Source organism: Culex quinquefasciatus, chromosome 1, assembly GCF_015732765.1.
Source record: "Culex quinquefasciatus strain JHB chromosome 1, VPISU_Cqui_1.0_pri_paternal, whole genome shotgun sequence".
Taxonomy (NCBI): domain Eukaryota; kingdom Metazoa; phylum Arthropoda; class Insecta; order Diptera; family Culicidae; genus Culex; species Culex quinquefasciatus.
In genome coordinates, this window is record NC_051861.1 from 132,050,287 (window position 1) to 132,191,226 (window position 140,940).

General features: G+C 36.4%; 13 protein-coding genes across 20 annotated transcripts; 5 read left to right on the forward strand and 8 right to left on the reverse strand.

Moving 5' to 3' along the window:
* Window positions 1-724: 724 nt before the first annotated feature.
* LOC6045716 (exostosin-2) lies at window positions 725-6,406 on the reverse strand. Its single transcript, XM_001862990.2, has 2 exons — window positions 5,700-6,406; window positions 725-2,575 (listed from the first exon to the last, which is right to left on the reverse strand). The coding sequence occupies exons 1-2, from the start codon at window positions 6,320-6,322 to the stop codon at window positions 883-885; spliced, it is 2,316 nt and encodes a 771-aa protein (XP_001863025.2). The 5' UTR covers window positions 6,323-6,406; the 3' UTR covers window positions 725-882.
* Window positions 6,407-6,441: 35 nt separating this feature from the next.
* On the forward strand, window positions 6,442-8,758 carry LOC6045717 (translation initiation factor eIF-2B subunit epsilon). The gene is made up of 2 exons (XM_001862991.2): window positions 6,442-6,631; window positions 6,828-8,758. Exons 1-2 carry the CDS (start codon window positions 6,536-6,538, stop codon window positions 8,724-8,726), a joined length of 1,995 nt encoding a protein of 664 aa, XP_001863026.2. The 5' UTR covers window positions 6,442-6,535; the 3' UTR covers window positions 8,727-8,758.
* Window positions 8,759-8,788: 30 nt separating this feature from the next.
* Window positions 8,789-11,059, reverse strand: LOC6045718 (protein lin-9 homolog). The gene is made up of 2 exons (XM_001862992.2): window positions 10,882-11,059; window positions 8,789-10,821 (listed from the first exon to the last, which is right to left on the reverse strand). The coding sequence occupies exon 2, from the start codon at window positions 10,790-10,792 to the stop codon at window positions 8,897-8,899; it is 1,896 nt and encodes a 631-aa protein (XP_001863027.2). The 5' UTR covers window positions 10,793-10,821; window positions 10,882-11,059; the 3' UTR covers window positions 8,789-8,896.
* A 4,733-nt stretch (window positions 11,060-15,792) lies between these two features.
* LOC6045719 (nuclear pore complex protein Nup50) lies at window positions 15,793-17,171 on the forward strand. The gene has a single exon (XM_001862993.2). It carries the CDS (start codon window positions 15,910-15,912, stop codon window positions 17,101-17,103), a length of 1,194 nt encoding a protein of 397 aa, XP_001863028.2. The 5' UTR covers window positions 15,793-15,909; the 3' UTR covers window positions 17,104-17,171.
* Window positions 17,172-17,296: 125 nt separating this feature from the next.
* On the reverse strand, window positions 17,297-18,436 carry LOC6045720 (60S ribosomal protein L35). The gene is made up of 3 exons (XM_001862994.2): window positions 18,303-18,436; window positions 17,761-17,897; window positions 17,297-17,698 (listed from the first exon to the last, which is right to left on the reverse strand). Exons 1-3 carry the CDS (start codon window positions 18,303-18,305, stop codon window positions 17,467-17,469), a joined length of 372 nt encoding a protein of 123 aa, XP_001863029.1. The 5' UTR covers window positions 18,306-18,436; the 3' UTR covers window positions 17,297-17,466.
* Window positions 18,437-21,695: 3,259 nt separating this feature from the next.
* LOC6045721 (RNA-binding protein NOB1) lies at window positions 21,696-23,174 on the reverse strand. Its single transcript, XM_001862995.2, has 2 exons — window positions 23,005-23,174; window positions 21,696-22,942 (listed from the first exon to the last, which is right to left on the reverse strand). The coding sequence occupies exons 1-2, from the start codon at window positions 23,065-23,067 to the stop codon at window positions 21,749-21,751; spliced, it is 1,257 nt and encodes a 418-aa protein (XP_001863030.2). The 5' UTR covers window positions 23,068-23,174; the 3' UTR covers window positions 21,696-21,748.
* Window positions 23,175-31,693: 8,519 nt separating this feature from the next.
* LOC6045723 lies at window positions 31,694-73,531 on the reverse strand. 2 transcript variants are annotated; one of them, XM_038259718.1, is made up of 8 exons: window positions 72,540-73,531; window positions 72,330-72,457; window positions 41,976-42,121; window positions 34,778-35,266; window positions 33,909-34,038; window positions 33,700-33,778; window positions 33,575-33,639; window positions 31,694-32,736 (listed from the first exon to the last, which is right to left on the reverse strand). In XM_038259718.1, the coding sequence occupies exons 2-8, from the start codon at window positions 72,385-72,387 to the stop codon at window positions 32,381-32,383; spliced, it is 1,323 nt and encodes a 440-aa protein (XP_038115646.1). In that variant the 5' UTR covers window positions 72,388-72,457; window positions 72,540-73,531; the 3' UTR covers window positions 31,694-32,380. The 2 variants fall into 2 exon arrangements, with proteins under 2 accessions (XP_038115646.1, XP_038115643.1); XM_038259715.1 differs by having other exon boundaries at window positions 41,976-42,124.
* A 9,848-nt stretch (window positions 73,532-83,379) lies between these two features.
* On the forward strand, window positions 83,380-84,345 carry LOC6045726 (60S ribosomal protein L7). Its single transcript, XM_001862999.2, has one exon. The coding sequence runs from the start codon at window positions 83,500-83,502 to the stop codon at window positions 84,256-84,258; it is 759 nt and encodes a 252-aa protein (XP_001863034.1). The 5' UTR covers window positions 83,380-83,499; the 3' UTR covers window positions 84,259-84,345.
* Window positions 84,324-85,468, reverse strand: LOC6045727 (GATA zinc finger domain-containing protein 10). Its single transcript, XM_001863000.2, has 2 exons — window positions 85,072-85,468; window positions 84,324-85,003 (listed from the first exon to the last, which is right to left on the reverse strand). The coding sequence occupies exons 1-2, from the start codon at window positions 85,387-85,389 to the stop codon at window positions 84,404-84,406; spliced, it is 918 nt and encodes a 305-aa protein (XP_001863035.2). The 5' UTR covers window positions 85,390-85,468; the 3' UTR covers window positions 84,324-84,403.
* An 11,077-nt stretch (window positions 85,469-96,545) lies between these two features.
* On the forward strand, window positions 96,546-97,692 carry LOC6045728 (protein LST8 homolog). Its single transcript, XM_001863001.2, has 2 exons — window positions 96,546-96,760; window positions 96,827-97,692. The coding sequence occupies exons 1-2, from the start codon at window positions 96,647-96,649 to the stop codon at window positions 97,655-97,657; spliced, it is 945 nt and encodes a 314-aa protein (XP_001863036.1). The 5' UTR covers window positions 96,546-96,646; the 3' UTR covers window positions 97,658-97,692.
* A 3,894-nt stretch (window positions 97,693-101,586) lies between these two features.
* On the reverse strand, window positions 101,587-104,632 carry LOC6045730 (uridine-cytidine kinase-like 1). Its single transcript, XM_001863003.2, has 2 exons — window positions 104,096-104,632; window positions 101,587-103,043 (listed from the first exon to the last, which is right to left on the reverse strand). Exons 1-2 carry the CDS (start codon window positions 104,466-104,468, stop codon window positions 101,719-101,721), a joined length of 1,698 nt encoding a protein of 565 aa, XP_001863038.1. The 5' UTR covers window positions 104,469-104,632; the 3' UTR covers window positions 101,587-101,718.
* An 89-nt stretch (window positions 104,633-104,721) lies between these two features.
* On the forward strand, window positions 104,722-113,191 carry LOC119770167. Its single transcript, XM_038264607.1, has 2 exons — window positions 104,722-104,932; window positions 111,817-113,191. Exon 2 carries the CDS (start codon window positions 111,817-111,819, stop codon window positions 112,987-112,989), a length of 1,173 nt encoding a protein of 390 aa, XP_038120535.1. The 5' UTR covers window positions 104,722-104,932; the 3' UTR covers window positions 112,990-113,191.
* On the reverse strand, window positions 109,118-136,244 carry LOC6045731 (vascular endothelial growth factor A). Of its 7 annotated transcripts, XR_005278766.1 has the most exons (7): window positions 136,122-136,244; window positions 128,624-129,041; window positions 113,231-113,336; window positions 111,564-111,769; window positions 110,831-111,136; window positions 110,178-110,683; window positions 109,118-109,684 (listed from the first exon to the last, which is right to left on the reverse strand). XR_005278766.1 is itself a non-coding variant. In XM_038264678.1 (6 exons), exons 2-6 carry the CDS (start codon window positions 128,849-128,851, stop codon window positions 109,595-109,597), a joined length of 936 nt encoding a protein of 311 aa, XP_038120606.1. In that variant the 5' UTR covers window positions 128,852-129,041; window positions 136,122-136,243; the 3' UTR covers window positions 109,118-109,594. The 7 variants fall into 7 exon arrangements, 6 of the variants coding, with proteins under 6 accessions (XP_038120606.1, XP_038120660.1, XP_038120723.1 ...); XM_038264678.1 differs by lacking the exon at window positions 110,178-110,683 and having other exon boundaries at window positions 136,122-136,243; XM_038264732.1 differs by lacking the exon at window positions 110,178-110,683 and having other exon boundaries at window positions 128,624-129,059; window positions 136,122-136,243.
* Between the last annotated feature and the right edge of the window lie 4,696 nt (window positions 136,245-140,940).

Here is a 140,940-nt window from a genome sequence, read left to right on the forward strand (position 1 = left end):
TTTTTTTTTATTTTTAAATAGGAAAATTTGTATGTTTGAATTTCTGATTTTTTTTATTATGTTTTTTTTTTATTCTTCAATGTTTGAACCGGCAACTTTCATTAGGCGAATCGCGAAAGTTATGCGTCACATTACAAAAGGGGCCCAAGTTTAGTAATTTCTTCAATTTTAAATGTTTTCGGAAGATTTTAGCGGCATCTAATTCCCGGGGCTACAGGTCGGTTTTTTCCCAGTGTGAAATGGTGCAAAATAACTTCTTTGGCCATAGAGAATCTCTCTGGAAGGCGTCGGCAACAAACAAAGATGTTGTCTCTGGGACTGAAGAAGAGGAGTTCAAGTCTTGCTAACTGTAAAGACGTTTGATTTATTTAAAACTTAGACAATCAATCGACATTGAGGGATTATTCGGATCTTTATCGTTTTGCTTAGAGACGGTGATTTTAGCCGATTGCAGACTGGATTTCGTCATGTATATATGGTTGACTCGGACAAATTCTACCTGAATCAGATCCTCAACACCATGACAGCCGGTCGGTCCCAGCTCCACCGCGCACAAGGGACAAGGAAAGGGATTTGTAAGACGAGAAGCGTTGATGATCCACTTTTTTAAGCGGACAAGGGAAAATCTCCACGGTGTCCCCAAATGAGTTCCGCTTGAAGTTGAATGGTTTTGAGCAAGCGTTAAGGATTGTTCGGATCTTTGTCCCATCAAAAGCCATTCCCATTCACTAACTTACGAACAATACTTTATTGTAAGGATTTCTTACTGATATTTGGTAGATGTTTTTGCAAAATGTCCACTGGAGTCAAACAACGCTACGCACAAGCTTACACCACTAAACCCTATTAAATGCAATGACTGATGAGACTTACCCCGCTCCCTTACAAACTGCCAATATCGTTGAATCGCTTCAACTTTTCGGGGAAATTATCCTTAAACAGCACCGGATCCGCCCGGAACTCGACCGTCTTGAGCGGCATCGTCCCGTAGATTTCCGCAAACCGATTAATGCACGCCGACCGTTCCACCATGTGGTTCAAATCCGCCGACAGCTGCTCGTTGTTCGTGCACTCGGGACACTTGAACTTTTTGCGCGGGGCCACCTTGATCGGCGGTTTGTTCGTCACGTTCGCCACCAGGAAGTTCATCGCAATGTCCTCGCAGTTCATGTGGTCGTCAACCCACTGCTTGATGTTGCCGGGCATCGAGTAGGTGTACGCGTAGCACCAGTACTTGTGGTGGAAGGCGGCCCCGGTCAGGACCATCGAGATTTGGTTGGTCCACTCGGACTCGTAGCGCCACCGGTTCGTGGCGTTGTCCCAGACGTGGGTTCGCGACGGGAAGCCGACGATCCGGTCGGGAAATTCGCGCCACACTTCGTAGCCAAAGTCGAGCTCGTCGGCGGTCAGCATTACGATGTCGTCGTCGATCGTGAGGATCGCCTCGGTTTCGATCTCTTCGTACGGGTAGAACCGGTTGGAGAGTTTGTTTGCAGCGGTTTGGATGACCTTTAGGGGTTTGCCGATCTTCGGGAAGAGGCTCGGATGGGGCGGGGACTTTTTCTGGTTGTTCCAGATGACTAGAATCTTCTGAAGGGAGGGGACCGTGGCCAGTTTCTGGATCAGAATGAAGAGACTCTCGATGCGATCGTACGTGAGGATCACCGCGGTGAAACCTTGCGATTTCGGCGCGATCAACGGAAGGAAAAGTGGGTTCTGAGTCGATTGTTGAGTTTTTTGGACGTTCCAATGGTTGTAAGTTTGACTGAGGTGCGGAAAGATGCGATCATTCAGTTGATCAAGTGTCGTCAAAACGATCTTTTCCAAGCTGGAAAAATACCGATCGTAATAGTAAGCCCCCTGGGCACGAAGTTCCTGAACTCGCTCCTTCGAAACGGCCTTCAACGTCGAAATCACCGAGTGCAAATTATTCTCATGAATCCGAATCGAAACCAGATCCCAATCCAGAACTTCCCCAAACGGCAGCACCAAATTGTCCGCCATTATAACCGGAATACACCCACTGGCCAACGCGTCCATCAACGTCGGCTGGCTCAATCTCACCCCACGCGCAACCAAACAAAACTGTCCGTTCTCCAACACGCTCGGATATTCGTACTCATTCCCCTGGGGAAAGTTACACCTCACATCCTTCACCGCCTTCAACATCTCCTCCGGACTCTCATCCGACGACGCCGACGACGCCGAACCCACCCCAACCAAACTCGCCTCAGCTTCGGCCTTCACCGTACTCGTCGGACATCGCTGCAGCAGCAAAATGTCATTCCCATAGTCGTACGTCAGCTCCTGCATGATCCGGTACTGCCGCTGGAAGATGTTCAACTGCGAGCTCACCAGCAGGAACTTCCGCTCCTGGTCGCGCCTCGGCCGGTGATGGTCCAGGATGGCACTGTACATGGGCAGTGCCAGATCGAAGCCCGGCCGGTACGTCCAGCTGTCGAAGCCCGAGCCCAGGATCATGGCGCGGTCCGAGTTGACGTCCAGCACGGTGTTGTAGTCCGGGGCGGTGCCGGCGATAAAGTTGAACAGCAGGTGGTTCTCGCCGTTTTCCCAGCTGGGGGAGGGAAAATGCGAGAGTTGGAAAGATTTGTCAATTTGTAAGTATTTTTAAAATTCGTAAAAAAAAAAAGGTAAAATTTTAAAAATTGTTATTATTGGCAACATTTGAAAAAAACATAATTCTTAAATTTATTTATTTTTTCGAGTGAAGCAATTTTTATTATCCGTATTTTTTTTTAATTTTAAAATTCGCTGAATCTGTGAAATTTGTTAAAAAAAAAATCATGAAAGATTTCAGATTTCAAGTTGAAAAACAAACTCAAATTCGTATTTGTTTTTTTTTTTTGCAAATTTCAAGACATTTGAAATAAGTCAAATTTGTGTAATTTGCATTTTTTTTAAATTTTATAGGATTTGTAAAATTCATATTACTAGATAAAATTAAGAAAAATAAATAAATTCGTTAAAACCTTTAAAAGAAAAAAAAATGATTAATTTCTAAACTCGTAAAATACATATTTTTTACAAATCGAAAATTCGCTAAAAATGTTAAGTTTGTAGAGTTCGTTAAATTCGTGAAGTTCATTAAATTAATAAGGTTTGGTCAATTCGTAAAATTTGTAACCAATAAAAATGGAAAAACGCTTTAAGATCATACATTTTTGTAAATTCGTAAAATTCTTGAAAAAAAAATGTGAAATGTTTTAAATTTGTTATTAAATAGAAGAAGTAGAAGTGGAAATTATCAAATCAAAACTGGTAAAAATTGGAAAATAACAAAAAAGCCTAAAATTCATAAAACAAGAAAAAAAGTTGGGAAGAAATGATGAAACGGAAATAAGAAAATTTATAAAGATTTATTTTTTTTTATTTTTTTAGTTTTTAAAAAATAAGATTTTCAAAATTCATATCATTTGTTAAGTTTGTGAAATTTTCAAACCTCATAAAATCTGTTGAGCTTGTAAAAATTTCAAAAATCATAAAATTAGTAAAGCTTGTAATATTTTTAAAATTCTTAAAATTTGTATTTTTTTTCTAAATTCATCAGATTTAAAAAAAAACATTTGCTAAAGTTGTATTTTTATTTAGTTGTATTAAATTTGAAAATTTTTATGAATTTTGAAAATCTTATAATTTTGTTAAATTTTCATGAATTTATTATTATTATGAATTATATATAATATTATTCATGAAAATTTCACAAAATTATAAGATTTTCAAAATTCATAAAAATTTTCAATTAAAAAAAATTAAGCCTGTAAAATTTTCAAAATTAAAAAAAAAATCATTCTTTGTAAAATTTTAAAAATTTGTATATGTTTAAAGTTTGTAAAATTTTAAAAATTAATAAGGTGTAAGGATGTTTTAAAATTCATAAAATTTGTTGAGCTTGTACGGCATTGTCTTAACTTTAAAAATATATGCATTTTATATATTTTTTTAAATTCTCATCATTCTTAAAATTTTGTAGAATTTCTGAAATCTGTACAATTTGTAAAATATGTTTAATTTGTTTTTTCGCGAGATGGCATTTAAAAAAAAATGGTTGTGTATTTTTTAAATTCGTCAATTTGATAAAATTCTGAAAAATACTAAATTTAGTTGAGCTCTCTAATCTTTTTCTAGTTCTTTATTTTTCTATTTTTTAATTCTTCCTTTTAATTCAAAAAAATAACTTATAATTCATCAATTTCACTTAATTTAATTCTTCAATTCTTAGGGTTTTTATTATATTAGTACTAAATTTTTTACCCAATTCATAAATTGTTCAATTCGTTAATTAGTTGACTCTTCAATTCTTTAATTTGTCAAATCTAGAATTCATTAGTTCTTTAATTATTAAATTCTTCAATTATTTATTTTTTTAATAATTTAATATTTTTAATCCTTTGATAATTCTAGTACATAATTTAGTAATTTATTTATTCTTTAATTCTAATTTTTTTTTATAATAATCTTCTTTTTCTTTCATTTCGTCAATTCTGTTTTTATTATTGAATTTTTAATTTTTTTAACTTATTCAATTCTTCAATATATTTCATCGTTAAATATTTGAAATTGTTCCTTAAATTTTTATTATATTTTTTTTTATTCTATGATACTTTTTTTATTTATTCTTTTTCAACTTCAATTCGATTCTTAGTTTTTCTAACTCTTTATCTTTTTCAATTCTTGAATTCTTTAGCTCTTTAATTATTTAATGTTATTTTATGTTATGTTCCTTTTATTGTTGTATTTTTGAATCTTTAATTTTGTTACTAATCTGGTAATAAATTGTTTTATTTATTTATTAATCAATTCCTATTAATTAATTGATTTTTTATTTCTCTTATTCTTTTATATTTCTATTCTTCAATTCTTAATTGTTTAATTCGTTGGTTTATTTATTAAATTATTTTTTTTCTTAGCTTCTTTTTTATTCTTAAATTTTGCAATGCTTTAATTTTACAAATATTTTAGTTCTTTTTTCCCTGCTTTGATTTTCAATTCTTGAATTGTGTAATTCTTATTTTTTTATTATTCATTTCCTGAGTTCTTTAATTTGTCAATTCTTTAGTTATCTGACTTTTTATGAATTCTTAGCTTTTCTTGAACTACACTGTTTTATTTTCTTTTTCTTTAGTCGTTTTTTTTTATTTGCTCATTAATACTTTTAGTCATTTATATTTCAATTCGTTAATTCTTAATTTTGTAAATCTTATTTTTTTTTCTGTGCATTATTTTTTTAAAATTATTCTTCTGTTTTTTAAATATTCAATCCTTGATTTTTTTTTTTAAAGGTTAGTTATTTCGAATTCTTCAATTCTTTATTGTGTTTTTAAACTATTATATTTAAATTAATATATTTTAACTCTTATTTTTAAATTCTTTTTTGAGCAATTTTGGGTCAAAGAACAAAAGGTTTGATCCAAAAAAATTACTCTCTGATTTATTGCCCCTAATTTCGTATAATACTTGAACCATTGATTTAAATTTTTTAATTTGTTAAAAAATCTCCACTCGTAAGTTATTTTGTTATTAATTATTTCTGTTTTTGACATGACAAATTTAATTAGTTGCTAATTTTCGAAAAAAAAATCACTGAAAATTTTGGATATTTTTTTAATGAATCAATCATTATTTTAAAAAAAAAATCATAAAATTAATCTTAAAGTTGAACTTTGTACTCAAATACTTACTATGGCAACGAGGCCAGCGCCTTCCCGACCAGATTCACATCGATCCGGTTCTGATTCAGCGTATCGAGCGTCGGAACAAACAGGCACGCCTCGTTCGGATTGGCCGTGTAGTACGGACTGTCCACAATCGTCTTCAGAATCGTGTAAAACTCCTTTGTCAGCTGGAAAGCCTGCTTGTGACTCCCGCCATCGACAAACTCCTTCAGCGGATACACGTAAATTGACATCCGCTCCTGCTGCTCCTCCCCACTCCCTCCAGCAGGTCCCGGAACACCCCCACCTAACCCTCCTCCTCCTCCACCACCTCCAACCGACCTCTTGCCACACCGATACACATTGAAACAGTCCCAGTACGAGCAGTTCCGATTCCTGGCCCGGGCCAGCTCGGCATCCTGGTCGAGCACGATCTGCGGTATGTCCACCAGATCCAGCGAGAGCCGCTCGCTGTCCCCCTCCGCGCTGGAACCGCCCCCGAACCAAACCAACAACACCAACGCGACGACAAACCCGAACAACCACCGGTTCAACTCGGATTTCGGCGCGACCGCCTGCTTGAGCGCGGTCGAATACTTAAGCGGAAGCACGGACATCCCGACGGCGGCACTTTTATTCACATTTTTCATCGAAATTTTTGGGTTTGACCGTAGAATTTTCGTTCCGACTTCACTTGTAAACAAAAGCTTCTTTTTCTCCGTTTGACAGATTTCATCTGTGAACGGCGCCCGCGTTGAAGCTTTTGTTGTGACAGCTTCGTTCGTTGTTTACCTGCAACGTGTGCGCGTCAAGTTTTACGGATTTGCTCCGGATTCTTGCAACGAAAAAGCAAAGATTTCGTCATGAACCAGCTCGACAAGAAGGAACCGGTGCAGGCGATCCTGATCGCGGACAGCTTCAACGACTGCTTCGTCCCGTTCAGCGATCGGAAGCCGCTGGTGAGTCTGATTTTGCAAGGCACCAAGAATCTGAAAATTTCTGCCGGGGTGGGGAGAGGGTCATCGAGACCATCATGACGAAGAACTTTAGATACTTGAATAGCACGTCCCCCGGAGTTTATGAATTCCATTTCTCGCAATATGATGACACTTTAAGCTGGGAAATGGAATTCTAACTTCCTTCAACACTTTCCAGTCGCTCCTGCCGCTGGTCAATGTTCCCCTGGTGGACTACGCCCTGGAGTCGTTGAACCGGTCCGGCGTGGAGGAGGTGATCGTGTTCTGTTCGGCCCACGTGGATCAGGTCCGTGGGTATATTCGCTCGCAGCAGCAGAACCCCTCGTGCAGCTGGAACGTCGGCATGACCGTGTCGATCGTGAGCTCCGAGGGTTGTCGCTGCATGGGCGATGCCCTGCGGGACCTGGACGCGAAGGGGCTGGTCCGGGGAAACTTTATCCTGACCGGAGTGGACACGCTGACGAATGCGAACCTGGCCGCGATTCTGGATGAGCACAAACGGATCGCCAAGACGGACAAGGGAGCGGCCATGACGGTGGTCTACAAGGAGGGCGTTCCGGACCAGCGAACGGGGAATGAGGTGATGATTGCCATGGAGAAAAACACCCGCCGGCTGTTGTTCCATCAGCGACTGAATCCGAAGCATAAAGAGCGCAAGTTTACCTTCCCGATGGAGATCATCTTGGAAAACAAGGAAGTGACCATGTGGCACGGGTTGATTGATCCGCAGATTGCGATCTGCAGCAACACGGCCCTGCCGCTGTTTTCGGACAACTTTGATTTCCTCACGCGGGACGACTTTGTGCGTGGGTTGCTGATCAACGAGGAAATTCTGGCCAGCACAATCTATGTGGCTCCGCTTCCGGCGGAAGAGTACGCCCTGCGGGTCAACAATTGGCACAACTACCAGATCGCTAGCAGGGACGTGACCAATCGGTTCGTGTACCCGCTGGTTCCGGACATGGGCATCTGTGGCAGTGAGCAGCTGTACTCGTTCAGCCGGAACAACATCTACCGCCATCGCAACATCCGTCTGGCCAGGAGGGCAACGCTCGAGTCGGACGTGGTCATCGGTGAAAAGTGCGAAATCGACGAAGACACGGTGGTCGCCCACTCCGTACTCGGAAAGGGCTGCAAGATCGGCAAGAACTGCCAGCTTCGGAACTGCTTCCTGCTGGACGGCGTCCAGGTCGAGGACAACTGCGTGCTGAACCACTGTATCATTGCGGAAAACGTCATTCTTGGCCCCGGATGCAACCTCACCGAAGGTTGCGTACTCGGACCGGAAGTGGTTCTCCCGAAGGGAATGACCCTCGCCAAAATGACCCTCCAATCAACAAAACCCGACGATGACTGGTCCGACGCGAAGCCAATCGCCGAACACGCGTTCACCGTCCCAGACGAAACGGAAGGCGATGCCGACGAGGAACCGGATTCCGACGCGGAAGACATCCAAGACGTCGCCACCGGTTATCCGATGCGCCTCGGCGAACTACCCCGCACAAGCCCAGAATCCATCTACAGTATGTCCTCAGAAGAGGACGAATCCCGAGCTGCCTCCCCGATCCAAGACGACGCCAACATCTTCCTGTCCGAGGTGCTGGAATCCCTCAAGCGTGGCTTCTCGGAAAAGTCCAACCCGGAATACCTCATCCTGGAGATCAACTCATCCCGCTACGCGTACAACATGGCCCTGTCCGAGGTCAACTTCTTCGTGGTCAAAGCAATTCTTCAGCTGACCCTCGCCCAGGAAGGCGCAGCGACCGCCCTCGTGAGCACCCTCGCCAAACTTCTCGGCTACTTCGGGCCGGTCTTCAAGAACTACATCCGCGGCCAGCCGGCCATGCTGGACTGCCTGAAGGCGCTGGAGGAGGTCGCCGGTGAGGAACCGGCGACGGTCGGGGCGAAGATTGCCGCCGTCGTGCACTTTTTGTACGAGAAGGACTACGTCGCGGAGGAGGCGATTCTGGAGTGGCACGGCGGGATTGAAGAGGAGGACATCCGGAAGGCGCTGGCCAAGCTGGTCGAGTGGTTGAACCAGTCCAGTGAGGAGGAGGAGGAGAGTGATGATGAATAAATGGTTTTAGTTCGCTTGTTCCGAAAAACAAATTTTGCTTTTGACTGTCGAAAGAAAAGGCCATTTCCGGTTTAAGAAGCTTTTATTTGTATATAAGAATAAGTCGAACTAAAGCGAGAAAAAAATAATACAAAAGAAAGTGATTTTAGAAATCACAAAAAAAATGCACGCTAATTCCCGGCGGAAGCAACCTTCTTCTTCGGTTGACTCGACGACGACGACGACGGTTCCGGCTTGCTTGACGCGGCCGCCGCCGCAAATCCGACCTGGATGTGCTTCATGTGCTGGTGCACGCCCCGCTGGAACGAGGCCATGTTGTCAAAGTCAAGCCGGCCCTTGGTTTCCTCCATGCAGCCGCGCAGAACTTCGAGGCTTTGCTCGGTGTCGGCGGTGCCGAGGTTCGACGCCACGTACATGATCGTGGTGAGATCCTTGATCAGTTTGATCATGCTGTCGTTGGTGAGCTGGCCGTTGTTGTTCTTGTCGAAGGTTTCCTCGGCCTGCTCGCGGCACTGTTCGCGGAGATGGCTGGGGGCGATCATGGCCATCACGGAGGGGTCCTGGGTGAGGTTTCGCGTGCTGGACTGGAGCTGGTTGAGCTGCTCGAGGATGTCCCGGTTGAGCTTCTCCATGGCCACGACGAGGGAAGCGTAGCGCTTTTGGAATTCTTCCGGGAAGGGATCGCCGTACGATTTGTAGATTTCCGCCTCGGAGTTCATGTTCTGGAGGCGGAGCAGCTTCATCTGCTTGGCGGAGAGGGTCTTCTTGGTGCGGACAATCAGCTCGAGCAGCTTCACCGGGAAGCCGCCGATGTTGTCCTTGGGGAAGAGCATCTTGTTGTCGCCGGAGATCTTCGGGTAGCTGTCTCCGCCAAGCAGCGGATCGCCCTTGATTCCGGTGATTGGGTTTTTGACGGCGGGCGAGGCCACGTAGAACGATGCGTTCTGGTACTTTGGCCGGAAGTCCTTGGTGATGGAGTTGAGCGCGATCTTATCCGGAGTGTCGTTGGCGACCACTTCAAAGTCCGGGATCGTGTGAGATCCAAGTCCCGGCCGGTCAAAGCTTACCCGGTACGAGCTTGCGATGACGTCGATGGCCTCGACCGTCCCAGTAAACAGCCCGTCCTGAGGAGCTCGTAACCTCGCGGTCACCTTCGTCCCAACGGACAACGGTTGTGGAATCTCCTTCGGCAGGTCACGCACGAACGACACATCGCCGGAACGTTTCGTCTGCAGCAGCCGGATCTTCTGCCGTTTCCGTTCCAACTCGCGCCGTTCCTCGGCGAAAAAGGCCACCGAACAGCGACGCGGCTTCCCCATCGTCTTTCGGATGTGGTTCCACTCGGCCCGCGTCAAATGCCGCGTCTTGAGATCCGGATACATCTCCCTCATACAGAGTTGGAAGTCGTTCTCACCCTCAAACAGAGCCCGGTCAATGTTGCTGTAGAACCACTCGTAACTGACAAACTTGTGCGCCTTCGGCAGCTTCAGCAGATTGCGCAACCGCAGCCCAATCCGCTGACTAGCTTTCTTATCCAGCAGCGCAATCGGATTAATGACCTTGGTCGCACTCCCAGCCGGCACCGCCCCCTCCTCCTCGTCCGGATCTTCCTTGCGCTTCTTCAAACTGTCCTTCATCTTGACGTACCGCGAAAGCGTCTTCCGCTTCTGCCCCGACCGCGTCAGCGTCTTCCCCGGCGTCACCAGCCCCTTCTGCGGCGAAGCCGGCACCGATCCCCCACCCTTCTTGGGACTCCCCTTCGGCGGAATCCGATCGTTCACCAGAAGCTCGTCGTCGAAAAACAGCTTGTTCTTTTTGCGAATGCGGGCGGGCATGCCGCGCGCGTTCAGCACCTGCACCGGTTCCTGGCGCGGGGTGGTCCTCGTGGGGAACGCCGCCCCCACCGGGTGCAACCCGAGCGCGGCCGGTCCAAACGCCGGCGGCGGCGAACCGTCCTCACCGTCGTCGTCCATCGGTTCATCCTTGATGCGCAGAGTTTCGTCCGGTTCCGGGGTCGTCTCGCGGGTTCTCCCGCCGCCTTCGTCCTGCTCCTCGAGCGATGACATTCCGGGTTGTTTGCTTCGCGATGGTTGCTCTGCGTGGGACAGAGAAAAATCGTTGACCAACTGAACGTTACTTAAAACCACAAATTTACCTGCAAATCTGCGTTTGTTCCGATTGAAAATGGTATCAAAAGGTGAAGAATCTGCGCTCGAAGTCCACCACCCACAAAAATCTCACTTTGAATCACGAAATCGCAACGAAAATTGAAAATTTTGTAAATTTTTACGATTGAAAACAAACTTGCTCGATGAGCGCAAATTGACAGTGCGATTAAAGGGACGCCAGCCCACCGTCGTCGAAACGTCAAAACAAACGCTTCGCGCCAGGGGCGCGTTCTCCGATTGATCGAAGCAATCGTCACAACTTGCAGGGTGGCCACTCAAATCGGGAAGTCGGGAAAATCAACAAAAAATCTGGAAATCAAGTTAATTTTTCCAACAAATATTTTCTTTTAAATAAAAAAAGTTCAATGTTTGTCCCGTTGAATATGTGATTTGACGAAGTGATTTTTTTTATTTAAAAATATAAGAATTCAAAATCTAAGGATTTAAGAAATTTAAATGATTCAAGAATTTATTAATTAAAGAATTGAGAAAATTATGAATTGGGTACTAAAGTCCTATGTAAATTTTTAAGTACAACGGTAAAAAACACGATTAAAAACCATTTCTGATCACTTTTTTTCATTTTAATGCAACTTTTTTTTTTTGACAAGACAACATTTTTTCGATGGATCAACTATGGTCCCCTTGGAACGAGCTGTCAAGTAGGAGCTTTTCTGTCAAGAAGGACCGCGAGGTTAATTTTTCAAAATTGATTTAAAAATCCATTTTAAACTCTTTGTGCTCGTACAAAGGGTCATTGTACTCAGAAAAATAAGCTTTATCGCTGTAAACAATAATGTCAGCAATCTAAGCTTCATTTTAGGACCCAATTGTTCTCAGTTGAAAGGTTCTCCAAATCTGTGAATTGGAAATGTAACATCCTGGAACAGAACTGCTAAATTCTAATAATTGTTGGTGGTGGTGGCTGGTGGTTCTGCAGGAAACCAACACAAATACTATTTTTTAATTGAACTAAATTCTTCAGTTCAATTAAAAAAGAAGAATTAAAAATATCAAGAATATAACAAGGAATTTATGAATTGGATTCTAAAATTCTTGAATTTTGTTTTTTTCAGTATTTGGTAAACATCTACGTATTGAATTTTAGATGGTTATTTTTTTTCAAAATGTAATTACTGAGTTTTGTTTTTTATTTATTTTTAATGTTAGAATTCTAATGATATGTCCGCATGTGGACCGGAAAGAAAAAGCGTTGTACCAAATCTGGAGACAAATGTTTATTTGCTGCTTGACTGTATGGTTGCCAACGACTGAGTAGTGAAAAGTACTGCAGAATTCTGCAATTCTGCATAAAATCGGGAGCAGAACGTTCCCGTATTTTTCTGCAGGTAGTTTTCTCTCGCTTCTGCTGGTTAGTTTATTATGTAAATACCGCTTTCCTTTTCTTGCTCTTTTGTAGAACTGCTGCAGAAGCGAGAGTTTCAGAAAAGTACGGGAATGGACTGCAAATAAGTTACTTTTGCTGGCTGCAGAATAGGGTTCTAAAGCCCTATGTAAATTTTTATGTACACGCAGAAAAATGTTTTGTAGAATCAGCCTGTACGAGGTTTGTTTCAACAAAAATTTTGTTGAATATAATCAACGCCGATTTTGAGTTGAAACAAACCTTGATTTTCTCAATTCCACAAAAGTCTTTTGTTGTTTTGAAAAAGTTGCTTTGACGTTTAGCGTTGATTCAACAAAAATCTTGATTTTCAAATCAACAAAATGTTTTGTTGATTCAAATATGCCTTATTTTTCTGCGTGTACAACAGTTAAAAACAACACGATAACAAACCGTTTCATTTTCATTTCATTTTACTTTGTTGCAGTTGTTATCCTGAGCTGAGATATGGACTACCTTTCAACAGCTGATTTGTTTGAAATGGTGAGAGAGTTTACTGGTACAAAGGAGAACGAATTGGACAGAGAAGGAAAAAAAATGCAAAAATCACCTTCGAAATAGCTAATAGATGTGGGATAGTTAGAGGAAAGGAGGCATTACTTATTGTAATATCACAGCTACAAACCGTTTCTAATCACTTTTTTTTTCATTTTAATGCAAAAAAATTAAAAGACAACATTTTGTATGAGTCAACTATGATCCCCTTGCAATGAGCTGTCAAATTAAACCTTTTCTGACAAGAAGGGCCGCGAAGTTAATTTTTGAAAATTGATTTAGAAATCTATTTTAATCCTTTGTGGTCGTTCAAAGGGTCATTGTACACAGAAAAATAAGCTTTATCGCTGTGAACAATAATATCACAATTTTAAGCTTAACTTTAGGACCCAATTCTGCAGAAGCTGCGGTAATTTCGCAATTCTGTGGCTACAGGAATAGACCTAATGTTTGTTTCGAATGGTTCCGCTAGGTTGCTGGGTTGCTAATCCAGGGTGATACAACAATTAGTTTTAGAATTAATTGTTTTAAATTTTGACATTTTAGTTAGTTTTTTGTTGTTTTTTAAAGCCTAAATTGTTAACAAAACTTATTTGTTTATGATGAAAAGTGAGCAAAATCCATCTTTTATTCATTATATCTATCATTAGACCTACACCATGCATCAAAACATCAAATATCGGTTAAATTTGGTATAAAAATAACAGTTTGCCTATAGTGGACCCCGGTCCAAAATCAGATTATAGTGGATAATGGGGTCCATAACAGGCCAAAAAAACTTTTTTCAAATGGCTACTTTTCTGCTCAAAAACAAATAAATTGATGAAACAAATAGTCAAAATTGGGTCCTAAAATGAAGCATAGATTGCTGATATTATTGTTTACAGCGATAAAGCTTATTTTTCTGAGTACAATGACCCTTTGTACGACCACAACCCAGTCACGACGTTCTAGCAGGATTCTAGCAGAGTTCTCACAGAGCTGGATATTCTTACAGCATTCTAGCAAAAATGTTCAACCGTTCTAGCAGGATTCTGGCAGAACCAGCTCTGCTAGAATATTTCGTGACTGGGAAAGAGTTTAAAATGGATTTTTAACTCAATTTTGAAAAATTAACCTCGCGGTCCTTCTTGACAGAAAAGCTCCTACTTGACAGCTCGTTCCAAGGGGACGATAGTTGATCCATCGAAAAAATGTTGTCTTGCCAAAAAAAATTTTTTGCATTAAAATGAAAAATAGTGATCAGAAATGGTTTTTAATCGTGTTTTTTACCGTTGTACATAAAAATTTACATAGGGCTTTAGTACCAGCCTGATGCCAGTCACCAGGCGGAAGCGTTGCCGCATGGCTCGGTCTTAACAAAAAAATTATCTAGACAATAAATAACAATTTCAAATTACAAATCTAAATATTAAATAACCTTATTTTCGAATTTACTCATAAATGGCCTGATTGTCAAATAAGGCTTTCTAGGCCCAGTGAAAAAAATATAATTTAACTCAAAAATGACGAACTCCTCGTCACAGTGTCCTGATGCAAACAATGATCGAGCTGTAGCTGTCACAGCCCTGCGAAGTATGTTGGCTGACATATCGGGCAGTCAGTCAAAAAAACCAGCTAGAACTCGCCTGACAAAAAAATTTTGCTAGAAAGAGATAGGAAACCTGATGCAAACAAACGTCCAGCTGTCATGTAAACATACTTTGAATGTGTTGGTAAATTTCTGACTAGAAAGCCTTATTGTATGTATGGGCCGCGATACTCACATTTGTTGGACCGTGGACCCCGCTATTTGGTCGCTTTACCCCTCTGACGCTAAATATAGGGTAAAAGAGCCAGCAAATGTGCAATTGAAAAAAAGTTTTTTTTGTGAAAAAATATTTTAAATTTTGTTTTTGATGAATAGTTTTGAATATTTTTTGTCAAAAAATAAATAACTAGAAAAAATAAAATATTATCCAGCCTTTTGAGGACGAAGTCAATTGTTCACATTTTTTTAATGTTAGCTTATACACATATTTTAGTGTTAAATGTCAATATTCCAAGAAGATAATGTCCAGCTTGTGACGATAAACTAATTTTCCTTTACTTAGAAATCGAATCCAGAAGAGAAACGATAACCTGCTATGTTGGTCCGCACCGGGTTCTGAACTCCCATTTACGAGGCGGAAGCGTTGCCGCATGGCTCGGTCTTAACAAAAAAATTATCTAGACAATAAATAACAATTTCAAATTACAAATCTAAATATTAAATAACCTTATTTTCGAATTTACTCATAAATGGCCTGTATACCCTATTTTGTGCAACCAGTTTATGGAGCGTTCACCCTATATGGACTGTCAAAAGCGAGGTTCACTTTTTGACAAGCTTGCCACCAGTCTGTTTAGTACCCAATTGTTCAAAAGACTTCAGTTTTCATTATTTTGTACAAAGGGTTATGAAAAAGTGCTTAAAATATTGAAAATTTGTGAAAAATATGCTTTGGCTCTATTAGGGGGTCCACTAATGGTTAAATTGAGTCCTAAAATGAAGCTTAGATTGCTGATATTATTGTTTACAGCGATAAAGCTTATATTTCTGAGTACAATGACCCTTTGTACGAGCGCAAAGAGTTTAAAATGGATTTTTAAATCAATTTTGAAAAATTAACCTCGCGGTCCTTCTTGACAGAAAAGCTCCTACTTGACAGCTCGTTACAAGGGGACCATAGTTGATCCATCGGAAAAATGTTGTCTTGTCAAAAAAAAATTTTGCATTAAAATGAAAAAAAGTGATCAGAAATGGTTTTTTTATCGTGTTTTTTACCGTTGTACATAAAAATTGACATAGGGCTTTAGTACCCAATTACCATTGAATGTTTATTATCGAAAAAAAAAAAAACAAAAAAATGTGTGTCGGTTTTCTAAATAATGCCCCCCAAACACCCCATAGTGCTGGAGCACGTTCACTGATCGATCGAAGCAATCACCCAACTGGCAACACTGGCCCAAACTGTCATCGCGTTCTCGAACCGCTCAAAAAAGTGAAAACAAAAACGTGCGCGTCGTTCCGGATTGTGTCCTGTGTCCAGAATCTGTGTTTAAACCCAAGAAAAAACGAATCAAACTGGGCAAAATGGCCAAACGCGGTGCGCAGTCCGACCTAAACCACGACAACTGGAACGAGGAGGAGGAAACGGAGGAGGCGGGCCGCTTTGCCCAGGCGTCGGAGGACGAACTGAAAAAACGCGTCATAAAAACGGCCCGTCGGCGCGGCGTCGCTGGCTCAGATTCCGCGGGCGGCGGTTCGTCGTCGGTGTTTGGTGCGTTCAAGGGGTTCGCCGGGGTGACCTCGACACCGGCGGTGAAGCCGACGGAAGGGGCCAGTCCATTTTCGTTTCTCAGTGGAATCGCGAAACCTACGAATGGGACGGCGGCCACGACGTCCGCGCTGGGGGCCAGCATCTTTGCCACGACCGATCCGAGCAAGAAGGTGTTTTCCGGGTTTGGGAGCCCGCCGAAGGAGGCCGGCGGAGCCGGCAAGGACGCTGGGGACGAGGAGTATGCGGCCAACGTGAAGGCGCTTAATGTGGCGGTGGCTGCGTGGATCTCGGAGAAGGTCAAGGAGAATCCGGTGTGCAAGTTGACGCCGATCTTTAAGGATTACGAAAAGTATCTGGATGAGATCGAGGCCAAGAAGAGTAGTGGCAAGGTGGACACGAAGGAGGCTTCCGCTGCAAAGCCGGCCGCCACGGCCTCAAGTGGATTTACGTTTGGAAGTGTCGCGCCGGCGACGACGACAACCCCGGCCGCGGCACCGACTCCCGCGGCAGCCAAACCCTTTAGCTTCGGATTTGGCGCGACAAGTTCCGCGCCCGGAACGGGCTTCAGCTTCGCCAACGTGGCCAAACCCGCCGAGGACGCCAAGCCGGACGAAAAGGCCACCGCCGATGACGACGAGGACGAACCGCCCAAGGTGGAGTTCACGCCGGTCGAGGAAAAGGACAGCATCTTCTCCAAGCGGTGCAAACTGTTCGTCAAAGCCGACGGCAACTACTCGGACCGTGGCATCGGAACGCTGCACATCAAGAAGGTGGACGGCAAGGTGCAAGTGCTGGTGCGGGCCGACACCAGCCTGGGCCAGATTATGCTCAACATCATCCTGAACGAGGCGGTGCCGGTGCAGCGGATGGGCAAGAACAACGTCATGATGGTGTGCGTTCCGACGCCGGAAACGAAGCCACCGCCGACGTCGGTACTGCTGCGGGTCAAAACGGGTGAGGAAGCCGACGAGCTGTACGAAACGCTGATCAAGCACAAGCCCAAATAAAGCGGGTTGGGTTTATTGGAAATTGTTTAATATTTCACTAAATAGGGAATAAATTACTCAAAATTTAATCTCTTTCTGTTGTCTTTGTAGAAATGTGAGAAATTCCTTTAAAAAAATCAAATTGAATCGAAGTAGCCATGAAAATCTGTTACAATCGAAGCAAACAGTACAACAAAGTCAAACTTCTTTGGTAGGAATCGGTTTCGCCGAGGTTTATTTGCAGCTGCTTTCTCTTTCATCTCAAAAACAGAACACTCAGAAAACACTTGTTTTTACCACTTAAAATGAAGCATCTCTCGTTTTATTCCCGCGATTTTTTTTCTTGTTAAACCAAAAAAAAAGTAGTTAAGCTTAAACTGTCGTTTAGGCCTTGACGGCGTACTTCCGCGTGGGGAACTTGGCCCGCTTGCGCTGCTCCTTCAGGGTGAGCCGGGCGGCGTCCCGCGGGGACAGGGCCTTGCGCATGGCGCGCGTCTTCTTGGGGCGCAGATCCAGCGGCACGTACTTCTTGCCCTTGTACAGCTTGCGCAGGTTCTCCTTCGTCTTGGTGTTCATCACGATGTACACCCGGGCGATGGCCTTGCGGACGACGCGGCTAGAATTGAAAGAAACAGTTTAGCATCCGGATTGTTCCGGACGTCAAAGTGAGAGACTCACATCTTGGACAGCTTGGAGGGAGCTCCACCGGTGACCTTGGCCACGCGCAGGTTGAGCAGCTCAGTCTTGAGCTCCTCGAGCTGCTTGGTCAGCTCCTTCTTGTCCTTGGTCCGCAGTTCCGAGCACTTGACCTTCACCTGGAGAAAAGAAACAAAATCCGGCATCAACAAAACTGCGCCCTCGGACATAACCTCACATTTTCGTTTGGGAACGTTGTTTAGCTGTCAAAATCGACGAAGGGAAACAATCTTCATGGCCTGCTACTCCGAACCAACATTTCACACAGCAAGCCACGGGAACCACGTTCCGACACCAAATCCCAGTCATTTCACCGGAAGTGGCACTCAAACCGCGAATGCCATCAACTTCATCCTCTCTCCTTCCAAAATGGAAACAAAACACACAAACACATGAGGCGACTCAATTCGGCGAATTTTGCCATTCCGCGCACGAAATCCACCCAAATCAACGCCCCGTCACTCGCGCCACCGCTTAAACAACGTTTCCACCGAAAATTCACAATTTTTCATAGCGATATTAACCATTTTGATTGCTGCAGGGAATCCACTCGCTTCCACCAAAAAGGACAGCTCGGTTGGAAAAGAGCTAGCCGTCGCGATGAAGTTTGTGACGTCACGTCCCGCCGCAGCTGCTGTCAGATGCAGGCATGCGGTCGCTGAACTGAAATTTTTATGGCATCGCGCAGGCAGAGGTTGCGGCGCGAGATTCGAGTGACTTGCTCATTGTTCAAGGGGAATCAACATATTGCACATTATTGTTCAGTTCACTTTTACACACTTTTCGGTTTGTTTTTTTTCTCAGTTTTGTCTTTAAGGGTTTGTTTTTACAACAATTTAGAAAAAATCCAGACTTCAAAGATTCGAAAATTCTTAAAATTCCATATGAGAAATCCTAAATTTCAATAAATTTTCAAACATTCTAAATTCTGAATATTCAAACATTAAATTTGAAAAGTTTTAATTGAAAACATTATAAAAGTTTAAAAGTTCTAAATTTAAATTTTACGGATTAGAGTTCTAAAAATCCAAAAGTTTAAATTTACGGAAATTAAAATACTATAAAAAAGGTTGCAAATCTTATCATTGCAACAATTGCAAGCAATTGCAAAAATAATTAAAATTGTAGACAAAAAAAAACATTAAAAATTAAAAAAAAAACGATTAATAGTTCAACAATTTAAATTTGAGGTATTCCAATATTTTTACACTTAGCATTTGGCAATTAAACCTTTATGTATTTTCAAAAAATTCTGCAATTTGTCAACTTAGCACATTACAAACAAACACTTCGCAATTCCTAACTAACATTCCCAAAATTCAATGTTGAAAATTCAAGAATTCACAAAATTTAAATAAAAAAACTTAAAGTTAACAATTAACAGTCTCAAATTAAAATTCTAAAATTTATAAATATTTCCAAATTTCCTAACACCTTGAAAATTCTAAAAAAAATACTAAAAACTTACTAAAATTACTACAAGAAATCCAAAAAATTCCAAAATCTCCTAAATTCTGAAAACTCTAGAATATTAAAACACTCTGAAAATTCTGAAAAATGCAAAAAACTGTTCAAAATCTACTACAAATTGCAAAAAAAACCAAAAATTCCAAAGTATCCTAACATTTCAAAAATTCCGCAAATTTAAAAAAAAATGCAAAAAATCCGGAAAATTGTAAAAAGTGCTAAATCTTGTCACATTTCGAAAATTACACAAAAATTTAATTTTGAACCATTTCTTAACAAGTTTACAAATGTCAAAAAGTAAATTTGAAAAAATGGCAAATAAATCGAATATTTTCCTAATTGGGTCCTAAAATGAAGCTTAGATTGCCGATATTATTGTTTACAGCGATAAAGCTTATTTTTCTGAGTACAATGAACCTTTGTACAACCACAAAGAGTTTAAAATGGATTTTTAAATCAATTTTGAAAATTAACCTCGCGGTCCTTCTTGACAGAAAAGTTCCTACTTGACAGCTCGTTCCAAGGGGACCATAGTTGATCCATCGAAAAAATGTTGTCCAGTCAAAAAAAAATTTGCATTAAAATGAAAAAAAGTGATCAGAAATTGTTTTTAATCGTGTTATTTACCGTTGTACATAAAAATTGACATAGGGCTTTAGTATCCAATTTCCAACAATTTTAAGCAATTCCACAACTTTTAAAACAGCAAAAACAAAACAAAAAAACAAGAAAATTTCAAAATTGAAAAATTATTGTAAAAAGTGCAACATCTTCCGACATTCAAAAAATTGCAAAAAAAGGTGCAGGTGGTTATGTTACACATGACCAGTATGACAAAGAACTTTACACAAAGCTAATTTTATCATATATGTGTTCCTGAGTCAATAGAGTTATCTACGTGCGCATGTATTGCGTGTACGTACACGAAAAAGATTGAGGTTAAATTTTGTACCAGCCAGCAAAACAAATGGCGTGCGAGTGTGCGTGAGAGCGGGCTTAGATAACTCTATAGGCTTTCTAGGCCCAGTGAAAAAAATAAAATTTAACTCAAAAATGACGAACTCCTCGTCACAGTGTCCTGATGCAAACAATGATCGAGCTTGAGATGTCACAGCCCTGCGAAGTATGTTGGCTGACATATCGGGCAGCCAGTCAAAAACCTAGCTAGAAGTCATGAGGGCTTTTGTTAATTTGATTTGGTTAACCGCGGTGGATTTTCTTGAAATAATTCGAACTGTCAAAAATCCACCAAAGCATCTACCGGTGGATACTTTTCTACCACAGATTTTTGTGCGATCAATGTGGTAGATGCTTTGGTAGATTTTTGACAGTTCGAATTATTTCAAGAAAATCCACCGCGGTTAACCAAATCAAATTAACAAAAGCCCTATGGTAATGGTTTGATATACAGCCTTGGCTAGAAGTCTCCTGACAAAAAACTTTTGCTAGAAAGAGATAGGAAACCTGATGAAAACAAACGTCCAGCTGTCATGTAAACATACTTTGAATGTGTTTGTAAATTTGTGACTAGAAAGCCTTATTAGAGATAGAAACATGAAACATGAAAATGTTTATTTCACAACTAGTTTTACCTTTTTTAAAAAAAAAAAATCTTGGAATCACATTTATTAAGAATCGGGTTCGTTTCCAAGGATAGTAAATGTCACCAGAAAAAAACAATTTCCTATTTTTTTTATTTTCCTTTTCTTCACATAAAAGTAAAACTCTGCATTTTTTTTTTTTTTTAGAAAGCCTATGGTTAATTTTGAGTTTAGTTTTCCTTGTAACTGTGAAGATTCCTGTACTCATGCTTGGGAATCTTATTTGTCTAATACGAGGTTTTCACACTTATTTTAAGCAAAATGTTTGGAGAGACACATTTTTTTTAACAATTTTGCAATAACTCAAAATTTCTTGGATTATTTTTTTGCAATTTCAATATATTCTTCTGGGTTTAAAATGTAAAAAAGTTTTTAAAATTTGGATTTTATTCGATATTAAAGTTTTCCGAAAACTGAAAATCAAGCTTTATCTATAGCAGGTTATTTCTCCATACGCACAAAAAAAAATCAAGGGAAAGAAGAACCTTTCAGCATTTATTTTGAAAAGTGTTGCTATTCGATTCTGTTATTTTTGGTACAGAAAAGTAGGCTATTTCGTCGTTTAAGAATGACAGGAAAAGTAAGTAGTTTCACGACGGAATTGCAAAAAAAAATATTATGAAGATCTGTGTCAAAGGCATCCAATATTCATTGAGATTTTGAATGTCTTAAACAGCTTTTCCATACTCAAATATATTGAAATAGTGGAAAGAACCTCTAATTAAAAGTAAGTAACTAAAGCAGAATTGAGTGCATTCAATTGGAAATTTGTAAAAAACCGCAGAGAACATTGAGACTGACGATCGAAATAAAACAATTGCATGCAATAACGATAATGTAACACAGGAATTTTCCACATTGAATGTTATATTTATTATTTCCTCCACATCAACAAAACAACTCTACTTCTTATAACCCTTTCTGTGGTTATCATACTCGTAGTTTTTCATCCACTGCTTCAAGTTGGACTTGCCCCGGAGCACGGCCGACCGCGAATCGACGTCGCGCATTACGAACGGCGAATACCCGGCCGTGTAATCATCCCCGAGGGCGTTCGTCTTGGCACGCGCCTTGGCCGATATTCTCTGCTGAGGCAGCGGCTGATCCTCGAAGAGCAGCGGATTCGTGGAGTGTTTGCCGCCGTCGAACTTGGACACGGGACGATTCTTGTGCCGCGCCGTCAGCGGCCGCCGGGTGTTGATGTGAATCACCTGCCGGCCATTCTCGTCCAACGAAACGGCCACCTTCTTGAGCGTCTTGTTGCCACACTTGGGACAGAAGACCTTGGAGGAGTCGGAGGTCGTTTTGAAGCAGGCGTAACACCGGAGAATGTAGGTTCGGGCGTGCTTGATGACCCGCCCATCCAGCGCGGCAATGTGCAGGCCGATCTGTTTGAGTACGTTTTGCATGGCGAAATCTGTGGTCATGCAAGCAACGGGCGACGGATTGTCCTCCAGCAGATCGGTGCCAAAGTCGCGCTTCACCTCCTTGATGTTGGACGGAGTGATCCAACCATCGTCGTCGTCATCTTCTCCGTCATCCTCTCCCTCCTCAACATCTTCACCGTCCTCAGACTCTTCTTCCTCTCCAGCTGATTCGCCATCCTCCTGAACCTGCTTCAATATCGTCTCCTGCAACTCCTCCGCCTCCTTCGAACTCAACTCGGCAAACTTCCGCTCCAAATCTTCCTCGCCGTCCACAACCTCAACCTCGACCTGCTCCGATCCCGTCTCGGTCACCGTCCGCGACCGATTCCCGCCATCGTAAAACCCCTGCACCTTCCCCGACCCGGCAATCTCGGGCGGGCGCTGCCCCGATGCAATCGTCACCGCCGCCACCGGCTCCTCCCGCAGGTGGCCCGTTCCGACGTGTTCGCTCTCGAGCTGGTACGTCAGCGCAATCACCCGCAAATCGACCAGCGAAAGCGTCGCGAAATCGCCCGTCTTTTTCGCCACCCCCGTCACTTTGGCCAGCACTTCCGGGTCCGGTTCGCGCACGTTCAACGCGTACGGCAGCACGACGAGGCGTTTCATCTGGCGGTCATTTTTGATTTCGTCCAGCACGCCCTGGACCGTGTAGCAAGTGTCGGCAAAGTCCTACGAAAGACCAAAAAAATTGTAAACAAACCATATTTTCGCCACCTTGTGATTCGCCTCACCTGAAGCTGGACATTTTTTATGAACGCGGACGTGTCCACGACGAGGTGGGCAAACTTGGACATCTTTTGCGGAGCTGTGGCGCAGGTAAAATTGCAAATTTCAGCAGCAAAACATTGCCAACACGTGAAAATGGTGCACTCGGTCACTAAAGAAAGGAAAACAAAGCGTTGTTTTGACAGATCGAGTGACAGCGCGATTGGGTTGCTACAATTTTTATGGCACACTTTTCGGACAACCGGAAATGGATTGAGAAGTTTCTTATTTGCCAGTGGGGAAGTATTGTAATCGCCATTGCAGGTTTCTCAGAAGAAAATTCGAAAAGTTTACAACATTTCTTGCAGGTTTTGGGGATTAACACATTCATATTTATCATATCTATTTTTTTAATAGGTCCTATTAACATTTTAACCGGTTATTTTCTGCAACTTTTTCTTAAATTTGTTTACAAAATTTAACGTTCATTTATGAGTAAATTCAAAATGTTTGCAGAATCCAACAGAAATTATTCTTATTTTCATGGTCGTTGTCAAATTTGAACACCAGATTAATAGAGTTTTTTTTTTCAAAGGTCCAATAAACCAAATTTTTAGTTTTTACTTTTTGGGTGTTTTTTAATACCCCTGACTCAAGGCGGTTTTAAAACCACTTAAAAAGCTAAAACTGGAAATTTGGTTTATTGGACCCTTATCGTTAAATTCTGAGTGAAATTCACTCAAATCTGACATTTGCCACATTTACTCCAGAAATGAGTAGGTTCGGTTTTGGCTAAAATTGAGTGATTTTGCAAGTGCGTGAATAGCATTTTTGACAGTTATGAATGTTTGACAGTTTTGCATGTTTGACAGTTTTGCATGTTTTTACAGAAATGGGCAACAAGTTTGAAGAAAGACTTGGAAAAGCTTGGACAGATATCCATCCCAAAAAGGTAAGTTTTGTTCTAAAAAAATACAACTTGAAAAAAACATTCCCATGCTCTAAAAATAACAACATAATATAATTTAATTATAATTTATATTTAAAAAAAAAAGCTTATCTGGAGTTTTTTTTTGAAAAGGTCCAATAAACCAAATTTTCAGTTTTTGCTTTTTGGGAGTTTTTAAAACCGCCTTGAGTCAGGGGTATTAAAAAACAACCAAAAAGCAAAAATTGAAAATTTGGTTTATTGGTCCTTTAAAAAAAAACTCCAGTTATGAGCCTCGTAAATGAGTAATGCAAAAACTAACAAAAGATGATTCCTGCACCAAAATATCGAAGAGTATAGTGGCCGTAACTATAGCTTTTGAGTTTTTTGCTTTTATCTCAAGATTTTCAGCAAGAGCATTCTCTATCTATTCTTCGTTCAGGCACACTCGCCGAAGATATTTATATACTTTTGTCTTCTCAGAAAACTGTGACGAAAGAACGCAAGACCACACATAACATCCCGCTAAATTGCGAAGACCAATTTTGTTTTATGGCGGCTTTCAATTCAATTTAAAAAATGAAGCAAAAATTTTGAATTTTTAGATTATAATAAATTTACTATCCAAAAAAATAAAAAAATTAAATTCACAATTGAAAATCTCAATTTTTAAAATTCATAATCCTTCAATTATCAAATTCATCAATTCCTTAATTCTTGAATTCTTTCTGAATTCAAAAAAAAACTAAATTCCTCAATTCTTAAAAATGCTGAAATTATTATATGCTAAATTTTATGGTTTATAATTTATTTGACTTTTATTTATATTTATTTATATTTTGTCGCCATCTCAAATTACAAAAATTAAGTTAAAACCCCACATTTCTTTATTGGATTCGAAATTTAAAGAATTTTAAATTGATTTTTAAATCCTTAACATGTAATTTCTTTGGATTTTAAATTGATAGCATTACTGAATATTTGTAATATTGATGTTCTGAACTTTTAAATTTTTGATCTTTTGAGTTCTTAATATTAATTTTTGAATATTCCTAGTTTTTTTTGCATTTTTAATTTTTAATGTTTTGATATTTTGAAATTTAATGATAAAAAATCCTACATTTTCGAATTTCATTTTTTTATTTTTGATAATTAAAAATTTTGTGTTTTTTAATTTAAATTTGATCTCTCTGTGCGGACATGGAAGGGACCGTCACGCGCGGGAGGTATCAAATTACAGAACGAAATATCAAAGCATGCTTTTTGAAGTGATTGAAAAATTTATTGACAGGTAGAGCAGGTGGAGTCGACTGTAGTGAATTTTTGAATTTGTGATTTTCGCATTATTATTTTTTTAAATTTAAATTCTTAAATACATTTTGTTTTGATAATTGCTAAATTTATTAATATTTTTTCAATTTCTTTGTTTCTAGATTAAATTTTCTGCATAGGAGTTCCACAGTATGTTTTGAAAATTTACTCTAGATTTCTGAAATTCTAAATTTAGATATTTCATAATATTATTTCTTCAAAGTTTGTATGGAGAATTAACTTTAACTTAAAAATTTAAAAAAATCAAAAACTCAAAAATTATGAAACACAGAAATTTAGAAATGAATATTTGCTCCCTTTGGATTACTTGATTTCGAACAAAAAAACAAATCCGTCCTTCAAAATTCTGCGTTTTGAAATTCGGCATTATAAGGCAATTCGGTATTTTCAATATTATTGAATTGAATGCAAAATTGTTGATATTGATACGTTTGCAATTTTCAGTCACATTCAAATAAGCAGATCTAAATTATTTGATTTCTGGAGTTTTTTTTAAAAGGACCAATAAACCAAATTTCCAGTTTTTGCTTTTTAGGTGTTTTTTAATACCCCTGACTCAAGGCGGTTTCAAAAACACCCAAAAAGCAAAAACTGGAAATTTGGTTTATTGGTCCTTTAAAAAAAAAAAAAAAAAAACTCCAGATTTGATCATACTGCAAACAACTTCAGAGCTAGAGTTTTGAAATTTGTTAGTTTTCTTTGGATCAAATGTAATTTTCCGGAAAGTTTCCAAAGTCTGTTTAATTTAGACAGAATCTGAGGGCAAAATATCAGAAATGAGTTATTAAAAATGAGCGTGTTTCACTCAAATATCTTCACACACTGAAACAAATCGAAAGAAATAATTTATCAAAAAAAAAAGTTGATTTCTGAAGTTTAAACAAAATTGTCACTTAACTCGTCAGCGTGTCGCCACTGGTGGCTTCCTGATGAAAACAAAGAGCTGTCATTACGATAGTCCCGGTGAAATATGTTGGGCTGACATCGGGCGGCCAACTTAAAAACTGGACAATTTCGGACGAATGATTTTAAACACACCGCCGGACGCATTCCTCAACAGCCTTTATTTTGAAAATGTAATAAAATATGTAAGACACTGGCGTTTACATGATGTTCTTTTCCTTCATTTTATTATTTTTTGTGTTACTTTGTAAGTGTGAGAATGTTTTCTATTATTTTCCTCTTCTTATGTGTGATTTAAGTTTATTTATTTTTTGTTCACATTCGTTCGTTCCATGCTTCGCCTGATGTTTTTGCTCTATTTATTCTGCTGCGGTTCACCTCCTTTTTGCACTGTTTGTGTGTGTGTGTGTGTGTGTGTTTTTTTATTTGAAATGTTGCAATATTGTGTTTGAGTTTTGTGTGTGTGTTTTTTTTAATTGGTAGTAAAAAGACAAAGAGCTTTTGCAGTGTTACAAAGATGTTTTAGGTTGCAGATTTTTTTATTTCGTTTAGTCATTTGTATCATTGAACATTTTTTGTTTGTTTGTGTTGGTGTGGCTGATTTGATATTGTAAGTTTACTTGAATATCAGGATATCTAAGCATGGAATACACGACACACAACTGACGCATCGTTACGATATAGTTTTACAAATGTAGCATGACGTGAAAGATGACCAGGATAAGCAGTTTAAATTTTGAGTGTAAGCACGTGTCCCTGGCTAGAAGAAAGGACCATTAATAAGTATGTATCGAGTGATTAGTTTTGACCATAGTTTGTCGTAAATTTTGGTGCTGATTTCGAAACAACGGGAAGGGAAGAATTAAAGAAAAATGCCAGAACTGGGGGGTGATGAGTGAAATGCATTCTCACAATTGCGTGTCAATTTTCGCCGGTGCAGTTTTGCTTTAATTGTTTTGTTGTAATTATTCGATTTTAGTTTTTCACTACTCAGTGTAAATAACTCTAACTTTGATCTACTTTGAGTTCTCGATTTATGTGTGTAATTGGTACCCGAATTTGGAAAGTAATTCCATCACTTTAAGCACACGAGTTTGACGTAATAAATATTTGTATTTTGAGAGAAAGTAGGTCGAAAAACCCTACAAATACAATACCTTGGTAAAAGTTTGGAAAATGTGTGAGGGTTTATTTGTTTGGTTTTCCTTAGCTCGCTAGTTTAGAATTAATTTTATTACGGAGTAAAACTTATGCGATATATATTTTTTATGATCCCATCAGTTTAGTTATTGATACGGATTTTAGTTGAATTTAGCTGAAAATTTTGTAGTTTAGTAAATGGAAATACTATTGATATTTCAAAGTAAGACTTGGATTTTTGTTTATCACGACATTTTTAAATCACGCACAATTTAACCGATCTGTGTTCGGAGTTTGAACGTACCAACCGTTGGAGGGAGAATTTAGTATTTGTTTGTTTGTTCAAAAGAAATCGTTTGTTTCTGAAAGACCTATAGAAAGAACAAATCGAGAGGTTATTTGGTGTGAACAAAACTGATAACGAGAGATCAAGTAGCGCGAGCGAACGAAAATAAACGGAAAAAATTGTTAATCATAGGAGAGACAAAATTTATTCGAGTAGAAAAATAAGCCCAAAATTTGGAAAAAAGTACCTAATTGCTCAAAGTTTTGCCGAAAAAAGAGTGAGGAAACTTACTTACAAATCCAAATTACTATTAAAGGGGAAAAAAGAGTCGCTTTAAAAGCCTAGGAGTAAGATCTCTGCTCAATTGCCGCAATCATGCAAATGCATTCCGGTTTGGGATTCGAAAAACACGTGTTTCTGTGTGAGATACTGTTGCATTGCGAAGAGAAAATTAGTTATGAAAAATGTGTACTTTTGCAATCCTCTTGCATTTGTCGGTGAATTTTTTGTGCTTTTTCTGTTTGTAATAATTTGAAAAGATTTTGTTGGTGAAGGAAAAGGGAATAAAAATCATGCGGCCAAAAATGTGAGAGGAAATGATTTTTTTTTCATACAAATGAACTCGAACTGAGAGTGCTCAGGATTGTGAAAGCATTGTGTGCCTTGAAAATGGATTTAAAATGTGAAGCAGCGAGAGAGTGTGTGACTGAGTTTGAGTGAACAACACCGATCGTGATGATGATTTGTTTCCCGTTGCAAGTTTTCACCGGTGCAATTGACGTTTTGATTTTTTCCAGTGTTTGAATTGGCTTTCTACACGAAAATCAAATTCACCCATTTTTTTGTCTAAACCACACCTACCCAGAATTGAGTTAAATGGGCTTCTGTCAGATTTGAGTAAATGTCTCGCAATTCTTGTTGTATTCTGAATGAAATTCACTCAAACCTGACAGAAGCTCTATTTACTCATTTCTGAGTAGGTTCGGTAGGGACGAAAATTTGAAACTGTCAAAAAGAAACACGCTTAATTCGAGATCGCCACCAATGAAAACAAACAGCGGCCAACTGCGATGGCATTCTGAGATTTGGACGACTGCGGACGCATTTGTCTATTAGAAATGGTATCTTTTGGCTAAATAGTAGCTCACGGTTTGTGTTTAGCGTTAAATTTTATTATTTTATTTTTGCAGCATTTACGTTCGACGTTTGATTAGTTTTTTTTATCTACGTTTACAATCATAGGCGTTTTTTTCATAGTTTTTATCATAAAAGTGTTGTGTACAGTACATTTTTTTACATCGTTTTCACATTGTCCCACATTCCGTCGATGGTTAGTCCCCCTAAATATAGTGTCCTACGCGCTAAAGTGTCCACTTAGTACAATATATATAATATATATGAATATTCGCTTTTCCTGCTCACAAGTTTCTCGGCAAACACCAATACAGTCACGGTTTTATTTTTATTCTTCTTATTTTTGCTAATCGCAATCCATTACGTTTACTTTGTCCATCAGTTTGCAGCGTTGCAACTCGCAATATAGTTTATTTAGGGTTTTTTTTAGTTTAGTTATTGGTAGTTTTTGATATGAAGTTTTGAAGTACTCTGCTTAGCATTATAGGTTCGTTTAATTTGTTTACATTCAGTGTGATGCTCGGGTTAATTTCTGTCATAAATCGGTGAGTTCTTGTGGTTGTCATGGTTTTGGTTGCTAAGGAAACTGAGAGGACTGGAACTTCCGGGAGGGACGAAAAGTAACGTTTTGAAAGGCTCGGATTTTTTTTCAGCTTTGATTAATTTGTTTAAGCAATCCGAATAGATTTTTTCAGTACACATAGGTTTTACACGTTTAGCAAGAAGTTTGTTTACCTACTCAGATGCGTTTTATTTTTTCCTAAATATTTTTTTCGCTCAGCGCCCAATGTTTCATAACTATTTCTATCGACTAAATTTACGTGCCATTTTTTAATATAAAAAATGGCCTTCAATAATTGTATGAACTTTAGCTCACTCGGATGTTCTTTTTACATATTTTTTTGTTATATTATAAAGGCGTTTGATTATTTGTTTATTTATCAACAGCGGCATACAAATGGGTAACACTAACTTTCTAAAGCAAAAAAAATTGAAGTGCAACCACTCGTTTAACGTTTTACCTTGAACTGCCAGTCTACACCCTCATTTTAAATCACTCAGTTTTCGTCAAAAACAAACCTACCCAAAGAATGAGTACTTGTGGCTAGTGTTAGATTTGGATAAATCCTTTCACCTTTGTGAAATTTACTCAAATCTGACATTTGCTCCACTTACTCAATTTTGAGTAAGTTCGCTTCCATGAAAACTGAGTAAATTTGAATTTACTCAATTTTCCTCAAAACCGAACTTACTCAAATTTAAGTAACAGGGGCAAGTGTCTAATTTGAATGAATTTCACAAAGAATTCATCCAAGGTATGTAGATTAGATAAGGTGGGTTTTCGAGCTGAACAGAAAAACGATTTTAGTTGAATTTGTTATTGAAAAATATTATTCAGAAAAAAAAAATCCGGTGAAAATAGTCAAAGCCCGAAAATAGTCAAATTTTCCCTTTTTCTAAAATTGCCATATAAATTGCCGTATAAATTCCAGTTTCCGTGAAAACTATTTTTGACAGCTCGAAAACTCGCGAATTCTTTGTAAAATTCACTCAAATTTTACTTTTACCCCAGTTACTCAAATTTGAGTAAGTTAGGTGTTGAGGAAAATTACATTAATTTAAATTTGAAAATACGAAAAGATTAAAATTAAAAAAGCGTAACACAATATCTTCATTTTAAGCAATGCAATAGAATGAGCCTAAGACAAAGTGTCAACAAACAGCTCATGTCAGTTGATGTTACGTTTTCCCTTTTTAAATCGTTTTGCCAAAATTCTTAAAATGAAATTATCGCGTATATAATTATTTTCACTTTCATTTTTCTTTTACCAAATCAAGAGTTTGTTTTGAAAAGGTCCTATAAACTATTTTGCTTTATATGTTTATAAGACCTTTTGAAAAAAAAAACTCTAGAAATGATTTATCTTTCAAAAATCTATAAAAAAAAGTAATTTCAAATGCCCACCAAATTGGTACATCGCAAATCGCGTTATCGTTTTTTGGTAGTAATCCAATTGAAAAGCCCCCAGAAAATCGTTTCCTGCTTAATTTTCCATCCAGAGGCTTGCAAACAAAGTCAAGGCCAACCTCGATCGCGCGCCTCTAAATAAATCATCACTATTAGTCACGCCCCGTTAAATTTTCAAAAGTATCGCCACAGACAAACAGACGGAAATCATTAAGTTAAAATATGCGTGCAGCTTTGAGCAACTGTCAAACGCGTTGTGGTGAATTCAAAATTGCCGTGGTGAATTTCCGATATTATTCAAATTGACCGTTAATTTTTTGATTTGAACAAAATTCGCGTCTATTTGTCGGAGGCACCGCCTACTACGACCACCGGGCTCCATCCGTCTAGACGTCAAATGTCCCCTTCCCCCTTTCTAAATGGTGTGGAGGGAAAAGAAAGCCGCCTACTTGTGTTTGTGTTGCATTTTTGGACTGAAAAAAAAAACGAAATTGTGGAACCCCCCACAAATCGGCTTATGGTAAATTATTTTCGTCAGAATTTCAGTAACCCGATTTCAACTTTATTTCGTTGACAGAAGCATAAAATACACTCGAAAAAAATCGTGATTTAAATTGTTTCGAGCAGCATGGCGGAGCGTCAGGGGAAGATTCGCTGTGTAAAGCCTTTTTTGGGTGAATGTTATTCTTGTTTAGTCTCTCTCACGTTTCCACTCGGACTTTTTTTTTGGCTAACTTAATCTCACTCGCATTTTTTGGCGCACACATTTGCAAGCGTTTTGCGTGCAGTTGCGTTCAGCTGGAGTGATTTTTGTTTAAATTTTAATTATTTTTTAACGCGTTTTTTTTATGTGTCAACTTCTACAGTCTTCTAAGATGATCATTTATGCTTTGTTTGGTTGTTTGTAAACAAGTGATTTCTTTTTTGTCTTAATAATAATTGATTCTGGTTTATCAAACAACGAGTTATTTTTGCGCTTTGCCACTACTAACAACTGCTTTCGTTTGTTTTGTTTTTTCCCTCTTTTTCGTGTTTCTTTTTATTACAAAAGCTACATTTTAACAGTGCATTTTGTTCAAGTTGGCTCTAACACGGCGTCGGAATATTTTATGTATTATTGTACCAATCGATTTTTCTTTCTCCACCTAAAATCCTAATCCGATTTATCACATTTCATTTCACGTATTCCTAGCGATTAGACAAAATATCAGAGGAAACGCTGGCGGCTCGCTCTCTACAACGAACGTAAATATCTTGTTTGTGTGTGATTTTCAAAAAGTGTCACAAAATTAAGTCGAGTTTTGTAGTAGGAAGCTTCAACGCGTGGCGGCGCTGCCAACGCGCGTACGAGAACCAACTGTCAAAAAATTAAAACAAAGTTGTTCTTTTGTTTCAGTGTTGTTGTTTTGCACGCTGATGCATTTCCGGCAGAGAAAAGCGTTGTAGTGTTTAGTGTTTAGTGAGTTATTTTGTCTCGTTTTCCCGAAGAATTCCTAGACCAAAAAGCGTTCCGTTTTTCCGTTCGTTCCGATAGAATCTCATTCTCTTGCTGGCGCGCATGACAAGCGGTGACACCTCTGCTGCGCAAGAAACAATAACTTTGGAATGTCTCAGACTTACTAGAAAGAACCCTTTTCGTTTTGCCAGCTCCGACCCGTTTTTCACTCGTTCCTAGTAGAACCTGGCCGAATCCTCCGGGAATACCTTCACTCAAATTCGCTTGATCGTGTTACCGGTGAAAAAGATCGACATCCGGCGGCTGAATGTCATCGGTTCCACGTCGGAATCGTCGTCGTCGTCGTCATCATCGGCGCCGCCGCCGTTGGGGCCGTTACTGTAGTACCGGTTGCCACTGTAGGACGTCGACGACGGATGGTGGTACGAGCTGGCCCGCCGTGCCGCCAGCGGTTGATTCCGGGGCCGGGGCGGTCCCACCGGAAGGAAGGCCAGTGTCCGCGGCAGGGGCGGCATCAGCGGGTTCTGGCCCTGGTCGTCCGAGTCGCAAAAGCCCGGATTGAGGATGATGTTTGGCACCAGCTCCAAACTGTCCAGCTCCTCTTCTTTTTCTGACGTGTGAGGATTTGCGTCGCGTTTTTAGGGTTGCGATTTTTTTCAGTGTACAAGTGTAAGTTTGCATTATTTGTCGCAGCAATTTTTTTTTTCAAGGCAGGCAGGCGAATATAAATTGTTTTTGTTTCATTTGTTCCGCAAGCGAAAGGCAGAGAGTAACGATATAAGAAGGATTTTAAGGGAAAAAATCAGTTAGAAGAAAAATACAGCTGGTTTGGTAAGCATTTACTCAACGCTCTAACAGTTTCAACTAACAAACAAAACCTACAGATACGAGTAATGCTAGTTTTGTAAAACTATTGCTATTTTATTTCAAAGATGGCTTACAAAAATGATCTTATAAATATATACTTTATAAACCACCTTTATTTGGCACTCCAAAAACTCGATTTTGGTCCATAAAAATCGATACAAAAATACTGTGCACTTATTGTCTTTTTTGCCTAAAAATTCAAAATACAATTTCTGCTATAAGCCACTCGTGAGCATTTTGTTCCCTCGCAACTATGTGTGTATTGTTTTTTAACAGTGTAAACGTTAGTGAATTCATCGCTCGATGATAGCAATTTGTGAGTGTCCCGTTTTTCTAACTACTTAAAAACTTACTTAATTGTTGCTCAAAACTAGGTTTCTACAAAATTTGCTAATCAAAACAAGCACTCAAAAGTATTAGTTTAAAAACAACGCATTCAATGTGTTTTTGCAAACCAAAATTCAAAACGTTTGTTTGAAAATTACTACAAAAAGAAATCTTTATAAAAAAATAAAAAAATAATAAAATCAAAACAAACAAACAATCCATATCCTAGCAACAGCAAAGTGTGAAACTAGTACCGATTGGCTCGCGGCACTCCTTATACAGCACGATGCACGTCCCCAGCGACAGGATGACCAACGTTCTAGTAAATAAAACTTGAAATTTATTAAGTTCGAAAAACTTAAGTTTTTCAACCTCTCACCCCATGACGACGGCGACGGCCGCGATCCAGACGCGGGTGTCAAAGTTCTGCGCGTCCACCATGATCCGCCGAATCAGGTCTGAGTAGGCCGACGGTGAAGAAAAACAAAACAAAATTCAAACAACACAACAACAACAAACGACGCCACGTGGTTGTCACAATTAAATTTGAAGGGGGTGCATGAAGAAAAAAACGAAGTCATGGCCTACCTTTCTCCTCCATGTCCGGCGTGGTGGTGGCCGTGATGGTGACGATTTCGCCGGAACCGAGCGCGTTGTTCGCCCAGATCCGGAACTCGTACGTGGTGTTCGGGATCAGGTGGTAGATCTCCAGTTGGCGCTGTCATTTAAAAAATTTATAATTAAAATTTTGATTAATTTAATGATCTAATAATTTATTAATTTATTAATTTATTAATTTATTAATTTATTAATTTATTAATTTATTAATTTATTAATTTATTAATTTATTAATTTATTAATTTATTAATTTATTAATTTATTAATTTAATAATTTAATAATTTAATAATTTAATTATTTAATAATTTAATAATTTAATAATTTAATAATTTAATAATTTAATAATTTAATTATTTAATAATTTAATAATTTAATAATTTAATAATTTAATAATTTAATAATTTAATAATTTAATAATTTAATAATTTAATAATTTAATAATTTAATAATTTAATTATTTAATTATTTAATTATTTAATAATTTAATAATTTAATAATTTAATAATTTAATTATTTAATAATTTAATAATTTAATAATTTAATAATTTAATAATTTAATAATTTAATAATTTAATAATTTAATAATTTAATAATTTAATAATTTAATAATTTAATAATTTAATAATTTTATAATTTAAAAATTTAATAATTTTATAATTTAATAATTTAATAATCTAATAATTTAATAATTTAATAATTTAATAATTTAATAATTCAATAATTTAATAATTTAATAATTTAATAATTTAATAATTTAATAATTTAATAATTTAATAATTTAATAATTTAATAATTTAATAATTTAATAATTTACTCAATTTAATTACTCAATCCTTACCGCATTCGGACTAATGTGCCTCGGGTCGATCGTCTCCCAGCGTTCCTCCGGATCCTCTTCCGTCATCCGGAGCCTTCGCATTTCCGCCGTAAAATCCCGGATCGCGTATCCGCCGGTCCGGTTCGGCAGCACTTCCCACACCAGCACCGCAATGATGGTGGACGCCCGCACGAAAAAATTTGACACCGCCAACGGCGAAGTCCGGACCTTGACGTGAACCCGCCGCAGCTCCACGTACCGGTCCGGAGTGCTGTCAAACTGGGGCGTGGACGCCGCCGGAAGGTCTTCACTGGAACTGTTGGACGATTCGTTGCGCGCCACCGTGCTGAAGATCACGAAACCGCTGTCTGCGGTACTGTTGTCGGAGTCGTCCTCCGGAAGCGATTCGCTGGACAGTTGGACCGTCGTGAACGTCGGAACCATCTCGGAACACGTGTACAGACCGCCATCTTTGGCCGTCAGGTTGATCAGCTGCAGGGAGCCGTCGTTCTGGCAAAAAATGAGATTATTTGAAAAGTTAGTTTGGATCTATAAATAGAGTCGGACGAACGGAAGTCCTAAAATAGTCCATTGATAGCATTCAAGCGATGCCTACTCTGATTCCGCGCTCGGAAGCAAAATCCCACGCGCTAAAAATAGAGCCAAATTCCGGTGTTTTCCGGTGAACCTCGCAACACAGGTCCAGGATTGAGTTATCAAAATTGGGCTATTTTTCCCTCTCTATGACAGAAAAATGAACCTTGAAAAACACAGAGAGTTGACTCAAAAAGGGGTCACGCACAATCAATCATGATATCCTGGCGGTTGATGGTGTGTGTATGTTTGTATTTCATGGCCTGCCCTGTTAATCTTGTTAACCGTTCGACATCAGCGCGATAACAGACCACCCGACTGCCAGACCAAATAAAAGGTTATGAATTTATTCATGACTTGCTGCGACGCGGTAGCGGAAGAGTCGTCATAGTAGGCCGCGCGACGTCGCTGTGCTTTTTGCGGGAGTTCGACTTGAGTGATCCTCCTAGCAGCAGGGTTGCCAGTTCACGGGAAAATAAATTTAAATTTTCTTTTTCGTCACGAAAAAAGAGCTAAAATTGAGTGGGAGGCCTTGTAAACTGTTGAAAGGACGGAAAAGTGCCACACAACATCGTTTCAGAGAAAATGTGACCTGTTTGAGATGGATTTCGAGCGATAAGGCGAAGCTTTTATTGAAAGAAGTTGGTGCTTCTTTCAGCGGAAACCGACTCGACTTGGGAGTTGTGTACCGAAATGGGATAGAAAATTGCAATCACAATAGAGTGGCTGATTGATGTCGCACGTTCGCGGCAAAAAACCAAATTATTTTCGCTGTGAAAAGGCTTGCTTTGACTTTTTTTTTTGTTGCAAAACTTATACCGATCAAAAAAGTTAGTTGAGGACGAGAAAAATCAATTTCGCAGATGCCTACTGCGATGCGACAGCTCGGCGACGATCAGGGGGAAAAAATAGATAATCTGGGTCACATTCATCCCCACATCGAAGGTGGCCATGGGTTTTATGACACTTGCTGCACGGGTTGCTACGACCATCGTCCTCGCTGTGCTGGTTTGGTATAATATTTGCATTTGCTGCACTTTCGCATGCACATATTGATGATGCCGGTTATGAGGCAATATAAAAGTAGAACTCGATTCGTCCGCTTAATCCGTGGTGCCCGGGGGCTATCGGCTCTGATCCTCGGAAAGCTGATCCGGCAATCTCGATGGGAAACGAGTAAATTGCCTTTTTCAAATTTTTTCTCTGCTTTCCGGGATCTAATTTAACCCGTGAACATGTTAACTGTGTAACATTAACCCAAACATAGTAGTTCTTCCGTGAGCGTACAGAGCTAGTGACAGCTTCGTCGTATACATAACAAAGTCCAGGTTGCGACTCTCGAAATTTCTCGAAGACAAAAGTTCTTCTAAAAACAACATTCAGAGGGCTTAACAGTCGGCAAACAGCTTCACATTTCCGAGCAAAATTGCGCCGATAAAAGCCTTCAGATAGCAATAAAACACCCCTCTCAAAACAGTTCAACTGGCGCCATTACTCTTTTCATTTAAGTGTGTATGTGTGCACAATAGTTCTCGACGCTTGCTTTGTTTTCCTCAACCAGCCTACTACGACGAGGACTACTCCACCTCGCAATTCACGTCATCCTGTTATTGTTTTCGTTCTGAAAATTCGGAAAATTCGCGACAGATCCGGGATGGCGTCGCGAAACGCGACAAATCCAATTTCCGCACAAACTCCGTGTCAAGTCGGGCCGATATTTTTAGGTTAGGGGCAAAAACGGGAACAACTTTCATGCAGGCGCGCGATTTTAAGCTCCGACATCAAAGTGAGGCGTCGCGTCGCCTACGTTGATGCCTCTCTGATAAATGGCCGCCGGCGGAAAGTGGATTATCGGATTTTAAACCGCATAAATCAGATTCGTGAATGGGGTGAAGTTCGATTCTGGGAGGAATTTGGGTTTTGCGTTTCAGTCGAAATTGAGCTATTCGCGGTTTTGTTCGCCATCGATTTTTAAGTTCCGCACCACGTGCTTGCACTCGCTATCTGGTGGGAAGTATTTTTGTTCGCAATTTCCCCCTCTGAAGTAAGCGAACAGATATCATAAATTTTCCGACCAGCATTTATTTCCTCCCGGGAGCTTCCACCAAGATTTTCTGGTTTATGTATGTTGAGGGTTCGCACAGCCTGCTGATTTGAATAGACAGTAAAATAAAGGAAAAATGAAATTAAGATTTTTAATATTATGATAATAGTTTTTATAAGTCATTTTTGTAAATTTATCATGATTTAAAATATTTACAGTCAAAACTTTAAAATTTATAAAAAAATATCTTATTTATCTTTTTTTTTGTTATTTTGTCATGATTTTTAAGTTGATCAAAATTTAAGAAAATCCTCAAAGTTAAAGCTTTAAACAAATTTCATAATTGATAATTTAATCAAAATTTTTAAATAAAGCATATTTTTTCAAATTTTCATAATTTAAAATTAATCATGATTTTCATGTTTATATTAATTTTTCAAAATCAAATAAAACTTTATATTATCTAATTTCATCGTGATTTTAGATTTATAAAAAAATTAACATTGCCTTCAAATTTAGAAAAAAAATCAAATTATTCATTTTTTTTAATTTGTAAATTTTTTTGAATTTGACTTAATTTTTATCCAAATTACAACTTTTTTCTTAAAATTATCCATTAAGATATTTTTAAGCTTTGTATTCAGAGGATTTTGTTAAATTTTGTTGTGATTTTGTTGTGGGTCTCGTGGCGCAGGGGTAGCGGCTTTGGCTGCCGATCCCGATGATGCTATGAGACGCGGGTTCGATTCCCGCCTTATCCACTGAGCTTCTATCGGATGGTGAAGTAAAACGTCGGTCCCGGTTTCTCCTGTCTCGTCAGAGGCGCTGGAGCAGAAATCCCACGTTAGAGGAAGGCCATGCCCCGGGGGGCGTAGTGCCAATAGAATAGATCTGATTATTCTATAAATCATGATTAATTTTAAAATTGAGATAAATATTCAAATTCTGATGCATTTAAAAATTAGCATAAACTTAAAAATTTTAACAAATTTGGAAATTTTGATTGATGATAATTTTAAGTGGTCATAAATTTTAAAATTTATCAAAATTTTTCAATTTAAAATTATCATAATTTTTAACATAATCAAAATTTTAAAATTTAAGTTTCGTCCAAATTTTTAAATGCATCAGAATTTAAAAACTTAATTCATTTTTTTTCAATGATTTCAAAATTATCATTATTTTCAAATTTAAATATCATAATTTTTAAATTTATCACACACCTTGATTTTTTAACCAAATTTGGTAAAGTATCTGCAGAACAGTTCGATAAAATGAAAATTACCGAATCCGGTTCATCGTTCAACCGAAATTTGGTAAAATTTTGTTAGTTTTGACAGACGGTTTACCGATCTACCGATTTCCAAATTTAGCATAATTTTTAGATTTATAAATAATATGATTTATCACAGTTTCTATTTTAGCATAATTTAAAAAAAATCATAATTTTAAATTCATCAAAATTAAAGTCAAAATTTCTATATTCATCCAAATTTTCCAAATTAAAATAGCGTTTTTTTAATTTAGGTAAATTTCTAAATTTAGCTAAACTTATAATTTGTTAAAAATGTCAATTTAATTTTTAATTTTTTAATTTATCAGCTAGATCAAGATAATACGAAAATATTCATAATTTTAGAATTCGTTATAAATTTCAATGTTAAGTTAATTTGCAAATGTCATATATTTTAAATTAATCATAAAGACTGTTTTATCTGTCCATTAAGGGGATGCAGGTTAAAAATGTAAAAAAAAAAATGCCATTTTAAAATTATGATAATCTAGAAAAAAAATTATCATGAATTTCAAAATTAAACTGATTTTCAAATTATTATAATTTTCAAAAGTATATAATATATTTTAATTTTTTAAAGATATCATATTTTTTTAATTTTCATTCTTTTTAAAATTATTTTATTTTTCAAAAGAATCACTTAATTATCATAATTTTCAAAATGATCATGATTTTCAAAATTACCTGTCATATTTTCAAAATTATCGCAATATTTTCAAAATTATCACTATTGTCAAAATTATCATAATCTTAAAAATTATCATTTTTTCAAAATCATTACTTTAAAGTTAGGCTGGTACAAATTTTATTTGAAGTTTTTGGCCCGAAAAATCAGGGGGCAAAAAAATTTTTTTTTCAGGAAACTTCAATATTTTTTTGTTAAAATTTAAGAACAATTAGTTAAAATCAATTTAAAATGAATTCCCCTGCGTGTAGAATCATTTTTAGCATGTTTGGGTTGATTAAAAAATCTTTTGAATTTTTGAAAATTTTCGATGTCTACTATCGCTAAAGTTTTTTTTTCGCTAATTTTTTTGTTTTCATCAAATTTTACATTTTTTGAAAACTTTTATTGCAAAACAACTGAACTAGTGTAAAATACATTTTAAAACACCTTTTCCATGCAAATGTTGAAACTATGGCATGTTATTTTAATATTTATATTTTTTTATTTTTTTGCCCGCCCCCCCCCCCCCTCGACTCCGGCCAAAGCCGAGGGACAAAAACTTTTAAAAATATTTGCATCGGCCTGAGGGACCATCCATAAACCACGTGGACAGTTTAGGGGGGGGGGGGGTATGGTGATTGTCCACGCTCCATACAAAATTTTTTTGTATGGACAATTGTCCACGGGGGTTTAAAATTACCAAAAAAGTGTCCACGTGGCTTGTGGATGGGCCCTTATCATATTTTCAAAATTTTAATTATTTTCAAAATTATCATAATTTACAAAATTTACGATTTTTATTCAAATTGTCATTTTATCAATTATTACAGTTCAGACTCGACTTAGGATAATCATATCAATATTTTTTTCGTAAATAAAATTATTCAGGTACCTAGTTTACAATTGCCAAATACTCTTTTGGCCGTTATGTCATATTCGAGCTGAACGACCCAAAACAAGATAGTTAAAATAGTACTTTATGTAACAACCCACGCTTTCAAAAATAACAAATTTAAAAATTTACCGTTTTCTTCTCAAAATGCATGACAGAAACTTTCAATAAAGAAAAAAAAAAAAATGAATAAAATACTTTTTTCTGCGTGCAAATCACAACATCCGGCAGGAATACAACCACGGCCATATTGTGCACAACACCACCACCATGTTCTGCGCGATGCACCACGTGTATTTGCATGTCTATTTCCGGCCTGCTTTGATCTCAGTGTCGGTCGACCGGCAAACAACATTCGAGCGCGTCCTTGACAGGGGGCTCACCTTTCCCGGTAGGAATTCAATGCCTACTGCGTTTAAAGCAAAAGATTTTTTTATAACTTTTTCAACATAATTTTGATTTTTTTCTCAAATATAAAACAAATAATTGTTTACCCTGCTGCGCAAATGTGTCAATCACGAGAGGGCCCCATTAAGCGATTGCAGCCGAGTTGTCTTCCGGAACTCTGCGGTTTTACTCTCATCGCTTTCACCAGCAGAAGTAAGCAAATATTGGCCCAACATAACGAAAAAGCTCGTCGTTTCATTCGGTGCTGTTTGAACAACCCCGGCATGGCCTACTTCTCCTGCTGTTCTGCTGTTGATGATGGTCCACTAAACGAAATGTCAACACGCTCCGTCCGGCGATGGTTGCTTTGATGTCCATTCGGAGGAGGGATGTAACTTGATAGATCCAATTTTCGTCCGCACAAACCAAAGCCCCAAAAGGTATTCCTTGATATTGTGGTCTGAGCTGATCAAAAAGCTTTTTGTGGGGAAAAGGGATCAACCACCGAAAAGAAACAAATTTCTCCGGAGCTAATCATAGCAAAAGGTAGGAAAATCGCTGATAGACCAGTAAATAACCGCAAACCCCGCAAGGAATTCGCTTGAGGGACGCTCCCTGCGATGGACACAACGTCAGACAGGGTGAAGAAGTCAGAAAATCCAATCACGGAAAAATGGGAATTTTCCTGCCCTTTATCTTTCCACAAGCTATACTCCCCATCATCGAGAAATCGAACGCCATTACGAATCGGGTCACTTGTCACGGGGTTGCTTGGATTGTGCAATCGTCGCATGACATACTTGGTTCGAACCCCTCCACTTTCTTACAGCGACAGGCACTTAAAGTGCAATCAAACAGTAAATTGAAGGTCGAAGCAAAACGGACACAAAAATCAATCAATTTTCAGCCCTTTTTACCACCGCAGCAAGCCATGACACAATTCTTGAGCATAAAAACGCTGGAATCTAGGTATTAAAAGCTCCCTTTCTCGCACCCGGATTGGAGAAATTCCATTGTCCTGTCATTTTCTGTGTGAAATGTGACAGAGCGGTATCTTATTTCCATAGCTTCCTGCGGCGAATGACTTCCTTTTCTTTTGACCTGCATGTTGTAGTTTCATGGCGGAAACATGGTCGAAGCAACCTCTTTGCCAACAGTTGGCTGTCGTCGTCGGTTGCTGAGGTCGAGGAAGCAATTTTCACCTCTCTGTTGATGGCGATCCCTTGGCTTGTGGGGTTCAATTTTGAAATATGTTTTAAAAATACACGGCACACTGCGATCATAACCTTTCAGCTTGGAAAAAAGGGGGACATTTGGGGTCAAATCGGCAACCGCACTCACCTGAAACTGCTGGAAATCGCCGTCCCGGCGGCCCGCGTGCACCCACATCACCGGATAGGGTGACTTACATTGTAGCGTCAGATTTTTGCCCTGGTCCACGACGTACTCGTCGTAAATCACACCAAACGAACGCGTCACGTAGAGGACTGCTGGAAGAAAATGGGGAAAGCGAAAAACTGCTATAAACATTGTTGGCGGGAGTTATTTTTTGTTGTTTATTTCCTCCCCCCTGAATTTATGTAGGTTCAAATAAGGTTGTGCTTAGTGATTTTTCCTGACCTTGTCGCAGGTAGAGCGAACACTACACAGTAATGCTAGGTTAGGTCCCCCTCCCGACAGTGTTGTGACACGAAATTACTGCACATAAATTCCGACAAATTGAGCAAAACACAGCATGCCATGACCGACGGGTTTCGTTTATTCTCGACCACCTTGCGCGCAAGCAACCAACCCACACTGGAAATTTATATTAATGAAATCCCATTATTGACTCCTTCCACTCGAATCTCGAGAAGCCACTTTTCACTTTTTCCAGATACCAAACAAACCACAATCAACCTTTTTTCTTCTGATCACCCATTATTATTTTCAATCATTACCCACTTTTGTTCTCGATTTCTGAACAAGCTCTCTCGAGTTTTTTTTTTGTCATCACCCTTATCTTGTCGACATCTGTTTGACACAGTGTGTCCCGTTTCTTGCTGTTGTTGTCGCACCACCCTCAAAATGAAAGGGGTGGTCCTTTTCTCTTCTTAATCACCCCTCCTTGCGGCCCAAACCATCAACCTTTGTGCGATCCAAGAAGGCGGGCATTGTTTCATCCCTCTTGAACCCGTTATAGACATAGCAGCATGCCATGGAGCACAGACACACATACACACACAGTGTGTTAGAAATACTCACGTCACGTCAAACCACATCGTCACAATCAAAGGAGGCGAAATGAATCAAGTACAGTGATACAACGACATTTTGAAATTTCTGATTTTTCTTTGTTTGGTTTTCAATGACTAGCTAAAGGGATATTTCGAGACTAATCTAAAATTAGGTAGAAAAAATGCAAAAAACTATTAAAATTAAAATCAAGAAATTTTGAGATATGCTTCATTACAAAGAAAATAGCTATACAAATTTTAAGAATTAAAGTATTTGAAATTCAGAATTAAAAATGTTAAATTCTGGATTGTAAAAAATTCATAAATTTAGAATTTCCTGTTTTTAATTTTTATTTTACTACAAGGTTTTTAGATTTTTCATGATATTTTTTTAAATTGAAAAAAAAAATGGTAAAAATTGTAAAAACGGTAAAAATGGTCGAAATGGTCAAAATTGTTAAAATGGTCAAAATGACAAAAATGGTCCAAATGGTGAAAATGGTAAAAATGCTCAAAATGGTCAAAAAGGTCAAAATGACCAAAATGGTCAAAATAATCAAAATGGTCAAAATGGTCAAAATTGTTAAAATGATCAAAATGATCAAAATGATCAAAATAATCAAAATGGTCGAAATGGTAAAAATTGCCAAAAGGGTCAAAATGATCAAAAATTGTCAAAATAGTCAAAATGATCAAATGATTAAATGGTAAAAATGGTAAAATCGGAAAAAATGGTCAAAATGGTAAAAATTGTCAAAATGATCAAAATGTTAAAAATGGTCAAAATGGTCAAAATGGTAAAAATTGTCCAAATGATCAAAATGTTAATAATGGTCAAAATTGTTAAAATAGTAAAAATTGTCAAAATGATCAAAATGATCAAAAATTGTAAAAAATATCAAAAAGGTAAAAATGGTCAAAATGGTAAAAAATGTCAAAATGGTCAAAATTGTCAAAATGATCATAATGATCAAAATGGTCAAAATGATCAAAATGGTCAAAATGATAGAAAATGACAAAATGGTAAAAATTTTCAAACTGGGAAAAATTTTCATAATGGTAAAAATTGTCAAAATAATCAAAATGGTCAAAATTGTTAAAATGATCAAAATGGTCAAAATGGTAAAAATTGCCAAAATGGTCAAAATGGTAAAAATTGTAAAAATGATCAAAATGTTAAGATGGTCAAAATTGTCCAAATGATAAACATTGTCAAAATGATCAAAATGGTCGACATGGTCAAAATGGTAAAAATTGTCCAAATGATCAAAATGGTAAAAATGGTCAAAATTGTTAAAATGGTAAAAATTGTCAAAATGATCAAAATGGTAAAAAATATCAAAAAGGTAAAAATGGTAAAAATGGTCAAAACGTAAAAAATGTCAAAATGGTCAAAATTGTCAAAATGATCAAAATGATTAAAATGGTCAAAATGATCAAAATGGTCGAAATGGTCAAAATGGTATAAAATGTCAAAATGGTAAAAATTGTCAAAATGGTAAAAATTGTCAAAATGGTAAAAAATGTCAAAATGGTAAAAAATGTCAAAATGGTAAAAATTTTCAAAATAATCAAAATGGTCAAAATTGTTAAAATGATCAAAATGATCAAAATGGTAAAAATTGTCAAAATGGTTAAAATGGTAAAAATGGTAAAAATTGTCCAATGATCAAAATGGTAAAAATGGAAAAAATTGTTAAAATGGTAAAAATTGTCAAAATGATCAAAATGGTAAAAAATATCAAAAAGGTAAAAATGATAAAAATTGTGAAAATTGTCAAAAGGTCAAAATGGTAAAAAATGTCAAAATTGTCAAAATAATCAAAATAATCAAAATGGACAAAATGGTCAAAATGGTCAAAATAGTCAAAGTGGTAAAAATGGTTAAAAAGGTAAAAATGATCAAAATTGTCAAAATGATCAAAATGGCCAAAATGGTTAAAATGGTCAAAATGTTCAAAATGGTCGAAATGGTAAAAACTGTCAAAATGGCCAAAATGATGAAAATGGTAAAACATTTCAAAATTTTCAAAATGATCAAATTGGTCGAAATTGTCAAAATGGTAAAATTGGTAAAAATTATCAAAATGGTAAAAATGATAAAAATGGTAAAATTTGTCAAAATGGTAAAAATTGTCAAAATGATCTTAATGATCAAAATGGTAAAAATTATCAAAAAAGTCAAAATGGTCAAATGGTCAAAATGGTCAAATGGTCAAAATGGTCAAATGGTCAAAATGGTCAAATGGTCAAAATGGTAAAAATTGTAAAAAATTTAAAAATGATTAAATTGGTCAAAATGGTAAAAATTATCAAAACGGTCAAAATGGTCAAAACGGTCAAAATGGCCAAAACGGTCAAAATGGTCAAAGTGGTAAATTGGTCAAAATGGTAAAAATGGTAAAAATGATAAAAATGATCAAAATGGTCAAAATTTTCAAATAGTAAAAATTGTCAAAATGATCAAAATTGTCAAAATGATCAAAATGGCCAAAATGGTAAAAATGGTCAAACAGTCAAAATAGTCGAAATGGTCAAAATGGTAAATTTGCAAAATAGTTCCAACAGTTCCAAATGCTCTAGATTTTTTTTTTTAATTTTAAAAACTTTTAATATTTTAAAAACTTTCTGAAAAATTTAGAAAAAAATTAGCAGCTTTATTTTAAATTTTAATTTTTTTTTAGAAATTTGAGAAACTTCTTTTACAGAGTTCAAGATTATTTTTGAGAATTTAGAATGTGTAAAAATTTGGAATTGTAGAATTTTGGAATCGATGAAGCCCACATTTTTTTGAAGTTTGTAGCTAAAAGTATCACAAAATGCTTTATTTACTATTATAGGTAGCTACTGTTGAATATTTGAACAAAAATATTGATTTTTCCTTAAGTTTTATGTCTTTTATGATGCGACTAACATTTGCAATTATTTTTAATGATAATATTATTTCCTGGGTTTTTAGTCTTTTTTCCTATCTGTGCTTCCAAAATTCAAAATTTGCAAAGAGTAAAAAAAGAAGTGTGGGGGCCATCCATAAACTACGTGGACACCTGGGTAGGGGGAGGGGGTTGTGTTTGTCCAAAACAATTATTATTATTGTCAATTGTCTACAAGAGGGAAGGAGGACCTTTCTAAAAATGTGTCCACGTAGTTTATGGATGGACTCCTGTGGTAAAAAATGCAAAAATAAACTTCATACATTAAATTTTCAATAGTTTACAAGAAGATCAATCTCAAGTATTTTTAAAGTGAACAATTCGGAATTTGGAATTTTCAAAAAACGTGTCAACGTGGTTTATGGATGATCCTTAATTATCTCGTGCTTTAAAATGACATAATACCTAAATTTGTTTTTGTTGAAAACCAAAACAGATTCCAAAAATCCACCACCTCCTGTTCAAAAGGAGCAGTTATCAAAAAAAAAAAAAATAAAGACAAAAACAAAAAGGAAAATTCAGCCGCAGGAGGTCCGCTGCCACGCGCGCGCTCATCCAAGCAAGCTTCGGAATGACGTCGTTGGCAGCCCAGCAAAATCAACAACAACAACAAAAAGAGCAAAAGCATGCTATGATGGCAAGCTGTGCGACGGCGGCGGCCACTTCTACTTATGTTTTTTTTTCTTTCACTTTTTTGTGTGTTTTATGTGTGGCCGGCGTGCTCATGAATTCATTCATCCCTGCGGCGACCGGCGGGGTGGGAAAAGCGCACAAAAGCTCGCTGTTTTTGTTTTGGCTTTCTTTCTTCCATGATGTGAACGACTAGATTATGAGCATCCGACGACGACGACGACGACTCTGACAATGAAGAACATTCTTCATCGCAGTTGGCGCGGATTTAGGGGGAATGCTGAATTTGTTTGTTGCCTTCCGGCGTTACCTTGGTGTTCTGGTTGGAATTTCCCGTACTTGACACCTCGCCTACTCGATTATGACAGGCGTGTGAAAGATTACAACTTTTTCGCGTGCGCTTTGACATTGGAAGGTTGAAGTTTTGTTTTGAAGCGCCGTGCGCCTCCATCGATTTGTTTACGGTTGAAGAATTCGCCGGAGACGCATGGTGGATGACAGTTTCAAGCTTTTCCGAAGCGAATCATGTTACGTGTCTTTGAAGCACCTCTCTAACGAAGCATATGCCGTGGTTAACCTGCGTCATACGACATATACTTTGAGAGACCGCAGCAAGCCGTACATCCGCCCTAAACAAGCTTTGAAAAGAGGAAAACGTGGCGCGCGCGAGTCATTCGACGAGAACGAGTTTGCACTTGACACGGCCTCCTCTTGACATCACACACCGCCTCCCTCGTATAGTAGGCCTTGAACAACCTTGGCGAGTGCCGGGCTGGAGAAGGGGGAAGGTCAGGAAGGAGCATGTTGTTGAGCCTCTTCCTGGATGCAGTTGAGCGAATTAATGGGAATTAGCACGGCTTACTACGACTTTATCGCTTTAGCTTATGCCAAAGGGAAACTGCATAATTGCTTCTATTATGCAATTTCTGAGTCGAGAAGTTGAGAGTTGAGAGCTCCGCAGCGCCTACTGTGTCATAATCGGCACCAGTTGGCCAACCGCCGAATTTCGCGGCTTGCTTCGATTCTAGAAAGAAGCCAAACTTTTTCCGTGAATTCTAAAAAAAGAAAATAAGTAATCCTCGTAAAAAAAGTTTTTCGCCACTGGCATGGCATGCTGCGACAGCAGCCCCAAGTGGCTCATTTTTTTCACTTGCGGGTTGCAAGTTGTTTTTGCCGGTTTGGTTCCGGAAGCCACGCACGGGCTTGTGTAGAGGGAAATTTACGAGGGAAAACGAGCTTCCGTCGAGAGACCGCGCACCCAGGAAGCGACAAACACTAAATATCTAATTTAGGAGGAGGATGTTTTGCTTCGAAACTCCGGGCATGACTGTTGGAAACCGGGCTGTATGGTAGAAATAAATCTAAATACATTCCAGACTCGATTCTCCGAAGTCCTCGGTCTAGAATTTTTGAATGCAAAATGGCGGTCAAAATGGCGATAATGAAACATTGAAAAAAAGCTTTTGGTAATTTTCAAGGCAATCAACTTTTCAAACTTGACTAAAATGGGGTCGCAGGGATCGAATCTGATTTTTAAATTAAGAAAATGAAAAAAAAACTAAAACAAAATGTTTACTATTCGATTACCCGAAGTCTCATTCAAACCATCGGACAATCGAAACTTCGGATAATCGAGTCTGGACTGTATATCTGCTTATTTTGTAACATTCTGATTCTCAGTAAGTTGCAATAAGGCTTTCTAGTCAGAAATATACCAACAATTTCTAAGTGTGTTTACATGGCAGCTGGAGGTTTGTTTGCATCAGATTTGCTATCTCTTTCTACCAAACGTTTTTTGTCCGGCAACTTCCAGCTGGTTTGTTTGACTGACCGCCCGATTTGTCAGCCAACATATTTCGCAGGGCTGTGACAGCTCGAGCTAGATCATTGTGTGCATCAGGACACTGTGACGAGGACTTCGTCATTTTTTGGTTAAATTATATTTTTTTCACTGGGCCTGGAAAGCCTTATAACCTAGGGAGCGTTCTTTTATTACGTAACTCAATATTTGGAATTATATATCTCAAAAGGATTTTTTTCATCAAAATTTTAAATGTTCAGGACGGTTTGGGGCGGTTTTTCGCTGTTGCCTTCAACTCAGAAATTGAATGGAATATGAACAAAAGCGAACCGCCCTAATTTTTCATACAAATTCTGAAGAAAATTCCTTCGACGCTCTAAAAATATTGAAAAAAGGCAAATGTTTCTGGGGACCTCTATGCTTAAACACGAATTGTGAATGTTCAGTTAAATCACAATCACTGAAATATGGTTGAATTTTCTCAAAAATCATTTCTAACTACAAAGAAAAATGCAATTTAACATTTTCTTCAAATTAAATTCTAAATAACTTCAATTCGACAAATCACAAATTATTTTAAATGCCCGCATCTGAAACCATTTAAATCAACGCAATCCATCATTTTCCGTTGTCAAACTAATCATCCTGTAAACGAGCCTGCTGATACGTTAAATTATGCAAATGCCAAACAAATCCCATCTCACATCGCTTTGATTTCCAACCCACGCGGCCCCACATCTGTTGCATTCCGAAATTCCCCCGTGGGGAGGGAAAAATCAAAGTCACCCGCGGAAAAACAGCAGCTTTGTTTACGCATTTTGACTGGATGTGTTTATGTCTTCGGCACGTCAAGTGTGCAGATCGAAGCAACCTGTCTGCGTTTTCCCCCTTCAAAATTGTGTTACGTCACAGCTCACGCCACAGACTCAATGCGAACAGACGTCGCGTCGCGCTGAAAATTGTTTTACGGTTTTGAAAAAAAAAAAAAATAAGTCCATCGATATTTTATTGCTGCCCCAATAATTACCAATCACACTGAAGTGGAGGGTCATAAATTTTTCATTTTCCCAAAACTCAGACCATTAATTCGTGGCCGTGCGTTTCCTTACTCTGCCTTCAGAGGGGTCGGTCCCTTTTGCCACGGAATCGGGCTTCCGAGTCGAGGACAGAAGAAAAATCAATTTTCAATTTACAATATTCTCCCCATCAGCTTCGCCGAAGTGGATCTGCGCTGCTGGTTGAAAGTGGAGAAGCTTTTTACTTCTCGAATGACGACTGCACCATTCGTAGAGTGGCAAGAGTGAAGCACAAAGCCATCAAGCTTTTCTAGGGGGCATTGTTTTGGCGTTTGTGTTTGAAAATGGATATCAATCATAGTTGGCTTTTAAATGCACTTCCCTTTTTTCTCTAGCTTTTATTGAATGAGGCCGAAATGGGTCACAGACTCGTGGCATACTGCGATCGAATGGAAATTGATTTGCTTTTTACTTGGAAAGAGCAAAAAACAACGTTGTCGTTGAAAATGGAAGTGTTATGAAATGTTTCGTAAGATAACAGAGAAAAGGGGCAGAACAATTATCATTCATTCAACAGGAGTCGAATTTTATCGCAAATGGGGCCCACACTTTGTCCTGCTCTGCAACCCTTGCGGGTGTTTTCCATTCGTTGCCGGGTTTACAGTTTTTTTTCTGCTTCCGAAAACCCCAAACTAAAGGGGACCAGCATAGTGTGGTTTTCTGTGTCCCCCCGATCGATATTTGACCATTGGGCTGGAAAATATTACGACAAGGGCCGAAAAGTTTGCACGGAAAATTTCAAATTCAAAGTAGGCTGGGCGAAATTTCATTAAACGGCTATCACATAGCAGGCGGTGAATTAAAATTTAATGAAGTCAGTTCGCCCAAGTTTATTTCAATCATAACTCTCTCTCTCCCCCTGGATAAATAAACTTGTTGAGCCGTCGACGGGCTCAGTCCTTTGCGGCATAATTCAATTAGTAGCGCCAATCATGACGGGAATGTTTCGGTTTTCGCAGCCAGGGTTTGTGCGGGAACTGAATGGCAATCATCATTATCGTTTGCGATAGAATTTTAACTCTGTGATTAACAACAACCGATACCGGCGGGAGTGGGGTGGTTTTGGGGAGAAAATGGGCTGAAATTTGATTATGCCAATGAATTCGTTTCCGGATTTGGTTATACAACCAACATTTCTGCGTCAAATGCGAATACAAAAAAAAAATAAAAAAATGTCAAAGTTGTCAACATTGTCAAAATGGTCAAAACGGTCGAAACTGTCAAAGCTGTCAAAATTGTCATAGTTGTGAAAACTATTCAAATTGTCATAGTTGTGAAAACTATTCAAATTGTCAAAACTGTAAAAATTGTCAAAATTGTCAAAATTGTAAAAATTTGTTAAAAATTGTCAAAATTGTCAAAATTGTCAAAATTGTCAAAATTGTCAAAACTGTCAAAATTGTCAAAATTGTCAAAATTGTCAAAATTGTCCAAATTGTCCAAATTGTCAAAATTTTCAAAATTGTCAAATTTGTCAAAATTGTCAAAATTGTCAAAATTGTCAAAATTGTCAAAATTGTCAAAATTGTCAAAATTGTCCAAATTGTCCAAATTGTCCAAATTGTCAAAATTTTCAAAATTGTCAAATTTGTCAAATTTGTCAAATTTGTCAAAATTATTGAAATTGTCAAAATTGTCAAAATTGTCAAAATTGTCAAAATTGTCAAAATTGTCAAAATTGTCAAAATTGTCAAAATTGTCCAAATTGTCAAAATTTTCAAAATTGTCAAATTTGTCAAAATTGTTGAAATTGTCAAAATTGTCAAAATTGTCAAAATTGTCAAAATTTTCAAAATTGTCAAATTTGTCAAAATTGTCAAAATTGACCCAATTGTCAAAATGTCAAAATGTCAAAAGTCAAAATGTCAAAATTGTCAAAATAACAAAAATGTCAAAACTGTCAAAATTGTCAAAACTGTCAAAATTGCCGAAATTGTCAATATTTTAGAATTTGTCAAAATTTTGAAAATGACAAAATTGTCAAAATTGTCAAAATTTTCAAAATGGTCAAAATTGTCAAAATTGTCGAAATTGTTAAAATTGTCAAAATGTCAAATGTCAAATATCAAATGTCAAATGTCAAATGTCAAATGTCAAAATGTCAAAATGTCAAAATTGTCAAATTTGTCAAAATTTTCAAAATTGTTAAAAATTGTCAAAATTGTCAAAACTGTCAAAATTGTCAAAATTGTCAAAATTGTCAAAATTGTCAAAATTGTCAAAATTGTCAAAATTGTCAAAATTGTCAAAATTGTCAAAATTGTCCAAATTGTCAAAATTGTCAAAATTGTCAAAATTGTCAAAATTGTCAAAATTGTCATAATTGTAAAAATGTCAAAATGTCAAAATGTCCAAATTGTCAAAACTGTCAAAATGGTCAAAATTTTCAAAAAGGTCAAAATTTTCAAAATGGTCAAAACTGTCAAAATTGTCAAAATTGTCAAAATTGTCAAAATTGTCAAAATTGTCAGAATTGTCAAAATTGTCAAAATTGTCAAAATTGTCAAAATTGCCAAAATTGTCAAAATTGTCAAAATTGTCAAAATTGTCGAAAATGTCAAAATTATCACAATTGTCTAAATGTCAAAATTGTCAAAATGGTCAAAATTTTCTAAATTGTCAAAATTTTCTAAATTGTCGAAAATGTCAAAATGTCAAAATTATCACAATTGCCAAAATTTTCAAAATTGTCGAAAATGTCAAAATGTCAAAATTATCACAATTGTCAAAATGTCAAAATTGTCGAAAATGTCAAAATTATCACAATTGTCAAAATGTCAAAATTGTCAAAACTGTAAAAATTGTCAAAATTGTCAAAATTGTCAAAATTGTCAAAATTGTCCAGATTGTAAAAATTTTCAAAATTGTCATAATTGTCAAAATTGTCAAAATTGTCAAAATTGTCAAAATTGTCAAAATTGTAAAAATTGTCAAAATTGTCAAAATCGTCAAAATTGTCAAAATAGTTCAAAATTGTAAAATTTTTCAAAATGGTCAAAATAGTAAAAATTGTGAAAATGGTCCAAATAGTGAAAAAGGAAAAAAAGGAAAAATGGTGAAAATGGTAAAAATTGTAAAAATGGTCAAAAAAGTCAAAATGGCCAAAATGGTGAAGAAGGGTAAAAAGAGAAAAATGGAAAAAATGGACAAAACGGTAAAAATTGTTTAAATGGTCAAAATGGTCAAAATGGTCGAAATGGTCAAAATGGTCGAAATGGTCAAAATGGTCAAAATGGTAAAAACGGTAAAAATTGTAAAAATGGTCAAAATGATCAAAATTGTCAAAATTGTCTGAATGATCAAAAAGGGCAAAATGGTCGAAATCGTGAAAATTGTCAAAATTGACAAAATTGTTAAAATTGACAAAATTGTTAAAATTGACAAAATTGTTAAAATTTGTAAAATTGTCAAAATGGTCAAAATTATCAAAATGGTCAAAATGGTCGAAATTGCGAAAATTGTCAAAATTGACAAAATTGTCAAAATGATCAAAATGGGCAAATAGTCCAAATCGCAAAAAAAAAAATGTCAAAATTGTCGAAAATGTCAAAATTATCACAATTGTCAAAATGTCAAAATTGTCAAAACTGTCAAAATTGTCAAAATTGTCAAAATTGTCAAAATTGTCAAAATTGTCAAAATTGTCAAAATTGTCCAAATTGTCAAAATTTTCAAAATTGTCAAAATTGTCAAAATTGTCAAAATTGTAAAAATTGTAAAAACTGTCAAAATTGTCAAAATCGTCAAAATTGTCAAAATAGTTCAAAATTGTCAAATTTTTCAAAATGGTCAAAATAGTAAAAATTGTGAAAATGGTTCAAATGGTGAAAAAGGAAAAATGGTGAAAATGGTAAAAATTGTCAAAATGGTCAAAATGATCAAAATTGTCAAAATTGTCTGAATGATCAAAAAGGGCAAAATGGTCGAAATCGTGAAAATTGTCAAAATTGACAAAATTGTTGAAATTGACAAAATTGTTAAAATTGACAAAATTGTTAAAATTTGTAAAATTGTCAAAATTGTCAAAATGGTCAAAACGGCCAAAATGGTCAAAATTATCAAAATGGTCAAAATGGTCGAAATTGCAAAAATTGTCAAAATGGACAAAATTGTCAAAATGATCAAAATGGGCAAAATAGTCCAAATCGCAAAAAAAATCAAAATTGTAAAAATTGTTAAAATTGTCAAAATGATCAAAATGGTCAAAATGATCGAAATTGTCAATTTTGTCAAAATTGTCAAAATGGTCAATATAGTCGAAATGGCCAAAATGGTAAAAATGGTGAAAATGGTAAATGGTCAAAATAATCAAAATTGTCAAAATGGTAAAGATTGTCAAAATGATAAAAATGGTCAAAATGATAAAAATGGTCGAAATGATAAACATGGTCAAAATGGTAAAAATGGTAAAGATTGTCAAAATGGTCAAAATAGTGACAATGTTGAAAATGTTCAAAATGGTCAAAATGGCGAAAAAGGGAAAAAAGGGAAAAATGGACAAAATGGTCGAAATTGCGAAAATTGTCAAAATTGACAAAATTGTCAAAATGATCAAAATGGGCAAATAGTCCAAATCGCAAAAAAAAAAATCAAAATTGTAAAAATTGTTAAAATTGTCAAAATGATCAAAATGGTCAAAATGATCGAAATTGTCAATTTTGTCAAAATTGTCAAAATGGTCAAAATAGTCTAAATGGCCAAAATGGTAAAAATGGTGAAAATGGTAAATGGTCAAAATAATCAAAATTGTCAAAATGGTCAAAATGGTAAAGATTGTCAAAATGATAAAAATGGTCAAAATTATAAAAATGGTCGAAATGATCAACATGGTCAAAATGGTCAAAATGGTAAAAATGGTAAAGATTGTCAAAATGGTCAAAATAGTGAAAATGTTGAAAATGATCAAAATGGTCAAAATAGTCCAAATTGCAAAAATTTTCAAAATTGTAAAAATTGTCAAAATTGTTAAAATTGTCAAAATGATCAAAATGGTCAAAATGATCGAAATTGTCAATGTTTTTAAAATTGTCATAATGGTCAAAATAGTCGAAATGGCCAAAATGGTGAAAATGGTAAATGGTCAAAATGGTCAAAATGGTCAAAATGGCGAAAAAGGGGAAGAAGGGAAAAATGGACAAAATGGTAAATATAGTAAAAATTGTCAAAATGGTCGAAATGGTCACAATGGTAATATCGGTAAAAATGGTAAAATGGTCAAAATGATCAAAATTTTCGAAATTATCACAATTGTCAAAATGTCAAAATTGTCGAAAATGTCAAAATTATCACAATTGTCAAAATGTCAAAATTGTTAAAACTGTCAAAATTGTCAAAATTGTCAAAATTGTCAAAATTGTCAAAATTGTCCAAATTGTCAAAATTTTCAAAATTGTCAAAATTGTCAAAATTGTCAAAATTGTCAAAATTGTCAAAATTGTCAAAATTGTAAAAATTGTAAAAATTGTCAAAATTGTCAAAATCGTCAAAATTGTCAAAATAGTTCAAAATTGTAAAATTTTTCAAAATGGTCAAAATAGTAAAAATTGTGAAAATGGTCCAAATGGTGAAAAAGGAAAAATGGTGAAAATGGTAAAAATTGTCAAAATGGTCAAAAAAGTCAAAATGGCCAAAATGGTGAAGAAGGGTAAAAAGAGAAAAATGGTAAAAATTGACAAAACGGTAAAAATGGTTTAAATGGTCAAAATGGTCAAAATGGTCGAAATGGTAAAAACGGTAAAAATTGTAAAAATGGTCAAAATGATCAAAATTGTCAAAATTGTCTAAATGATCAAAAAGGGCAAAATAGTCGAAATCGTGAAAATTGTCAAAATTGACAAAATTGTTAAAATTGACAAAATTGTTAAAATTTGTGAAATTGTCAAAATTGTCAAAATGGTCAAAACGGCCAAAATGGTCAAAATTATCAAAATGGTCAAAATGGTCGAAATTGCGAAAATTGTCAAAATGGACAAAATTGTCAAAATGATCAAAATGGGCAAAATAGTCCAAATCGCAAAAAAAAAATCAAAATTGTAAAAATTGTTAAAATTGTCAAAATGATCAAAATGGTCAAAATGATCGAAATTGTCAATTTTGTCAAAATTGTCAAAATGGTCAATATAGTCGAAATGGCCAAAATGGTAAAAATGGTGAAAATGGTAAATGGTCAAAATAATCAAAATTGTCAAAATGGTAAAGATTGTCAAAATGATAAAAATGGTCAAAATGATAAAAATGGTCGAAATGATAAACATGGTCAAAATGGTCAAAATGGTAAAAATGGTAAAGATTGTCAAAATGGTCAAAATAGTGAAAATGTTGAAAATGTTCAAAATGGTCAAAATGGCGAAAAAGGGAAAAAAGGGAAAAATGGTAAAAATGGACAAAATGGTAAAAATTGTCAAAATGGTCGAAATAGTCAAAATGGTAATATCGGTAAAAATGGTAAAAATGGTCAAAATGATCAAAATTGTTGAAATTGTCAAATTGATCAAAATAGGCAAAATGGTCAAAATGGTCGAATTGTGAAAATTGTTAAAATTGACAAAATTGTCAAAATGATCAAAATGGACAAAATGTTCAAAATGGTTCAAATTGTGAAAATTTTTAAATTTTTTAAAATTGTCAAAATGATCAAAATGGTCGAAATTGTCAATGTTGTCAAAATGGTCAAAATAGTCGAAATGGCCAAAATGGTAAAAATGGTGAAAATTGTGAAAATGGTAAAAATGGTCAAAATAATCAAAATGGTCAAAATGGTAAAGATTGTCAAAATGATGAAAATGGTCAAAATGGTCAAAATGGTCAAAATGGTCAAAATGATCAACAAGGTCAAAATGATCAACAAGGTCAAAATGGTCAAAATGGTAAAAATGGTAAAGATTGTCAAAATGGTCGAAATGGTCAAAATAATGAAAATTTTCAAAATGGTCAAAATGGTCAAAATAGCGAAAAAGGGGAAGAAGGGAAAAATGGACAAAATGGTAAATATAGTAAAAATTGTCAAAATGGTCGAAATGGTCACAATGGTAATATCGGTAAAAATGGTAAAATGGTCAAAATGATCAAAATTGTCGAAATTGTCAAAATGATCAAAATGGTCAAAATGATCAAAATTGTCAAAATGAACAAAATGGTCGAAATGGTCAAAATGGCCAAAAAGGCAAAAGTGGTCTAAATGGTCAACATGGTTCAAATGGTCAAAATGATCAAAATTGCCAAAATTTACAAAATTGTTAAAATTGTTAAAATTGTCAAAATGGTCAAAATTGTCACAATTGTCAAAATGTCAAAATTTTCAAAATTGTCAAAATGGTGAAATGGTCAAAATGGTAGAAATTATCAAAATGGTCAAAATGGTCGAAATTGCGAAAATTGTCAAAATTGACAAAATTGTCAAAATGATCAAAATGGGCAAAATGGTCAAAATAGTCCAAATTGCAAAAATTTTCAAAATTGTAAAAAATTGTCAAAATTGTTAAAATTGTCAAAATGATAAAAATGGTCAAAATGGTCAACATGGTCAAAATGGTAAAAATGGTAAAAATGGTAAAGATTGTCAAAATGGTCAAAATAGTGAAAATGTTGAAAATGTTCAAAATGGTCAAAATGGCGAAAAAGGGAAAAAAGTGAAAAATGGTAAAAATGGACAAAATGGTAAAAATTGTCAAAATGGTCGAAATAGTCAAAATGGTAATATCGGTAAAAATGGTAAAAATGGTCAAAATGATCAAAATTGTTGAAATTGTCAAATTGATCAAAATAGGCAAAATGGTCAAAATGGTCGAATTGTGAAAATTGTTAAAATTGACAAAATTGTCAAAATGATCAAAATGGACAAAATGTTCAAAATGGTTCAAATTGTGAAAATTTTTAAATTTTTTAAAATTGTCAAAATGATCAAAATGGTCGAAATTGTCAATGTTGTCAAAATGGTCAAAATAGTCGAAATGGCCAAAATGGTAAAAATGGTGAAAATTGTGAAAATGGTAAAAATGGTCAAAATAATCAAAATGGTCAAAATGGTAAAGATTGTCAAAATGATAAAAATGGTCAAAATGGTCAAAATGGTCAAAATGGTCAAAATGATCAACAAGGTCAAAATGATCAACAAGGTCAAAATGGTCAAAATGGTAAAAATGGTAAAGATTGTCAAAATGGTCGAAATGGTCAAAATAATGAAAATTTTCAAAATGGTCAAAATGGTCAAAATAGCGAAAAAGGGGAAGAAGGGAAAAATGGACAAAATGGTAAATATAGTAAAAATTGTCAAAATGGTCGAAATGGTCACAATGGTAATATCGGTAAAAATGGTAAAATGGTCAAAATGATCAAAATTGTCGAAATTGTCAAAATGATCAAAATGGTCAAAATGATCAAAATTGTCAAAATGAACAAAATGGTCGAAATGGTCAAAATGGCCAAAAAGGCAAAAGTGGTCTAAATGGTCAACATGGTTCAAATGGTCAAAATGATCAAAATTGCCAAAATTTACAAAATTGTTAAAATTGTTAAAATTGTCAAAATGGTCAAAATTGTCACAATTGTCAAAATGTCAAAATTTTCAAAATTGTCAAAATGGTGAAATGGTCAAAATGGTAGAAATTATCAAAATGGTAAAAATGGTCAAAATGGTCAAAATTATAAAAATTGTCAAAATTGTCAATGGTCAAAGAGGTTAACATGGTTAAAATGGTTAAAATGGTCGAAATGGTCAAAATGGTAAAGATTGTCAAAACTGTCACAATGGTCAATTTTGAGTGGTATCTTTTATATGAAACTTTACTCCTTGTCTGATGAAAATAAGAAATTTGCAAATCCTAATCGAAAGTCAACAAACGACAGTGGGCAAAAAATCATGGCCAACCAGATGAGACTACATCAAACAAACCCCGCACCGGTTGCTGAGCCAGTAATCCGATTACAGGTCTGATGTCCAGCACAGATCCCTTTTAAACCAGTAGTCGGGGTTCACCGCACAATGACGCGCTCGTTCAGCCAATCAGGACGGCTTAATGAATTCATCAACGATTTATGACTTGCGGTGCTGCGCTCATCCATCTGTCTTACCGGTATTCATTGAAAGAGAGAGAGGGGTCTGATTTATGAATTAGAGTCGGTATTCAAGCCAACAGACCAGTAAATAATTGTTAGCCGGATCTTCTGCGCTCTCTTCCCGTCGTTTAGTAAACTGCTTGTGAGTAGTTTGTTCATTTACTTATTGAATTGATGATGTGTGATTAGACTGAATTACCCCCAAGATTTGTGCGCGGAAAAAACTCATCGTAGCAACCCTCATCGTAGTAGCCTTCTATAGGTTAACCAAGCCATAAACCACGTCAAAAAAAAACTTGCAAACCCAGCTTTTCTCAAATAAAAGTCAGCGCGTTTCTCACCAGAATCCGTGCACGGAGGGAAAAGTTTCGCCCGCTTTTCTTCCGTGGCGGTCAAGATTGGACCCATAATTCATGGAGTGCAACAGCTCTAACTTTTGCACAGTCAGCCAACCGCGCCACCGCCTACTATGATTCCATAGTTTTTGCGGAAAACTTTTACCGTCAACAGTCGCGGCCTCACAACCACCATAGTTAAGGGGAACCAGTACGGTGAGCGCGACGGTCGGGGAAAATGCCACCTGGTAATAAAAGATGCTGTGTAGTTGAACTTGTTCAACGTAATAATAATGACGAACAAACAGCGCAAAGTTTCAATGGGCGTCGATTAATTCACCTACTAATGCGACCGGAAACTTGCTCGCGTTGGACTTTTCCAGCGACAATACTCGTGACTGTCGGAAACTTGTTCGAAAGAGAGAGAAAAAAAAAGATGGCGTCGAATGCCATCAAGTAGGCCGGTGTTGCCGGCGATGCACAAAGCGAAACTCGAGTAGAATTGAAATTTGAACACGTTTCGGCTGCCGGCTTGCTGCGATCGGACTATTTTTCCGCACGTTCCGGTCGTCTGTCGAAAAGAGAAACTCACAGCGAAAAGTACTTTCAAAAGGGCATTCCAGAGCTTGTAAGAGTGGACGTGGTGCTGACAATGCGCTGTCATGGACTCCGAGTGTGGGTGGGTGTGGGTGGTCAACAACAGGTCACGCTACCCTACTGCTGTCGATACGGTGAGGTACAAGCTGGTGCCGAAGCCGGAAAAAGGACAACGGAATCGACTTCACTTTTGAGTTGAATGAGAGAGTCCGGGGCGAAAGCATAAATTTATTATTCAAATGGAATTGGACATTCCGAAGCGATTTTTTTCTTTTCGTTTTGGCTTTTGTTGTGCCGGCAGACGACCCTTGTAGGTATGTATGTGAGGGAAAATTGTACACAAAACGGCATCAGCATTTTTCATCTCGTTTCGATGCACAGGTGGATTTATCGGAATTTAGCATTACGAGTCGTTTCTCTTCCGACAATAATTGGTTTTCTTCCGAGAATATCCGATTTAGAATCATCAAACACATAGAATGAAAATGTAGAATATTAGAATTTTAGAATTCTAGAATTCTAGAATTCTAGAATTTTAGAATTTTAGAATTTTAGAATTTTAGAATTTTAGAATTTTAGAATTTTAGAATTTTAGAATTTTAGAATTTTAGAATTTTAGAATTTTAGAATTTTAGAATTTTAGAATTTTAGAATTTTAGAATTTTAGAATTTTAGAATTTTAGAATTTTAGAATTTTAGAATTTTAGAATTTTAGAATTTTAGAATTTTAGAATTTTAGAATTTTAAATTTTAAATTTTAGAATTTTAGAATTTTAAATTTTAGAATTTTAAATTTTAGAATTTTAGAATTTTAGAATTTTAGAATTTTAAATTTTAGAATTTTAGAATTTTAGAATTTTAGAATTTTAAATTTTAGAATTTTAGAATTTTAGAATTTTAGAATTTTAGAATTTTAGAATTTTAGAATTTTAGAATTTTAGAATTTTAGAATTTTAGAATTTTAGAATTTTAGAATTTTAGAATTTTAGAATTTTAGAATTTTAGAATTTTAGAATTTTAAATTTTAGAATTTTAGAATTTTAAATTTTAGAATTTTAGAATTTTAGAATTTTAGAATTTTAGAATTTTAGAATTTTAGAATTTTAGAATTTTAAATTTTAGAATTTTAGAATTTTAGAATTTTAAATTTTCGAATTTTCAATTTTCGAATTTTCAATTTTCGAATTTTGAATTTTAGAATTTTAGAATTTTAGAATTTTAGAATTTTAGAATTTTAGAATTTTAGAATTTTAGAATTTTAGAATTTTAGAATTTTAGAATTTTAGAATTTTAGAATTTTAGAATTTTAGAATTTTAGAATTTTAGAATTTTAGATTTTTAGAATTTTAGAATTTTAGAATTTTAGAATTTTAGAATTTTAGAATTTTAGAATTTTAGAATTTTAGAATTTTAGAATTTTAGAATTTTAGAATTTTAGAATTTTAGAATTTTGGAATTTTAGAATTTTAGAATTTTAGAATTTTAGACTTAAAAAAAATATAATTTTAGAATTTTTTAGATTTTTCTGAAAATTTTCTGTTTGAAATAGCAAAAATCTGAATGTTATAATTTGCGGCGTATTTTAGCAGCTTCATACTTCACTTTAAATAGAAGCAAGTTATGTTCGGCAAAGCTTCAATTTCGCCAATTACATTTCGTCTTCCGCAATTAACACCACAAAAACCCGGTAGAGATGTTTGCAAATACGAACGCTCCAAATGAGAAAAACTTTGCCCTTTTTATTAAAATTGCAAAACCAGGCATAAAAGAGTGTACGAGCAAGAGTTTAGAACGATTTACCTTTTCACGTCGGAAAAGAGTTCCCCTTCTGTGGCGCACACACACCATCCAAGTAGCCTGCGAAAACTTATACCAGAAGGAAATCCACAAGGATGTAAATAAATTTTCACAGTCGTTTTACCCTTCAAGCAGCAGCAGCAGCAGGAAGAGGAAACACTTTTCAGGATTACAATGGAAATCGGAAAAGAGGTGCTTCTGAAACTTATGGCTTGTGCATCGTTACGAGATGCCTCTTTACTGCCTTGGTTTATCGATTTTTGCCTCTGGAAAAACTAAACAGAGCGCTTTGGGCTGTAATTAGTTGTGGAAACACATCGCAGTCGGCGGTGTTTGCTGTTTGGCTTCGTTTGCAGTTTGCGCACTTTGTTCGCTCCATCATCGATTTTGTGGAATGTTCAATATCTTTCCGCTTCACTTGACGATCCCAAAAATAAAGAGAAAAGGAAGTGTACCCTTAAAAACCGGGGAAAACAAACTTCAATTTGTTTGTGTCATTCAACGCCATCGACAAAGTAAGCGAAAAATGATATCGGAAGAACAAGCAGTTTCAGCACAGTTTACACAGCGAAACGACGGTCCACATAATCCACTCTGGCAGTCGATTAGTGGCCGTTTTCTCGTGCAAAAGGGTCACTCCTTCCACAATTCTTCGCCGTCACCGCCTGCTTGGATGTGTTTTATCAATTTCCCCATCGATCAGCATCGCTTACTTGGATCCTTCGCCCGTCTGCCTCTCATGGCAAACTAGATTGGCCCAACCGCGTTGCATTAATGGTGCTTCCTTCCTCTTCACTTTATTGTTGTTGTTGTTATGTTATTATTCGCAACCCTCGGAGTAAGCAATATCAATTTTATATGAGCGCGCGCTACATAATGTACACACTGCTTTGCTGCGAGCGTCCTTCAGCCTGACACTTTGGCAACACTGGTTAGAGTAGCTTCCGCTGGCAGATCCGTTATTATCTGCTAATAAATCAAATTATTTCCGACCAACCACTCGCAGACACCACAAGATTAATGCATGATACTATTGAAGGGTTTTTTTTTGCGTTTGCCGCCCACAACTCATCGGTTTTAGTCGGTTTGCCTCGCCAAGTGACGTAAATACACACAGTTTGGGCTCTTCGTCGTACATGCGAACATGACATTTAGTAGAGCCTGTCAGGACGATCATTACTCATCTCTTTCTCTCTCTCTCTCGAGGGCGTTGATGGCAGTGTATCAGGGTTATATATAGGATGGAGTAGTGGACACACGCAACGTGGGCGCCAATTAATTCGTCATTGGCACGCGCGAGAGTGACATATCTGGCAGCTCGTTAGCTGGCAACACTGTCGGAAGTTGTGAGCACTTATGTTAGGTTTTTATATGTTTTATAAAAGGATTTAATAAAAAAAAACTCCGGAACATTTGCGGAACAGTTATTGACAGACAACAAAATTAATCATAAAATGCGATAATCTGGCATCCCTGAAACTAGTTATCGAGACCAAACGCGAACACCTCGTTTATCATTTCAAGGTTGGATTTCATAAACTATCATTTTTTTATTTTTATTTTGAGGGAACTTTGTCAGTCTGCATTCCCTATGTTTTTCCATACTGGGCTGGTAATACAAAATGTACCGTTTTCAAGTTATGGTTACTTCTAGTTATACATTTTCGATTCCTTTTATTACACTTAAAAAAAGTCTAAATAGCACTTTTCAATTGCAAATTCAATTTTGGTTTACCAAATAATTTTCAATTGATTCGAGGATATTTCTTCTTTTTATTCTATTTTTCCGTGTTCCATTTTTTCCCACAGCTTTGCTGAAGATACCAAATCGAGCTGATAATCCTTCCTTAAGTACAGATTTTGCAAAAATCTGTATTTTTTATTGAAGATAGGAAAAATATAAAATAAAAAAAAAATGCAGATTAAAAGATATGGGGCTTTAGGACCCTATTGTATGGAGATTTGTAATATTGATAGGGAATGCATAGACCATGTTAAATCTAATTTTTAAAACCACATTGATAGATCAACTTTTTTCATAAAATAAATTTAGAAATTCAAAAATTAAATTGAGAGATCAATGGTTCACAAAGCAAAACAAAAATATTTGCTTAAATTTTAATTTTATAATATGAAAATTAAGATAGAATATTTTTTTCAATTCAATTCAATTCGGGTTTATTGGTGAATAATCAAGATACAATGAATTATTTTGAAGTGCATAACAGAGTTTTGGAGTTCCTTTCAGTTGTGTGTTGCATCATAATCCATTTTGGAACAATTATTTCTTTAACTAAGGCACTAGCAAGAGGATAGAATATTTTGTTAACGATTAAATACAATTTTTATTGAGATAAATAAATATAAAAAAGTATTTTTTTTTAATTTACAAAATATTGTTTTGAAGTAAGAAAATTTATATTAAAAAAAACTTATTGAATTGAAATAAAAGAATAAAAAATCTTAATCTTAATTTAAAAATTATATTTATTCGAATTTCATAATTAGGTTTTCGTTCGTCAACGAAATTGTAAAATTCGAATTATAATTTTTAAATTTAGATTTTGAATAAAAAATCGAAATATTAAAATATTATTAGAATAAAAAAAAATCTAAATCTAAATTTAAAAAATATTATTCGAATTAGAATGAAAATATCAAAATCTAAATTTTAAAATTATAATTCGAATTTTATGATTTCAAATTGAAATCTAATTATCCAAACAGAAAAGTTTGATTTTAAAAACATTTTTTTTTTACTGTAAACCAACATTTAACAATTAAAATTAAAAAAATTAAATGAAAACTTAAATTTCAAAATTTGATAATAAAATAAAAAAAAATATCTGAAATTAAAATTTAAAAATTAAATTACTGAAACCAAAATTTTTAAAAATACAGAAATTTTAAATTAAAAAAAACATTTGGGCCATTCTCCGCCAACTCACACAGCAGTTGCCCCGACCCCTCTTCTATTGAGCATGAGCATGAGCATGAGCATGGTTGACTGCCAATGAGCTGCTACTCCGTTATTGACAGATCAGCTGAAGTTAAACAATGAATCAAAAATGATCAGTGGGAGCCAACCATCCGTTCCCTGTTTAACCCCTGAAGACCCCGACTTTATTAGTCAATACCGGCGCCCTCCCAAGAAGCCTGCAGTTCAACGAAAGGGAGGAATATTAGTCCGATAGTTGAAGTTGCAGACTCATCAAGCACATAGTTTTTCGCTATATACTTGTTGATACCGCTTGAGACCGTTGAATCCACAGCATCTCCTTCAAGCATCACGTGATTAATTTTTTTTTTGGGTTAGTGGGATAAGGTGTTGGCTTTTCCATGCCTCCCGAGCTACGGCGCTATGGGGAGGACTTTCATAACAGACCCGTCGGCGAGCCTTCCGAGCAACGATGCTATGGGAAGGTCTTTCTGGTTAACACACAAAATCACTCACACACAGTTATTTTGCTCCACTTTTAACTCAACGATCCAAATTGTCAGTGCGTCTTTCGTTCATTATATAGAATTGGCTTTTTCACCGCAAAAAAAAATTAAACCTTATTCGAAAATTTAAACACAATCCACCCGACGCCGTGCCTTCCGATCAACGATGATATAGGAAGGGCTTTGAAAATCACAAAAGAAATCACTTTTCACTCCGCATATTTTTTACGACCACGCGCTCCCTTTGTCAATTATGCACTGATGACGCTACATTTTCAGAGGGTAATCTTCTCCTCGCAGCACACAATACACGACAAAAATGTGAAACAAAAGGCACACACAAAAAAAAATCACTTTTCACTCCGAATATTTTTTACGACCACGCGCTCCCTTTGCCAATTATGCACTCTGCACTCGAACAGCGACACAAAAGAGACGGAAAATAACACGAAAAAACAGGACTTCGCGTCCCCACAAGCACCGCACTACTCTGCCCCGACCCCTCTTCTATTTGCGTAAAACTTTGCTCTGGGGAGTAATTTTGGTCCTTGATCACGAATCCGAGGTCCATTTTTCGATATTTCGTGACGGTGGGACGGTACGACCCCTTTCATTTTTCTGGTTTTTTACTAAGACACGTTTTTCAGTGATTTGTAGCTCGCAACCATGGAGAGATAGAAATTTGGTGTCAAAGGGACTTTTATGTAAAATTAGACGCCCAATTTGATGGCGTACTCAAAATTCCGAAAAAACGTATTTTTCATCAAAAAAGTTAAAAAATAGTTTTAAAATCACTGGCATTTCCCGTTACTCAACTGTCAAAAACCGTGAGATATGTCATTTTATGGGAAATTTAATGTACTTTTCGAATCTGAAATAACCCAGAAGGGTCATTTTTTCTTTTAGAACAAAATTTTTAATTTCAAAATTACGTGTTTTTTCTAACTTTGTAGGGTTACATTTTTTATAATTTTTGACCAGTTTTTCAAATTTTTAACCCCTAACTCAATTGCGTGCTTTTAAAAGTATTTCTTTCGGAAAGTTCAGCTAATTTTGCATAAGAATAACCCCTTGGACGATTGTTGTGACTCGTGCATTGCGAGAATCAGAATTTTTTTTCAAAAAAAAAATATTTTTGTGATGAGTGAGTGTATCCAGTTTGTTTTTTTTTTTTTTTTGCACAGGCCACAACAATCGTCCAAGGGGTCATTCTTATGCAAAATTAGCTGAACTTTCCGAAAAAATACTTTCAAAAACACACGATTGAGTTTTAGGGGTTAAAAATTCAAAAAACTGGTCAAAAATTATAAAAAATGTAACCCTACAAAGTTAGAAAAAACACGTAATTTTAAAATGAAAAAATTGGTTCTAAATGAAAAAATGACTCTTCTGGGTTATTTCAGATTCAAAAAGTAAAATGACATGTCTCACGATTTTTGACAGTTGAGTAACGGGAAATGGCATCGATTTTAAAACTATTGTTTAACTTTTTTGATGAAAAATACGTTTTTTCGGAATTTTGAGTACGGGCGTCTAATTTTACACATAAGTCCCTTTGACACCAAATTTCTATCTCATCACGGTTGCGAACTACAAATCACTGAAAAACGTGTCTTAGTAAAAAACCAGAAAAATGAAAGGGGTCGTACCGCCTCACCGTCATGAGATATTCAAAAGTGGACCTCGGATTCGTGATCCGGGACCAAAATTACCCCTTAGAGCAAAATTTCACGAAAATCGAAGAGGGGTCGGGGCAACTTTTCCGATTTCGTGTGAGTTGGTAGAGAATGACCCATTTATTACAAATTAAGCATTGAAATTGGAATGATTTCAAACAAAAGAAGAAAATATTTGAAAAAAGGAAAAAATACCAAAATTTAAGATTGATAAAACGAGTTTAATTTATAATGACAGATTGATCATTTAAAAAATATTTTTTTTTACAATTAAATTTTAGAACATAAAAAAGCAGATAAAAAAATGTGAATAATAGTTTAAAACTCAAAATAAATTGAGCAAAAAACTATTGTCTAATAAAAAAATAATAATTCAATATTGAAGAAATTAGAAATTAAGAGATTAGAAACGACGACGCCAGAACTGTTAAAGTTAAGATAGAATATTTTGTTAACGATTAAATAAAATTGAAATCGAAATAATATTTAAAAATCAATAAATAAAAATTAAACGAAGAAAACATTTTTTTTAATTATAAAATTTATAAAATAAAATTACGGACACCAAAAATAAAATAAAAACAGAAATTCAAAAACATTGAAAATGGAATAATTTCAAACAAAAAAAAAATTGATAACAAGAAATAACAAAATATGTAAATTTAAGATCGATAAAACGAGTTTAAATTAGAATGAAAAATTGATCATTTAAAAAATTAAATTAAATACTCTTGTGTCTGAACTTGTGCTGTGCCCCCGCCTACTATGACCAAAACAATCTGGCATCAAACCCAAGGGTATCGACACTTCTGCGAAAACCCAGAATCAACCCCGCATTGAGCATTCAATGCTCACGAGGCAAACATCAAAAGCACACGCCATTCGTCCTCGAACGGGGTCCCATTTCGGTTTTTCGTTTCTGATTTTTCCCCGGCACTAATCAGTCTGGTCAGTTCATTAGGGACGGACCAGTTCCGTCGAAAAACAAAAAAAAGAAGACGAAAAAAAGAGCACCTGCCTTCTGCCGTGGGATCAAAGCGAACTCCCACATTCCGGTGATAATTAATGAGACATAGGCGAGAGAGAGAGAGAGAGTAGAGTGGGGGGAGAAGCTTTCCATTAAACCATTTTCCTCCTCCACTTTTCTGTCAGAACTTTTCTTTTCGCGTCGACGTCTCGACGGTCATCGAAGTAGGCGCCACCAGTCGTCACGAATTCCATTCAGTCGACGCGCGGGTTAATCAAACGCTCATCAAATCGAAGTAGGCGTCTGAATGAGATTGGTCATCGATTTCGTTGCTTCGCTGGAGACGCACGGCCGTCCGTTGAAGAGTGCGGTCGCTCAAGGCCGACTCGATTGGCGCGCCGTTACGGTTTTGCTCTGTTTACCAACTCGCAAAGTTGTTACTCTTCTCCCTAATTGTAATCGATTTATCGTGTGCCTGGTTGGATTATTTACAGGTTGGAAATGCGGGATGTGCGGGATGTGTAAACTGACTGACTTTGGCTCATAATTTTGCGCCTGCCTGCTGAGATGGTGCCGTGTGTTCGTTTGCCGGCTCATCATTAATTCAGCTTACTTGGATGAAATCCATCCGGATAATGGGATGGGAAGATAGTTTGCGTGGGAATCTGCTACATTTCCTTCGGCGGATCGTCGAGGTGGGGATTAAATTTGTTTGCACACTTTGCGAATACGCCATCAAGTTGTCAAATTTGAACAGACAAAATTAAATCAACTCTGCCAACTTGGTAAATCCCCAACAAAGCCCCAATTACGCGCCAACTTGATTCCATATTGGATCACCATTACCGTCCGACGCCTAATGCCGGAATGTCAGGGACGAATTTCCCCTTCATGAATAATCAAGGAAACGCCACGGGGGCGACGAAACGGCTAACGAAGAGTGGAAAATTCAATTTAGCGGATAATTTCAACAGTGCAAACACCCCTTTGTGCGACACATCCAAGTAGGCGTCCCCTTAAGCGATTTTTCCAGCATACTGTGTCGAAAATTTCGCACGCAAAAAGCAAAGAAAATGGCCGCCACCCACAAAGGAAGATATATTTATTAATTAGTGTGCTCCCTTGTTCGAGATTTCGTGACAAGTTGAAGTGTGTGCTGTTTTAGCACTCTCTTGAAAAGTTGGGACCACAGCACAGAGTGACAGATTTTGCACTGATTAGTGTGACACTAAAGTCGCATTTTTTAAATTCGAAACATCCAATTGTCTGTGGTGGGCGCCTTGGTTTTCTTGCGGTTGTTCGCTCTCTTACGTCACGAAACCAACCAAAAGTTGGAGGAATTAAGTTTTTTGTCCACCCCTCCCCAGTTCCCTGGCCACTCCGAAAGTTCCGAAATGTTCCGTTCCGTTTTATTAGACCTCCAGGAATCGTTCCGAGTGTTAATTTAGCGAGATTATATTAATTGAAGCCGAGGTTGAGAAGTGTGTGGTTTGCTTCAAAGGCACAGATAAAATTAACGGAACTTAAAACAAGTTCAAACATTTTTTCCAGTTACCCTTCGCCTAACCCCTCGCTCCCGTAGACCTTCCCTAAAACCGTCCAACTCCAAGCGAAACTCACTTGAAGATACCGTGGAGAATTTCACTTATCCTCTTAAAAAAGTGGAACATCAACAATTCCCTTCTTTCAAAGTCCCTCTACTTGTCCTCTGATGTTTATTGGAGACGGGAGAGCCCAGCAATGAACGGCTGCAGGTATTAGACTATGACAAGCAAAAAATAAACATCAAACTCGCACTTCTTGACATTTTGCCTGCATTTGTTAGCAGAAACGTCAGCCTGTCAAACACGAAAAAGTGAGAGTTTGTCACAGTCTAATATCTGCTTTACTCAGAGTCTCGGCCCGAAACTTCAAACACGAACAAAAGCAGCGAACCGAAGATTGGCAATGACGTTTTGGAATTTTGACAGTTTGGAACGCATGAATTACCCTATTATCGGTTTCCCGCATGGGTGATGTGGAAATTGTTGCACATGGCTGAAGTTGGGTCTCGTGGCGCAGGGGTAGCGGCTTCGGCTGCCGATCCCGATGATGCTATGAGACGCGGGTTCGATTCCCGCCTTATCCACTGAGCTTCTATCGGATGGTGAAGTAAAACGTCGGTCCCGGTTTCTCCTGTCTCGTCAGAGGCGCTGGAGCAGAAATCCCACGTTAGAGGAAGGCCATGCCCCGGGGGGCGTAGTGCCAATAGTTTCGTTTCGGCTGAAGTTGGGAATTTTGCAACTTATTTTAATTTATGCTAAATTTCAAAATTTAAACACGAATCTACGGTGAATCGATGTGAAAACTAAAGATACACTAAAGCCACGATGATTTAATGTGCAATCTTGATCAGAATTGCGAAAAAATAGGTTTAAATTGAAAAATAATAATAAAATAAATGTTGGTCTAGAATTTAACGAAACTTTGTCTGTTTTGTAAGACTTAATGTTATTGCACAATGGATATAGAATTTTTTACAAAAAAGTAAATTTTTCGGTTCGTCCACAAACAATCTCATGTTTGTAAACAAACGACGCCATATTGCCAATGTTGTTCGGTAGCTCATATCAGGCCATCGCCGGGGCCCTGGCTTTACTGGACCGTGCTCAACAATCATCGAAGCAGTTATTGCGCGTATTCCCGAAAAAGACACGCGGCATACCAGCCTCGAAGGGACGCGCCGCACTTTCGGCAAATGCGCGCTGTCAAATCCCATACTGCGCGTTTTGTTTTTGTTGGTCTTCTTCATCGAATTGCATGGCATTGTTGCCGGGTATGTTTTTTATTGCACCAAAAGTGCAGAAAATCTCTGGCAACAGTGTCTGCGGCACATTCTGAAATGCCGCGCGGCGTGTACCTTTGAAAGAATCGGACAATAGCGGGTCAGAGGCGAGCTATTAAATGTCAAAACCACTCCCCCCGCTCACAGCGTCCAACCATCCAGTTGCAGCTTTGTTGTTAAACAAACGGAGAAGGTGACCTTTATGAACTCTATTCTCAAAACTAAACTTAAAACTATTTTAACAGCAGTTTATTTTATTTTTGTTTTTTTACAGGGTTGTTTAAAAAATATTCTTGATGTTGGAGAAGTCAGTTAAGATAAAAAAAATACTCTTTTTTTTCTTTAATTGTTTTTTTAATGACCATTTGAAAACCCTTCAATCTATCCCCGAGCGTTTCCAACGACCGTGAGAAGACGCTAGAAAATCCAGTTATCAACTAAATCCACAATACATAGGTTTTAGACAATTTGTGATTGTTTGCTAGATTACGAGGTTGCCAGATTTTTGAAGTGTCAGACAGCATGAATATTCATCACAATTTGTTCCAGATCACGACAGATTTTACATTATCTGCCAATTTTGGACATATTTTTAATTAAAATGAACGAGTTTAATTGAAAATAAATAATTTAGTAAATATTGATATAAATGATTTGTTTTTTTTTTGTTTTTAGGCCGTTGCAAATATTTTTAAAAGTTTATGTCGTCCCCCCCCCCCCCCCTTCAAAATTGGTCTAAAAAATCAGGGGGTAAAAAAACAATTTCCCAAAAAACTTCAAAATTTCCATGAAAATAGAAATCTAATCATCTGAAAACAATCTAAAATGCATTTTCTGCATTAATAATCATATTTAGCATGTTTGGGCTATTTTTTAAATGTTTTGAATTTTTATGCACCACAAAAAAAAAATTCGCAAAAAATAAAATTTTCGTCAATACTTAGATATTTTTGAAACTAATGATGGTAAAACAATTGGACCAGGTGTATAACGCATTTTAAAACACTTTTTTCATTAAAATGTTGAAAACATGGCTCGTAATATCAATTTTTATACTTTTTTTATTTTTTTGCCCCCTCCCCCCCCCTCGACTTTGGTCAGAGTCGAGGGACATAAACTTCAAAAATAATTGCAACGGCCTTAATTGAATGAAAATATAAATTCGACCTTTTTGAGAATTAAAATCGATTGAACCATCAGAATTTTGCAAGCTTTTGAATACATTCCCTTCCCTTTTTATCCACAGTTGCTAGATTTTCGTCAAGATATTCCAGATGTTTTTTTCGGTACCTGGAAAGATTACAATTTTGCCTCAAAAAAACAAAAAACATCTTGAGAGATAATTTTTTTAATAACAAACTTGTTTGAATTTAAACTGCATTTGTTTTATATTTTGATGGTAGTCGGGACACTCCTTGTTTTTTAGAGTTTGACAATAAAGATTCCCGCAGTGAAATGCCACCTCAAGTAAAATATTCACCTCTTAAAAAGGGAGTTTAAGAAAAGTTGCAAATGGTCAGCTGTGGTAGCAAAAAGAAGCCAGAAAGGGTGAAAAAGCCCCCGATAAATCGCTCTCTCTCTCTCTCTCTCTCTCTCTCTCTCTCTCTCTTTTGTTCTGCCGTTCGTAAAGCTTTTTATTGGCCCCATTTTTTAAGAAGTGCGTACTCAGCTGAGAGGTAAAATATCATTTGAAATCGAAAGAACTTTTTTTATAAAATGCACTAATTTTAATGTATTTTTTTTTTGTTAATATGTAGAAGTTATTAACTGCTTGACAATTTCTAGGAATATTTCAATTTTAATTTTTAAATTAATTCGTTTTAAAAGGGTTAAAACAAAAAAGTTCATGCTGTCGCCATTTTCCCGTGTGGGTTAAAAAATATGTTTGATATCTTAAATTAATCTTAAATTTTATGAATGGGCAAATTCCATTTTTTTAAATAAAAAAAAACATGATTTTGTTACGGTTTTGGCTTGAAAGAATTAACTTTTCAGAACAGAAAAAACGTGTACTGGAGCATGAACTGCACATGAACCTTCCCACAAATCGAAGCTAAAACCATAAACAAAGTTCACCTTGTGCATGTTTGGAGAACAAAAAAAACCGGAGAGAAAAAAATCGTAAAAAGCAGCAACACCATCAGGTTTTCCGAGAAGCCATTGCATTGCCAATCGCAGGTGGCTTTGACCGACTGAAAGCTCTTTTTTTTTGTTAAACCTTCCTTGGACGGAATAAATCTATTATAGGTATCCAATTATAAGGTCAGAAGTGTAGAGACTGAAGGGAAAGTGAAAAAGTAAGGTAAGAAAAAGGAAAGAGAGGGAAAAAAAGGAAAAACACTTACGCTGCATGAAAATCAGGGTATTATATAAACAGCTCAGGAGGCTCCGTTCGGCAAACATAATTCCATAATATTGTTTTCGCAGCCTGCTCGGATTTCCACGTCGGAAGAGCGACGACGTCGACGAGGCGCTGCAGGACAGGAAAAAAAGAGCACTCACTGTGTTTCACTGTTTGGAAAAAATTATAAAAATACTGGAAAATTACACCACACCTTCACACTTTCACCCTTGGCCACTGGTTGTAGATCATATTGCAGAGGGCTTTTCCTTTCGAGACAGAGCCGCGTTCAGCGCAAAATTTCCATCCAAGTTGGCTGAGGAAAAACCGACCAAACACGTTCGCTTCCAACTATCAAACTGATTATACAACAGCCTGGCTCCTGCTGACGGCTCACTTGCACAAAACACTGTCAAAATCGCACCATCCAAGCTGGCCAATCAACGGGAAATTGACGATTTTCCTTCGTTTTCACTGTGCAAACCCCACTACGGTACACACCAACACAAGCGCGCCTACTAGGACGAACATCTCTCCGTTCGTTTCGCGCTCGCCGATTTTTTTGTTTTCAAAACAAAACACCACGCGACTCCACGCACTCACCCAAAACGTCAAACGGAAATTCGAAAGCTCCCCTCCAGAGGAAAGCGTCCAAACTGCACGGCCAACTGAGAGTGACTGAATTTTTCCCGTCGCGCGCTCCAAACTCGAACTTCTTCCTGTTGCTTTCGCGACCAGGACGAAAAATTCTCGCTCTTTCAATTTTCCTCGGGCGCGCGCTGCTCTCTCACTCTCTGCGAGAGGGTGAGAGAATTCGCACCGGCGGCGTACGCACCTTTGTGTTTGTGAGTTCGATTGTTTTGATTTTTTGGGGGGGATGAAGGAAAACAAGCGTGTGCGTGTGAGTGGCGCTTTTTTCCTTTTCTTTCGCGGAAAATTTCTGCAGGTGGGAGGGGGCGCGTGACGCGCCAGGAATTGCAATGGCCAACTGAGACTGTGTGGTTGGAGTTTCGTACTTTTTTCTTGCGTAAAATTTCACAATCACTCACAGTTTTAAGGTACTTCACACGCTGGAAAACTGTAAACTAAACTGTTTTCACTACCGGAAGGGAAAGGATACAGAGACTATACCAGGAAATTTAGAGGTTTTTTTTAGAAAGAAAGAAACGCTCTCAGATGAAGAATGTTTTGTGTTGACTGCCGAAGGAAAAGTGAGTCATTGATGGTCGTTTGTGGAGAAAGAGCGCGAATAATCCCTCTAACAGCTTTAAAAAAAAATGTTTTTTTATTAACTTCAAGTTTTTTGTTGTGTCAAACTACATTTTCAAAAGTTTTTCTATTTCTATCTTATAGGTTGGTTTTTCATTGCCGAAACTTTAATCATTCATCAATTTTGTGAATTCCAGCCAAAACGATAATTTTTAGATTTGTTATTATTTTTGTTATTTGTTTTTTTTTTTTTTTTTTGCAGCGTTTTTGAACAATCTTGGTGTGATTTCTGTTATTATTCCAGCCATATAACAATTTATAGCATTTTTTGGACTTCAAGCAGAGTTCTGGAGTGAATCCATCATAATTTTTGTTATTTTTTGATTTCGTAGAGCGTTCCTGAAGGAGCCATTACACTACCGCAAACAAACTCGCACTTTTTCGTAGTTGACAGTTTGCCAAACTCGAAACTTGTTTGCGGCAAACTCGCAAACAGGGCAAAATGTATGCAGGCTGACGTTTGTACAAACAAATCCAGGCAAACAAACAAAGCAGGCAAACTGTCAAAAAGTGCTAGTTTGTTTGCGGTAGTGTAATGGCTCCTTGGGTGAGCTCAGTTTGGCTTGGCATATTATCTTTAAATAGCAGCCACTTTTGTTATTGAGCAAAATCTAATTTTTGTCAATCAGTATTTTTTGGCTTTTATTTGAACTTCAGCCAAATTGAATGTACGGGCCTGAAACATTATGTACAATTGTGAAAAACGCGCTTAAAACCCATTTCTGATAACATTTTATCAATTTTCACTTTTTATTTAATTTTTGTGGTGCATTTCCAATGTTTTTTTTTTGCTAGTTTTTGAATTACAGAATCTAGTATTTTTGATTACAGAATATTCGAAGATCTGTATCTTGAGGAGGGATTTTCTGATCAATTTGGTGTCTTGAGCAAAGTTGTCTATGAGCGAGTCTATGCGGCTGTTACAAATTTTATTTAATGTTTTTATCCCTTGGCTCTTGTCTAGGTAGAGAGGGGTGCAAAAAAATAAATTACAAATTTCAAGCCTGATTTTCAAGTTTTGTTGGCGAGTATCATATAATGCTTTAGACATCATTACAGTTATGTTTGTATCAAAAATTTGCAAAATATCCTCGAAAATATCAATGAATTTATTAAAAAAAAAATCTGTAGACTTTTTTATCGGTGGATTGTATTTTTTTTTATCATAATAATGCCATGCATTCTGAAAAGTTTTCAATTGGTTTTCAATCGATTTACAAGTTTTTTTTTTCAATTGAAATGTCAATTTTAGTCAATAACTTATTTTTTGCCCCTTGATATTTTAGAAAAATTTCTGAAATTTTTGTAGGCGGAAAACGTCTGATTTTTTTAAATTTGAAAACATTTCACCTCTAAACTCTTTTACCGAATTCCTTAGTTAAAAAATTGGTAATTTATAGATCAGTAAACCATCAGTAAAAGTGAACAAAATTTTACCGAAAATCAGTTGGACGATCAACAATAATGATCTTCATTACCGAGTTTCGATAAAATTTCACCGAATTCTTTATTTTTCAGTTCACCTTTTTAGTACAGTCCAGACTCGATTATCCGAAGGTCTCGGAAAAATTTCACTTCGGATAATCGAATCAAGAATTTTTTTTTTCGTTGTCTAATTTTTGATTGTCGAGCTAAAGTATGACCCGAGGTATGACCCCTAAACTACGTTAAAGTGATTTACTTATTTTTAATCCAAGATGGCGGCCAATATAGTGGTGACGAAATATTGGAAAAAATGCATTTTATTATTTAATAAGCAATCAATTATTAAAATTTTACTGAAATGGGGTCGCAGAACTCAAATTTGATGTTTAAAACAAGAAAAAGAAAAAAAATAAAAAAAAATGTTCGTGATTCGATTATCCGAAGTCCCATACAAACCTTCGGATAATCGAAACTTCGGATAACCGAGTCTGGACTGTAGTTGAAAATTCGGTAAACTTTGTTTGTATAAAGCAAAATTTTAAAATTAATTTTCAAATGCATGATAGTTTTTACGGTTTTAAGTTTTAAAAATATGTTATGAGGGAAAATTATGGGTGCCATCATTATTTGACTTTTTTAATCAATGTTTTGAGATTTTTTTTCTTGGTGTCATCTAAAGCCATTGCAAATTTAATACCAAGTTTTTGCTTCAATATATCCTAAAAATCAGGGGAAAAAATATTCAAAAAATAAAATTTAAATTGAAAAAAGTTGTGCAATTGGTTGTAAAATATGGAGGATACCTTGAATAATTTTTTTTTCTGAATTTTTTTATCAAGCAGAGCATTTTTAAACTCTTTAAAATTTTTGAATTTTCGGACCACGGATCGGAAAAAATGAGAAATTTAGAAAAACAAATATTTTCATAAATTCATTGATACTTTGCAAATTTGTGCAAAGCAATTTTTTAATGGTGTATAAAACAGTGCAGTGTGATCCTCCGGTGGCCTGTACTCCGGCCACCGGTCTGTACAGTGCGATTTTTCAACGGATTATTGTTCCTGCACGATTTCCTCCATGGTGCAAAAACGAAGCTTGTGATACATAACAATCGATGGTTTTCGAGAAATCACATTTTGGTAATTTTTAGGTCCTTTTTTCCCACTGTGCAGTAACGTACTTTATGGATGAAGCCAAATTGTAAACACTCTGGATCGATCTTTTGAGTGCAAAATAAAAAAAAATCAACGTTTGAGAATTCATATTTTCTTAAGCATAAGCAAAAAAAGCAAAGCAATCCACTTTAACGACCCCCGGGTATTTTGTGGGCTCTATTGCAAGTTTCTGCTCATTTCTAGGCATCCGATGGTTATGTGTGGTGAGTCACCAAAAACCTCTTTTACGCAAAGCTTAAGCAATACATATTCAATATTGGCTCGAAAAATCAGTGGGCAAAAAGTATTTTTAAGTGATTTTTAACAGTTTTTTTTAATTAATTTATTATTTTCATTTAAAATATTTTTTTCGTCAGTAGGGTATTTTAACCATTAGTGGACCCCCTAGTAGAGCCGATGCACATTTTTCACAAATTTTCAATATTTTAAGCACTTTTTCATAACCCTTTGTACAAAACAATGAAATCTGAAGTCTTTTGAACAATTTTGACTATTTGTTTCATCAGTTATTTGTTTTTGAGCAGAAAAATAGCCATTTGAAAAAAAAGTTTTTTTGCCTTGTTATGGACCCCCTTTTCCTATAGTGGACCCGGGTCCATAATCCGATTGTGGACCCGGGTCCACTATAGGCAAACTGTTATTTTTATACCAAATTTAACCGATATTTGATGTTTTGATGCATGGTGTAGGTCTAATGATAGATATAATGAATAAAAGATGGATTTTGCTCACTTTTCATTATAAACAAATATGTTTTGTTAACAAATTTGGCTTTAAACAACAAAAAACCTAACAGACATTTAAAAACATTTATTTCCGAAAAAGATCAGAGAAAACGTTTCAAAAACCACTATAAACATAAAATAATTAAAAAAAGTAATCTTGATGCAAAATTTTCCATATTAATTACATAAATGGTTGACCGAAACTAAATAATAGATTTGTTTACAGTTGCTGATAAAATCACGCATGTTTATTTAAAAAAATGTGTTGTTATTGATTTATTATTATAAAATATCATTTCAAACTGCAATTATGATGCTTCAGTTAAGTACAATCAACTATAGTTTTGATTAATTATAAATTTTACGGCTTCAGCATTTTGGTACTTTTAACATGAAAACAGTTATATTTATACTCATAATTGAAAAAAATATGCGTTTAGGTTGATAACAACAAGCATTTATTGTATGTTTTAGAGAAACTTTTGCTTGAATACACAGTTTTCTTCATTTTTGAAGGTTAAATTAACAGGGGTCCACTTTTGGAAAAGTTTGGATTTCGTTGTCCTATATTGGACCCCCCTAATTTTTGCTCGAAATAGGCAGTTCTTCGCTTTATTTTAGTAAAGATCCTTAAACTTACATTATTTCGACTTGCTGAAATTAAATAATCAGTCAAAAAATGATTGGATGGTTTATTCAATCATAAAATATAAATGCAGTTTTGTTGTGAAAACGCTAGTGGCCATGGCTGATTTCAGATGTCGAACTCAAAACACTTATTTTGGTGAAAAGGACAATTCAATGTCAGTCAACATTGTTTTAAATGATGCTGAACATGCCAAATAAAAGATTTGTAGACAACAACACGCTTAAAATTGTGATTTTATTGAATTTTTCATCAAAAACCCTTCAGAGGGTCCACTATAGGAAAGGGGTCCACTAATGGATAACGTACCTGTTAACGCCCAGTTAACCAAATTTGACGATCATGTAGAAACACTTTCAGACAACACTGTAGATTATGTAACCCCACACACACAATCACAGTAGCCCTTCGTGTACCTTTATGTTCAATGTTTGTAGTCGTTACAGAGCACGAAGTAGTTTGTCTTTTGTAATGTTTTGTAGACTTCCCGGTCGCAAGAACTTTACTACTAGGAACTAGACCAGAACTCAACCCAAAAACACTTCTGACCAGATGGTCGACCGGGACAGTCACCCCTCCTCAGGGGCCAAGTTAAGTAAAACCAATAAACCGTTGTTCAATCCCTGATTTTGTTCCCTTTTGAGCAATAAAGTCGTCCCTTAGTAAATCGCGTTTCACTCACCGGATCACTAAGTTCTCCCCCCGACACACAGGACCACATCCGCTACGATGTGCGTCAACATTTTGGTCCTTCGAACCGGATAGTGTGTCGGGAACCACGAAGTCGAAGGACAATTCCGCCGGTAAAGAAGTCCGCGATGGCGCCGTGTAAAGCTCCGTCCAAGTGAAAATGGCCCGAGCGCCATTCCAATCGCCACAGTGTCCTCCCAAGAAGAACCGTCCTCTTCTCACCTGCAAACATGGAAATACGATGAAGCATAAACTGTAGTGCATTTCCATGGAAACGTTCCGTGTTGAACTGTGACGATCCAAGAAGTGAAGTTCGTCGGAAGGATTCGCCATCTTCCGACTCTGCAAAGAATCTCGTCCACTCCACCATTGTCCCGGAATCCGATGGTGTCCAAGAAGAACGATTCCGCCATCGTGATAAAATCACAACCGTAAACTTGACCGTGAAACTGAACTGTTGAAAAAACTCCGAACAAACCGAAACGAAAAGTGTACCACGAACCGTAAAAATGAAAACCAAAACAAAACGAGAACTGTCAGTGCGTTACAACTTTTCGAAAGTCGCGCGAAGAAGGTGTGCTAATTTCCGTCTGTAGAGCCTCCGCAAAGGTCTGCAGAAAGACTCGTGACGTAAACGTTGTGCGTTACGTGGAAAATTCGCGGAAAACCGTGATGGTCGCGGACGCCATTTCTCGGGAAAGAAAATGGCTCCGCTCAAGAAGAAAATGTCGGTCAAACGTTGACCAGCACACGAAAGTTCCGCGCGAGCAAAACGACACCATTTCTGCAGTGCAAGTGAAAAGCCTGCGCTGACCCGTGCAGCAACACTATTTTCGAAATCACGTCAACCTCGCGAACCTACCCGATTTCTACGAACCTTGCTTCCGAAGTGAGAAAAGTGAGCCGTGAGAGAAGACGAATCTCACGGTGAGTGCAAAAAGGTAAACAAGCCTCGTCGGTTCGCCAGTGCATCGATCGCACTAGAAGTGCTAATTCGGTCGTTCCCGCAAAAGTGCACTGTTTCGATCGTATCGAACGTCGTGTGTGCAGTGAAGTGTTTTTCATCCGCCTTGTGTAAAAACGGCGTTGAAATCGTGGTGGCCAGAAGAGGCCCTCAGATAAATCCCCCCCAGTGATGAAGAAAGTTGCTGGTGCACACATCCACGCACGCAGCCACACACAGCTGTGCCTGCGTTTCAAATCGACGATCAGCAGGAAAACACAGCGGCGTAGTAAGGGCGCCCACCAAGAGTGCGTTTGCTGTGTTTGCTCCAGGTTCAGAACGCATCGCAGAGACGTCGCTAGGGCGTCTGCAACCCGTGTCAGGCACGTTAAACCGCAGCAGTTTCATCACAGCTGATCCACCGTCCCGGTCAGCGCAGCGTCGGCGTTTGAGTACTCCAGGTTCCAGCAATAAAGCCTGAGGGGCAGCGCCGCTTTGATGGGACGGGTCGAAGCTGCTGCCCCACAGCCACCCTGAGTTAAGTATCTTTGCATTCAATTAATTTGAACAATCGCTCAGCGCATTTGTTCTCTCAGGTGTGGCTGAGCTGGAATGTTGGAAGTCGGACGAACTTCGAGTCTGACGGGCTGACAACCTCACCGGTGATTACACGGATCACCTCCCCAACAGCGATCTGAATGATCGCAGATGTTTTTGGGTCCTGTGGTTCCTGCGCTGCCGGACAGTCTACGACGTGGCGATCGGACGGATCGTCAACAACACCGCTTTGGTCGGCCAGCCGGTCGACAACCAACACACTGGGTAGCACCACGAGCTGCCATCTCGCACCTCGCAGTCGGACGGACTGGAGGTCACCACACTCTCCGCAGTCGGACGGACTGCCGGAGACCTTTCACGACGAAGAAGCAACCATGCCATCGGACGCGGCGAGCGTTCCCCCAAGAAGTGGCTCACTCGGAGCGCCGAGAGTCAACCAACCCAGCTGTCGGACGCAGCGCGCGTCCCCGAAGAAGAAGAGGCTCCCTCGGAACGCCGAGAGCGAGCAACCATGTTTCTGCTCAAGTTCGGCCAGCGCGACGATGCGCTGGAACCCATGTCAGATTTGCGGCGGGTAGGACCAGTCTACCGCGTCGTGTAATCTCCCAACCCAACGACGTCACCAACTCCCAGTCTGCTCACCTGGAGCAGATCCCCATCCAACACCGGTTGGATTCCCGGCCATGCTGAAGTGTACAGCAGCATCGGTCCGGCCGCCTTCGGCCACCTTCCTCTCTGGGCTCGCGGAGATGGATTGAAGTCACGAGCAAACGGGTGACGTCATGGTCAACGGGGACACCTGGTCCCACAATCCGGCCACACCATGGTGGCACATTCCAAGGCCTCAACGGAGGCAACCTATGGCCACACAGCTGGCACACCCAAGCCCTCACTGGAGGCACCACTTTCCACACACGGTGGAACCCAAGTCGGCCACAACGGTGGCATCACACGCACAAGCAGGCAACAGCAGCAGTACGGACGCGCGGACGGCGCAGCAGTTCATGGTGGGCGGCGCACCAAAGCCGCTGGCACTTCCAAGGGCGACGCAGAGGCCGCACATCAACACCCAACGGTAACGAAGCTGCACAACCGGTGCAGTACACGGCGGGCGGCGCGCAAGCCGCACTACCTATAGGATCAAATGTACAGTCCACACATCACAAGGCAGCACAGTCGCTGCACTCTCAAGTGGCGCCACAGCCACGACGAGCGGCAAGAGGCCGCACTCCTACGACCCACGATGGGCGGCGCACGAGCCGCTGATACCAGCTCACACGAGCAACGACGGCCACGGTGACACGATCGTCGCACGACCGCAACACGGCGGTCCCAGAGCGGCGCGCGAGCCGCACAACCTACCACGGTTCCCCTACGTTAGGGCGGTGCAGCAAGGCACCGAGTCAGCACATCAGCTCACCAAATGCTGATAGCAGAGTTCCAGCAGCGAGGCATTTGGGGGTGGCGCGTTCGTGGTCGGACGGGCCAGAACAGTCACCCCGCCACTTCCCCAAGATAAGTACCTGTTGATTAGTTCTTCATACAGTGGCTCAATCACACAACTCTCACAGGTCTTGCTGGAACATCCCTGGAATGACAACCAATGGCATCGAACTCGGTCGACGGGACCGACCATCTCTTCGGTCATCGCTTCGACTTGCAGCAGTGCGCAATGCTTCAAGAGTCGTTGTGTCGGCTGTCGGGGTAGACGTACCCTGGGCAGTCGTCTTCAGAGGCACCAGAGTTCCAGAAACGTGACGTCAGCGATGGAAATCCCACACCAACCAACCAGCAAATCGAAGTGCTGACCAGCCAAGTCGTTCTGGGTGGGAACGCGTCCACCAACAACAACAACATCGTCTTCGACCGCGCCTACTTGGCGGCGGCGTTTTCAACGGTCGCACCACCACAGCGTGGCGACATTCCCACGGCCGCGCCAGCGTAAGACCCGCGGTGTCTCCAGCAAGTGAGCGACCCGATCGCTCTTGCCAAAGTCACGGCAATCGAGGACACAGCAACAAAGCACGAGGAGTGGCGCGTTCGTGGTCGGACGGGCCAGAACTGCCGCTCCACCCCACTCCAAGTTAAGTAGCCACATGTTAATCCGGCCAAACGGAAGTTAAGCGCTATTCACCCACAGGTTGCTGTCATCCCTCGATTTGGCCCATCATCAACAGCAAGCAGCAGATTATCGTCAACGACACCGCAGAACATCGTCAACCAGCAGCCCAACAAACAACAAAATACTAGACGAAGAAGACTAAAAGAACAAACTGTGATAGTAGTTTTAAGTAGAGTAGGGCTGTTAGGACGATTTCTGGTTGAAAGCCTTCGGCCTTTCAAGGCGGGCGGTATGTTAACGCCCAGTTAACCAAATTTGACGATCATGTAGAAACACTTTCAGACAACACTGTAGATTATGTAACCCCACACACACAATCACAGTAGCCCTTCGTGTACCTTTATGTTCAATGTTTGTAGTCGTTACAGAGCACGAAGTAGTTTGTCTTTTGTAATGTTTTGTAGACTTCCCGGTCGCAAGAACTTTACTACTAGGAACTAGACCAGAACTCAACCCAAAAACACTTCTGACCAGATGGTCGACCGGGACAGTCACCCCTCCTCAGGGGCCAAGTTAAGTAAAACCAATAAACCGTTGTTCAATCCCTGATTTTGTTCCCTTTTGAGCAATAAAGTCGTCCCTTAGTAAATCGCGTTTCACTCACCGGATCACTAAGTTCTCCCCCCGACACACAGGACCACATCCGCTACGATGTGCGTCAACAGTACCCTACTTACATTTTTTTGAAACCCAAAACTTTTTTGAAAAGGTGAGATAAACCATACATTTTAAGTTAGTTCTTAGACAACTTATGTTCATCTGAAATCATTTCGATGCCAACATTTCAAAAAGCATCATGTACAAACCATCCTTTTTGAGAAAAACGCATTTGAATGTTTAGCATCCATTTTCAATTCCCATTTCAATATAAAAGCAAAATAAAATGTTCTAATCGTAACAAACAATGAAAAACGTTACTTTTTTTGATACTTGATCATGCAAATTCAATAAATCATTATTTCCGTAATTTTATTTGAGAAAACCAAACATAACTTCTTTTGAAATCACCATCGTCTATATCACCCTGCTGTCATTGAGGGGGACGCTTTGTTATGATTCGGTTTTCTTCGCCGAATGAACATGGCGCTTTTTTCATGATACTTTTTTTTTCGTCACGAGGTTCATGTAGTCTTTTATTTGACAGGTTGACAGGGCAATATAAACAGAGACTGCTGATGGCAGAGATTTTGTTTATGTTACTTAATTTAAAATCATTTTTAAACAGACTTCACTGAAGTAACTTTTGCTCATTTTTGGTGGAGATGTAGCTTATTAGGAGTACTTTCAGAATATGCAATAACCCAGAAAGTGTCAAAATGTACATGATGCCTTTTGAACTCGACAGGTCGTGGAGGATTTATAGGGAGGATTGATGAAGGAAAATAAATTAACTGTCGTAATTTTGGAATGCCCCCGAACAAACTTTAATCAAACCTAAAAGTGATCAATTTCATCGCACCGTGTAGCATTTCTGGCAGCACTGCTCAGCACTTTGACAGTTTCGGGGTAGAAAAATCCAAAACAAACGTCGCAATAAATAAAACGTGCACACGCGGTCGGTCCGCGGTCCTCAAAAAAGTTCTTTTTCAACCCGTAAATCCGGAACACGAATCCACGCGCCATGGAAAAGTACGCCGTCCCGAACAAGCTCCCGGCGGAGGAGATTTCCATTCTGGCACAGCGCAAGGCGCGCATCAAGCGGGACGCGAACCAGTGGGTGCGGAAGCCGCTTCCGGCGAACCGAAAGACCAAGTTCTGCAAGCCGGAGCTGTTTATCGCGGACTTCCGGAAGGCGGAGCGCGACGAGAAGCGCATTAAGAGGAACTTTTTGAAGACGGGGCTGGAGCTGCGGAACGCGGAGATTGAGCACGGCCGGTTGGTGCTGGTGTTCCGGCACCGGGGCAAGTACATCGCGAACAAGGAGGTGATGCACATTTTGACGAAGCTGGGACTGCCGTATAAGCGGCGGGCCGTGTTTCTGAAGCTGACGGAGCAGGTGCACGCGATGCTGAAGATGGTGGAACCGTGGGTGATTTGGGGCTATCCGACGATTGGGACGGTTCGGGAGTTGGTTTATAAGTACGGTTTGTTCAAGCCGGAACAGGGCGAGAAGGGACCGAAGAAGGTTCCGATCACGTCGAACAAGCAGGTCGAGGACAAGTTTGGCCATTTGGGCATCATCTGCGTGGAGGATTTGCTGCACGAGCTGTTGACGGTGGGGCCGAACTTTATCAAAGTGACCAAAATCCTGCACACGTTCGAGCTGCGATCGCCGGTTGATGGCTGGAAGACGGCCCGGAAGGGCAAGCTGCGGTCGATCGGGGGCGAGGCCGGCTTCCGGGGGGACGACATCAACGAGTTCTTCAAGCGATTGCTTTAAACTCGGTTTAGTTTGTAAGATTTTTCTCTTTCTCTTTTTTTTTGTGCCCAAAACAAAATCCTAAATAATTTTAGCTGTTAAGAATAAGTTTGTATTTTGCTTTGAATGTATCGCGAAAGAAATTCCTAAAGACCGCCGCCGCCGGTCATTCCTGCTGCATCATGTTCATGTCCGCGGACAGACACTCCTCACCGATGTTGCTCGGCGAAGTGTCCACCATCGGGTCGTTCGACTCGCTCGACGGATTCTGGCTGAACATTTCGTTCGGAAGTTCCCCCTCCGGAACAAGGGACATGGCCTGCGCCCGCGACTGCAGGTGCCGTTCGACTTCCTCCGCGGTCAGATGGCCATCCTGCATCAGTTGATGCTGCTGTGGATGATGGCCGTGGTTGTTGGCCAGCATGGAGGCCTGAAATTGCCGCTGCTGGAGCAAATTCGGCTGAACCAGTTGCTGTTGCTGCTGCTGAAGTTGCTTATTCGGACCGGGTTTCCTTCGTTTGGGCGGATTTTTGCTCTGAGACTGCGCGCTGGGCAGCGACGGTTCGTTCTTGCGCTTCCTGCCCACCGTCGGAACCGGATCGGGCTTGGACGAATCGTCCGACGATTCCGTGTCCTCGTCCTCCGACGAAGTCACGTCCACTTTCTCGTACTGGAGCAATCTGTCCAGCAGGAACGACCTGTCCCGGGTGATCTTCAGCAAGCGCCGCTGACTGGTTCGCAAATTCTCCTGAAAGAATTCGTTCTCCTAAAAAGAAACCAACTTTAATACTGGCCATTCCTCCTCCACAACAAAATCAAAAAAAAACAACTCACATAAAGCAAATACTTCAACTTCTTCTTGAGCTCATTGTACTGCGCCTTATAGTCAATATTCCGCCGCGTCGGCATCACGTCCTCATCGCTATCCGGATCGCTCTGTTCCGTACTGTCCCCCCCATCCGGACCACCCATATCTTCCCCGTCGGAACTGTTGTTGTTGGCGTTGACATTGTTGTTGCTGTTTCGAACGGCGACCGCGGCCTGATGGGACGACGACGAGTGTGGCTGCGGGTCTGCTTGCTGCATTTGCTGCTGCTGTTGGGCCTGCTGGGCTTGCTCGTTGATGGACCGGCAGTACCACCCGTCCAGCATCGTGAAAAGTGGCGATTTTTCGGGATCCGGGTTGAAGTTGCTTGCGAAAATCGATGTAAACAAACAAATTTTGCGGAGCTGTCAAAAAGGTGATTGTGGGGTAAAAATGGATGTGAGCAGGCATGTCTGACAGCAAAGATGTGAGAAGTTGGATTGGACTTTTTTCTCATTCGAAAATGAGTCATTTAATTTACAAGCAATTTTAAGTACTACGAAAATGTCAATACGATTACTTGAGTCTTTGCATGATCTCGGGGTGGTCACCTCGGGAAAAATATCCAGGAAACTGGGAGAAAATAGAGAATTCGATCTTTCATTACATCTTTTCATCAGATTTGCTATCGAGAAATAGATGTGAGCCAGTAACATGAAATGAAACTTTCGCAGCGGTCGTGATAAACTTTACAGAAGCTTGACAGAAAATTTAACTCCATGTTCCACTTTTCATTTCTCGATTACATTTTTGCAATTATAATAAATTACAAAAAAAAAAACAATTATTATAATTATAATTTTGGAGTTACTCGAGGTTACAAGGTTTAAACAAACACACTCACCCTTAAATTTAGAGGAGAATTTAAAATTTTGAAATTCATTTTAATTTTGTAAAACAACCAAATTGTTTTGATGACTTAAATTTCCTAATACAATAAAAAATTAAAAATAAATATCTAAAACAATTAAACCGAAAAAAATATAAAATATAAAAGCATGAGCATGAGAGACCACCCATGGTTGTCCTTCTCCGTTGCTGAACACGACCGTAATATCCGTAATATCCTATCAATACAACCGGTCACACGCTTCAACGATCTAATGGTGTTTCCCTTATCAACAGCATGTATGAATGCGCTGAAAAGATAAAACATCAAGATCATCAAAACTAGATCTGGAGCAAATAGGTAACAGTCGTTGGCCACCAACGGCGCTCGCCATGTCAGTTTGTAGATCTCGGGGGATTGGGACGGGAATGTTAGTTAGCACAGGTTGCTACCAAAGGTGGGTTCTATACGATATCCACACCCCCACGTGTGCCGGAAAACTACTTCTACTTGGGATTTTGTTAGTGGGTTAAGGTAATGGCCAGGATTCATCATAGAGGATGATGATGCGACCCAATAATCAATAAATTTTATTTTATAGTGTGATGGATTATGAATTCTCAAGGTAAACAGTCGGATGATGCGGATGAGAATATTCCCGGTTATTTGGTGTTGATTTAGAATAAATGATTCAATCTTAGACAGCCGGCTGTGGAAAGATAAAACCAAATAATATTCGAAAAAACGAAACCGCCCGGATAGAAAAACAAACACATTCGGGGGGACAACAAAGACGGAAACGGCAACGAAAATCTTGCGTGATGACCGCGACCCGCACCGTTCAACTTCACGAACGCAACTCCGAAAAAAATATAAAATATAAAAATCAAAAAAACTAAATTTTCAATAAATTTTAAAAAATTTCGATAATTCATAAAATCTTGAACTCTTAAATTCTTAATTTTTTTAATTTCAGGATTACAAAATGCATTTTTTTTATTTTCTTAAGAGCGAGTTTTTCACCAATGTGTAACAGGTCGTATCGAGGCGCTCCGATTTGGATGAAACTTTCAGCGTTTGTTTGTCTATACATGAGATGATCTCATGCCAAATATGAGCCCTCTTCGACAAACGGAAGTGGGGTAAAACGGGCTTTGAAGTTTGAGGTCGAAAAAACATTAAAAATCTTAAAATTGCTCGCATTTCCGTAAAACTTCTTCAATTCCAACTCTCTTAGGTGCATTCGAAAGGTCTTTTAAAGCACTTCAAAATGTGCCATAGACATCCAGGATTGGTTTGATTTTTTCTCATAGCTTTTACAAATAACTGTTAAAAATTTATTTTTTTAAAACCTTAATATCTTTTTCCAACAGCCTCCAACACTCAAACTCCCATAGGTCAAAAGATAGGTAATTTCATGGACTATAAGCCTACGGAAATAACTTTTTGGCCAATCGCAGTTTTTCTCATAGTTTTTCGATTTTTCTATAACAAACATTTTACAACGTTAGTTTTTGCCCTGTAGGCCGTCATAGCGGAACTTTTTGGTCTCAATTTTGTCATATTCGGAATCCTCGAAAAATTTCACGTAAGTTCGAAGTATTGGAGTTGTAAATTTGATTGAAAAAATGCCATTTAAAATGAATTAAAATATTTTTTGTTAAATTTGTCGGATTAGGGGTAAAACAGATATTCGCCTACTTGATACAGCATTTGACGTATTGATCACATTGAAAAGTAAATCAAACGTTTTTTTTTCCAAAAATGATTTATTTAATTATTTTTTAAATCAAATTTACAACTCCAATACTTCTAACTTTCGTGAAATTTTCCGAGGATTTTGAATATGACAAAATTGAGACCAAAAAGTGCCGTTATGACGGCTCACAGGGCAAAAACTAACGTTGTAAAATGTTTGTTATAGAAAAATCGAAAAACTATGAGAAAACTGCGATTGGCCAAAAAGTTATTTCCGTAGGCTTATAGTCCATGAAATTACCTATCTTTTGACCTCTGGGAGTATGAGTGTTGGAGGCTGTTGGAAAAAGATATTAAGGTTTAAAAAAAAACAATTTTTAACAGTTATTTGCAAAAGTTGTGAGAAAAAATCAAACCAATCCTAGATGTCTATGGCAAATTTTGAAGTGCTTCTAAAGACCTTTCGAATGCATCTAATGAATGCATCGAATGAATTGGAATTGAAGAAGTTTTACGGAAATGCGAGCAATTTTAAGATTTTTAATGTTTATTTCGACCTCAAACTTCAAAGCCCGTTTTACCCCATTTCCCTTTGTCGTAGAGGGTGTGGTAAACTCACGGCCAAAACTTAAAAAATGTCGTCAAACGACCGTTCGCTACAAATTTGCAAACAAGACTGAAGACCTTCCTGACAAAAGCCACTCTCCACGATCATGCAAAGAGCGCACTCACATTTATGCTTTTTTCATTTCATTTCTCCCGCGCCGCGCGATTCTGACACGACGCTCGAAAGCTTTGCAGCCATCGCCGCATTCATTCTTTATCTCTCTCTCTTTTATTTAGCAAAGCTTTACGTTGCGCAGCAGACCCAACCTAGACGAAGCACTCACACTCATACAGCGTGTGTACACGTTGCTGACCAATTTCTTGGCACACGATGGTGCTCTCGCTTTATGTGCGTCGTCGTTGCTTTTCAGCAAACCAAACACAATAGACAAATCCAGCGAAAGCTCAACGCTGCTTTTTGATGGTGAGAGATTTGACAGCTCCCATACTAAATGTCTCGATTTTCATACTTTTTGTTAATTTTCTTCTAAAATAAAACACTTAACATATGAAAACTATATATTTTTGGTGCCCAAAATTCCTGTTGAATCGAATGGTGTACTTATCTCAATTGCAAATTTTTTGAACAGTTTTTATTTTAATAATATTCTAGACACATTTTGTGCACCTAATCAATCAATACTTTTATCATAAATAATAATTTTATTGCTTAAAAATTGAGTTTTCCTGAGCTCCCATATTCAAATACATGAAAGCTGTCATTTCTAACACCATTGGCCACCTAGCGGCCATTTCAAACTGGATACGTCTATCGATTTTCGACTTTAACATTTGAAACGGTCTTAATTCATTTCTTCGTCTTACTTTTCATAGAATAATTTATTCATTTAAGTTATTTTTTTTGCAAATAATTATTATCCTGGTCTTATTCTCTACAGAGGGCTCATATTTGGCATGAGTTCATCTCATGCATAGACAAACAAACGCTGAAAGTTTCATCCAAATCGAAGCACCTCTATAAGGCTTTCTAGTCAGAAATTTACCAACACATTCAAAGTATGTTTACATGACAGCTGGACGTTTGTTTGCATCAGGTTTCCTATCTCATTCTAGCAAAAAAAATTTGTCAGGCGACTTCTAGCTGGGTTTTTTGACTGACTGCCCGATATGTCAGCCAACATACTTCGCAGGGCTGTGACAGCTACAGCTCGATCTTTGTTTGCATCAGGACACTGTGACGAGAAGTTCGTCATTTTTGAGTAAAATTATATTTTTTTCACTGGGCCTAGAAAGCCTTATACGACCTCTAGAACAAACCGAGCAATATTTACAAATACTGCCTCTTAATTATTAAATTTAGATTTTGTTTAATTGTTGGATTATTAAAAAAAGAAGTTCTCTTCATAGCTTTCGGCCACTTTTACTAGTACCAACCACTAGTGTCTTTTTTAATTATTCATACACTTTTTTGAGGCTGTGTAGTGTATTCACTTTATCAATGCGAGGAAGGCACCAACCACCTAAAGGTGGATTAATTAACGTTTTTTTTTATCTGAAGTGTTAGAACCATAAGGCTTTCTAGGCCCAGTGAAAAAAATATAATTTAACTCAAAAATGACGAACTCCTCGTCACAGTGTCCTGATGCAAACAATACACTGGTAAACAGCATTACACTTTTTTCAGTTCACTTTTACACACTTGTATGGAATTTTTCAGTTCAAGTATGATTACACACTTTCGTGTAATCATACTTGAACTGAAAAATCCCATACAAGTGTGTGAAAGTGAACTGAACAGTGTGTAATGTTGACTATCAGTGTAGGTCTATTCCCGTACTGCAGAATTCTGCAATTCTGCACAAAAACGGCAGCAGAGCGTTCCGGTACTTAGCTGCAACAAAAGTAACTTTTCTCTCAGGCAGAACTTCTGCAGTGAGAGAGGTAGAAGTTGCAGCAAAACCGTTCCCGTACTTTTCTGCAAGCTCTCTCTTCTCTTTCTTGTTGAAAAGTTACTGCAATTTGGTGTGATGGATGTTGTGTACACGCTTACATAAAATTTGCAAGTTGGGTGAAATCAAGCATTTTATTATAAGTTGTAATGATTTTGGGGTAGTTTTTTATGTCTGGTTTTATTGAGAACGTTTTTTTTATGTTCATTGTTCGATGTTCATTTATTTAAATGATATAGCGATTTTTTTAGTGTCAATATTTTTAACTGATAAAAATTGATAACTTAGCCAAAGTATTACAGCACGGCTAGTACCCCGACAAAAAATTGTACTATAAAAACAAATTGTTTTTAATAACTTTTAAAAGACACATTTCTTTTGAGTTTAATAATTTCAAATAAATATTTTCAAAGTTTGAATTTTGAAATAAATAAATTCAAAGGAAAAATCGTTGATCTTCAATTGTTTTTGAATATACCTGGGAATATACTAAATATGTGTGTTAAATAACAGGTAAATTTAATTGGCAAATAATAAATTATACCTTTAACGGTGCTACCAATTTATATTCTTATATGAAGCAGAAAAAATATGCTATTTTGTCGAAATTAAAATTCCAAAATTCTTAAATTCTTAAATTCTTAAATTCTTAAATTCTTAAATTCTTAAATTCTTAAATTCTTAAATTCTTAAATTCTTAAATTCTTAAATTCTTAAATTCTTAAATTCTTAAATTCTTAAATTCTTAAATTCTTAAATTCTTAAATTCTTAAATTCTTAAATTCTTAAATTCTTAATTTTAAATTCTTAAATTCTTAAATTCTTAAATTCTTAAATTCTTAAATTCTTAAATTCTTAAATTCTTAAATTCTTAAATTCTTAAATTCTTAAATTCTTAAATTCTTAAATTCTTAAATTCTTAAATTCTTAAATTCTTAAATTCTTAAATTCTTAAATTCTTAAATTCTTAAATTCTTAAATTCTTAAATTCTTAAATTCTTAAATTCTTAAATTCTTAAATTCTTAAATTCTTAAATTCTTAAATTCTTAAATTCTTAAATTCTTAAATTCTTAAATTCTTAAATTCTTAAATTCTTAAATTCTTAAATTCTTAAATTCTTAAATTCTTAAATTCTTAAATTCTTAAATTCTTAAATTCTTAAATTCTTAAATTCTTAAATTCTTAAATTCTTAAATTCTTAAATTCTTAAATTCTTAAATTCGTAAATTCTTAAATTCTTAAATTCTTGAATTCTCAAATTCTTAAATTCTTAAATTCTTAAATTCTTAAATTCTTAAATTCTTAAATTCTTAAATTCTTAAATTCTTAAATTCTTAAATTCTTAAATTCTTAAATTCTTAAATTCTTAAATTCTTAAATTCTTAAATTCTTAAATTCTTAAATTCTTAAATTCTTAAATTCTTAAATTCTTAAATTCTTAAATTCTTAAATTCTTAAATTCTTAAATTCTTAAATTCTTAAATTCTTAAATTCTTAAATTCTTAAATTCTTAAATTCTTAAATTCTTAAATTAAATTCTTAAATTCTTAAATTCTTAAATTCTTAAATTCTTAAATTCTTAAATTCTTAAATTCTTAAATTCTTAAATTCTTAAATTTAAATTCTTAAATTCTTAAATTCTTAAATTCTTAAATTCTTAAATTCTTAAATTCTTAAATTCTTAAATTCTTAAATTCTTAAATTCTTAAATTCTTAAATTCTTAAATTCTTAAATTCTTAAATTCTTAAATTCTTAAATTCTTAAATTCTTAAATTCTTAAATTCTTAAATTCTTAAATTCTTAAATTCTTAAATTCTTAAATTCTTAAATTCTTAAATTCTTAAATTCTTAAATTCTTAAATTCTTAAATTCTTAAATTCTTAAATTCTTAAATTCTTAAATTCTTAAATTCTTAAATTTAAATTCTTAAATTCTTAAATTCTTAAATTCTTAAATTCTTAAATTCTTAAATTCTTAAATTCTTAAATTCTTAAATTCTTAAATTCTTAAATTCTTAAATTCTTAAATTCTTAAATTCTTAAATTCTTAAATTCTTAATTCTTAAATTCTTAAATTCTTAAATTCTTAAATTCTTAAATTCTTAATTCTTAAATTCTTAAATTCTTAAATTCTTAAATTCTTAAATTCTTAAATTCTTAAATTCTTTAATTCTTTAATTCTTAAATTCTTAAATTCTTAAATTCTTAAATTCTTAAATTCTTAATTCTTAAATTCTTCAATTTTAAATTCTTAAATTCTTAAATTCTTAAATTCTTAAATTCTTAAATTCTTAAATTCTTAAATTCTTAAATTCTTAAATTCTAAATTTAAATTCTTAAATTCTTAAATTCTTAAATTCTTAAATTCTTAAATTCTTAAATTCTTAAATTCTTAAATTCTTAAATTCTTAAATTCTTAAATTCTTAAATTCTTAAATTCTAAATTCTTAAATTCTTAAATTCTTAAATTCTTAAATTCTTAAATTCTTAAATTCTTAAATTCTTAAATTCTTAAATTCTTAAATTCTTAAATTCTTAAATTCTTAAATTCTTAAATTCTTAAATTCTTAAATTCTTAAATTCTTAAATTCTTAAATTCTTAAATTCTTAATTCTTATTCTTAAATTCTTAAATTCTTAAATTCTTAAATTCTTAAATTCTAAATTCTTAAATTCTTAAATTCTTAAATTCTTAAATTCTTAAATTCTTAAATTCTTAAATTCTTAAATTCTTAAATTCTTAAATTCTTAAATTCTTAAATTCTTAAATTCTTAAATTCTTAAATTCTTAAATTCTTAAATTCTTAAATTCTTAAATTCTTAAATTCTTAAATTCTTAAATTCTTAAATTCTTAAATTCTTAAATTCTTAAATTTAAATTCTTAAATTCTTAAATTCTTAAATTCTTTAATTCTTAAATTCTTAAATTCTTAAATTCTTAAATTCTTAAATTCTTAAATTCTTAAATTCTTAAATTCTTAAATTCTTAAATTCTTAAATTCTTAAATTCTTAAATTCTTAAATTCTTAAATTCTTAAATTCTTAAATTCTTAAATTCTTAAATTCTTAAATTCTTAAATTCTTAAATTTAAATTAAATTCTTAAATTCTTAAATTCTTAAATTCTTAAATTCTTAAATTCTTAAATTCTTAAATTCTTAAATTCTTAAATTCTTAAATTCTTAAATTCTTAAATTCTTTCTTAAATTCTTAAATTCTTAAATTCTTAAATTCTTAAATTCTTAAATTCTTAAATTCTTAAATTCTTAAATTCTTAAATTCTTAAATTCTTAAATTCTTAAATTCTTAAATTCTTAAATTCTTAAATTCTTAAATTCTTAAATTCTTAAATTCTTAAATTCTTAAATTAAATTCTTAAATTCTTAAATTCTTAAATTCTTAAATTCTTAAATTCTTAAATTCTTAAATTCTTAAATTCTTAAATTCTTAAATTCTTAAATTCTTAAATTCTTAAATTCTTAAATTCTTAAATTCTTAAATTCTTAAATTCTTAAATTTTAAATTCTTAAATTCTTAAATTCTTAAATTTTAAATTCTTAAATTCTTAAATTTAAATTCTTAAATTCTTAAATTTTAAATTCTTAAATTTTAAATTCTTAAATTTTAAATTCTTAAATTCTTAAATTCTTAAATTCTTAAATTTTAAATTCTTAAATTCTTAAATTCTTAAATTCTTAAATTTTAAATTCTTAAATTCTTAAATTCTTAAATTCTTAAATTCTTAAATTAAATTTAAATTCTTAAATTCTTAAATTCTTAAATTCTTAAATTCTTAAATTCTTAAATTTTAAATTCTTAAATTTAAATTTAAATTCTTAAATTCTTAAATTCTTAAATTCTTAAATTCTTAAATTCTTAAATTTAAATTCTTAAATTCTTAAATTCTTAAATTCTTAAATTTAAATTTAAATTCTTAAATTTTAAATTCTTAAATTCTTAAATTCTTAAATTCTTAAATTCTTAAATTCTTAAATTCTTAAATTTAAATTCTTAAATTCTTAAATTCTTAAATTCTTAAATTTTAAATTCTTAAATTCTTAAATTTAAATTTAAATTCTTAAATTCTTAAATTTAAATTCTTAAATTTAAATTCTTAAATTCTTAAATTCTTAAATTTTAAATTTTAAATTTAAATTCTTAAATTTTAAATTCTTAAATTCTTAAATTTTAAATTTTAAATTTTAAATTCTTAAATTAAATTTAAATTCTTAAATTCTTAAATTCTTAAATTCTTAAATTCTTAAATTTAAATTCTTAAATTCTTAAATTTAAATTCTTAAATTCTTAAATTCTTAAATTCTTAAATTCTTAAATTCTTAAATTCTTAAATTCTTAAATTCTTAAATTCTTAAATTCTTAAATTTTAAATTCTTAAATTTAAATTTTAAATTTTAAATTCTTAAATTTTAAATTCTTAAATTTAAATTTTAAATTCTTAAATTCTTAAATTTTAAATTCTTAAATTCTTAAATTTTAAATTTTAATTCTTAAATTCTTAAATTCTTAAATTCTTAAATTTTAAATTCTTAAATTTAAATTTAAATTTTAAATTCTTAAATTAAATTTTAAATTCTTAAATTCTTAAATTTTAAATTTTAAATTTTAAATTTTAAATTCTTAAATTTTAAATTCTTAAATTAAATTTAAATTCTTAAATTTTAAATTCTTAAATTCTTAAATTCTTAAATTCTTAAATTCTTAAATTCTTAAATTCTTAAATTCTTAAATTCTTAAATTCTTAAATTCTTAAATTCTTAAATTCTTAAATTCTTAAATTCTTAAATTCTTAAATTCTTAAATTTTTAAATTCTTGAACTTTTAATTTCTACGTCATCCTGAATCATAATAAATACACTTTTTTTGAAGTCATATTTTAGGTTAGAAACTCAAATTTAGGGGATTTAGAGATTGGAAATTTTGACTGTTCCTATTTTATTTATATTTTAGTTTTAAAGAATTTGATTTACAGATTTTTTTAATTTTACTTGTATTTGAAATTATAATTTCTTTAAGTTTCTATCTTATTATTTTTATCTGTATGTTTTAAATTTGTAGTGTTCTGAACTCATAAATATAAAAAAAACTTTAGTTATTTTATTTAAATTTTTTTGCAACCTTTTTTTTATTTGGAATTTTTTAAATATAGAATGTTTGAACTTTAATCATTTTAAAATATTTAGTTTTTAATTATTTGATTTTTTAAGCTTTGAACTAGTGATTTATTTTTTTTTCTGGTATAATTATTTGTATTTTTAAATTTCTCAAATATCTGATTTAATGTTTATTGTTAAGTTTCTGGATGTGGAAATATTAGTTTTTTTATATTTTTAATTATGGATTTCTTAATTTCCAGATAGCTTAATTTATGTGTATCAAAATTTTTGAGTATGTTATAATTTTTTTATTTGTCAATTTTACTGCGTCATAGTTGATCTTTCATGTTACATCCAGTCATGATTTATTTATGTTACCCTGAATAATCTTTCAAACATTCTGCTATTAAACATGTTTTTATGGTCCCTTCTATATAAAACCTTTGTTTGTCTTTTTTATCATAATTATTAAACGTACCTGCCAATTTGTAAAATTGTTTACCTAATGTAACATTTTTAAGTTGTTTCAAATATATGATTTCTACCTATGCATAATTAATTTCTAGTTACTTAATAAATAATACATCCCTGATTTTTTAAATAAAATGTTGAGCTGCATAAAAAAAATGTCCCAGTTCTAGAGGTTAACTTCCTTCAATTGCTTTTTTGTCAACCATTTTTTTTTAATATCTTGAAATAATTAAAAAAAATAATACCCAATTTGAGTAAATCCACTCAACTGTGTACAATGTTGCAGAAAAAGTACTGGAACGCGCTACCCAGGCAACATTTTTACCGCTTCTCTCCTTGCAGAACTTCTGCAAAAGAGAGAGATGAATAGAGCGAGCTAAAAAGTACGGGAACGTGCTGCAAAAAAGTGACTTATGCTGGCTGCAGAATTCTGCAGAAGCTGCAGAAATTCTGCAATTCTGCAAGTACGGGAATAGACCTAATGATCGAGCAGTAGCTGTCACAGCCCTGCGAAGTATGTTGGCTGACATATCGGGCAGTCAGTCAAAAAAAACCAGCTAGAAGTCGCCTGACAAAAAATTTTTGCTAGAAAGAGATAGGAAACCTGATGCAAACAAACGTCCAGCTGTCATGTAAACATACTTTGAATGTGTTGGTAAATTTCTGACTAGAAAGCCTTATGGCAGATAAATTATTTTTTCTGAAAATCAGCCTTTACATTTTTAATCCCGGCATTCCGTGTGGTCGCCAACGTTTCAATTAATGTTGATCATTTTCATCTCGACGTGCAAAAATGCTGTCACTTTGAGAGTGCTGTCAGTTGAATTAAATGTAAACAAATCGATGTTTTGGTTCCGTTCTCACCGAAAAAGAAGGCATTTTTCTGAATAATAATTGTTTCAATAGTTTGCCGGAAAATGTCCGATCCGTTCAACGAGCCGATGCTGGCCACCGGTGGGTACGACCACACGATCAAGCTGTGGCAGCCGTACTCGGGCTTTTGCTACCGCACACTTCAGCACACCGATTCCGTGAGAAAATTGATGATTTCCCGTTCCGGGACCGGTTTATTTAAATGTCTCGTTTTTTTTTTACAGCAAGTAAACGCACTGGACATCATCCCGAACGGGACGATTCTGGCGGCGGGCGGCTACCAGCACATCCGGCTGTACGACATGAACTTTAGCTATCCGGTGGTCAACTTTGAGTGCGTCATGAAGAACGTTACGCGGGTTGGGTTCCAGGAGGACGGCAAGTGGATGTACACGGGCGGGGAGGACTGCAAGGTGCGCATTTGGGACATGAGCTCGCAGAGCCCGGCCTGCAAGCGGATGTTTGACTGTTTGACGCCGGTGAACGCGGTTTGTCTGCACCCGAACCAGGTCGAGCTGGCGATCGGGAGTCAGGGCGGGAGCGTTTATTTGTGGGACGTCAAGTCGGACGTGCACGAGCAGCTGATTCCGGAGGTGGAGGCCTCGATCCAGGACATTGCGATCAGTCCGAACGGGGCGTTTATGGCGGCGGTTAACAATAAGGGCAATTGTTACATTTGGAGTTTGAGGAACAGTTCGAACAGTGAGACGCAGCTGACGCAGACGGATCCGAAGCTGCGGATTGAGGCGCACTCGCGGTACGCGTTGAGGTGCAAGTTTAGTCCGGATTCGAGCCTGCTGGTGACCTGTTCGGGGGATGGGACGGCCAAGATCTACAAGACGGACACGTTTCAGCTGCACGCCGAGCTGAAGATTGAAAAGTACTGGATGTGGGACGCCGTGTTCAGCAACGATTCCAAGTATCTGTTCACGGCGTCGTCGGATGGGCACGCCCGGCTGTGGAAGATTGAGACGAAGTCGATTGAGCGAGAGTACCACGCGCACCTGAAGGCGATCACGGCGTTGGCGTTTCGCGATGTTTCGCCGAAAACGTAATTATTTAAAGGAATAAAAATTGTGCTTGAAAAAAACATGTTTGTGTCACTTTTCCTTAAAAATCCATTCCCTGAGGTTCTAGGGAGTAAAAAAATGAACAATAAATGAATTTGGGTTTTTTGTTGCTTTTTTTTAATTGTTGAACTCTTTAATTTTTAAATTTTTGTTGTCTTTATTTAATTTGAGCATTTTGAATTATTTAAAATGCTCAAATAAAATAAAGACAACAAAAATTTAAAATTAAAGAGTCCTAAAATTAAAAAAATAAAACAACAAAAATTCCAAATTCTTAAATTTATAAATTCTAAAATTTCCCAATTCCCTGATTTACTTAAATCCTAAATGCACAAGTGATATTTTAGGATAAATACAAAAAAAGTGGTATTCTTAAAATTTCAAATTGTTGAATTTTTAAGTTTCTATTACTTATTTTTTTTATTCTAAAACTCTTAAATTCTTACTTTTTTGGATTTAAAAAATGCGTACATTATGAAATTTCTAAATTCATTAATTTATATAAATTCTAAAATTGCTAATTTTTATACTTCCAATTAATTAAATGCTAGGTGTCATATTTTAGGTTGAATTCTTACATTTTTAAAATCTTCAATTCTTTAATTCTTGAACATCAATTCATCAATTGAAATTCTAAAAATGTTAAATTATTAAATTCATTAATTCTTAAATTTCTAAATTCCTTTATTTCCTTAAATTACTTATTTTTTAATTTCCCAATTCTTAAATGCTTGGAGTCAAACTTTAGGTTAAATTCTTTAATTTTTTAATTCTGAAACTATTAAATTCGTCATTTCTTCAATGCTTGAACTTTTTAATGTTTAAATTCTAAAATTATAAATTTTATTAATTTATTATTTCATAAATTATCAAATTTCTAAATTCCTTCATTTTCTTAAATTCTAAAATTAATAATTATTTGAATTTTGAAATTTAAAGATGATTGGAGTAATATTTAAGGTTAAATTCTGAAATTTCAAAATTCTTAAATTAAAAACTCTAAAAATGTTAAATTTTAAAATTCCTCAATTTTTAAATTTCTAAATTCCTTTATTTTCTTAAAGGCTTGGAGTTATACTTAAGGTTAAATTTTTAAATTCCTGAATTTTTAAATATTGAAAATCTTAAATTTTTGAATTCTTAAACTCTTAAATTCTTTAATTCCTAAATTCTTAATTTTTAGATTTTTCAATTTTTAAATTAGTAAGCTTTAAATTTATAAATTCCTTAATTTTCTTAAATTCTAAAATTATATTTTTTTAATTTTGAAATTTATGAATGCTTGGAGTCATTTCTAAATTTTTCAATTTTAAAATTCTAAAATTTTTAATTCTATAAGTTTTTAGATTCTTGAGTTTTTTATTCTAAAATTTTTAAATTCCTGAATTTTCAAATTCCTAATTTTTTAAATTTTTCAAAAAAATTCTAAAATTCCAAATTTAGATTCTTTAAGAGTTTAAGAATTTAAAAGGAATCCAAGAATTTAAAAATTAAAAAATTTAGGAATTTAAAATTTTTTAGAATTTGAAAATTTAAGAATTTAACCTAAAATATAACTCCCAGCATTTAAGAACTTGGAAATTTAAAAATTTGTAATTTAAGAATTTAAGAAAATTAAGAGATTAAAAGAACTTAAGAATTGAGGAATTTAAAAATTTAATAATTTTACATTTTTAGAAAAAAGTAAAATTCTTAAATTTTTAAATTATCAAATTCCTCAATTCTTAAGTTCTTAAATTTTTAAATTATTAAATTCCTCAATTCTTAAGTTCTTAAATTTTTAAATTATTGAATTCCTCAATTCTGAAGTTCTTAAATTTTTAAATTATTAAATTCCTCAATTCTTAAGTTCTTAAATTTTTAAATCATTAAATTCCTCAATTCTTAAGTTCTTTGAATCTCTTAATTTTCTTAAATTACTAATTTTTAAATTTCCAAGTTCTGAAATGCTGGGAGTTGTATTTTAGGTAAAATTCTTGAAATTTCAAATTCTAAAAATTTAAAATTCCTATTTTTTTTATTTTTAAATTCTTAGATTCCTCAATTTTTAAATTAATAAACTCTTTAATTCTTTGATTCTTGAACTCTAAATTCTTAAATTCTTGAGCTCTTAAATTTTTAAATTCCTCAATTCTTAAATTTACAAATTCCTATTTTTTTTAAATTAATATTTTAGTTTAGAAAATCAAATTTAGATAATTTATAGATTGGAAATCATGATGAGGACATCGGGGAACAGAGTACGAACTGTTTTTAAAAATTTCAAATTCCTGGATTTTTAGATTCTTCCTAGAAATTTTTAAATTATTAAATTCCTCAATTCTTAAGTTCTTTGAATCTCTTAATTTTCTTAAATTCTTAAATTACTAATTTTTAAATTTCCAAGTTCTGAAATGCTGGGAGTTGTATTTTAGGTTAAATTCTTAAAATTTCAAATTCTAAAAATTTTAAATACCTACATTTTTTAATTTTTAAATTCTTAGATTCCTCAATTTTTAAATTCATAAACTCTTAAATTCTTTAACTCTAAATTCTTTAATTCTTGAACTCTAAATTCTTAAATTCTTGAGCTCTTAAATTTTTAAATTCCTCAATTTTAAAGTTCTTAAATTTACAAATTCCTAATTTTTTTTAAATTTAATATTTTAGTTTAGAAAATCAAATTTAGAGAATTTAGAGATTGGAAATCTTGACGAGAACTTTGGGGAACAGAGTACGAACTGTTTAAAAAAAAAAAAAATCCTGGAGTTTTAGATTCTTCCTAGACTATTTTTATAAATTTAGGTAATTCTGTAATTCAAGTTTTATATTTTTTTTTGAGTTTTAAATTTTTGACTTACATTTTTTTTAAATTATGTTTTTTTTAAGTTTTAAATTGTAGCATCGTTGAATATTAGAACTTTCGATGTTTGTTCTTTTAATTTAGAACCTTTGATATTTTTTGATTTTCTGTATTTGTAAAGTACTGAATTTTAAATTTTTGGATCATATTTTTTTTTGAAATTGTGAGTTATTGATTTTTAATTTTTTTTAAATCTCTGATCTTTTTTTAATTTATTAATTTTGAAATATCAAAAAATCAAATTATTCGCTCTACAGCATTGCCTTGGCGTTCTCGATTACGAGATTCCTACTCGAAACTAGGTGTCCGAAGGCTTGATTGTTGAGGCAATTGCAAACCTCTTTTTACACCTAAGCTTCCATCCACCCCGGGATTCGAACTGACGACCTTTGGATTGTGAGTCCAACTGTCTACCAGCGACTCCACCGAGGCAGGACCCAGGGAGACGACTCCTACACCTAGACTGAGCCACAGTTAATTTAATAATCAGCATTTTTAGCAAATTTTCTTAAAACTACCATGGTCGGGCTTTCAGTGTATCGACCTAACCTCTAGGTTAGACCGGGGCCAACATTCACTTCCCTGTCCGACGGAAGGCGTGATCAGACAAATCTCGTCTCAAAATTTGCCAGCGGGACCTTCTGGGATCAAACCCAGGCCGACTGGGTGAGAGGCAACCACGCTTACCCCTACACCACGGTGTTTTTAATATTACAATCATATCTTGTTTTTTAAAGGTCCTTTAAACTTTTTTTTTTGTGTTTTTGAAAGAGCCTTGAGTCAGGGGTCTTCTAAAACACTAAATTTTGTTTATTAGACCATTAAAAAAAACTTCAGATATATATTTTTGAATTTCTTCTACAATTTCTGAATTTCTAAGTTTCTGTGTTTCCCTATTTTTCAGTTTGTGAAACACTTTTTATTTAAAAAAAAAAAGCTGCCATAAAATTTAATGATAATTGTTTGGATTCTGTAAAAAAATACTTTTCGGATATTATTAGAGACTAAATTCCTAATATTTTTCGCAAGAGATTGTTTTTTTAGGGAACGTGACACAATCAAAACGCATCGATTTTTAAACATTTTTTCCTTTATTTCCATTTAAGATTACATTTTATTTTTTGTATATATTTTTGTGTTTTTTGAGAGTAACATATGGCAAAACGCACACACTTTAAAAGGGGGAAACATTCACAAGCACTTACTACTCGTACAGAACGTCGCCGTCGGTCGGTTCCGTGCCGAAGTAGCGGTCGCCAAAGTTTCCAATTCCAGGAATCACGTAAAACTTTTCGTTAATTTCCGGATCGAGCGCGGACGTGACGATTTGCACCTTCGGGAACGCGTACGCAATCGAGTGGACGCCAATTTCGGCCATCAGCAGCGACGCCAGCATGATGTTCTCCTCGGGGACGTCGTGATCGAGCAGGACACGGATCGCCATAATGGCCGCCGCTCCCGTCGCCACGGTCGCGTCCATCAGAATCACGCGATAGTCCTTGATGTCCTTGGCAAGACGCAGATAATACAGTTCCGGTTCGCCGGTCAGCTGGTTCGTCTGGATGAGGATCTTGCCGATCCGGATGTGCTTGCAAACGTCGCTGACGGCCTGCTCCATGGTCTCGCCGGCGCGCAGAATCGACACGCCGCAAATCTTCTGGCAGGCCAACCGTTTGCCCTTGTACGGAACGTTCTGGGGCGTTTCCACCTCAACGTTCTTGAACGGAAGCAGCGACAGGGCGTACTCCAGGACCAGCCGGATGAGCCGTTTCGAGTAGAAGATAAACTCGTCCCGCGGCGTGCTGGCGTTCCGGATGAACGTGTGCAGGCCCTTAATCTGGGGCGTCGTTGGCAGCAACTTGAGAGAATCCGGCATCGGCTGGCCAATGTAAGAATGGGCAAGAGCTTCCCGCAGCTTGAAGCCTCTCAGCTGCAGCTGCGTGTGGACATGTTGGACAATCAGCTGGATCGCGACCATGTTGCTGGATCCGCGAGGAACGATAATATCCGCATGTGCCATCGTCGGCGCAATGTAATTGCTGTACGCCGGCTTCACCATCGTCGAGTACTGTTTCAGCACACCCTCCAAATCCCGGCCACGCTGTTGAATGTCCCTCTTCAAACGCCGCGCCAAACGGATGTCCGAATCCGTGTCCACAAAGATCTTCATGTCCAGCATTTTCACAATCTCCGGGTTGTGAAACGTCAAAATCCCCTCAAATATAATTACATTCGCCCCGTACATCGTCTTGGTGTGCTGCTCGCGCGAGTGCGTCACAAAATTGTACACCGGAACCTCAACCTTCCGGCCCTCCTTCAGCCGCTGCAGCACGTCCTTCATCAGCTCAATGTCGAACGCGTCCGGATGGTCAAAGTTGTACTCGTTCCGCAGCGCTTGGTGGTGCTGCTTCTCGTTTAAAATCTTGTAAAAACAGTCCATCGACAGCAGCGTCACCCACGGAACATCCAGGCTCTCGATGATCTTCTGCGCGACCGTCGTCTTGCCAGAAGCGCTCCCACCGCAAATACCTAAAATTAAGCTTGTGTTTTTAATAAGTCAGAAAAGTTTTTCAAAATTTAAAAAAAAAATTCCTAAAGTTTACTTTTTATATTATTTATTTTAGTTAAAAGAAAGTTTTTTTCATGTAAACATTATTCAAAATTGTTTTTAAAAAGTTTTCAAAAAATTATAAAAATATATTCAAAAATAAGGAATTAGAAATTTCGATAGTAACTTCTAAATCCACGATAAAGATATCATTTTTTTTAAGTTTCACAAATTTTACATTTACAAATTTGAAAAAAAAAAAACATATTCTTTTTATTTTGCATTGTTTATAGTTTTTTAATTTATAGCAAATTTATAGATTTTTTTTTATTTATCTTGATTTTCTATTGCTTATTTTTTATGGTTTTAAAATTTATTATTTAGTTTTTCAACTTTAAATTTTTCGACTTTTCATTGTTTAATTTGGTTTTTGTTTTTAATTTGTTTTAATTTAAAAAAAAAACATTTTTTAATTTTTTTATTGTTTAAAAAAAACGTTAAAATGAACAATATTTCAACAATATTCAAGATTAAAAAAATATTAAAAGTTTAAAAAATCAAAAAAAAATGTGTCTTTTTTTTATTTGTCTTTCGACTTTTTACTCTCCAATTAACTTTTGTAAAAAAAAAACATTTTTCTTATTTTTTTTATTGTTTGAAAAAAATAATAAAAAAAACATTGCTGTGTAACTTGTGTAACAGATGGATTATGGATGGTCCCTTTACAGAAAAATATTTTTTTTTTAAATTTATTGTCTTTTTTTTATTTTTCAAAAACCTTTAATAAAAAAAAATAAATAAAAAAAATAGTATCACGAATTTTGATACTAATTTCTCAATCCAAAATCGGGATTTCAAGTTAAAAAAAACGGAAAATAAAAAAAAAATTAAAAATTGGTTCTTCTTATGGCCAATTTTCAAGTAATTTTATCTGGCATTCCTCGAAGAGAAAGGCAACAAGTCTTCTAAAATCTTGCGATTGAATTTATGTTTGAAATTTAATATCATTACGCCAAACGTCCGATACACCCACCTATAACAAACGGCTCCACCTGCTGCCCCGCGCAATTATACCACGGCGGCCGCCCCGCCGTATAGATCGTCCGGTGATTCGCCCGGATGATCGCCTCGTTCGTGCAGTTCGTCGTGTTCTGGTTCACGGAAGTGGTCCGCTGGCGGCGCGGCTTCGGCGAACGGACCTGCGACCCGGAAGAGTTCGACCGCTGGCAGGTGCGCTGGTTCGGCACCGTCGTCGGCGACGCCGGACAGCACTCGATCCGGTCCAGTTCCGGTCCCTCGATCACTTCCTCCTTCTGCTCGGCCGAATCGCTGTCCGACGAGGCGGAACTCAGCGCGTTCTGGCTGTCCTTCGACACGGCCGTCTGCGCACTCGTGTCCAGAACCATCGCGGCAATTGGATGGAATTGAAATCAATTAACACTTGGAGCTCGAAAAAAAAATTCTTCCTTATTCTGCCACGTTCCGAGGACCGACTTGCGAAATGAGAGCACACCGATTTTCTTCCGAAAAAACAAGAAAAATGCTGACTTTTCTGAGGTTGTCAAAAGTTGTTGTTGTTTTTGCTGCTGCACGCTGAACGAAACCAAACCAAATTTCTGCTAAATTTCCAATTCGACCAACTTTCAGTCAATCTCCCTGGAGCGTGCAGCCAGAAATTGTTTTTATTTGGCGTGTTTTGCAGTCAAGAAGGCTGGAGGAGGAAGTTGGTTTTTCGCAAGTGCGCTGAAAATATGTGATTAGTCGCGAAAGTAGTGCTTTTACAACTTGAAGTGAAGCGAGTGCGTGCCCGGAAGTGAGAAGCTTCAAGCGTGGAGCAAGTAACGAGGGCGGAAAAGGTGATTTTTGCAAGGTGAGTCTCGATCGTTGGGGTTCCATTTAAAAATGGCTGCCCTTTTTCGTCGCAAAAACAGCTGCACGCTGAGGGAAAGTAGGTCGAAGTTTTGTGACTTTGGGTTGGAGGTGCAAAATGGGTAAAAATGGCTGGACCTAGTTTTGATTGATTGGCTGATTTGTTATTGCGTTAGAAATTAAAGTTAAGGTTTTCGTTTTATTTCTTTCCAAATTGGCGATGCTCTCTAAAAAAATAACAAATTGTTTTGCAAAAAAAAAAGAAGAAAAAAAACTTGCTACTCATTTTCTTGCTAAACGATTTATTTTTTGAAATTTCTTGCATTTGCTGGTGCGTCAACAATAGATACTCGATGGGAATACATGCCATTCGTTTATATCAAATATTGAATTATTATGTGGATTTTTTATCACTTTTTATTATTGTGCTACATTTTGTCATCAACAATAATTCTCAAAGTCTTCGCAAACCGGCTTTTTACTTTTTTTTTTTTATTTGAATAAAACTTTGTCCATCGATTTCTTATGATTTTTTTGTACTACAGAGCAGATTCGTTAATTCAAATTTCGCTACTTTGAATATCCGCTGATTCACGCAAAATCCACATAACACAGATCTGTGTAAAAAAATTACACAGATTGTTGAACATGTTCTAGCTGTCAAAACTGTGTAGTTTTATAACACAGATCTGTGTAAAAAGTTACACAGATTTTCGATTAGCTTTCGTTTCAAATCTGGGTAAAACCGGAAAAGTTAAGATGGCGACTTTTATGCAGCTCCAAGAACTTGGTAAGTTTTTTCTCGTGTTTTTTTCAATGAAGTATCGTTAAATTGTCTTTCTCTACAGGATTTTTCACATTCCGGCCATTCATTTTAGCCCTGTGTTGGATTTTTAACTCATCAGGTAATGCATCTCCTGAAACTGAGCTTATCTTTATTCTAACCTCTTAAAAATATTATTCCAGATGCACCCGTTAGCTTTTTCTTCGATGTCCTCCTAAGTGAGCTGCAGGAGCGCCAATCTCTCCCGCTGCGAAACCAATTGCACCAGCTATCCAGAGGAAGAGTTCCGGAGACAACACTCCATATGCCTCATCGAGTAAAACAAGTGGCAGAAGTTGGGCAGATGAGCCAAATAACATAGTTTTACGAATTTATTTTGTATAAAACCTCATACTTGAGCTAATAAATAACGCCTTATTTACTGAATAATTAAAAGTATATCCAAAAGCAATTCAAAACAAATGTAAATTTTCTACCCAGTTTCTGTGTTAAATTTTTACACAGAATCTGTGTAATATTTTACCCAGATGGCTAAACAAAAATTACACAGATTTGACAGACAACGGCTGTACACAGATCTGTGTACAAGGCTTTTACACAGATTCTGTGTATTCCAGGTTTTGGGCAATCTGTGTCAAATTTTACACAGATCTGTGTTATATGAATTTTGCGTGAATTCGAATGCTTCCAATGCGAACCTTTTCGATTTTAAAAAGCACTAAATTGTTAAATCTGAGTTGTCAAACTTGTTCACATTTCGACCCATAACGATTGCACCGGACTTAGTCCGTGCGACCTACCCTAACTTAAATTATAGCAAAGACCCTCACTTGAGTTGGGCACAGTGGCCAAAGGTGCTTTTATTCACACCGTCAGCACAGACGAGCGCTCCGCGCGGCTTTTGGGTTTCCCCTGAGGACATCGAGTGTCTTACCAGGGAATTGATTCAATTATTAAGTGCTAGGCCGCGGTAGTAATAACATCGATGTCATTAATTATTTAGAAACATAATATAGTTGTTAGAGATAAACTTTGATCTTTAAATTACTTTAATATCACATCATATGCGCCAATCCTTACCGCTCGGCGGCGCATGTGGTGACAGCGGTGGGATTCATTATTACAAGACAGCGAAAGGAAGAATTCGAACCCCGGACACCAGAAACAAGAGCATGGCAAAATTTGAGCCAATCTTAATTTAATCTTAAAACGCAAGGACAGCATCCCGTATGTCGGTCCATGGATAGAGCGAAGACTTTTACTGAAGATACAAATACGCTAAGACTGCAAAACTATTTCACAAAAAAGGCGTAGTTGGTTCTAGGCCCCAACAAAACAGCAAAATAATCTAGATTCGTGGCAGTGTATTTTAGCAAACAGTACCTTACGCAATCAACGATAACAGCAATTAAAAAGGCGTAGTTGGTTCTAGGCCCCAACGAAACAGCAAAATAATCAAAATCTAGTACAGAGGGTTCGAAAGGAATAGTAGACGATGGATGTGTCACCGAAAACAACAGGAATTAAGCCAGTTATCTAAAAGCCCGACCCGCCAATGGCTATCTGCACGATTTTAGAAGCCGGTTCGCGAAGAAGCTCCATCATAACGGTTAGGCTATAATTAGCTTTAAAATAAAAATAGTTGATAGTATGTCTTTAGTATCCACGAAACCTTATTTTATTCCAGCGTCTTACCTCTTGAGCTCGGCCTCTTCAAGGCCAAGCTCAAGCTCGGTAAGGGGGACATGCACCGGACTTAGTCCGTGCGACCTACCCTAACTTAAATTATAGCAAAGACCCTCACTTGAGTTGGGCACAGTGGCCAAAGGTGCTTTTATTCACACCGTCAGCACAGACGAGCGCTCCGCGCGGCGGTGCAGTTTTGCAGCACACGGCCAGCTTTGCTGATGTGGGCTTTGGGTTTCCTGGGGACATCGAGTGTCTTACCAGGGAATTGATTCAATTATTAAGTGCTAGGCCGCGGTAGTAATAACATCGATGTCATTAATTATTTAGAAACATAATATAGTTGTTAGAGATAAACTTTGATCTTTAAATTACTTTAATATCACATCATATGCGCCAATCCTTACCGCTCGGCGGCGCACGATCCTGCTCTGTATTGGTTTCTCCGTAACTTGAGAGCTGCCCATACCAAAGTTCTTTTTGAAATTTTGTTTTTTTTAGGAGGAATTTCTGTTAGATTTGGTTGTTGTGATCGAAATTTTTCTTTCATAATTAAAACACAGATAACTTGCAATTTATAAACAACACGTGTCACCAACAAAACTGATTTCATATTCTTTCTTTCACCATTCGCTTGCTAGTGCGTTCTCGCGCTCAATACCCAATCTGTCAAGTTTACTAACAATGTAATAAAAAAAAAAGGTTTTTTTTGCGCTCTAAATTCTTATTTATGAATCATGATAATCTTATAATAAATTCACATTTTTTTTTTTATTTCCAATTCTGCATTTCATAAACCCTACGTGACTTGTCTATTATTAGATTACCATGTTTTTTTTTTAATTTTATTTCCGCTTTTTTGATTTTTTTATATGTTTTAGTAGAACAGAAGTGCATGACGAACGTTTTTATTTCAGCCAAGTTATATTTTATTTCTTAAATAGTGTTTTTTTTTAAATAAAAGATTATTGATTTTTTTTTCAAAAACTATTTTTCTATGCCGCTTCTACAAAAAAAAAACTTCAAATGGTTGGAAGAATTCTCTAACATTTGCATTAACATTGTTGATCCGATTTGCTGAAATATTAACTTTCAAAGAATTTTTAAATCGACGATCAGCTGACGTATCCATAAATGTATTGAAAATCATTGAATCCAGATCATTTTAAGCTCTTTTGTACGGACAGCTCCTAAGTTTGCAAGGAGACTTGTATGATGAAACCAATAATTCAAAATAATTTATTTGTAATCGTTGGACAATCAAAAAATACAAAAGCTAGAGATTTGTTCAGAAGTGAGCAGTAATTTTTTTAGAAGAAGAAAATGAATATCATGAGATCAGTGTTTGATCTCAGTCTTCCGATCAATTTTAATTAGCTTTTCTAACCAAATAAAATACTACATCTTGTGAAAAGGTATATAAAGATTTGGCGATCGTTTAAATTTCTCATGAAATCTACAGGTCCAAAATTTTATAAACTTAAATTGTCAAATCATTACCTTTACAATTAAAATAACATAGAATTCTTAAAAAAAACGATAATTTTAAAGTTTACTTCTAAAATTTAGATTTCGAATTTTGAAAATGCTATTTTTATTGTCTCGCTGGTGGGTCGAGGTCTTCAGAAACATAAAATTAACCTGAAACGCTCAATCTCTGGAATCGTCAATAGTTCTTGTTTGGAATCTTCAGTTTAGATAATAAAACACTCCACCTTTCCGTTTAATACAATTTTATTGAAATCTTTATAGCTACGGTGAAGAAATAAATAGAGTTTTAAAAACATTCACTGACCGCAACATCTGCAGAAATACTTGTTCAACTATTAAAAAAAAAACCTCCACTCGCCCTCTCACTCATCCATCTTTTTCGCTCCGCTGTGAACTCATCCACCACCTTTTCTTCAACCAAACTTCGTTCGCTCTGCATGATTTCTCCTCCCGAATAAAACTCCGCCGCTTTTTTGCACTCATATCCGCACCCCGGAATGTCCTCTTTAACTGCTCTCTCTTGCACGATATTTGTACTTGTTGAAAATGTCCCAACAAAAAAGAAAAATATTGTGCTCTCTTTCGCGCAATGATTCGTGTTCGATTACTTTTCGTATTTAAATTGCTTCGCAAGTTGGAGCCGGGCAGAACACTGGTCGCGCCGCCGCTTATATCCGTGTGTGATGTGATTTCGGGTTTCCCTCAAGGGGACACGGCCGCCGGCACCGGTTTCAGGATCAGTCGTCTGCGATCAAGCGGCGTGGTCTGGAAGTTGCCTCGGGGTGGGTAGCTCTGACGAGATAGATGGGATAAATGTGGTGATTTTAGACTTGTTGGTGGTTTTTTTGGTTGAGATTTTGAGTTAGGACACTTTTTTGAGTTAGCTTTTGTAAGTTTGATGAATAGTTAGTAAAGTTTAGTTAGTCTAAGCTGATGATTTTGATAGAAAACGCGCAACGAATGAAAAGAATGTTCCCAAAAAGTCAAAAGAGAAGAAGAAGAAGCTTAACTACCATTTTGTCAGGTTCGAATATTTCTACGATGATTCCTAAAAGAGATACACATGAACGACAGAGGATCTTTCCAAAGCACGTATGATTGAGACGTTAAGCGATGCGAGATTGAGGATTTTCCCACCGCCGCGCACATAATATTAGTCATATACGATTTTAATTGCTGGTTAAGGACGCTGCCCACAAACACAAATCGTCAACGTTAGATATTGTTACGGGAAAGCGTTTTTGTGAAACACACACGCGGAGCTACAAAGAGATGTCATACTCACAGAGTGATAAACCACCGAGATTTGCGGTTTTTTTTTTCTGGTGGGAAGAAGTTCGGGGTCACAAGGACACACACACGTACACGCACACGTACAGTAAACTAATACATCTAAACGCTTCGCAGCGCTACAGTCCAGTCTCTAATAGTAGTTTTCGTTCCATTTTGGCACTTTCGTTATGTAATGCATTTTTTAAAATTGAGATGCTTTTGGTTTTATTTTGTTCTACTCTATTTTCTAAGATATAGTACGATTAATATGCATCCAGTGATTCTTCTTCTTCTCTTTTCTTAAAATACTAGTACTTGTTTCTTCTACACAATTTATTTCAAACATAAAATTGAGTGTTTAATTTTGGCTCATTCTACAAACACTGGATAGAATAAGGACGATTCAAATTAAGTGGATTTTGTTCGTTGTGATGTACTAGTTTCGAATATAAAAAATAGTGCGATTGTTTGTTTTGAGGCGTGCATCGAATGGAGTTAATGTATGGAGTAAAAATCGTTCTAGAATAAAAAAAACAATAGGGAAAAGAAATTCGGTTAGTGATGGGCCCTCCCTCTATATCTCAGTCTCTTGGTGGTGTTCCCGTTTCCAGACCAATAGCAAACAGCGAGTAACCAAAAAACAACAACAAAAACCATTTATTATACCTTCAAACATCGGCAGTAATTCCGATCAAAGTACGTCCCCGTCGTGCATTCCTTGACCTCGTTGCACTCGCAAAGGCACGTGTCCGGGTTCCACTGCTTAATGTCGCTCTCCTGCAGGCACCGGGTCCGGTCGTCCGGGTTGGTACACTCGCAGCGGCAGTTGGGCGCGTTGTACCGCTGCAGATGGTTGCAGTGCTCCTCGCGGACGCGACACTGGCACTGGCAGCTGACGTGCTCCTCGACGAGCGTCACGTCACGATTCTTGAACTTTAGCTTCGTTCCCGTCTTGTACTCGAGCACCGTCACCTGTAGAGAAATTTGTAGGTTTTATTTCTGTAGACTTTTTAAATTTAAACTTATTTAAAAGTTTTTTCACTTTTCCAATTAATTGCTTTACGAAATTTAATTGGGAAATAAAAACCAGAACGAATTTACTTGTTTCAAAAAGAAAATAAGTTTGATTTTTACAAAAACTTAAACCTTTGAAACCAGTCAAAATTATTAGAAACTGCCTTTCAGGTAATCAGAAAATGCTCCCATTACTCAAAGTTGGGTTCATTATCATAATATAATCGATTTTGAGTAACCTTCTGTGACCGTGTGATCGATTCTAATTTCAAACGTCAAAATTTTGTTTACTTCAATACACGGTGACGAAGAATACCCAAATCATTAAATTTTCGGCTAATGCGACTCAAAATTGCTTACCCTGATAAAAGCTAAAAATTCTTACCGTGAACGGAATCGTTCGCGTTGCGGTCGGCAGACAGGCGAGCCGCGACGACACGCAACATCCGCTGCACCGCTTGACCCGAGTGCACTCCGGCGAGTAGATCAGCGTCGGATCCGTAACCTCCTTCGGGCGCAGCGGAACGATGGTGTCCGTGGTGCTGCACCCGGCCGGCTTCGGAATATTCGCGCCGGAGCGTTCGCCAAAGTCTGGAATTAAAGATTAAAGTTTGTTTTGTTATTTTTTTTTTTTGCAGATGTTGTCCCCGCGTGCCATTGTGGACCAGTATTTGGAGCTGAGCTCCCATGACCTTTCCCGCATGGTGTACCAACTGGCGTCGAACGCCGTGCTCGAGTGGAACGGACTCACGGTTAGGGGAGGTTCGAAAATAGTGAAATTCCTGCGACAGAAACAGCACGCCGGACAGGTGCAAAGCTTTACCGGTGCCGTCACAACGGCGCAACCGTTTGAGGTGCGTGACACACATTTGGCCACCAAGGCAAATCCTCCGGAGAACTTGACCATAAGCCCGGTTCGGGAAGGTCCCATCGCTGCTACCCCTTCATCACCTTCGACGACGATCGCTTCCGGCAGTGTGAGCGAATTTCGACCGGAAGATCCCAGCTTCGAAACGCCACCGAAGACACTGCCGGCGTTGCCACATCCGCTGGCCCCCACCGGAGGCCGTCGCTTCCTACCATTTCCCAGTGACGATGAAGACGAAGACGGTGACGACGCTGGCCAGTCGTCGGACTTGTTGTCGAATCGCCAGAGCAACTACTCCGAGCTGCAGTACCTGGAAACGGTCGGCACCGTGCGAACCGCCAACGAGCCCAAACATCGTGGTACTCGTACCACACACCACATTCCCCGCGAGGATCCTTCGGCGACCAGTTCCGGACCATCGGAGGCCACCACAAGCAGCAGCAGCAGCATCGGTGAAAAACGGACCAAACTGAAACTCTCCTACCGGACGCACCTTCGCACTCAGGAAGTCCAGTTCGCCCTCATAATCTACGAACACATCTCGACCCGATCGACCGCCGTCCGTCGGAACCTGTTCGTCGAGGAAGACCTATTCCAAAACCTAGAATCTCCAACGAGGTCACACTCCCCGGAACCAATCCCCCTCCCAGATTCCCCTCCCTTACTGACGGCAGCAGCCCCAGCGTCGGAAGATTCCCCACCGATCCAACCGCCCGGAACCCCCGTCAAACGGCGCCGCATCCCACCCGTCATCATCGGGCTGCGAACGTCCCCTCGGAGGAGCTTCGCTCCGGACGAAGGCGCCGGTCCGGCCAACATCCAGCAGACGTGGCCCCGCAAGAACACCCACTCGTCGTCGGAAGGCGGTGGCGGCGGTTCCGCAAGCAAGCAACGCAAACTCTCCAGTGCCTCCGCCACCATCCGGAAGCCGCTGCGGTTCTGAATTTTGACAGCGGTCAGCGCGCGCGGCATCAGTAAGTACCAGTGTTTACTTTTTTTACTCTTTTTTGAATTTTATTTTGTATTTTGTGGTCCGTTTTTTTTAATTTACCTCGAAAAAAGAAAAAGAATCGTTCGACCACCAGTTGGTTACAGAAAAATTAAAACATAAAAATTAATATATGTTCTGCGATACATTCAACAAAGCTGCTTTTGCCTCGAAATAGCCCAAAAGAAACACGTACCCTTGCTGGCGAAGATGCGCTGGTCGATCGAGTCCGGATCGATAAAGTCGAAAATGTCCTCGGCTGCGGTGAGGTTGCCCAGCTGCAGGGCCAGATCCAGGGGAAGCTGTGGAGGGAGAAGGAAGGAGGGAAATATTAAATAATCGAACCGTGTGGCATTGTTGCGCAAGACTAAAGAGGTAATTAAACCCAGTCGGACGGAACGCCCCCCTCGTAATCCCACACGCATTTCTGTGCTCTGTAAGCTAGAAGGGTTCTACTCGTTAGTCATGGATTAAATAATTGCATAAAGTCGTCCGTGTAGCTGTATTGAAAAGACATGATTTGACGCACAATAGATCCGTATACATGAGTAAAAAAGTTAAGATTTTCAATCAATTGATGATTGAACTCAAAAGTGGATAAAACAATGTCGCAGTAAAATTCAAAATCTATCATAAATTATACATTCTAAATTATGCGTGTACAATTATTGAAACTCCGACATTTGCTTGCACTGGAAAAGAAAAAGCGCTGCATTCAGGTAAAATTCTTGAAATCCCTCAAATATTTTTAAAGAAAAGAAAATGTTTTTTGAAGAGAACACTTTTAAAATAAAATAAATGGATTTGCTAATTTAATTTTAATTGGTTTTGTGTTGTTTTATTTGTAACAATATCAGTTTTATGTGAATTTCTAGAAAGTACTTGTAACATTTTTTTTTATACAAATCAATCTTGGAAATAGACAATTTATTGACACTCAGAAAACCATTTGAGTAGTTATCTAAGTTTTTTTTTTTATAAAAAAGGACCCATAAACAAAATTTTAAGATAAAAAAAAATCGACAAGTCTGATATTTGGCAACATGGAAGAAGGGCTCTTTCCCGATATTTTGCAGGGTCCACCGAAATCTTTTTCGGGGGGTCTCGAGCACTTTTTATTGATGTTTTTTTTTTTATTTTATAGGATATTCTTGAGAAAAGTCGCTGAACGCGCCGAAGTCAGGTCTCAATAGATTTTGTGAGCCAGTGCAGATTATGCTCTAGTACAGCAGCACTCACTTCGACAGCATAACACAAATACCAACAATAACAGGACATCCAGTGAGTGCCTGGAGTTTAGAGTTGAAATAAGTAGCTTTGGCCAGCAGGAACCGACTAGCGGTTGGTCATTGCTCTGCGAACCGTACTACTGACCAGTTCAGATTAAATCAGACGCAGTTTAGCTAAGTTTAAGTGTTTACAGTCCACTTTTAGTCCGTCCAACTACTGACCGCGAAATACAAATCTGACGAATCTAAAATAAATGTTTTTTGTACAACCCGCGAGTTCTGATTTACACTAAAGATCCGATTTTGCAAGGCACCGGGATTCTGACGCTAGTATGTGCGCAAACATATTTTGGTCCTTCGAACCGGATCCGTAAGGTTCCGCAAATCGCTCTAAAAAGGACAGTTCAGTCGTGTGAAAGTGTACCTGTGCAAAACAAAAAGTGCATCGCGATGGCGTCCGAAGTCGGCGCAGAACAATCTCCAGCTGGAATCCACGGAGAAGAAGATTCCGCCATCATCCGCCGCAGCACAGCATGGCGCCGGACTCGCTGTGGCCATCGCGCACTCCAGCTGCTGAAAACCCGCCGCAGAAAACCACTTTCCCGAGGAAAAACGCCGAAAACTCGCGGAAACCGTCCCGTTCAGTGCTCGTGCAGTGCATTTTGTAAACATTTTGCCTCTGACAGTTCCGTCCAGTCCAGTTGAGTTGCTCAATCGGTAGCCCGAAATCCAGTTCAGTGCCCAAACCAAAATCTGCCGTCGGTTTGGCAAAAATCTGCGCACGAACCGTCCGCAAAATGCCGTGAAACCGTGAAATTCCGCCAAAAAGTCGTGTGCTGGAAATCGGAATGGCGGTCGCACCATTTTACATTCCGACCACGCCATGAAAAATCCGTCGTGAAAACCGTGCTGCAGAAGAAAAATGGTGGTGAAAAACAGTGAAGTGGAAAAGAAGTCCGTGCCCTCGCATGCAAGTCGGTGCTCACACTTGTGACGATGTGGCAAAAAGTCTGCGAAGAAAGTGAGCTACTGAGCAACTCGTGCAGTGACAGATGTGCGCAGACCTGTCGAAAGTCAAACAACCGATGACGTTTCTCGGTTTGTTTTGATCGCGAATTCGGTGTCGATCGCGAAACAGTTCAACTGCAGTTCGATGCAGTTTCGGTCGGAAAACAGCTCGGCGGTGCTGTTTAATTTAATTGTTTTCGATCGCGAAAAAGTCGGTTCGCGTGTGTGGCGGTGGCAAACCAGTGCGATCCGCGATGGTGAAGATCGGTTCCGTCGAACACGGTCGCTAGGATGCGGTTACTGTCGAGAATACTGCTCGGCGATTATTTTCGGTTGCCAGAAAAATGTTTCGGTGCAATATCGAGCGGGAAAGTGCAGTGCGAAGATAAAGAGCCCAGCCGCTGAAGAAACGACGGTGAAGATCGGTTCCGTCGTGCAGTGAAGGTTCGATCCGACCGATGTTGAAGAACTGTTTCGGTCCGGTGCCAGTGATCCTGGCCAGCCAGTGCAACGAATCGTTGCTAGTGAAGTGTTGCTCGCCCTGTGAAAAAGCCCCACACACAAACACACACCCGATCAGCTGCAGTGTGTTTTGCTGTGCACTGCATCCAGTCAGCAGAAAAACACAGGGACGTCGCCAAGGGCGTCCACAGCGGGTGTGAGTGTTGAACCTGGAATGGTTTTAGCTAAGAAATCTGCGTGCAGCGATGCACATTGCGGTGCATCTTCCGTCAGCTGTTCATCGCAAACGCGTAGCAGGGCAAGTGCAGACCTTGGTGTGGCTGTTTCGGTGATGTTGGAGCAGCAGTTCGGTTCGGCGACGGAGTTCGCTGATATGTCAGATCAGTCAGCAGTTCGACAGCGGTGCAGTCGGAGTTTGCGGTTCAACAGCACAGTTCGCCGGCACAGATCCACCACGTCGCCGCAGACATCAGCATGCCACACGCTGATTGAAGGTTGCCAGCAGCAAAGCCTTTCGGGGCGGCGCGTCGTGATCGGACGGGTCAGACAGCCGTCCCAAAAGCAACCCAAGTTAAGTACCTGTTAATTTACTTTAACTTTCAGTTGCTCAGCCGTACAACACCACAGGTACTCCAAGCTGGCACCTCATCAGCCAAACAGACCAGTTCCGTTCGTCGCGAGCCAGCGAGTGCGCGACGCGCTCGACTATCGAGCAAGGTAGTTCCGCTTCAGAAGTCGGATATTCAGCTCGACGGACACTTCAGCCGCGTGTTAGCGACCATCCACCAGGGCCCGGTGGAAGTATCGTTCAGCGCACACGGCGATTCAAGCGAAGTCTTCTCCTGGTGCACCGGAGAAGAACTCAGCGAATCAACCGACAACGGGCGGCGGCAGTCTGCCGACTATACTGCAGAACATCACGACATCATCGAGTTCGTCCAGATCCAGAGCATCAACAGCGTCTCCCCGCAGCTGCAACTACTGCAGCTCATCGGATCGAAGGCACAGATCTTGCCTTCGCCAGCTCAGCCGTCAGCAACTCTGCGCGCCATTGCAGAGACGAGGATCCAGCCGCAAAGCACTAGGGACGGCGCTGTTTCGATCGGACGGGTCGAAACTGCCGTCCCACCTCAGCCGGCAGTTAAGTACCGTCACATTTCCGTCTTTCCTTCAAGAAACTTAGCGGCTTTTCTGTCAGGTACTCGGCGAGGATCCTCCACAGCAGCGTGCTCATCTGCGAGCCCTCGGTCAGCGCAACTACGGCGCACTCGTTTTGATCCGGCCGGCAGGTAGCCGCGCCAATCACCAGCTGAGCGGTCAGCATCCAGTTTCTTTCTGCTTCCTGTTCATCCTGTTTCTGTCTACGGTCAGCGTCTCGAGGCGCTGAATTCATTTGCAGTGGCCGGTAGTTACGTCTACCGCGTCTAGGCTGCCATCTACGGACCAGGTCACACTCTGGTGACCACTACTGACGTCTCTAAGGAGACAACGTCCCCACATTGTGGACAATTCGGACGGCCACCCTCAGTTGGCCAACTTCAGGACATCGGACCACCTGTCACGACAGGTCGCAGCCTCAGCGATATGAGGTCCAGGCGTTGTCACAGCTTACACAGCGTCCTGGGTTCAACAGACAGCTGCAACTCCTCTGAGCGTTCGCGGAGGTTTTGCATTTCAGTGCGTATCAGCTGTACAGCACTAAACAGATCCAGAACGCAAACGTCCTGAAGTCAGACAGCAGATCACAGACAAAGAACAGCAGCAGGAGACACGAAACATGGAAAGCATCAGCAGGAGCAAGAACCGATCGGATCAGCACGGACCCGAACTGCACATCCAGTGCGGCGTACGGACAGAGCTCGCGGCACACCGGCCGACGAGAAACCGAACGGACACGGACTGTATCGTACATATCCATCAAGTTTCTTATGAATTTGCCTTGAGAGATTGTAAATTACATACTTGAGCTCAAATAAAAATGTGTCCGAACCAAATTTGACATATTTCTAGTTTTCTTATAAAATAACCCCAAAATACAAGCTGGTTACCCCAGTACGACCGAATCAAAATGTTTCTTTTGTGAAATTTTTCATGAAAATACAGCAACAGATTGCCCAGATAAATATTTCAGTATAAAACACTACTAAACTTAGAGTATTTCGTTTAAAATCTAATTACTACCTAAAAGGTTTCCATTTTTTTTGTTCGTCCCCTGCCTTATTGCACTAATTAATGAACTACCAACCAACAATTTCCCTTAAAAAGGTATCCATTTTGGTTCGATGTAATCAGAGATATGCTCAATTTTGTAAAATAAAAAGTGACTCTCCAAAATTTCTGGATTTAATTCCCATGCAAACTATAAACACCGCCTACCCAGATTTGTAGCGATAATAATATTTTGTGGAAACTTAAAATTATACAGTGGACTCTCTCGTTGTCTATATCGAAGGGACCATCGAGAGAGGGAGTTATCAAATCTTAGAACGTTAAATCAAAGCAATTTTCTTGAAAGGACTGAAAAAAATATTGACAGCTGCAGCAATATTGATATCGAGAAGATCGACAGCCAGAGAGTCTACTGTATCAAATTTTTAAGATATCTATGGTAAAAAAGCTCAGTAGGCGGTGTTCATAGTTTGATTGGGAATTAAATCCAGAAATTTTGGAGAAGGTCATTCTGCTCATATTGAACCAAAATTGATACTTTTTTTAGGGAAATTGTTCCGGAAATTATTCTCTACAAAGAGGTTGATTGGAAAATGTTTTAAATGGCATGGTGTAATAAGGCAGAGGATAGATTGCTTGATTGTCCGAAGTAAGTGTTTTTATTCTTTTTCCACAAAAGATTAAATTTAAATCATTAAAAATCGAAACAAAATATCACTAATAAAAAAATGACATCTATTAACAAAGTGACTTCTATTACCATGAACAAATTACCATTAAAAATTATTTAAAAAAAATCAAAGCTGAACATCACGAAAAAATGCTAAATTCTTGAAAGTTAGTTTATTGTACTGTTTTTTCGTGGGCTTTGTTTCAGCAATTGTAGATTCATTAAAGATTTTGAGAACATTTGTTTTGCAAAATCCGATATTGCGCAATTCTCACTAACATGGACTTCGCACTAAATTCTTGCTATCGATCGCACTATTGCGACTTGTCAAACTGGCTTGGCAAATTTTTATTTTCTCAAAAAATGATCAAAGCGAGCCGATGTTGCTCACCTGTCAATCGCAATTTTAAAGTGCGAATGTCCAGTTTGGTGGAAACTGCGACTAAAAAATGTAAATAAACAACTGCTGGTTGCTTAGTTTTTGGAAATTTTGTTGTCAAAAGTGCGAGAAAAAAGTGCGGGCCAAATCCATGTTACAGTGCAAGGATCAATAAGGTATTTTTTTTTTTTGCTTTTTGGGTGTTTTTGAAGCAGATTTTGCCAGAGGTAAGTAAATACACCCGAGAGCAAAAAAAATCTTTTCAAAAATCAACGCCAGAATAAAATACATCTTTTTCTCAGCACAACAACTGTGACTCACACCTTAAGTTGGCTCTGTCCAAACAACACTCCAACTGCTTCATATATCTCTCTTTACTCCAAGGGTGCTACAAACACTCCCGTTTTTGTACCGTTATCGTTCGATCACTTCTCGAAGACCTTGTTTGTCTTCTTTACCCACAACACAAATTGGTTTGTTTAGGTGTAAATTATACATTTGAAAATAAAAGCGATTCTCAACCTGTCATCACGCGCAAGTGTTTTTTTATTTCTCTTCGAAACGAAGCCAAAGCCTACTAAGTTAAAAGACCCCACATAAAGACTGCTACGGACTGCGGAAGTTTTCGGCTCTCTAGCTAGACTATTGTGCTGTCAGTGAGTTTTATCAAACGAGCGCAATCACAAAGAAAGACGCTTTAAACCAGCTTTAATACGAGCTACAACGAGTAGGTGGAAACAATCTTCCAGGGCGGATTTGTGGATTAGGGCAATTTGTCAATTTAGTTTTGTTGGCGAAAATTTTGTTCAAAAATTCTAAAATTATAAAAAGCAAGAAAAATTTGTTTAAAATAGATCACAACTATTAAAAAAAAGCAAAATTACCCTTTTTGACAATTCAGTTCAGTAAAACAAACAGCTTGAGCATGGCGCTGAGTCGCGTCACCGGAATCACGAGACGTGCTAACTTAATTATTATTGCGCGCGCTCTGTGACTTTATCTTTTGAACTCGGTGGCAACGTGGTCGGGACGTTGGTTTGTCAGCATCGCGGACCACTTAGTGCGGGCACGCTAAACAGGAAAACGAAGCCGAGTGATAATTTTCACGGCTCATTCTGATGAAATTAAAACAAACGAAAAAATTAAGTTGGCCTTCCGGCTTAAAATAATCGTTCCTACTATCGAATCAAACTATGTCAAAGTCGCCTTTTAATCCAGCAAATGGGTCAATAACAGCTGTTTATTAGGGGGCTTATCTAACCCAAAATTGTATCGAACAATGAAAAGTGAAAAATGTTGTAACGAATCAAACCGGTGTAAATTCCAATGTTTGGCACTTGAAACCTCAACCTCACTGCACTGGAATGTGGTTCTCTGCCCTCTCACTCTAACTCACAAACTCATAAAGATAAGACCATTCCACGTGAAGGTACGTGCTTGAAATTGTTAAGTTTCAGCGCGACAAACACCTTGCCATTAAAAACCTTTCTTTTTAGTTGGTTGTAACGATGAGTAATTTATACTAGGTCTAGGTACTGGTTTCACAACAGTTGCTATCGCAAATCAATAAAGAAGATTTCTTTTCAATGAGACACGCGTGGGCTATCGGAAAATCGGGCTTGTTACAGTACTCTCTACGATGGGGCTTAATGGATCATTACTGCAGTGCTTTAAACAGTGTTTATTGTTTTGAAGCACGCCAAACAAGGCGAACAATCATCCTTGGACAAGTTTTGACCTGTTCAGAATACGAAATTAGGTTTAGAATATTGCAATGGTGGAGGGAACTTGATTCAACACTTTTATAAGTCGGTTGGACTATTTTTAAAACATTGACAAATTTGTAAAATCCAAACGCCTTTAGAAAAAAATTAAATCGTTCAAAAAAAAAAAAAAAGATTTTACCCGAATGGAGTGCTTTTCCTTTTTCAGTGCAAGCAAATGTCAGACTGTGAACGATCGTACACACTTAGATTATTTTAACGAATTCGATTAAATTTTAAACAATTCCACAAGTGATTTTCGGTTTCCGTTAAATTGATCGACGATATTGTACGATCAGTTCCTAGCTGGACTCGGTCGCTGGAAAAGACCGGCGACTCAACGACCGACGAAATAGGCGGCGGGCTAGATGCGGGCATAAAAATGACAAAATCTCTTCCCCCCTCACTTCGTCTCACCATCCAGCTGCAGCTTTGTTGACAAACAAACGGAGCACGCGGTCGCATGACGGCGGCATCGAGCCAGAATTAGGGGTGATCATGTGATTGAAAATGAAAGTTTTTTCAAGAAAAATAATAATTTTCCGACCGAATAAAAAAAATGCGAGCATGTTCAAACAATTATTCCTGATGTCGGAGAAGTGATAAAAAAGCAAAATTTTAATCCATAATTTTTCTAAAAATTGATTTTTTCACTCCAACTGGGAACCCCTAGGTCTATCCACGGCCGCTTCCAATGACCGTGAGAAGATGCCAGAAAGTCCAGCTATGAGCTAAATCCACAATAACTTCCAAGAATGCTTTTTTTGATAAAAAAATATTTTGTATATTGTAAAAATATTAGAAAATTTATATTAGGGGAAAGGTTTTCTGATCGGTCCCCGTGGTAAATGATGCCCTCGAGGATAATTTTGGCTTGTTTCAGCGTGACGTACTTAATGGATGAAGCATTATAACTTGAAAAAAAAATGTTTTTTTTTGGGAAAAAAGGAAATTTACTCTATTTTTTTACTTCAGTTTTTAATCGAAAATTACTCAACAGGTTTTTTGATAAAGTGAACCTTTTTCAAGATAAGGGTGGCCACTCAAGTCGGGAAATCGGGAAAGTCGGGAATTTCCCAAAATCCTTAAAAAATCGGGAAAAAGTTGGGAATTAGTGATTTTCTGACAAAAAGGCGGGAAAAGTCGGGAATCTCAAGCATAGGTGTTTGAAAATTATTTTCTAACTCTTGAATAATTTTGTAATATTTTGTACAATTTTCAAATTTGTTTAACTCAATTCGTCTTTAGCAACTTACTTTATTATTGTCTAACGATAACGATAATGGTTATTCGTCATTTCGATAATTCTATTCTGCTTACAATTAGAATATTTATTTTTTTGGAAAATGTAGTGAGTTCCAAAGTATTAATACTCAAAATTGTTCACAAAAATCCGTATTTTTCGAAAGTACTCAAATTTTCATAATTTGCAATACGGGTATATCAAACATACCGAAATTTCGCATGTATTTTCAAATTATTAGAGACTTTTGAGGAAACTACTAAAATTTTCACAAAATACAGTATTTTTCGAAAACAATAAAATTTTCAAAATTTGCAGATTTGTTATGTGTTTTCACTTCACTTGAGTTTTTTCTGTTCAAAAGTTATTTTTTTTTTTTTGAAACCCGGGATCCTTGGTGTAGGGGTAAGCGTGGTTGCCTCTCACCCAGCCGGCCTAAGTTCGATCCCAGGAGGTTCCGGTGGCAAATTTTGAGACGAGATTTGTGTGATCACGCCTTCCGTCGGACAGGGAAGTAAATGTTGGCCCCGGTCCAACCTAGAGGTTAGGTCGTTAGCTCAGTCCAGGTGTAGCAGACGTCTCCCTGAGTCCTGCCTCGATAAATCTTATCAAAATGAATTTTTCATTGAAAAAAAAAAAACACTATATACATCAACATTGATTCAAAATATCAAATATCAAAATTTGCAAGATTAAAGGGAGAACTAGGTAAACATTTTTTGGAGCGAATTCCTCAATATATTTTGAATTTTTGAATATCTGATATTTTTTGATTTACCATGATAATCAATAAAATTTAACTTTTTTCAATCCTTTTTCTTATCCAGTAAAAACCAAATCCTAAAGCTTGAAAATTTTAAAAATAATTTCTGATTCAAATTAATGAGTGCAATTATATTCCAGGAATTTATTTTGAAGGGAAGTAATTTTTACTTAAATCGTCAATCGTAATTTTTGAAATTCACTTAACAATAAAGATTTTTTGTTCGAAATCATTCTTTAGATTAAAAATGGCAACTATTTGAGGAAAGGAAAAATTCCAGATTTTAGATTTTTTTTTTTAAATAGTGTTCATGATTGCTCATCCAGGAATTTTTTTTTTCGGAAACTTTAAAAATTGTTTTAACAAAATTGCCAAATAGACTTTGAAGATTGGTCCTCTAGTTTCTAAAAACAGCGAAAAAATAAGGGAAACAAGAAAATGTAAGTTTTTCAAGTATCATCCATAAACTTTTTTTATTTTTCAGTACTAACACCTTAGAAACTAGTGGTCATATTTCCAGAGCGAGTTTGTTTGTTTGTCATAGTCTAATACCTCCTTTACAATTTCTTTAAGCTGCCAAATCAGCTCGCAAAGCAAGAAAATATGGTAAAATTTTCTGTCTTGGATCGGGTGTTTCATATTTTGGCGAAGCTACAATTTCTTAACTTCATGTTTAAGTTATTTTAGTTAAGTGGACGAAGTTGTATTTGAACCAGTTCTTAGATCATTCGAGATAACTAGTCCAAGGAAGTCACATCGTCACTGACCTTGATCTTGACCGACACTACAACAACAACACGTAAAAGAGAACCTTGTCCATAACTAATCAATCTTTGTACCTTTAGTTGTGTTCGATTCTTCGTCGGACAATCCTCCGTTCGATTTAATTGACTTGCTGGGGGGAAACCAGTTTTTCTGGTAGTGCGGTAAATACCACCAACTAGGTACTAGTAGCACGCATAATATCCAAGGTGTCCACCCCGAGACAACACCACGGAAATAACGGAATTCAGCGCCGCGACAGATCGCGATGATTCACGGGGTCTGATTTGGTTTTGCACAACAATTCGAGTTCGTTCGGAGTTGATTCAACCAAATTGGCCTTTTATTCGGTGCATCCGGATGCTGCTGTCTACGATTTTAGTCATCCGGTTTGACAAGATAACTGACCTACTACACGTTGACAATGGGTTAGACAGATGTTGAATTGAATTTATATTTTTTTTAAATCTTCAGATATTATAGATTTTTATAATTTTTGAAATTTTTTAGATTTTTTTAATTTTCGGAATTTTTTAGATTTTTTTAATTTTCGGAATTTTTTAGATTTTTTTAATTTTAAGAATTTTAAAAATATTGAATTTTTTAAGAATTTCTATCCCCAAAAAAAAGTTTACTCTGGACAATCGAATCACTAAATTTTCATTTTTCTCAAAATTTGAGTCTCTCAATATGATTCCAAGAATTTCCAAAGTTATCTAACTTGCTGTAGTCTTAGATGGCTGCCAAATCTTAAAACTTTGAAATTTTTTATTATTTTAGATTTTTTTTTATTTATTATTTTTTCTAATTTTTTTTATTTTTGAAATTGTTACATTTTTAAAGCTTTTCAAATATTCCAATTTATTTTTTTTAGAATTTTTATTTTTTTTAAATAATTAGACTTTTTGGAATTTTTCTTTTTTTGTTGAATTTTTAGAACTTTAAATAAAATTTAAATTTAAATAATAAAAAAATTAACCCTCAGATTTTTTTTATTCTTAGATTTTTTAAATTTTTAAATCCATTAGAATTAAAAAAAATATTTTTTGAAAATTTTCAGAATTTTTCATTTTTTTTTAGAATTTTTCATTTTTTCAGAATCTTCAAATATTTTAGATTTTTTTTAATTTCGGAAGTTTTTAGATTTTTAGAATTTTAAAATTTTTAAGAATCTACGATTTTAGTCATCCGGTTTGACAAGATAACTGACCTACTACACGTTGACAATGGGTTAGACAGATTGACAATCGAGAAATTAAATGTGAGAGTGTGTGCAACATGGAGTTAAACATTCTGTGCAGTTACTGTGAAGGTTTCCATGGCACTTCGAAAAGTTTAACTCCATGTTGCACGCACACACTCTCACTTTTAATTTCTCGATAGAGCGGATTTGATTTCTAGAAGAAGACTTCGATCAGAGGTGATTAATCTCGGCTGAATCTAATTAAAATGTTTGAGTGAAAGGAGCGTGCGCGGTGAGTGAGGTGGGCCCCCACACGCCTTCACATCTCGATCGCAGCAAGCGGCGCGACGCCACACTGACACACGACGTGGCTTCGGCCTGTGGCATGCCAAAAGAATTTCTTCTTTTTCTACGCCCTGCCTCACAGCCTGCTGAGACGATTATGATGACTCATACGCTGACTGACAAGCATTTTTGTTTTCTGTGCAGAGACGTGCAAATTCCAGCCAAGGTGAGCAGCGGCCGGTAGCCGGAGGACAGTCAGTGGCGTCCTGTGTCAGGTTCGAGTGTTGACTTGTGTTGGAGGGAAACGCCGGTCAGCTGATTCACTCGTAACTATTTTGGCTGGTTTTTAAACAACAATAATCATATAATTTTTGGGAACATTTTCCAAAATCTAGCCAATAAAATTGATAAATAAAAATACTCCAAAATATTAAAATTTAATAATTCGAAAACATGGAAATTCCAAAACTAAAAAAATCGAAAATGTTGACATTTGAAAACACAAATATTCAACAACTAAAAAATTCAATCAAAAATAAGCCGTTATTTAGTCCGATGTCAGCCAACATATTTCGCAGGCACTTATTATTTTTTGAGTAAAATCATTTTTTTTGCACTGGGCATAAATAGCCTTATATTCTGAAAACTTTAAATTAAGAAAAATAATAAAAAAACGGGTTCGATTTATTCAAACATAGCTCTTATTCGATCACCCTCACAAAAATTTCACTCTGGACAATCGAATCGCGAAATTATCATTTTTCTCAAAATTTGAGTCTCTTACCTACAATATGATTCCAAGAATGTTCCAAAGTTATCTAACTTTCTGTAATCTAAGATGGCTGCCATAATGGCGGCATTTAAAAATCTTAGAACTTTTAAAAATTTTAATATTTAAGATTTTTTTCAATTTTTTAAATTTTTTTTTTTGAATTTTGGAAATTGTTACATTTTTAAAACTTTTTAAAATATTCAAATTTATTTTTTTTTCGAATTTTCACATTTTTTTAAATAATTAGACTTATCAGAACTTTTATGTTTATTTGTTGAATTTTTAGATCTTTTAAAATTCATATAATTAAAAAATGAATCCTCAGAATTTAGTTTTTTTTTATTCTTAAATTTACTTAAATCCCTTAGAATTTCAAAAAAAAATTAAATTTTTGAAAATTTTCAGAATTTTTCAAACTTTTTAGAATTTATAAAGTTTCTAGAATCTTCAGATAATTTAGATTTTTTCCCGATTTTTTTTTATTTTCGGATTTATTTAGATTTTTAGAATTTTAGATGTTTACAATTTTAAGAATGTTAACAATTTTAAGAATTTTAAATTCTTTTAAGAATTTTAAAAATTTTAAGAATTCTCATCACCAAAAAAAAATTACTCTGGACAATCGAATCACTAAATTTTAATTTTTCTCAAAATTTAAGTCTCTCACCTACAATATGATTCCAAGAATTTTCCCAAGTTATCTAACTTTCTGTAGTCTAAGATGGCTGCCAAAATGGCGGCATTTTAGAATGTTAAAACTTTTAAAATTTTTAATATTTTAGATTTTTTTTATTTATAATTTTTTTTTAGTTTTTGAAATTGTTACATTTTTAGAGCTTTTCTAAATGTTCAAATTTTATTTTTATTAGAATTTTAAATTTTTTTTAAATAATTTGACTTATCAGAATTTTTCTTTTTTTGTTGAAATTTTAGAACTTTCAAAATTAATATAATAAAAAAAATGAATCCTCAGATTTTTTTTATGCTTCGATTTTTTTAAATTTTTAAATCCATTAGAATTTTCAAAAGAAAAATTGAAAATTTTCAAAATTTTTAATTTTTTTTTTGAATTTATATTTTTTTTAAATCTTCAGATATTATAGATTTTTATAATTTTTGAAATTTTTTAGATTTTTTTAATTTTCGGAATTTTTTAGATTTTTTTAATTTTCGGAATTTTTTAGATTTTTTTAATTTTAAGAATTTTAAAAATATTGAATTTTTTAAGAATTTCTATCCCCAAAAAAAAGTTTACTCTGGACAATCGAATCACTAAATTTTCATTTTTCTCAAAATTTGAGTCTCTCAATATGATTCCAAGAATTTCCAAAGTTATCTAACTTGCTGTAGTCTTAGATGGCTGCCAAATCTTAAAACTTTGAAATTTTTTATTATTTTAGATTTTTTTTATTTATTATTTTTTCTAATTTTTTTTATTTTTGAAATTGTTACATTTTTAAAGCTTTTCAAATATTCCAATTTATTTTTTTTAGAATTTTTATTTTTTTTAAATAATTAGACTTTTTGGAATTTTTCTTTTTTTGTTGAATTTTTAGAACTTTAAATAAAATTTAAATTTAAATAATAAAAAAATTAACCCTCAGATTTTTTTATTCTTAGATTTTTTAAATTTTTAAATCCATTAGAATTAAAAAAAATATTTTTTGAAAATTTTCAGAATTTTTCATTTTTTTTTAGAATTTTTCATTTTTTCAGAATCTTCAAATATTTTAGATTTTTTTTTAATTTCGGAAGTTTTTAGATTTTTAGTATTTTAAATTTTTTAAGAATTTTAAAATTTTTAAGAATTTTCATCTCCAAAAAAAATTACTCTGGACAATCGAATCACTAAATTTTCATTTTTCTCAAAATTTGAGTCTCTCACCTACAATATGATTCGAAAAATGTTCCAAAGTTATCTAATTTTCTGAAGTCTAAGATGGCTGCCAAAATGGTGGCATTTTAGAATCTTAGAACTTAAAAAATTTTGATATTTTAGAATATTTTTTTTTTTAATTTATACTTTTTTTAAAGTTTTATCTTTTTAAGAATTTTTGAAATTGTTACATTTATAGAACTTTTTAAAATATTCAAATTTTTAATTTGATTTTTCGATTTTTTGCAGTTTTTTAGATTATAAGACTTATCAGAATTTACATTTTTTCAATACTTTAAAATTGATATAATAAGAAAAATGAATCCCCAGATTTTTTTTTTAAATTCTTAGATTTTTTTTTTAATTTTGAAATCTTTTAGATAATTGAGATTTTTTCCCAATTTTTTGTGAATTCTTGGAATTTTTCAGATTTTTTTTTAGAATTTTAGAGTTTCAGGATTTCAAGAATTGAAATGAGATAAGAATTTTGAAAGTTTTAAGAATTTTAATTTAAAAAAAAATATTTTTTTAAGAATTTTAAGAATTATAATAGTTTTGAAATTTTTAAGAATTTTAAAAAATTTAAGAATTTGAAGAATTTTAAGAATTTTAAGAATTTTAAGAATTTTAAGAATTTTAAGAATTTTAAGAATTTTAAGAATTTTAAGAATTTTAAGAATTTTAAGAATTTTAAGAATTTTAAGAATTTTAAGACTTTTAAGAATTTTAAGAATTTTAAGAATTGTAAGAATTCCAAGAATTTTAAGAATTTTAAGAATTTTAAGAATTTTAAGAATTTTAAGAATTTTAAGAATTTTAAGAATTTTAAGAGCTTTAAGAATTTTAAGAATTTTAAGAATTTTAAGAATTTTAAGAATTTTAAGATTTTTAAGAATTTTAAGAATTTTAAATCGAATATCGTTGATTTCACCAACGACGCAAATTTCCTTCTCAACCCTACCTACTTTGACAAACAGGTTTATCTCAAAAATAAAAAAAATAAAAAAAAACAGCTCTTTACTCACATCGTCCGCCCGGCAGCACCCATCTCCTGCGTCCACCTCCCGTTTGACGTCCTTGCTGATGACGCTGTACCGGTTCTTTTCGTTGGTCAGCGGCCGCACCATCCGGTTATTGCTGTTCTCCAACCCCGACGGTCGGAAGGCTCGCCCCCCGTTCTCGTAGCCCCAGGCTGCTCCGCCGATCAAAGCAAGCAACGCCAAACAGGACGCTCGCACTTGAATTGGTTGCATTTTCGTTAGTTTCGTTTGATTTTCGGCAAGGCCTACTGCTGCTGCCTTTTTGCACTACTTTCTTCCCGGCGTGGCTTGCTGCGAGACTTCAAACAACACGATAATTGCACTTGATGCACAGGGCGTTCTGATTTTTTGTTCTTCTCTTTCTCTTCCTCAATTAGTGTCGTCCACTTGACTCAATCGAAGACTAAAAATAAAAGCGAAACTGAAACATCAATTTTCCCACCCTTCTTTTCCTCTCTTTTTTTGCGTTGCGTTGCGATTTTGAATCGATTTTCACTGCCGTCGGTGGAAAACGGCGCGCGCGAAATGTTTGCACTAGTTAGTACAGGGGTATTACGAGAGGTCGAATAACAATAAAAATAAATAGCATAATATAAACAGTAGCAGCAGCCGGCGAACAAATCGCGCGAAAGGATTTGCTGTGCGAAACTAGATAATCCTCAAGAGTTTTCAAAACACTTGACGTGCCGAGCGTTTTCAAAACCAGGTTGAGCGTCTTGCCCCTTGGAGAATCGTTCGACATGTTTATGTAATTTTGATTTGCGCATTCAGTGCGATTTATTGAATTGATTTTAGAATAAAACTGCAATCGTAGCAGGCGGAAATCATTATAAACATGCATCGTTTGCCGCGACTTTGATGTAAGACAGTGAGCAAGAGAACAACTCTCGCGAAAAGGAGGAGAGAGAGAGTTGCTCTCTTGCTTGCTGTCAAATCGCTCGATGCTTGACAATTTCAAAACGCTGCGCCTACTACGAGGTAAACCTCTTACTAAAAAAACACATTTTATCCAACCACGGCATCAGACAAACAGCTGTGGCTGGAAAGATTAGAGATTTGATTGTGATTGCCAACATCCGCTCCAGAATAATTCAAGTGGCGAACGAGGGGGGGAGGCAATGACGTGTGCAGTGTTTGTTATGATACGAGCTGCTCTTTTTTAGCTGGAAACCTCTTCGAAAAGGGCTTAAATCATGACGCATGAATTTTTCGATAGATTTTCAAACCTGCAATTAGCCGGTAAACCTCCGTGAACCTTTCCAAACAAAAAGAACGGAAACGGAAAAGGGCAGCAAACAACAGGTTTCGAATGCAAATATCAAAGTAGCCGTAGATCGTGCACGCTGCACACGTCGAAGCCTACTACGACCGACCGAGTGTGAGCCTACTGCGATCGCGTCGCGATGAGTCATCCACCTGTTTTCGGACCACCCCCCCTGACCATTTTTTTGATAAAAGAGCGATGGAATTTCACGACCATCAATTTGAATTCGGAGGGGGGCCGCCATTTTGGGAGTTAAATTGTTCTATTGTTGCTCACAAAATGATCAAAACGTGTGTGCTTTTTTTCTGACGTAGAAGGCAGTAAATTTCATCTGTCACGTCGAATTATTTACGGTGACGTTTGAGATAAAGCTTGTGGTGAAGTCTCCAGCAGTGAGCAACAACAAGATAAACCGCACTTACATGCCGTGTTTTGTGAGTCATTTTTATGTAATTGTTACAAACAACAGCACTCTGGTAGTCGTTGACCAGTGAGTTGGGCGCCGGGCTTGAGGTGATTTTCTGCGAACGGCGATTCATTCAAACTCGACGAGGCAGGTTGAAATCCCAAATGGAAAGAAACAAATTTTGTGGCGGGAATTGTCATTGTCACGAGGTGCGTAGCGAACTAATTTTTGAATAATCTAAATGATGAGTCGTTTTGGGAAATGCCATCTAGAGATGGGCAAAACCGATTTTTTAGGAGCCGCTCGTTTTCGCTCGCTCATTGAATTGAATTGAGCGTCTCTTTTGAACGGCTCTTTCGCTCTTTTTATTAAATTTTAATAAAAGGCTATTTTAAAAAATGGGGTGATTTTTATGATTTTTTTCAGTGGCTTTTTATAAGTCATTTGAAAAAAAAAACTAAAAACGAGGAGATTCGCTTGAAAGTTCGTTCGAAGGCTTGGATGAGCAGAACACCCAGATTGGAATCCAGGATATTGAAGAAAATTGCTATTAATTTTGCTTTGTTTTGCTTTTTTTTTACAGTACTCGGAGAAGACCATCGTGGGACAATTTTCACAAATTTGGCATTAATTTATAAGCATTGATATATTTAAAATTACATTATCAACTCTCAAAAACAAATTGAATACTACAATTTGTTGGAAATTCAATGAATTATATTAATTAAAACACAAAAAAAAAGACACAAGTATAAAAATCATTCCGTCGTGGAACGGTTCTTTCAGAAGATCGGAGTTTAAAAAAGAACCGCGGTTATTTTTTTTTTGTGAGCTCTTTTTAGTGAACCGACTCTTTGAGCGGATCGCTCTTGTTTTGACCACCTCTACATAATACAGTCCAGACTGGATTATCCGAAGTTGTATCATTCGAAAGTTTTTTTCAAATTCGAGTTCTTTTCTCAACACCCACAGCAGCGCAGCACTCATCTGAGTAAAAAAGAAAAGTGAACGAACTGAGAGAATAATGCCCGAGATGGCCGAGGGCCTTTTACTCAGTGAATGTGAATGTTGTTACTGACAGTCTGCCGTGGTTATAATTATTTTTTCTATTGACAAATTTAGTAAAAATAGAAACTTCACAACAAATTGAGCACTCATAATTTTGACGCAAATCAAAAGCATTACAACACATAGGGGGAGAGGGGGTAATATGCACCCCCTGCTTTTCTCGGTATTGGGAATAATATTCCGGGAAAAAATCATAGAAATTGGAAGCTTAACATTGCAAAACTATGCTGGAAAAAATTGAGCATCGTTGTATAAAAACAGCCAAATTTATTTGCAAAACTTTAAAATGCTTTGTTTTCATCTAATTTTGATTTTTGGACAATATAAAAAGCATTTATTGATATTGTAAGTGTTGATTTATATAGTTTTTGCCATTATCTTCATTATTCATAAGATAGATGAGTCCAAAAACATTAAAAATGTATTTTTAATTGTATTTTCTGCAAAATGCACCGCTGTGAAGCTCCTTTGTAAAAACAGCGGTGTCATCTAGTGGTGACTAGTGAAAACTGCTTTAACCAGGTGCATTTTGCCGAGTTGTAGTGATTTTTTCCCCAAAGTTGGGGTGCATATTGAGTGATTCGACAGAAACGTGCACGCATCCTGGTGGCGAGTAGAAGCACTACGCGACGATGTTCGGAATGACAGCGTGCTTGGAAATATTAATTTTTTTGCAGTTTTTGATTTTTATTTCATTCAAATATTTTTTAACATCGATGAGAGTTATTGTAAAGTGTGGCAATTGCAAAAACGAATCGAATGATGTATAAATCATAGGGGCTGAGTTGATTTTTCATGCTTTTTCCTCAAATTTACCAAAAAGCTCTTTTGAAAAATTGATTTAAATAAGATTTAATTGATTGATAATGCTCCTCATGTGTGTTTTATTGTTAAAACAAACTATTAGAGTCATATTACAGCATAATTACAATAATTTTCTTAAAAAATGACCAGTTATTCGATTTTTTCCAAAAAATTCCAAAAAATCACCAAACAGCTTTTTTAAGATCAATATTTTGGTCAAACAGGAAGAAAAGTAATGTTTAAACACTTTTACATTACATTTGATTAATACTTTTGACTTTTGCAACATATAACTCAAGTTGTCCAAAATATCGATCATCTTTTTAGAAAAATCATCTAAATAAAATACCAGTCAAAATTAATCGCTACAATTCACCACGCATTATGATCATTAGCGAAATTGCCACACTTTGCAATACCCCACTTTTCTGAAAATGTTTGATTTTTTATTATAAACGCAGTTTTTCCCTTAAAACTGCTCAAAACGTATGGGGGCTGTCATTCCGAACACCGCTGGAACAACAGCGAACCTAGCGGAAAAAATGTCGTCGAATTCTTCAATTGCAACGCATGGTTATTTGAAATGAATCAAAAATGTTTTTAGAAATTTGATATTTTCGATCAATTTTGAGGTTTTTGAAGACCTTTTATGTTCATTTTATAAATTTTCAAACATTAAATTTGAATTGCTCAGTTCGAACTGGAAAGAAAGAGGTTTTCCTGCATTACCGCCTTCTGGGGTGAGTCGGGACACATGTGGCGATTTGGGCCAGCAGTTTTAGCTATGTTTTTGCACATCATTTTGTTATTTTTTATTGGTTTTCGGTTAGAACAGACACAAAATAACAAAATTTGGTGCTCTAAAAACTGCTCTCTATTCAGACTGTGGCCGGTAAAATTTTGTTCATTTTTGCAGATGGTTTACCGATCAAACCGATTTTTTAACTATCGACTTTAGTAAAAATGTATTTAGTTAAGTTTTTCCGATTTATAATAATCTAGCATTATCTTTTTTTTATGAGTGCAAAATAAGTTTAAAAAATAAGTGAATTTACGTCAAGCTAGAATCGTTTTTTAAGATATCAAACTATGTGACAAAAGGAATCAGAATAGTAATGTTATGGTTGTGATAATTATTAAATTTGAGCTCTTTTTCCAAATTGGGTTTATGAGAGCTAGTTGATGTTTAAAGTTTACTGTTTCTTTTTTATTCTAAAACAAAATCTATTGATTTATTAAAATTATTAATATATTCTGCACAATACTTATTGGGATTTCAAAACATTCTCAAAGAGCATTGACATCACATCTCATTTACATTAAACAAGTAAAAGGAAATTTTAACATTGAGTTAAGAGCTCTAAACAAATTGAGAGCAATTGATTGCATGGTTTAAAAATTATTCATAAGCTAGAACATATTTTTCAAATAAAGATGCTTGGGGTCCCCAAAATTTTGTAGAAAAATCTTAAATTTCCTGCTTTTTCCTGTTTTTGGCGAATTCACGACTTTTTACCAATTTATTTGTACAGTCCAGACTCGATTATCGGTAAAAAAAAATTTGATCGTCGAGCTTAAGTATGACCCCAGAAAAAGAGTAAATCTTTAAAAAAATATAAAAACTAAAAAAAAAAATACATTTTGTAATTTAATAGGAAATTAAATTTGAAGAAAAAAGCCAGAAATTAAAAAAAAAACAAAAATAAAACATTATTCGATCATGATTTTATTAGTCCGAAGTCCCTTACAAATCTTCGGATAATCGAGTCTGTATTGTAGAGGTGGGCAAAGTCACTCTTTTTTTGGAGCCGCTCTTTTTCGCTCGCTCATAAAAATGAGCGGCTCTTTTGAACGGCTATTTTGGTGAATTTGCTATTTTGTTTTGCTGGTTTTATGATTTTTTATTAGATTTTTATAAAATTATCTGAAAAAATACTAAAAACGAGAAAATTTGATTAAATTTAGATTCAAATTAGTATAATTTTTTTTTGCTGGAAAGTTTTACTTTTGAAGCAATTTCAAAGTAAACCTAAAAAAATAAAAATGTGGGTTTGAAAACTTGTATGTGGTGTTCAAATATTGGCACAAGTGCTATTAGGAGAATTTCAATGTAAATAGATGTAGAAGTTGCAATAGAGCATCCCTAACAGAATATGTCGATTCAGCTCTCAAAAGTTGGAAAATAGCCTCTAATTTACCTTTTTTATCCTGAATAACTTTAAAAAACACTGTGGGACAAATTGGACATTGATTTTTAAGAGTTGAAATATTTGAAATATGATTTTCATTCCTCAAAAATAAATTCAATACTACAATTTGTTAGAAATTCATTGAATTATACTTCTAATTCAAAAAAGACTTAATTGTAAAAATCTTTTTATTTTCAGAAGCTTCTTTCAAAAGACCTGACTCAGAAAAAGAACCGCGGTTCTTTTTTTGTGAACCATGGTTTGTTCGCTCTTTTTAGTGAACCGGTTCTTTTAGCGGCTCGTTCTTTTTTTGCCCACCTCTACTGTACTGTATTTTGATATTTTTTTAAGACTTCGTATTGTTTAAATATACTTAAACTATTTTGTACTGTCCAGACTTGTTTATCTGAGGTCCTAGCAAAATTTTACTTTGGATAATCGAATCATGATCAACAAAATGTTTGTCTTTTTTCGGGTTGCTGAGCTCCCATATGACCAAAGAAAACCTCTTGAGGGATTCCTGAATATGTTATTCAAGATGGTAGAATATTGAAAATATTCATTTGGTCTAGACATGAGTTTCCGAAGTTAAGTTTATCTCATGTTCGATTATCCGAATAGTTTTATAGGAACTTTGGATAATAAAATCACAAAACTCGCTATTCTGACCGCCATCTTCACGGAGAAAAAAGAGTTCCCAAAATCGTGAACAAGCGTTCATGAAAATAGGAACCACGAACAAAGTGTTCAAATCTCATGGTACGATTTCGAAAAACGTACCATGGAATTTGAACACTTTGTTCGTGGTTCCCATTTTCATGAACGCTTGTTCACGATTTTAGGAACTCTTTTTTCTCCGTGTTGGATTTAAATTTTCCAAATCACTTTAAAGCGCCAACAAATTTACCATGGACTGTACTTAGAAATCAAATCAAGTCAGTCCCAAAAAACGACCACCAACCAGGGCGACGCCATCGGCGTAGGTGGCGTCCAAACAGTTTTATCACACTCAAAGTCCCTTAAAACTTATCTAAAGAAACATAAAAAAGACCTTCCGATCGCAGTAACCTGTCCTATCACACACCCAACAGCTCAATTAGACCTGTCCAGAAAACGACGTGACAAAGGTAGAGCGCAAACGCCCAAGATAACGACTCAAAGAGATAACACGAGGATTGCTTTGATGGCACCGTTTTCTTCTTTGGCTACTTTGAAGGGAGCACTTTTTTGTTGATTTTGCTTTCCCCGAAGGTCAGTCACATTTCGATCGTTTCGTCGCCTGCCAGCGCATTGAAGTTACCGCTTCTTCCCCTTTTTTGACACGACGACGACGACGACTGAACTCCACATTCCCCTTCTGAAGCGCAAAAAAAAACGGCATGTTGTACATAAATTCACTTGATTTAAAGCTGGCCTTAATTGGGTTATTATTCAATTTAGGATTTTACAATAAAGCGGCTTAGCAGCGAGCGGGACTGTTGTCCGATTTGTGTTCGTTGTGCACTTCGCGGCGCTTCCGACCGACGGGGAAGTCACGTTCTTCTCCACACCACACAGTCTAACTCTTCACTCTTCATCACTTTGCAAATCTGCACTCTTCTTCTCGTTCATAAAACGCAATCATTTTTCCCCCCGCTCACTTTTCTCGTGTGTTCTTCAACCGTCTAGTCATCCACGACAACCATGTAAATTAGCACTTCACTCCAAGGGCTACTTGGATGATGTTTAAAACCCCCCCAACTCTGCCACTACCTTCTGTACCACACAACCACCCCCGCTCGTCGTCACAGCCTACTAGAACAACAGCACCACCCGCATCGTAGTAACACACTTCGTTTTTCGCAGCCGATCACGTTGCTCGCTAGACTCGTACTGAGCAGGTCTGGCCGACGGTCACTAAGTCGCGCTTACCTGTTGAGCGGAGAAGCGAAAAAAAAGTGACTCGGACGCGCGCGCTCTCTCGCGAAGCGGGGAAAGGAAGAGAGCGCGAGAGAGTTTTCGCGTTGTTGCGGGAGCTTTCGATAGGGTCGGTTAGCGAAGTTTGGATTGAACTTAAATTTGAAGCTTACTTTTATTTCGAGCGTAATAAAAGGCCATTGCAATTTTTATTTCAAGTTTTCGTCTCCACCCCCCCCCCCACATCCTTTCGAAGTTTCCTCAAAAAATTATTGACTAAAATTTAAATTTTCATGCAAAAAAAAATCAAATCAATTATACACTATTCAGTACATTGCATTTTCAATAAAAAAAAATACTTTTTAATATTTTACCATATTTTGAATTAAAGACCACAAATTGGTAAATCTCGTAAAAAAAATTAAAGATTTGAAAATTAGTTTTTCTTTTTGAAATGATTCAAAATTTCGTCTATGATTGATGTAGTTGTAGTTCTGATAGTTTTGCGGAGTTGATTTAAGTATCCGGCAACTGGGGTCATTTAGGACATTGGGTCTAGGGGTGAGATTGGGTCAAATTTCAGCAAAGTGGTCCTGATCGCAGAATTAAGTGGAAAATGAGTTTTCCGAAAAATGGTGATGTTTTGAAGCTTCAGAAGATTTATTGTTAATAAAGAAGGGGCCACTTTTGGTTTGATTGAACATTTGGGTGGATCACGATTAGGGTGATTTGAAAAATCAAACTCTTCAGGAATTTTGGGATTTTTTTTTGTCCTCTAAAAAGTTGATAGGCTTGCCAACCCCAGCAACTTTGTCGAAGACACCAACATTTTATCTCGCAATCTACGCATTTTTTCTACGCCTTCTAAGACCAAATTTGTAGACAGCATCAGAACAAATCTTCAAAAATCTGTTTTTTGGACGTAAAAAAATCAGGGTTTTTTTTAGAGAAAAGTGATGTTCTGGGCACTTTAAGAGTTCTAAAAATCGAAAGTATTGGACATTTTTTGACAAGTAAATTTGGACTTAAGGGTCATAAACACACTTCGAAGTGCTCAACTTGCATGCAAGTGTGGTGCAAGAGTGACTGTGCGTTGACAGCGGCGGTGGAATAAGATGGTGTTGGTCAGCCGATGACTCCCCCTCTCCACCTACGAGGGTGTTTGTTGTGAGCTGCCTAGAACTTTGAACGCGATCGGCTCGGTGAAAGACGCGGGGCGGAGAGGTGGTACTGGTGCGAGGGGAGTCTATCAAACTTCACCCTGCTGCTGAGAGGAAGCGTGAAGTAGGGAGGTGCTGCCTGGGAGGAACGGGAGACCAATGATTAGCACTGTTTGTCGTGCGTGCGAGGAGCTCAGGTAGCTCAGCGTTGTTTGACGTGTCATTGCCCTTGCACTACAGTGCTTCCAGATTGTATCCTTTGCAAAGAATTTCTAGTATTTGTTTCTCAAATATTTCAATATTTTTCTCACGTTTCTAAATTCCGATAAATCTTTTCTTCTTTATAATTCTTTCTATCTAATCTAACAAAGTTCTCATTAAAATATCATTATTTCATACAATCTCTACAATCTCAACCTCTACGCTGTACTGTACGCTTTGCCTCATTTCCTTTAATAATTTATTATTTTTCAGCTGGTTACGAAGGTAATTTGATATCTAAAACAAAGTTATTGATTATATTCATTTATTATATTACATTGTACTATATATGATTACACTAAACACAACTTTCACAACAATAACGCAATAACAAACCGGAGCGTTTGGTACGGTATGTCCACGCATCCTTCCTCCCCTGTAGATTCTATGAAATGTGATCCGTTCTCAGAATCCTCTCTGCGGTAAACACAACGCAGTAGGGCTGGCCGCTTTAATTTTTGTAATACATTTTCGGGTGTTCTCGGATGTACTACAATTATTAATAATGACAAGAAAAGTGCTTGGGGCGTAATCTAATCACAAGACTTTCCAGCATGCTTTCATCGGACTGGCTGCGTTTGTGTTAGATTAGATTAGATTAGATTAGAAGTAAATTTGGACTTAAGGGTCAAAGGATTTTTGGGCATATTTTGAGTTTCCATGTAAAATTATCATAAAAACCAAACATATGACCAAAAATCTTTTTTTTTTTCACAGTTTGGCCTCAATTCTGAGGGCAGATTCGGATTCAGAAAAAAAAATATTCGAATTTCGACAATTTCAAATGAAGATATCTCGAGTTTAAAGATTCCCCCCGAAATTTTATTAAAAATTGAAGTCTAATCAACTGACAAAAAAATCTAAAATATATTTTTCTGCAATGGTAATCAAATACAGCATGTTTGGGCTCGCCTGAAAATATTTTGAATTTTTATGAAATTGCGATGTTTGCAATGGCCTTATGGGTATCAAACCATTCGAAAATTTGTATAATTTTCACTGTTTTATGTTTTTGCTATAAAATAATCAAAATTTCTCAACATACCATTTGTTTTTAATATGCAGATTTAAATAATGTGCAATATAAGTATCTAACAGTGTTGGTATTCTCGCGCTCTCGCGAGAAAAAATCCTCTAGCTCGAGTTCTCTTCCGATTGCCCATGCTCTCCTCCGCTCACGAACGGGCTTTCTCGCGAGCCAGAATTTCCCGTTCGCGGGAAGTTAATCGTGTTAGAAACGATCAAAAAAACTCGCGAGAAGTACGCATTCATAAGCCTGATACTCAAATTGCTAGCTTGCGACGAACGGCTAGCACGACGTGCTCGCAAGCGCTCGTGGCGAGAGCGAAAACGTAGACGAAAATGCGAGCGCGAGCGAGAAGAGAAAAGTACTAAAAGGAAATGCTTTCCTTCTTCTCGCTCGAATTCCAACACTGTTTTGACCAATATGGTCATTTTGATCAGTTTGATCATTTAGGTCATTTTGGTTATTTTGGTCATTTCGGTCATTTTGGTCAATTTGGCCATTTTGGTCATTTTGGTCAATTTGATCATTTTGATCATTTTGATCAGCTTGGTCATTTTGGTCATTTTGACCTATTTGATCATTTTGGTCATTTTCATCTTTTTGGTCATTTTGGTAATTTTGGTAATTTTGGTCATTTCGGTCATTTTGGTCAATTTGGTCATTTTGGTCGATTTGGTCATTTTGGTCAACTTGGTCATTTTGGTCAACTTGGTCATTTTGGCCAATTCGGTCATTTTGGTCGATTTGGTCATTTTGGTCGATTTGGTCATTTTGGTCAACTTGGTAAATTTGGCCAATTCAGTCATTTTGGTCAATTTGGCCATTTTGGTCATTTTGGTCAATTTGGTCATTTTGGCCAATTCGGTCATTTTGGTAATTTTGGTCAATTTGGTCATTTCGGTCATTTTGGTCGATTTGGTCATTTTGGCAAATTCGGTCATTTTGGTCAATTTGGCCATTTTGGTCAATTTGGTCATTTTGGCCAATTCGGTCATTTTGGTAATTTTGATCAATTTGGTTATTTTGGTCAATTTGTTCATTTTGGTCATTTTGACCAATTTGATCATTTTGATCATTTTGGTAATTTTGGTCATTTTGGTCATTTCGGTCATTTTGGTCAATTTGGTCATTTTGGTCATTTTGACCAATTTGACCATTTTGATCATTTTGGTCATTTTGGTATTTTGGCCAATTCGGTCATTTTGGTCAATTTGGCCATTTTGGTCATTTTGGTCATTTTGACCAATTTGATCATTTTGGTCATTTTCATCTTTTTGGTCATTTTGACCAATTTGATCAATTTTATCAGTTTGGTCATTTGGGCAATTTTGATCATTTTGGTCATTTTGACCAATTTGGTCATTTTGGTCATTTCGGTCATTTTGGTCGATTTGGTCATTTTGGTCAATTTGGTCATTTTGGCCAATTCGGTCATTTTGGTCAATTTGGCCATTTTGGTCAATTTGGTCATTTTGGCCAATTCGGTCATTTTGGTCAATTTGGTCATTTTGGTCAATTTGTTCATTTTGGTCATTTTGGTCATTTTGACCAATTCGGTCATTTTGGCCAATTTGGCCATTTTGGTCAATTTGGTCATTTTGGCCAATTCGGTCATTTAGGTAATTTTGGTCAATTTGGTCATTTTGGTCAATTTGTTCATTTTGGTCATTTTGGTCATTTTGACCAATTTGATCATTTTGATCATTTTGGTAATTTTGGTCATTTTGGTCATTTCGGTCATTTTGGTCATTTTGACCAATTTGACCATTTTGATCATTTTGGTCATTTTGACCAATTTGATCATTTTGGGCATTTTGGTCATTTTGGCCAATTCGGTCATTTTGGTCAATTTGGCCATTTTGGTCAATTTGGTCATTTTGGTAATTTTGGTAATTTTGGTCATTTCGGTCATTTTGGTCAATTTGGCCATTTTGATCATTTTGATCATCTTGGTCATTTTGGTCATTTTGACCAATTTGATCATTTTGGTCATTTTGGTCATTTTCATCTTTTTGGTCATTTTGACCAATTTGATCAAATTTATCAGTTTGGTCATTTGGGCAATTTTGATCATTTTGACCAATTTGGTCATTTTGGTCATTTTGGTCATTTCGGTCATTTTGGTCGATTTGATCATTTTGGTCATTTTGACCAATTCGGTCATTTTGGTCAATTTGGCCATTTTGGTCAATTTGGTCATTTTGGCCAATTCGGTCTTTTTGGTCAA

Bases quoted from the DNA above. Each gene is read 5' to 3' on its own strand.
- LOC6045716 (XM_001862990.2), bottom strand. From the start codon at position 6,322: ATGAAAAATGTGAATAAAAGTGCCGCCGTCGGGATGTCCGTGCTTCCG. The intron at 2,576-5,699 runs GTAAGTATTTGA...TCCCTCCCCCAG, and splicing joins GCGCTGGCCTCGTTGCCATA to CTGGGAAAACGGCGAGAACC.
- LOC6045717 (XM_001862991.2), top strand. From the start codon at position 6,536: ATGAACCAGCTCGACAAGAAGGAACCGGTGCAGGCGATCCTGATCGCG. The intron at 6,632-6,827 runs GTGAGTCTGATT...AACACTTTCCAG, and splicing joins TCAGCGATCGGAAGCCGCTG to TCGCTCCTGCCGCTGGTCAA.
- LOC6045718 (XM_001862992.2), bottom strand. From the start codon at position 10,792: ATGTCATCGCTCGAGGAGCAGGACGAAGGCGGCGGGAGAACCCGCGAG.
- LOC6045719 (XM_001862993.2), top strand. From the start codon at position 15,910: ATGGCCAAACGCGGTGCGCAGTCCGACCTAAACCACGACAACTGGAAC.
- LOC6045720 (XM_001862994.2), bottom strand. The intron at 17,699-17,760 runs GTGAGTCTCTCA...TTTCAATTCTAG, and splicing joins CCCTCCAAGCTGTCCAAGAT to CCGCGTCGTCCGCAAGGCCA.
- LOC6045721 (XM_001862995.2), bottom strand. From the start codon at position 23,067: ATGTCCAAGTTTGCCCACCTCGTCGTGGACACGTCCGCGTTCATAAAA. The intron at 22,943-23,004 runs GTGAGGCGAATC...GGTCTTTCGTAG, and splicing joins TAAAAAATGTCCAGCTTCAG to GACTTTGCCGACACTTGCTA.
- LOC6045723 (XM_038259715.1), bottom strand. From the start codon at position 72,387: ATGTTTGCCGAACGGAGCCTCCTGAGCTGTTTATATAATACCCTGATT. The intron at 33,779-33,908 runs GTAGGCCATGAC...CGGCCTACTCAG, and splicing joins GCCGGACATGGAGGAGAAAG to ACCTGATTCGGCGGATCATG. The intron at 32,737-33,574 runs GTACTAGTTTCA...CTCACACGTCAG, and splicing joins GGAGTGCCGCGAGCCAATCG to AAAAAGAAGAGGAGCTGGAC.
- LOC6045726 (XM_001862999.2), top strand. From the start codon at position 83,500: ATGGAAAAGTACGCCGTCCCGAACAAGCTCCCGGCGGAGGAGATTTCC.
- LOC6045727 (XM_001863000.2), bottom strand. From the start codon at position 85,389: ATGCTGGACGGGTGGTACTGCCGGTCCATCAACGAGCAAGCCCAGCAG. The intron at 85,004-85,071 runs GTGAGTTGTTTT...GTTTCTTTTTAG, and splicing joins AGTTGAAGTATTTGCTTTAT to GAGAACGAATTCTTTCAGGA.
- LOC6045728 (XM_001863001.2), top strand. From the start codon at position 96,647: ATGTCCGATCCGTTCAACGAGCCGATGCTGGCCACCGGTGGGTACGAC. The intron at 96,761-96,826 runs GTGAGAAAATTG...TTTTTTTTACAG, and splicing joins CACTTCAGCACACCGATTCC to CAAGTAAACGCACTGGACAT.
- LOC6045730 (XM_001863003.2), bottom strand. From the start codon at position 104,468: ATGGTTCTGGACACGAGTGCGCAGACGGCCGTGTCGAAGGACAGCCAG. The intron at 103,044-104,095 runs GTGGGTGTATCG...GCTTAATTTTAG, and splicing joins GGTGGAGCCGTTTGTTATAG to GTATTTGCGGTGGGAGCGCT.
- LOC119770167 (XM_038264607.1), top strand. From the start codon at position 111,817: ATGTTGTCCCCGCGTGCCATTGTGGACCAGTATTTGGAGCTGAGCTCC.
- LOC6045731 (XM_038264678.1), bottom strand. From the start codon at position 128,851: ATGCAACCAATTCAAGTGCGAGCGTCCTGTTTGGCGTTGCTTGCTTTG. The intron at 111,770-113,230 runs GTACGTGTTTCT...CTTTAATTCCAG, and splicing joins GCGCATCTTCGCCAGCAAGG to ACTTTGGCGAACGCTCCGGC. The intron at 111,137-111,563 runs GTAAGAATTTTT...ATTTCTCTACAG, and splicing joins CGCGAACGATTCCGTTCACG to GTGACGGTGCTCGAGTACAA.